The sequence below is a fragment of the Nelumbo lutea genome, chromosome 2 (assembly GCF_056320005.1).
Source record: "Nelumbo lutea isolate HS-2025 chromosome 2, American lotus-T2T, whole genome shotgun sequence".
Lineage (NCBI taxonomy): Eukaryota > Viridiplantae > Streptophyta > Magnoliopsida > Proteales > Nelumbonaceae > Nelumbo > Nelumbo lutea.
The window spans coordinates 18,090,476-18,218,262 of NC_142685.1; the positions used below are offsets into that span (position 1 = coordinate 18,090,476).

Genomic DNA, 127,787 nt, shown 5'->3' on the forward strand with positions numbered 1-127,787 from the left:
TTGAAAATATTTCCTATTTCTGTGTTTTATTTCATAGGATGATATTCTTAATGTAAAGTTATAATGGCCATTGGAACGGGTTCTGCACCGACTAAATCTGGTTTTGTTTGAAGGGGAAGATCGGATATGCTTCTCACACATGGCATCTCACACCAACTTCATAGGTACATCCCACTGTGTATTGAGAACATCTTCCATACTTATGTATTATTATTTATAGAATATGTTTTCAATGCACAGTGAGGTATGCCTGTGAGGTCGTTGCAAGGTGCCCTATTCCACCTTCCGAAAGGGTATCCTATCTTACTCAGTCACACATCTCCCAATTCCTAATAAAGATGTGTAGCTGCAATTCAGACAGATAAAGAATAGAATGAATAGGAAAAATGAGTAAGAAATCCCATGTGATCCATGGGCCCATCCTCTCATAAGATTCCGAGGCAACCGTCAAAACCATGGATTACCGGGGAGGTCCATACTTCTCCATAAATATTTCGATCTGATGCACGCCTTGGTTGAGTCCAGATCTCTTGCCCATGATTATCACAGCCGCACATGAAGAACATCTCATCCTCTGCATATTATTATACATAGGGAGATGTTCTCAATTCACGGGAATAATGTATTATGCGTAGACGTGGGTAAGAGATCCCAACTCTCTCCCTTTGCAACATTTCTGATGAAGGAAAATTTGGCCCGACCTCTCTATTATGTGACATGTGGCAGAAACAACAGCTCGACAAAAGGGGCCAAGCCTAGGCGGGAACAAGGGAACACCAGCGGACTGAACTCCCTACGGGGGGCCCGAACTCACCCTTTGTAACAGCTCGGGATACACTTCGCCGAACTGACCCACTTTGTAATAGCTCAGGATACACTTCGCCGAACTACCACCTTGTAACAGCTCGGGATACACTTCGTCGAACTGACCCACCTTGTAACAGCTCGGGTACACTTCGCCAAACTAACCCACCTTGTAACAGCTCGGGTACACTTCGCCGAACTAACCCACCTTGTGACAGTTCGGGATACACCTTGCCCAACTGACCTGCCCTATAGATACCTCCAAGCTCAAGAACTCGCCTCGCTCAACACTTCGCATCACCTTCTGGGCACCAAAACCAAACAAGTCGTACCATGCCTGACACTAAGGAAGTCCGTGCCCGAGGGCGCCGCGCCCGACTGACTTGGGATCTGACGTTTGGCGGCAGCACTCTAAACGGCCACCTGCCACTGCCACTGACACCGCCATCTCCAGTTAAAAAGACGGTTAGGCAGTAACGGTTCTGTCTCAGCAGAAAGGACGACGACCGAATTGACAAGCACAAGGGTAATCATACCCGACCTGACAAGGGCCTCAGGGCGAGTGCACGAAGTGATTATAAGAGTCCCCTGCCCCCCGACAAACGAGGTATGCAAACTTTGCGCTATCTGGTATTACCTTGCTTTTGAAGGATTCTAACTTGAGCTTCGGAGCCTCTACATCGGGTTCCCCCCGGAGCTTCCCCATCTCCTCCGTTTCAGGTTCCCTGCTACCCCGTTCAGAAGCAAGGCCGCGAACAGCTAAGACCGGCCGGATCGTGCTCCATCAATTGGCGCCGTCTGTGGGAAAGCGCTTCAAAAAGCCTCCCTCCAAACTTCGATAACCCCCCTTTCTTCAAAAAACCCAACACTCATGGCCTCCTCCAGCAACATCGGACGTAGCACGGAGACAAACACCACCGGGGAACAACTTCAAGTCCCCGTGGTGTGCGTTGGACAGTTCACCATCCCCCTTTCGGTGGATGGGATCCCCAGCTTGAACGCGCCACAAGCAGTGGCACCCGTAAACCCTCCTACCGCAAGCATCCCCTTTCCTCTCCCCATTGAGACAACCTTCACTGAACCGACTGCCGTCCCCCTGGCAACCAGCCAAAACCGGTTGGACGACCTGATGCAGTGCATGCGGGCAATGCAAGCCCAAATGCAACAGTTCCAGCAGCACCAGCTTCACCAGCACCAAGTACTGCACAACATCTCCCAGTATCACTATCAACAGCAGTTCCCCCAACTGCCACTGAACCAACCACTACTTCTACCTCGCCACCCTGCCACGAGGCCAGTCAAGGCCTCCCCGTAGGATGGACGCCCCCACCAGGCGAAGGCCTCCTGGCCCCAGAACCACCCTAACAGCCAGGCCTCGTCCCCAAGCCGAAGGGAGAAAAATGTCATCCCCGCCTCGCAACCCGCAGGCGGGTCGGGAACCTCGCCCGCGAGGTCGGCACCCCGGTGCTCCAAGCCCGAGCTCCCGCTCACTGAAAACCGATTCGGCGCCTTGGCGGTAGACTACCAGCATTCCGGGCCCATCGAGCTCGGTAACACGGAGGCCAGCAGCACCAGTACAAGGCCCGCTCAGCAGCGAAGGCCCTGGCGAAGTCGCCGAACCACCACTCGTGCCTTGTCGGAATTCAGTGGCAAAGGCACGAGCTCGGACGAGGTAGGGGTTGCCCCGATTCTCTCGGTTCCTTCCCCCCTCGCATCAGAACTCCTGGCGGTCCTCTTACCCAGAGACTTCAAGCTCCCACCTCTGGACAAGTACGACGGGTCCTTCGACCCCAACGACCACGTTGACGCCTTTCAGTCCCAAATGCACCTCGCCAGGGCCAGCGAATCGTGCATGTGCGTGGCCTTTACCACCACCCTCAGAGGGGTAGCCCGCACTTGGTACAGGAACCTGGCCCCCGGGTCGATAAAGTGCTGGGCCAAGTTCATGCAGGTCTTCATCGCACACTTCGTCACCAGCCAACGGTGCCCCAGAACAGAGGAAAGCATCTTCGAAGTAGTCCAGAGAGAAGGAGAATCCATCCGGGGATACATCAAGCGATTCAACGAAGCATGTTTGCAGATACCGCGGTTGGACCCCGCAGTGCAGCTCGCGGCGGCCAAAAGAGGGGTGACGCACAAAGAATTCAAATGGCACATGGTGGCCAACCAGCCCGCAACCGTGGCCGAATTCCTCAAGCTCGCGGATAAGTTCATGAGGGCAGAGGAAGAAATCAACCAACGGACTGAAGGCGGGAACGAGAAAAGAAAGAGAGAAGGCGAGCTCTCCAAACCGATGGACAGAAAAAACCCGACCCGGGAGCCGAAGCCGAACCAGTCGTTTCGGACTCCCCTAGCAATTCGGACGGACTACACGCTGTTAAACACGAGGCAGACAGAGATCTTAATGACGATCAAAGACGCCCCGTACGTGAAGTGGCCACCTCGCCTAAAGGGAAATCCGAACGAGAGAAATAAGAATTTGTATTGTAGTTTCCATAGAGACCATGGTCATAGTACCGAGCAGTGTAATAACCTCCGGGACGAGATAGAGGGACTCATCCGTCGCGGATACTTGAGAAACTTTGTACAGCGCAACAATAATAACAATAAGGCAGGTCGGCAAGGGGAGCACGAAAAAGATGCCCCGGAGTCTAGCAGCAGACCTGCTGAACCGTTGCAGCGGGAGCCTCCGGAAGAGAGGCCAGTTTGGGGAACCATCCACGTAATCGTGGGAGGTTTGGTGGTAGTGGGGTGTACCCCGACAGCAGCCTGGACTTCAGTTCGCGAAGCGGCCCTCGAAGAACGGAACCCCCCGAAGAGACCAAAGACCGAAGAACCAATCATCTTCACAGAGGACGACGCGCGAGGGGTCCGCTACCCCCATGATGACGCACTTGTCATTAAACTAAGGATCAGCGACTTCGAGGTCAGACGCGTACTCGTAGATTCGGGCAGCTCAGCGGACAACCTCTTCAAATCAGCACTTGACCAGCTGCAGTTACAGAAGAGCGAGCTGAAGGCCGCGAACACTCCCCTGGTGGGTTTCAGTGGAGAGGAAGTCAGGCCCCTCGGAAAAATAATCGTCCCTGTGGAAGTCGGCACATGGCCTTGCATAGTCAGACTCAACCATGATTTCCTGGTAGTCGCGACCCCCTCCCCATACAATGCCATAATAGGGCGGCCGGTCACGCATATCCTACGGGCGGCGGTCTCCACCTACTATTTGGCCATGAAGTTCCCTACGGACTTCGGTGTAGAGGTAGCGCGGGGCGACCAACTCGAGTCCCGCAAGTGTTATGTTGCCGCCCTGAAGGGAAAAACCAAGGCGGCCGACGACCTCGAACTGGAGCGACTTGCAGAGCAAGGTGAGGAGCGAGCTTCGCCCACGGAAGAAACGGTCGCAATCCCGACTTCTGCTACGGACCCAGCTCGCACACTTCAGATCAGAGCTTCCATCGAGGATCCCCTACGAACCGAACTGGTGAGTTTTTTACTTCAAAATTTAGATATTTTTGCTTGGTCCGCGGCTGACATGCCCGACATTAACCCCGGACTGATAACTCACAAACTTAATACTGACCCTGTAGTCAGACCCGTTAGACAGAAGAAACGCAACTTAGCCACGGAACGCTGGAGGGCGGTCGACGAGGAGGTCGAGAAGCTCCTCGCAGCAAACTTCATAAGGGAAGTCCATTACCCGAGCTAGGTGGCCAACCCGGTGTTGGTAAAAAAGGCAAACGGCAAGTGGCGCATGTGCGTCGACTACACCGACCTGAACCGAGTTTGCCCGAAAGATTGCTTCCCCCTCCCCAGAATTGACCGCCTAGTGGACGCGACCTTGGGAAACGAGTTGCTAAGCTTCCTGGACGCCTACTCAGGCTACAACCAAGTCAGGATGGACCCATCCGATGAGGAAAAAACCAGCTTCATAACCGAGTTCGGCCTGTATTGCTACAAGGTCATGCCCTTCGGACTAAAAAATGCTGGGCCGACTTTCCAAAGACTTGTAAATAGGCTATTTCGGCCCCTAAATGGCACGAAGATAGAGTGCTATGTAGACGACATGGTCGTCAAGACTCAGTTTTCACAAGAATTAATACAAGACTTAGACTCTGTCTTCCAAATCCTGCGTCAGTTTAGCATGAAATTGAACCCCAACAAATGTGTCTTCGGCGTCACCTCGGGCAAGTTCCTAGGATACATTGTCAATCGGCGCGGTATTGAGCCCAACCCGGACAAAGTAAAAGCCATTCTAGATATGAGACCACCTCGAAAAGTAAAAGAAGTTCAGAGGCTAAACGGCCGCATTGCCGCTCTAAGCCGCTTTATGTCCAAATCAGCAAACCGCTGCCTACCTTTCTTCAAAGCAATAAAAGGCAAAGGGTTCGATTGGACCCAGGACTGCCAGCTCGCATTCGACGAGCTAAAAGGTTACCTCGCTAGCATGCCAACCTTAGCCCGGCCTGAGGTGGGCGAGGTCTTAGAACTGTACCTCTCGGCAAGCGACGAGGTGGTCAGTTCGTTACTAATAAAAGAAACAGACCGGGTCTAGCGACCCATCTATTATGTTAGTAAAATTTTGCAGGGAGTAGAGGCAAGGTACCCACAGATAGAAAAACTAGCATACGCCCTAGTGACAGCAACTCAAAAACTCTGCCCATACTTCCAAGCTCACACCGTCATCGTCCTAACTAACAAACCTTTGAAACAAGTTTTACTCAAACCCGAGGTTTCCGATCGACTGACGAAATGGGCCATCGAACTCAGCGAGTACGACCTCCAGTACAAACCAAGAACCGCTATTAAGGCCCAAACTTTGGCAGATTATATCGCCGAGTGCACTTTCAGCCACGAAGCCCCACAGGTCGAGCCCGAGGTCCCCAATTCGAGGGAACCCGGAGATCCTGAGCTCATAGAGTCCGAACCCCGTGAAGTAGCAGCCAGTGTGGCATCTCTCCTGGTCAGGCGAAGCACGAACTAGGATGAGGAGTCCTGGATCCTTCACGTGGATGGTTCCTCAAACCAACAAGGCAGCGGAGCTGGAATAGTCTTGTGCGGCCCGGGCGGCACAAAATTAGAATACGCACTATGCTTTGAGTTCGCGGCATTCCAACAATGAGGCAGAGTACGAAGCACTGATCGCCGGGCTGGACCTAGCGCGAAAGGTAAAGGCAAAACACTTGGTCATCTGCAGCGATTCTCAGCTCGTGGTCAACCAAGTTACAAGCAAGTATGAAGCACGCGAGCTCTCCATGATCGCATACTTAGCCAAAGTAAAAGAAGCCCTGCTCAACTTTCAGTCACACTTCATCAGGCAAATCCCGAGGTCAGAGAACACTGAGGCCGACGCCCTGTCCCGGTTAGCCAATACAGTCACAACAACATGAGAACTGTTTACATAGAGGACTTACCTCGGCCTAGTATTCTCGGGGGGACAGAGGAGGTCGCTCCCGTCTTGGAGGCAGAGCCGAGCTGGATCGACCCACTCACGAGCTTCTTGATGGACGGAACCCTCCATGCAGAATGCAATGCGGCCAAGAGGGTGCAGCGCCAGGCAGCCAAATACGTCATAATAGACGAACTGTTATACCGACGGTCCTACACGCTCCCCTACTTGCGTTGCCTGCGACCTGCCGAAGCCGAGTTCGTACTCCGCGACACTCATGAAGGCCTGTGCGGCGGACACATGGGGGGCAGAGCACTCGCCCAAAAAGCACTTCGACAAGGATACTACTGGCCAACAATGAAGGCAGAAGCTGTCGAGCTCGTAAGAAAATGCGACAAGTGTCAGAAGCACGCCAGTATCCACCATCAACCTGCCTTCGACCTCAAATACCTCGCCAGCCCGTGGCCCTTTGCACAATGGGGCATCGACCTCCTGGGGTCATTCCCACCAGCAACAGGTGGAAGAAAATTCCCAGTTGTTGCAGTAGATTACTTTACGAAGTGGATAGAAGACGAACCTCTGGCAATTGTTACGACTCGAAACATACAAAACTTCATTGGGAAGAACATAGTATGTCGATTCGGGTTACCTCGGGTACTAATCTCCAACAACGGCAAGCAGTTCGAGGATATCAAGTTCCAAGAGTGGTGTCAGAACATGGGGATTCGGCAAAACTTCACGTCTGTCGCGCACCCGCAGGCAAACGGTCAGACAGAAGTAATGAACAGAGCCATCCTACGCAGAATGAAAGCACGTCTGGATCGAGCTAAGGGATTGTGGGCCGAAGAGCTACCAAGTGTCTTGTGGGCTCACCGAACTACCGAAAAAACAGCCATGGGAGAAACTCCCTTCAACCTCACCTACGGCACTGAAGCAGTAATCTCGGCAGAAATCGAAGTACCAACATTGCGATTAGAAACATACGATGATCGGACGAACGGAGACGAGTTACGTACCAACCTCGACCTATTGGACGAGGTAAGGGACCTCGCACACATCCGAACAGCGACATACCAGTAGCAGGTAGCTCGCTACTACAATAGCAGAGTAAAGCAACGAAGCTTCCGGGTCGGCGACCTGGTCCTTCATAAGATTATGGCACCCGAACCCGGCGTGGGCAAGCTCGGACCTAACTAAGAAGGGCCCTATAAAGTAAAAAGAACGCTCGGGGGGGGGGGGGGGGGGGGGGGGGGGGGGCATACGTACTCAAAACCTTGGAAGGCAAACAAGTACCTCAAGCGTGGAACATCGTGAACTTAAGGCGATACTACTTATAAACCACCAAGCGAAGTGGACGAAATCAGGTCCTATGTGCCACGATGCAAGCCAAGAGAAACCTCGGCGTAAACATGCAAAGATGAGCATATTATCAGCTCGGCGAAAAACCAGTTCGCGGCAGAACAGGTCGCGGAAGTATAATAACCCGGACAAAGTGCGACAAAAAATCAGTTCGGGGAAAAAAGAACACGAGCAAAAAGACTATTTATTCCAATGCAAGAAACATGAGTACAGTGGCCATCAGAAAGGACTTACAAAAAAAAAATTACATGCCCAGAGCCACCTCTTCACCATCAGAAGGCACTTCAACAACACCTGAAGGCCCTGCCTCTCCTTCAAAGTCCGGCTCGCCATCGGCAGCATTGGCCATCTCCTGAGTTATACGCGAAGTGGATATGGCACTTACATCGAGGTCGGGGTACGTATTTCGGATCATCCACCTGCTCAACTTGAACCCCCTCCTGTAAGAATCCACCATTAGATCGTCAAAACGCGGAGAGGCAATGTAGTCCTCAACTGCCTTCTTCTTGGCGTCTTCAATGCATTGGGAAAAAATCTGTGTTCTCTCCCTGATGTCCTCCTGAAGATATTCGACTTGATGCTGCAAATCCAACTTCAAGTCCGCCATATGCTTGACAACTACCCCCATGGCTTCGGCGTCACGCTGAGACCTTGCCTGCTTGGCCATCGCGATGCGAGCAGCTTCTTCAGCAGCGTAAGCAGTCGCCTCAGGAGCGTAAGCAGCCGCCTCCGCAGCACGGAAAGCTTCTTCAGCAGCATGAGGGCAGCCTCAGCAGCTCGCACCTGTCGCAAGCTCCTCTCCACTTGGGCCGCCAAGGCATGAATCGAAGAATTCACCTACCAAAAGAAACAAGTGAGCAAAAACAACAAAAGCAATAGAAAATGAAAAAAGAAGACGGAATCTAACTTACGACCATGGCATGTGTTACGTCGCGGCAAGCGACCTGATTCAAGGGAAGATCAGTCCACTCCGCAACCTCCTCTGGGAAAGTAGCGTCCCTACTCTTCTAAAGAGCGTAGTTCGGCGTCAACACGCTCCTGAACTCCCCTTGAGCTCCCGAGCCCGAGGGCCCAGCCCGCGTATGAGCGGACCCAGAGTGAGCAGGAGCACTTGAGTATGCAGGAGCGCCTGTATGAGTGGTCTCGGCGTAAGGCGCCCCGGCAGTTTCGTGCATCGGTCGAGTCACTTCGGGCTCCCTGGGCAGATCCTCTGGTGTATAGTCTGGAACTTGGGGCTCCTCATCCAGGGGCAGCTCGGTACGAGTTCGCTTGGCAACCCACTTCCTCCTCTTCATACCTTGGAACAAACGCCCCCCACGAGTTCTCTCCACATCCATCACACCTGAAGAAATGAGTTTGACATCAGAAAAAATGAAAAGAACAGAGCAAACAAGAAAACCACATAGCTAGAAACCTACCCGAACTCAGGCCAGCTGCAATAAGCTTGGCCTCTGTTAAGTAGTGGTGGCACTTTAAACCTTGCCGTGCCCATTGCCGGAGGCCATTCACCGTCTCTTTATCGAGTCACGCCTGAATCAGGAGCGGCCTCACCCCACCCGGTCTGAAAGAGCCATCCTTGTGCACTTCGCACGCCGAAATAGTCCCGCTTCCACGCCGGGACCTTATTAGGAAGATCGTGCAGAAGCTTAAAACCCTGGCGAGGAGAAAGGTAATATGCCCGTCTCCCCCTAGGAAGAGAATCCGCCTGTCTCTTGAGCATCAAGATAGAGGAGAATATCTCTAAGTATAAGGGGAAGTTCTGCTCGCAAAAAAGGGGAACTGTCCCCACCAGGTTCCGAATAGAGTTCGGATGAAGTTGGCCAATGGTGACACCGAAGTGGTTCATGACTTCGACGAGAAGGGGATGGAAGGGAAGTCGCACCCCCGCAGCGAGCTGCTCTCGAAAAATCACGATCTCGTCAGGATCGTGTTCCCAAGGAAAGCTACTTAAAGGAATAAAATATGTATACCCCCCAGGAAGGTTGTAAGACATAAGTATGGATTGAAGCCCCTCAGGCGTCATGGTCGAAGGACCAAACCTGTCTAGCATCCGACCTCGGCGGGAGGTAGACACCAAACTGCCCGAAGCGACTCGGCCTACTAGTTCATAGTCCTCAAGCTCCACCTCAAGTTCACTGAGGCAGTCGGGGGACACAGCTCGGTTGGTGGATCCTACGTCGGCCCTACTCGAAGAATCGTCTGAGCTATCAAAGCTAGACATTGGGGAAAAAGATGGATTCAGGAAAGTACTCACCGGAAAATTCGAAGAACAAGCCAAAGAATCGTGAAGGCTATATAACCAGCCTTGACGCAAGTTGGAAAAGACTTGGACGCGAACTGAAAGGTTGGACGCGAGCTCAGTAGACAAACCGCAGAAGTGACAAACCGACTGGGGTCCCCCACTATTTATAACTACAGTAACCAAGAATCGACCGTGCAGATCGAAGACGATCCGACGGCCCACGTTCTTACTGACCGCACGACCCTTAAGGTCGAGACGTGATTGGCGCACGTCTTTCCGAAAAAAAGCGAAACGTCAACGCACGTCTTTTTGAAACCGACGTCGCTTCGACACACGTCTTTCCGAAACTGACGCACCGCACGTCTCCCTGACAATCGCCCGCGCACGTACAGCAGTGGCGCCCCTTTTTGAAATGACCCACTATCATGTCCTAGCGGCACGAATTGGTTTGAAATTTAAAACGTGCGCTGTCACAACCATCAGCATTCTTGAGTAAGCACGTTTCCAGCCTTCTCGGAAGCCGAAGGAACCCTAGCAAAAGCAACTCGCACAGTGAAGAATCTAAGGGCGGGACAAATCCACCTGCTACCTCGCGAAACTCCCCGCACCATGGCAAGACCCCCAGCGCAAGGAGTGGGGGGCAATTGATGAAGGAAGATTTGGCCCGACCTCTCTATTACGTGACATGTTGCAGAAACAACAGCTCGGCAAAAGGGGCCAAGCCTAGGCGGGAACAAGGGGACACCAGCGGACTGAACTCCCTATGGGGGGCCCGAACTCACCCTTTGTACAACAGCTCGGCAAAAGGGGCCAAGCCTAGGCGGGAACAAGGGGACACCAGCGGACTGAACTCCCTACGGGGGGCCCGAACTCACCCTTTGTAACAGCTCGAGATACACTTCACCGAACTGACCCACTTTGTAACAGGTCGGGATACACTTCGCCGAACTGCCACCTTGTAACAGCTCGGGATACACTTCGCCGAACTGACCCACCTTGTAACATCTCGGGTACACTTCGCCGAACTGACCCACCTTGTAACAGCTCGGGTACACTTCGCCGAACTGACCCACCTTGTGACAGTTCGGGATACACCTCGTCGAACTGACCTACCCTATAGATACCTCCAAGCTCAAGACCTCGCCTCGCTCAGCACTTCGCATCACCTTCTGGGCACCAAAACCAAACAAGTTGTACCATGCCTGACACTAAGGAAGTCCATGCCCGAGGGCGCCGCGCCCGACTGACTTGGGATCTAACGTTTGGCGGCAGCACTCTAAACGGCCACTTGCCACCGCCACTGACACCGCCATCTCCAGTTAGAAAGACGGTTAGGCAGTGACGGTTTTGTCTCAGCAGAAAGGACGACGGCCGAATTGACAAGCACAAGGGTAATCATACCCGACCTGACAAGGGCCTCGGGGCGAGTGCACGAATTGATTATAAGAGTCCCCTGCCCCCCGACAAACGAGGTATGCAAACTTTGCGCTATCTGATATTACCTTGCTTTTGAAGGATTCTAACTTGAGCTTCGGAACCTCTACACCGGGTTTCCCCCAGAGCTTCCCCATCTCCTTCGTTTCAGGTTCCTGCTACCGCGTTCAGAAGTAACCATCAATTTCCTTTTCATATTCCGGCATTATACACTACCATTTGTTTTCTCTTACTTCATTTTCCCAGTAAACAACTAAACATATATTTAATTTGGAAATTTGAATTAGTTCGATAGAGACGAGATAATTAGACGCTTAATTAAAGAATTGGTTCTGAGATGGACGGTTCCAATCCCTGTATGTAGAGACCAGGGCAGAGAGGTAAGTGGGATGGGCAGATGGGCCAGTGAGTGATCGAAAGTGACTGAGTGCGTGTGTGTAAAAGTGCTTGGTGAGCTGTTACCGAACAATAGGGAAGAAAACGAGGTGGGCTCCATGTAGATGGAACATATTCCGAATTTTTTTGGCTTACGACTCAAAAATCCTATCATTAATCATTACCTCCCCACTAAAACAAAGTTTAAAACAAAAATTTGTTGTTTAATTATTTCTCAAGCATCATTAGAAACTTCCTACACCCCTTTTTTTTTTTGGTTTTGGTAACAGTCCTACACTCCATATCGGCTTCATCTTTTTTATATATTCAAGCCAAGACGTGAAAGTGAAAGTGCGAGCCAGCCATCTGAAGGGGGACCGGGGTCGAGTCAAGTGGAGTGCGGAACCCTCACCCAGCCGACAAATCCCGTTTCAACGGAAAGTCGTGGGCATCTCTCACCGTTTTTCCTCCCCTTTGGGCCTTAACCTCCACAATTTCTCACTAAATACATCCATCCCACCACATCCTCGGTGGTCCTACAATGCCTCCACTAATTTTACTTGAATCAACAGCTGCAATAATCGCCATTTTGACTCACGAATCGCTCTTATCGACTCGGAACCTCGGATCCTCCATATGTATAAAGCATAACACCCCCTCCCCCCTCATATTTCCCCTTCAAGAAAATATGACTCGCCTCTATCAGCAAACGATTCAATGTTTTGTGCTGGGTCCCACATGACCGGCATTTCTTTGGCCCATCGAACGTCCAAATAGAAGAGGGAAAAAAAAGGAATATTCTCGATGCCGGAAGTGGGAGGGCCGCCCCGGCAAAGGGTGGCGGTGCGGGTTTACTTTAATAAGCGTGAGACGCGCTGAGTGGCGGGACCTGGTTGGCTCGGCTTAAGCCGATAAAGCAAATCAAGCTGCGCCGGATGAACGTGTAAAGTAAAGAAAAGATAGACGGAAGATCATAGATGGACCTCTCTTTCTCTCTCCCCCTTTTACGGCTGGGCGTGGGTGGGTTAGGCGGCCCATGATGCACGACCCATCACCTCTCATTCAATCCAAGTAGACACTAGACAGTAATCACAGTATCACAGTAGATACGGCGAGTCGGCCACAGGTTGATGGAGCCAGGGTGCAATTAAATTCATTTTATTTAATGAAAACTCGGGAACAAAATAATACAATAATTAGGTTTTTAAAAGCGACGGGAATTAATTGGGAAAATAAATCATCAGAATTATTTGAGTGAGATTTGGATCTGAGCGTTACTTTTTAAAGAATGCTTTGTAGCGAGGGACACAGACTTCAAGAGGGGAGAGTGAGGTAACTCAGCCCACCACGGTAGTACCACTGTTACAAAAATATACAAAAAAAAAATTACAGAGACAAAGCAGAAGAAAGAGAGATTTTAGGGCCTCCTTCCCTGATCTAAATTTTCATTTAATTTTGTCGAAACCGTTTGGAGCGTGTTTTGGCCTATAAAAGCCGCTCCGGTATTCCATTTCCCTTTGATCAGAACGACGTCCTTTTCTCCAGATCTCGATTCTCTTCCCAAAAAAACGAACTCAGAATCGAATCAAAAGAAAACTGGGTTTTGCCTTCGTTTCTTTACCTCGGCTTTCTCCTCTCACTCTTTCTCTCTCCACTGTAGAGAGAGACGACTGGAGCTTTGAAGTGAATATATATAGTAGGTAGTCGAGAACCAAAAAGGGGGCCTTTTTTCTCCTTTTCTCTATGTCTTTCTGCAAGCCTTGGGAAAACAGTCTGATTTTTCCAATTGGATACCTCATACCTTTACCTTCCTCGCTGGTACTTGGAACTGCCGTTTTCACCAGATAAAGTTCGCATTTAGGTGCGGTTTCCGGCCAAGTTGTTGTGACAGAGGAGGGAGATTGAAACTGGCGATTAGCTCTGTAATAATAGCGTGCATTAAAGGCTCTGGTAATGTTAGAATGGGGAATTTCCAATGCTTGTCTGCAATCGTTATCTCTCTGCAATTGCTGTAACACTAGTCCAATTCTAGTTGTCCAACTCAAACCTTCTCTTTAAGAAAGAAGGGGTACCGAAATAAAAATCTCCTCGACCCTTGTATAGGAAAAGAAGAAAGAAGGCAACGGATCTCCGGAGATAAACGCATTTGTCTGCAGAAGGGCCTGTGCTTTTCCCTCATTCTGCTTCACATACATACCCGAAAGAGACCACACGAAGAAGGTAACTGAGGCCCAAATTGGGTTGGGTTTCTTCTGCTTCGTCTGGTTGGTGTGAAACATTGTCGAAATCGTTTTCGGTCATTCTTTCCTTTCAAGCTTGACTAGCGAGGCACTCCCTTTTTCGGATTCTTTTTTTTTCTTCTTCGTTTGTTGTTTCTGGGTGAAAGCTGTATTCTGGGAAGAATGGAATTTCTTTTGTTGGATGCTGGTTTATATCCGCTTTCGTTTTCTGAGGTTTCGTCTAATTCTTTTGTCTCTTTTACTGTCCGTTATGTTTCAGATCTAGACGGAATTGAGCTCCGCCGTTAAGAGATAACGGAAGAATGCTGCCTCAGAAACAAGCCGAAGAAGCGATAGTCTCCAGCTTTAATGAGACGGAAAATGAGGGGAAGGAGGAAGAGCGGGCAGATCAGCCCATATTTAGCATGAAGAGCATTCTCTGGCATGGTGGCTCCGTCTACGACGCCTGGTTCAGTTGCGCTTCCAACCAAGTAATCCCCAGAAACACTCAAAAATTAAAATGAGATCCATTTATTTTTTCCCTCGTTAAATCTAAAACAATCAATCTCGCCATTTATCACAGGTAGCCCAGGTGCTGCTAACGCTGCCCTACTCGTTTTCCCAATTGGGCATGCTCTCAGGCATATTATTCCAGATATTCTATGGCCTAGTCGGTAGCTGGACTGCTTATCTCATCAGTGTTCTCTACATCGAGTACCGTAGCCGAAAGGAAAAGGAGAACGCGAACTTTAAGAACCATGTGATTCAGGTAATCTCTCAAGAATAACAACATATCGGAAAAGAAAAGGCGAAAATTTTCGACTTGCAGATAAAATCGGACTCCTTTTTTCTTCTGAATTCTATTAAAGAACACTCGCTTTTTCTTTTAATTCCAGTGGTTCGAAGTGCTGGACGGATTGCTGGGGCCATACTGGAAGGCCGTAGGACTCGCCTTCAACTGTACGTTTCTCCTCTTTGGTTCCGTTATACAGCTAATTGCTTGCGCTAGGTAAGCTCTGATATTTTCGTTACTTTCGCATTCCTTTTCTACAGTTCCAGAAAGTGCAGAATGCTGATTTGATTTAACTAATTTCTGGCGGTTTGATGATGAGAGCAGCAACATATATTACATAAACGACCGATTGGACAAGAGGACATGGACGTACATTTTCGGAGCTTGCTGTGCGACGACGGTATTCATACCTTCCTTCCACAACTACCGGATTTGGTCATTTCTCGGGCTCGGGATGACCACTTATACGGCATGGTATTTGGCCATTGCAGCTCTGGTTCATGGCCAGGTAAAAAGAAAAAATTTCCCAGTACTTTGCTTTGTCTTTTCTTTATTTTATATAAAAAATAAATGTTTTTCCATCCTTTTCGAGCTTCTGCATTTGTTCTGATTTGTTCACTGTTATGGAATCGGGGACTATAGAAGTAGTAGTTAGCAGTAAAAGTGAATGTTTGTTTTTCTTTTACAGGTTGAAGGCGTCACACACTCTGGTCCACAGAAGCTGGTTCTGTATTTCACCGGAGCTACCAATATCCTCTACACTTTCGGCGGTCACGCTGTCACTGTGTAAGTCTCTGAACATAGCAGGAGAGAGAGAGAGAGATCACTATAATTGTTGATGAAAAAAAAAGAAAAGGAAAAGAAAGGAAATTTCTCATTCACCTCCTTTCACGCTGCTTCTATTTGCAGCTTTTCAGTTTTTGTTGCTCAATCGGGTATCCTGAGAAAGTGAATTATTGAAAACTACTTTCTGTTTCAGTTTGAAGACGAACCCCCACCCCCCCCCCCCCCCGTCCTCCGTTTCCATTAAACCCGTCCGCATGAAATTCGATTTCCGTATTACAGAAATTGTTCTTTAACTGTAATTAAGCCGCTGATTCATCTTCAATTAGTTGTCAAAATTAAACAGCCGGAAGGTAACTTTTCTTTTCCCCGAGTAAAGACGAATTCTGTTACCCAGTGGGAGTGGCTGCACTGCCATTGATAGTGGTAGTGACTGGTAGTAGCGGTAGTGGAAGTGAGTGAAAACGATGTGGGGACGTAGGGATTTTTGGCATGACGTTTGTTTTTTATTAAATAAAATACAGGGAAATTATGCACGCAATGTGGAAGCCACAGAAATTCAAGTACATCTATCTACTGGCGACGTTGTACGTATTTACGCTAACGCTTCCGTCAGCATCCGCCGTCTACTGGGCCTTCGGCGACCAGCTCCTCGACCACTCCAACGCCTTTTCTCTCCTTCCCCGAAACGGCTGGCGTGATGCTGCCGTTATCTTGATGCTCATTCATCAGGTCCGTTCCCGTTGGCGCACCTGTTTTCTTTTATTTGAACAAACTCGGTCTTGTTGAATGATTGAATTTACAACGCTCTGCCATTTTGATTTTTTTTTCACCGTGGACAGTTTATAACGTTTGGGTTCGCATGTACGCCGCTGTATTTCGTATGGGAGAAGGTAATAGGGATGCACGATACCAAGAGTATATGCTTGAGGGCACTGGCTAGGCTGCCGGTGGTCATCCCTATTTGGTTCTTGGCCATTATTTTCCCTTTCTTCGGTCCTATCAACTCCGCCGTCGGTGCTCTCCTGGTCAGCTTCACCGTATACATCATACCGTCCATGGCTCATATGCTCACTTACAGAAAGGCCTCCGCTCGCCAGGTAACCTATTCTCTCTTCCTCTGCAGATAGAGATGGCATTGCCCATTTAATTTGCTGTCTTCTATCTGATTAGTGTTTTTGCTTTAGTTTTCGGTGCAGCTGCAATATCGTAATTGTCTTTTATTAGCAAGGGTGATTTAGTAATTTGAGTCTTGCTCGGTTCTTTATCAGCGAGCCGTCACGACTCATGAATATGAGTTTGACTCTCACTGGCCTTTTTTGATTAGCCGCACTTCAGGTTGGGAGGGCCCCCACTATTATAGTTCCGTATTCCAGTACTACTAGTGAAATGATAACCGGGACAGTCTGATTGGGTAACAGCCGTTGATATCTGCAATTGTCAGATACGGATGGCCCACTAATGATCTGCTAGTTGGTACTCGACGAATTATGGGTCCCAACACTTTCACATGGGCCACGAGCCATGCAACTGTTATTTGTATGGACTCGGGAGCAAATGTTGATATAGGATTTTATCCTAGACTTTGGTTTGTCGTCTACGCAAAGGGGCATTTTAGTCATAGTTGATGTGATACTTAGGTATGCCGGGACATGTTCTGGTGAATTTTCGTCAAACAAGTAGGTGTGGATCCCTTAGAATTAAAAGCCCTTGGATTGCGAGGATCCCGGTTTCAAATAATTGTGTGGTACCACATTTATGGCGACCTAGTTTTGAAATGTCGAAAGTAGCCACTGTATCTCTTTGACGCTTTTGAAGGTGTTAATTACATAAATCGGAGGGTCCCATCTCATTGTAATGGAGGTCTTACTCTGTCTTTTACATGGGTCCCGAATTACCACGTGGCAAACAAACAACCTTTTCACTATGAGTGAAAGAGAGACCAGAAGTGAGTAAGACCCTTGGGAGGAGGAAGGTGTGATGTCCAACTCACTTGATTATGTGCAACAGTTGTGCCATGTACTTGGTAAAAAAAAAGCGAAGAGGCTAGAAGTGAGTAAGACCCTTGATGAGCTGGCTAGGTGGCTTGACTCGCTTGTGAGGGTTGTGACCCCCAATGAAAAATCGACAAGTCAGCGGTGGAAAATAAATTTCAAACACCACCTGAACTACTTTTTAATTTCCATCCCTGACGTGGCTGTGGTTCATTGGGGGTCGCTAGGGAAGAAGATATGGACATCATCTGAATTTTGCTGTATTTTTTTACCTATTCCTCTCCTCTGTGACGCAGAATGCGGTCGAGAAGCCTCCCTTCTTCCTTCCGAGCTGGACGGCCATGTACGCGGTCAACATCTTCATCGTCGGTTGGGTCTTTGTCGTTGGTTTCGGATTCGGAGGCTGGGCTAGCATGAGCAACTTTGTGAAGCAAGTCGACACATTTGGGCTATTTGCCAAGTGCTACCAGTGCGCCAAGCCCCCGCCAGTTGCTCCAACTCCCTCCCATCACTGAGTTGGGTACTGACTGAGTCGTCAACCGAATCAGCACGAGTCAACCTAAGACTAAGAAAACAAGGGAAATTTACTCAAAACCGCAACATTTTCTCCCCAAAAATCCTTCTCTTGTATTATACACGGGCAGATAGCAATATTTTCTCCCCACATGCTGTGTGCTGGCTTTCTTTCTTTCTTTATCCAATATCCATCCCCCCTCCCTCTTTTTCTCTCTTTTGGTTTTCTATTTTATTTTATTTTATTTTATTTTCAATTAGTGATTACTAATAGATACTAGATAGTGTGGTGATGAACGATTCCTTTGCTACGAAAGCATGGGTGCTCAAGTTAAATATATTTTGGTATTTTATTCTTATAATATTTTTCTCTTTCCAAATGAGGATATATCCTATATGAATTGGGTTTGTTATTATTATGACGTTGGAAGGCTCATTATTGCATCCATGAATCACAGATCTAGAAATTAAGTTATGTGGGTCGAGTCTTTGGTGTCAAATGCCACGTGGCGTGATCACAGTGGCAAATAATTAATGAAGTTGTTGCCGAAAGACCCTTTTGACCAAAAGATTCTCTCTACTGGCGAGATGGGTATGGGCCTCCCTTCACGTGGGTTGCACGTTGGTCCACCTCTAAATCACGTTCTACCCTTTCAAGGCTTTCATCTAATATTCCCTAATCACATGTAACTACTGTTAGTTGTACATGAAACCTCATGTATTTTATGTCGAATCAGTGTTGGTATTTTAAATAACTCATGGGCATTTTAACTGTTAATTGTTCAAATCAGACCCTTGACCTCTTAACATTTTTTCTTCCTTCACATGAGCCAAGTGTTTAGGTGTCGTCTTGCTGTTTGAATAAGTTACATATGGAAGAAATGAGTCTTAACCCTAAAATGGGTGTGTATTTATTAGGGTTTACTAGTCAAATTGGATTTCAAAATGAGCTAAAAATCTGGAAATAAGAGGGTTGATATGATCAATTAGGCAGACAAGCATTTTCTTGGGCTGAAAATCCATCTTATCAGAGGAATTCTTTTGGGGGGGTTTGGTCTGTCAATGGAGTTCTTTATGATTTTATTAACAAAGATTGAGACAAAAGCCCTTCTTTAACCTATAAAAGTTGTCAATGATGTGGACTAAAAGTCTGCTTGAGTGTGTATGTGTGTGTTTTGGTCTTTGTAGCTTTCTCTTTATTCCCCCTTTTCTCCCCTGATTCATCCAGCTCCATAACTGGGCTCCTTTTGCTTTACTTGTTCCACTACAGACACCAGAGCATTACACTACATTCTAAGATCGCTCTTTTAGTGCACTATTTGGCAATACATGTGGGCATTTAGCACATATAGAATTTAATGTAACCATAATCTCATCTACTGATTTCTTTTTCTACAACTTCACCATCTCATTTCTGATTTGGTAAATTTGATTCCCTTGATTCAAGCATCCGAGGCAGCACTCACATTTTGATGAGGAGTGGTGGCGATGGGTTGGGTCAAACCATTAAGACCCTACTCATTTGAAAGTATCTAGCGGGGGTAATTTGGTCAATCAGGTAATTGACCATGATCCCCTCCTACCTCTCTCTTTATCTTGATAAGTAAAAATACACAAGAACATTAGTACCAGAGTTATTCCAATAACTTTTATAGTTTTATCCAATAAACACTTGCCCGATTAATTAATAAACTCGCTTACTATAAATAAAAACAAACGGGGCCTAAGCAATGTGTCCAACCCAAGTATATTCTCAACTGATTTACCCTAGAAAGAGTGACGACCGGTCACTTGTTCAAGAGATGCAATTTATGATTTTGATTATATATTAGGTGATTCTAATTTAATAGGGTAGTACAGAAGCTCAAAGTCGTTCGGTCATGGGACCACCAGATCGGAATTTTTTAGCACTTTTTTTCATCCGAACTTATCAATTATCATATGGTCCCCATATTGAATAGATTGGAATCGTGGTCCTTGCCACATTAAATTCTGTATTAAGCAATCGCATCATCGGCCTTCTAAATAAGGATCACAGAAGCCAACGGAGAAACTTGATGAAAACCAGAATAGTTATAGAAAACTAGAAATGACTTTATTTTAACCAAACGGTGACAATTAAGTATGGGACTAGTAACGTGTCCTTTTGGTGGGAGGCATTCGTCTTCGTCCCATCTCTGTCTCCAATGCAACCGATGAAACTCAGAGTTCACATCTCCGCTCCACAAGAAACCGCCCCACAGAATATCTCTGCCGTATATTAGGAATATCTTCCGATGATAATATTATTTTTATGATGTCATTATCGGGAGATATTCTTAATATAAGGCGGGGATGTACTGTGAGGCCTTGTGGGGCGGCAGAAATGTGATCTCTGAAACTCAATTCTACATTCCAGCCAAAGAAAGTTTTCTACTTTGTAAATACAAGGTTTGAAATAATCTATATAAGGTTTTTCATTGCATATATTAATATTCATACCCTTCTCAAGGAAGGTTATAAATACAAATATGTGCATAGATATTTGTTTTTGTAATTGTATTTGTAATCAAACATATTTGTTTTTGTAGGGCTCCGTTGGGGAAGAGTGCAAATACAAATATATAAATTGCACTCGGGTTCATGTAAATGTAAGGTTAGTTTTATTTTACATTGATAAATTTACTTTGTCAAACGATCTTTAGTTGTTGTAGGTGCAAATACAAATCCTAAGAATGGAAAAATGCCTTTTTAACATTGATCAACTTTGAATGCAACAGTTTATATCAATTTTTTGAATGCGAAATCTGCATTTATTGTCACTGTTAAAAGGCACAAATGCATTCTTGTCAAACCCTAATAAAACTGAGCCACAGAGCCAACATTTAAGCTCTTCTTAAATAGAGACTAAAGGGTGAAGGAACGCTTTCATGGGTGATTATATTCCCTTGCCTCAAGTGTGTGCACACTCCTTTTGTCCCTCCTTTTGAAACGTAATTCTTTATTGCAGCACTTTGTAATAAACTGGATTTTTGCAACTTGAAATCCAAATCCAGCAATAGGATTATCCCCTGTATATGTTGTATCCCAGTCAGTAATTCTTCATTGGATGTTGCTGCCAAATATGCAAGTATCCCTACGTCAACGGAAAACTATAGGAAGAAGAATAAGAATAAAAGAGGTAGAATCCCCCTCACCCCTGCAACTTTGAAACTTTTCATGCTCACCCAAATATCCCCATTATAAAGAATGATTAATGATAATAATAATATAGATTAAAATAAGAACCTAAACTGTGAAATGAAATCCATGGAAAATTTTGGAGCAAAACAAGAACAAACACAAATATTCCCAAATCCATTGAGTGAATCATTTTCGATTCATTTAGAGCACACTAACTTGCGGTGTATATATTTCTTCCCTGCTTAGCCCAAAAATAAATAAAATAACTTGTGGTGTATTTTGGGCAGAGCAATGCATAAGTTGAGTTGACATTAATGAAGTATGAGTATGACCCCCCCCCCCCAAAGGCATCTTTGAAAAGTTTCACCTGCCCCAAGGCCCCAAGTTGAGTTGATTATCCGACCTTTTTCTTCCTTATATGCATGCTTGAAGAATTCCAAATAACAGAATTGAAAATAAATAAATAAATAAAATGACTCAGCATTTCTCTCTTTAGTCTTTAAAGGAGGTGGGTGGGGAAGGAGTGAAGGAGGGAGTGGGGGACTACCATGATCATTGTCTTCAAAAGATGATTTCGACCTTCTTTCATGTTATTCTTTTGGATAAAACATAAAAGAGAGGAAACAAGCAAAATCACCAACAGCATGGGGGCCGAGGGGAAAGAAAAGCCTGTAAAGAGCAACAAAAATTAAAAGGAAACGCGTATAAAAACAAAAGAGGACATAAAAGTTCACAGAAAACGACATCTCCCACACGCTTTCTCCTCTCTTTTTCTCTCTTCTCTTCACCAGTCAGCACTCAGCATAGCTTCCTTCTCTCTCTGTTCCAAGTTTTCCCTTCTTATTTTTTGTCGATTTGGGCAGATAAGGTTGAAGCCATTTATCAACAGCCTCAAAATGTTGTCTTAGAAGATGATGACTGTTAAATCTCAGTTAAATTCTTTGTTTTTCTTTGTTGTTTGTTGAGGCTACCTATTCTAAAGAACATGGTTTCTAGGTGAGCTCTAGGCTATATAACATATTAATATCCTTGATTTTTTTTTTTTTTTTGTTGCACACTGTTGTGATAGCTGGAGAAGGAGGTATACAGGGCGTAATTTAAATTAAAAAGACTATTATGCCCACGATTATCGTTTCGCTTTTCAGGTCCATACCTAATTTGAGCTCTTTCTTCTAACTAATCGTCATCAACAGCATTTTAAGAGTACTTTATTTCTCCCCTGCAAAGCCTAATCTCTCTCTCTCTCTCTCTCATAAACCACTAAAGGAAAACCTATATTTGGGATGGTTTGGGTCAGCTCAACCCAAGCCCATATCATAGATGCTAGGGCTGCAGTTCACAATAAATGATATAATATAATACAATCCAAGTAGGGATTGTTGAATAATAATAGAATAATTAGAATTTACTTTTATGTAAATAATATAGAAACATAACACTATTGACATGTATTAACTTATGTATGTTGAGATGCATTAATGAGTGTGTATTTTGTAAGTGCAGGTACATCTGGGCTATTGGTATGGTATGTAAGTCTTCTTGATCAAAAAAGTTATTCAACCCCATGCAGCTCCAACTTAAATTCAGACCCAAAACATGGTCTAGCCCAATAAAAACTTGGGCCTTTCCACACCAAAATCTACCCGGTACCACTCTTTTTGCTGCGTTTAATTTTTAAAGGATTAAAGAAAATTCTTGTGCTTCTATCACTTACTGGCGATTGCCTTTTCTTTTCTTTTATTAGGTAATCACACTATAAGCTCTCAAAACAAAAATAAAATAAAATGTTAATAGGCTTCCTCCAAATAGCTAGATGGATAATCAAAATGTAGGACACCGGGCTACCAGACCCAACATTCAAAAGAAGTTAGGCTGCCATGGCCCTTCTACTACGCAATGGACCTCGCCAAATGGATAAATGACTAATTAAATAAAACAAAACAAAGATGAAAATATAAACAGGATATATATATAGATAGATAGATAGATAGATAGATTGGTTTTGTTGAAAAGTGTAAAAGAAAATGAAAAATAAAACTACCAAAAAATAAAGCTACCTCATGTTTAGGCTATGTTTGGTTTGAAGGAAAAGGTAGGGAAAGGAAGGAAAAGGTAAGAAAATCTATACAAGGTTTATAAATGTTTCCCTACCTTTCCCTACTTTTTTCTTCAAACCAAACGCAGACTTAGAATAATTCTCCTAAACAATAATAGCAATCAGTAGAAAAGGCTATGGAATGTTTAAAATGCCATTTTAGAAAACCTAATGGCTGCGAGTTTTTATGAAAGGAAAATTTTTGTTCCACATTCCTTAATTGTTAGTAAAAATTTAGAAGTGCCCATTATTAATAATTTTCCACTTTTTTTTTCTGATTCTCATGCTCATTTTCAAGTAGGTTTGTAGTTTCTGTGCTTATAAAACTGGAGATAATATATGGGCCTGGCCTGAATACTCAAGCCCATAAAATGCTAAGTCGGTCCAACCCGAGTTGCACCACTGTAGTAGATTTGGACTCGGATTTCCTCAGATAATAGTCCTGGACTTTGGTACTAAGTTCGCTAGCTCAGCAATCCATTGCTTGGTTCCCTTTCCTGAAAACATGTTTGAATCCAGTCTCGATGTGATTCTGTTGACTTCTTTGCTGGATTCTGGAGACTGAAATTATATCGGTGATAGATCAAAGTAGATGAGCTTTGCTATGTAAATAGTGTATGACAAGCTTGGTTTCACCTTCAGGCTTCAACCCAATGGGTTCCTAATGTACATGCTTTTTGATCTCCTTCTATTCTAAGGTCATGTACCTGCACATGAACTTTGGGCTTGGCTTGGGCCTGAAAACCCCATAGCACATAGTGGTGCCACTTAGCCTGAAAATCCCATAGTTCAGATCTGCGCATTCAGAAGGGCCCTCCCAATAATGTTCCACAGCACATCCCAACCTTGTATTGGGAACATCTCTCAATGACAAGTATGGAAATGATAAAACATCATCAGGAGATGTTCCCAATACAAGGTTGAAATGTGCTGTAGGACATTGTGGGGCGCCCCCTTATGGGCGTAGATGCGAATTTCAATCCAAGCCCAAAAAGATGTGGAAAAGGTGCAACTTGGACTATATTTGTTACATAACTCGTGTAAACACAAATTATATATAGAAATGATAAACATCATAATATATTATAAAAGTTAACCTTGCATCTTCAGCCCATTTTCTCCCCTTGATGTATAAAACACACTTAATATAAAAATCTGTGCACGTATCATAAATGATAAATAAAAATATGCAATTTCAAGCATATATTAAGCTCAGGTTAGATGGGTTGTGTAAGATTTATACAAGTACATTAACTCAGCCAACCCAGCACAAATCCAAGTTAGACTGAACTAGGATAGACCAATTATTTGCTAATGATTTACAAAATTACAAAGAAATTCAAGAGTTGGGACTTTTATATAATAATAACATTTAAGAATATTCTAGAATGGAAATTAAAGGCATATGGATTAATTAAATCATAAACAATGCAATTTCAATATAAATAGATTTGTATTTTTATTTATTTTTACAATAAACAGAATATATATATATATATGGTAATGGTGAAGTGGCTAGAGGACTAAATGCTAATGCAAAGGGTCTCCACTCCATTAGTACAAGACTGACCAAGCATGTGGTGTCCAACACTAAAAGTATTGTTAAAGTCTGTAACCAACAAAAAGTACATGGTTAGAGTATACTTAAGAGCCCAAGATGAAATGGTACCATTTAGGCTATGTTTGGTTTGAAGGAAAAAAAGTAGGAAAAGGAAATGAAAGGAAACCTGTACAAATTTTGTATAGGTTTTGATATCTTTCTATACCTTTCTCCTTCAAACCAAGTACAGCCTTAAGGAACTTTAGGCCCACTTATAGAAATTGCGGTTTGCTTTGTTAATCTGGTTGAATCCATTTGCTTTCGATGTTCTTCAATATGTTCTTTGTCCATCTTCTCTGAATTGAAAGAACAGTAAAAGTTGATAAATTGGGAATAATACAATTTTGTCCTATTACATTATAAAATCAAAAAGACAGAACAACGCAGCATCTTTTCTCCATTATATACTGTTAAAAAGTAACAAAAAAATTGTGCCATAGGCTGATGGCAGTGTAAATCTGAATTGCACACAAATTTTGCACTTGGTTTAACTGAATTTAAAATCAATTTATTTGTATTTATGCTACTTGATACGAAATTTGTAATTTTTTGTCTTTCTTACATTCAATGATAGTGCAAATTTTGCATCCCAAAAACTGAGGCAAAATTTGCATTACTTTCTCTCCTGCATCATTTCTTTTATCATTTAAAGTGGGAGTTTCATCATCTTGCTTTTTACCTCACTCCCATCAAATGACCTTCTTACCTCTATTATATTTCATTTAAGGCTCAGTTTGGAAATAGTACAAATACAAATATGTACAATATAAATACATACAAAACAATACAAAATATAAGGTTTTGCACTTGTACTCCTTCCAAAGTGAACCTAAGGTGCAGACCACGTCATTTTACTTCTGCAAGGAAAAAATAACTACAATTTAAACTCAGTTTCATGTATTTAAAACAAGTAAACAGAGCAGGTAGATATAGAGGTGTAAATCAGGCTGTGATGGATCGGCACAACACGACCTGTGGGTCAAGCCAGGCCATGCTTCCCTCTTCTGAGATACTTCGGGGGCCGGCCCAGCATGGCCCATGGCCTGAGCTCATATGAGCCCGTGTCGTGCCATAGGCTTGGGTTGGGCGAGCTGCAAGCCATGCCGAGCTTGGCTATAGTTCGGACCTTGGGCCTAGGCCAAACTAGGTCTGTCTTTTTTTTTTTTTTGACATTTTGATTTTTTTTCTTTTTTTCTAAGTAAAATATTTAACTTCGGGGGTATATTGGAAAAATAAAAAAAAATACTTAATAAATTACAAAATGGACAACAAATTGGAAAAAGAATTTTATTTCATTTGAATTTGAACAATACAATGGTCAGTTGATGAATGAAATATTGAAAATGGAATAAAATATAAATACAATATAATAAAATTATAGTTTTAAAATAAAAATACATTATTGAAAAAATAACAATTAATTTAAATAAAATTGAAAAACAAATTTTACAATAATTTAAAAATGTTATACAGTTATTGAGTATACAACAAAATATTGACTTCATCATTTTTCTTCAAGTTCCACCTACATCTCCTTGACCCTAACCATCATCTACTTATGGTGAAACATTAGTTGAAGTGTCATGCTCTCTTTTATTTTGCAATCCATCATCAACATCTAGTTAATCTTTCAATCATATGCACATCTACAAACCTTCAATATTCATGTAGTTTCTTTTGTCATTCAGCACCCTACTACCTGTACTAAAACAAGATTTCGATGGAATTGTAGACATTAGAGGGGTTAGTAGATCACGTACCATGGTGGCAAGAACTAGATAATTTTTTTTTATGTTGATTCCACTAAGTCAAAATGTCAAAATTATTCATTTCCTTCAAGTCAAAAGAATCACTTAAATTAGAAAAAAAAATATTGTAAATAAAAAATAAGTTCAATAAATGAACTTGTTGATAAAGTGGCAATAGATTTTTGCCTCTTACTTATTAGAGACCAAAATTTTTCTTTAACACTATTGGAAATAGTTGTTTTAGAGGTATAAGTTTCACCTTTACAAGTTACAATTTTCCTATGCCCTATCATTTGATATTCATATAAATTATACATTTCAATCTCTTTTATTTCCAATTTCAACATTCATATTTTTACAGTATGATTTAAATAAAAATCTAAACCATCTTTCCTAATCTTAGGATATAATATTGTAGCTAAAAAATAAATAATATAAATGTTCTTCCAATATTTTTAAAATTTATTTTTTATTTTCAACAATACTTTAAAATTGTGAATATTTTCTATATTTTGGAAAAACATTCACTATTCATAAATAAATGATTAACTAAAATACAACTAGTTGGGTAATAAACACTCGAAAAATCATTAGTTGTAACATAAAAATTTTCTGCAAAATCTTTTATACAAACTGCCATTTCTCAATCTTCCCCAAATATAATATCATATGGCATTTTTGCATTACAAAAATTAATAAGAATTTGTTTGTAAGAAATACAACTTTCTAACATAGAATAGGTAGAATTTCATCTATGTTGAATATCTAATACAAAATTTGTATATTTTATTAAACCATAATTTTGACATAAATATTTAAATTATTGTTTTCTTGTTCCATAAATTATAATATACAAAATACAATTAATAATTTTAGAAATATGAGGAGAAAAAATATTTAAAGCATCATGAACACATAAATTTAAGATGTGACATGTACATCTAATATGAAATAATTTACCATCTAAAGATGGTTTTAATTGAGATTTTAAAATATTTATTGTTAAATCATTATTACTAACATTATCAAAACTAATAAAAAAAAAGCTTATTTTCAATTCCATAATTATGGAAAGCATTTAAAATAATTACAGCAATTGTTGGCCCAGTATGTGGCCATTCAAACCTAGTAAAACTTAAAATTATTTTATTGTAAAAGCAAATTTTCATTAATAAAATGATCAGTAGCACAAATATAACTTATATTATATTTAGAGGTCTAAATATCAAAAGTAATTCCAACTCTATAATTAAGATTTGATAAAATAAAAATTAAATTGTATTTATATAAATAAAAGATTTTAAGCGTATGATTTAATAATATTTCTATAAACTTTTTTAAATTGTGGATTTATAAAAATATTGTAAAAATCTTTTATGTTTAATATATTCAGCTAATAAAAATGGTTGTTTAGCATGTACAATATATTTTGCTAACTCTTGCCTCATTTTTTCTTTATAATATTTAAAAATACCAAAACCACATGTCCAATTTGTGTTTGTGTTGTTTCTTTCCCTTCTTCTTCATGTTTATCATGGGAGAGCAAATGTTTGTCAAAGTGGTCAATACTACCATCGCTAGTATAACTAAAGTCACTCTTACATGTTTGGCAAACAACTTTTTTTCCCTTTCCCACAAACTCTTATATTCTAAATATTTTTTAGATTGGGCTAGTCAACTTAGTGCCATTCTTTTTCTTTCCTCCAGTAGTAGTATCAAGGGTGGGAACTCTAATAACATTAGTAGCATCCATATCGGTACTAACACTATCGTACTATGACTAAACATCATTGACACTGAATATGTTGGGGAATTGGTTTCGAGAGGAATAGCCAATTATTTTTTTAATTCTAAAGAAACAAAAATTAACTTAATTGTACTTACCCAGGTTGCATGTTCGGAATCTCAACTTGATTTCAATGGTTGAAATTCCCAAGCCTCTCAAATCGTTAACTTGAGATGCTTGAGATTGGAGAGTAGGGAGGGTATAAGAGTGTATAAGAGAGTATGATAATTAGTGTGATGAGAATGGTAGAGAATAAGGGTATTTATAGGGATTAAAAATAATTTAATTGCCCAAAATACCTTATAAATAGTCATTTTTTAATTGTTGGGAGGAGTATTTTAATCATTATAAAAAGTCATTTATCATTTTACCCAAATGCCCCAAACTAGTTGTTATATAGCTATTGGGGGCATTATTGTCATTTTCTTCTCCCCAACCAAAATACATTAATACCCCCCATATAACTGTTTATAGATATTGGGGGTATTTGTGTAAAATCTCCCCCCAAAAGCAAAAACTATCTATTAGGGGTTCCAATGACTAGTTTCCTTAGGTGGGACACGCTTGGCCCACTACGTGCCCATAGGCTATGTCATGTGTTGGGTCGTGCCTGCTCATGGACCTAGAACCCCAAGTCTGGCACAACCCATCCCATCGTGTTGTGTCTGGCATGGCCCGCATGCCATTGTGTCAGATCGTTTTAGGCAAACCCAATTTTGTGTTGGTTCGTACCAATACTTACCGGTTTACACCAGGTAAATACCCTATGCTTTTTTTTTTTTTTTTTTTGTAAAAAATGGTCACTATTTTTTTTGGTATTTATGGAAAAACAGGAATGAGAAAGTCTTTCCAAATCAAATGACATGGTCTTGAGGAGATAATGCAGTTGATTGGCTAGCAATTAAATGCCTAGATAGAGAGAAGATCTTTGGAGGCAGATACCCTGAGATTTGAGCTTCTTGGCGTTCCTTGATGCTACTGGCAGGGCCCTGCCCCTTGGTAGTGATTTTCTCTTGTTTATCAAAAAAAAATACTATTTGGGTTGAAAGTAAATTGGATCTTAAAATAAAAACATGGAAAACATGTTCTTATATGTGTTTTCTTCGTTTAAAAAAATGAATCATTTTTTTTATTCCAAAAACATGTTTTCGACTAGTCAACATCTCTCATGAATAATACAACTTTTTGGTTAATAATCTCACGTAAATAATATAATATATTTACTTCAAATTTTATTATTGTTTTGAAAACCAAAAATTTTGATGGCTTTACCAACCAACCAACTAGTTTAGGAATGGCAATGCGGAGGATTTAGGGTGGGGATCATATTCCCCGTCCCCGACCCTGATTATAAAAATAATCCTCGCCCCTGTCTCTGATCTCCGCCGGGGATAAAATTTGTCTTCCATCCCCGATCCCTGACGGGGATGGCTTCTCCACGGGGACCCGAATCCCTGTAATTTTTTTAGATAACAATATTTTTTTGAAAAATAAATTTACTTAAAATAAATAAAAATTTAAAGTTATAAATAAATTTTTAAATATATTTTGATATATATATATATAATATAAATAATATAATAAATATATATAATATAAATAATATATAAACGGGGTCAAGGCGAGGTGGGGACCTCAATCCCCATCCCCGACCTTGACTCCAATCGAGGATTCCTACTAATCTCCGTCCTCACCCCCACCCCCATCGAGTCGGGGAAGTTGGGTCCCGCTAGGGATGGAGAAAATTGCCATCCCTAAACTGGTTGGAACCTTTTGCTTTTACCCTATCTATCTTAGTGTCATTTCACTTGGCAAGTGGCATTTGTTCAATCGTACATGTTCTTTAGCTGATAAAGAAGTCCACTTCTTTCTTAATTTGCTAGGGGTGTGAATGGGTTGGGTTGACTTGATTTGATTTGCAAATTGTTTGGCCAACCAAACTAACTTGTTCAATTGACCAATTGACCAACCAAAATCAATCAATTATGAGTGAAAACCAACCCAAACATAAAGAGTCAGTTTGAGATGATTTATTGGTTTTATTAGGTCAAATAAAACATCAATAACAATATATATATATATATATATATATATATATATGAAACAATCCATATTACAAATTTAATATACATAATTTTATATAATATATAATACATTACCATATGGCGTAGTTGGCTAAGTTGATTTTGGTTGATTTACATACAACCAAACCGAAACTAATTACCTGATTTATCGAGTTATCAGTTGAGTTGAGTCGGGTTGGTTAAACTCATTAACAGTCCTCTATTTTGCATGAAAAATAAATCAAATATATAGTTATGGATCCCTTGTCTCTTCTATGATGTCTAGATTGAGCGCATTTGGATTCAAATGGAATTTCTCTTTAGATTCGTTAAAAATTTGACACCTCAATGATTGTTGAGTTCGAGTAAAACTTGCAGTTGGCTGAAATTTTTCATTTATATATACCGAGGGGCGGAGTATGTTTGGTTAAAACTATGATTTATATAACCAGTAAATGAAGGTTGGGTTTAAAATGTAATAAAGTGGGTCTGCCCTCGAAAATGTGATAAAGTGGATCACTCTATAATGCTCCTTCAACTCCCATAATAAAAATTGTTTATTTTTTCTTTAAAATAAAATCTGTAATAGATCCAAACCTGCCTGGTCCATTTCTCTTGAAACCTACCTCTTATATTCCCTATTTCATTTTCTTGTTGAATGTCCCTCTCCCCCTCCCCCAAATCAAAAGAAAAAAAAGGAAAATTTCTAGCTTCGCCACTATATATAACCAATATAAAGTTTTATCTATACTATTATAAAGCCAATACTTGTTTTTGTTTAATTTGGTGAATTTAAAAAATTAAATTTTAATATATAATATTAACTTATAGTTTACCTTAAGGCACTATTAGTTTATTAGTAAATAAGAAGGGGAAAGTTGGTCAATGGGAATTTTTTCACATTGACCAACTTTACAATGTTCTTTTTGCATTTATTAATGGCTCCCATGGTAAAATTAGTTTTACTTCCCTAGTTAAAACTTGCCATCTCTTAGATGGATAAGTAAGTTTGAGATAATTTTGGCCATTTTAATATTAACCTTTTGTGGATAAAAATGTTATTTTATTATTTACATAAAAAACTTAGGAATCAAAAAAACATAAGTGAGTGAATTTATCCAACTTCTAGGGACGTTTACCTACCTGAATAAGTTATAAAGTTATAAACAAACAAGTCCTTAATTTAACACATGCAATAACAGGTGCGCTTACACCAGTAATTAATAAATGAAAAATAAGCAATGAAACATAAAACAACCACTCAAAAGTCACATAGCTCCTTCTCAAGCCCTATAATTCCAACCATTGGCAATATTAAAGAAAAAAAAAAAAACTTGAAGTTGGAAATGGCAATAGTCAACTATTAACGACAAGTAGCAAAATGCCAACAACATGAAACGATAAAATGTCAACGACGTCCGGAGTTATTTGTCTTTTCTTCTTGAATGTAAGTGATACGGTCATTTTCATTTATAAAAAGACACAAATATATTAATATATTTATAAACATATTTGTTTATAATTATGTTTATATTGCACTTTTTTTATAAATTGTTTATAAACACCAAGGCTGACTTAGGAAGTGGTACAAATGTAAATATGTACAGGGTAAATACAAGATTTTGCACTCTATATAATGATATGCAATCCGGCCGGTCTTAGCTGTTAACAATCTTGCTTCCGATTGGAGCAACGGGGAGTCTGAAACGGAGAAATTGAGGGAATTCCGGGGGAAACCCGGTGAGATTGCTCTGAAGTTTAAGTTAATATTCTCTCAAAGGCAAGACAAAACCAGATGACGCAAAGTTCACATACCTTGTTGTTGGGGGTAGGGGGCCTTTTATTGCGCACTCACTCCGAGGCTTCTATCAGGTCGGGTATGATTACTTCTGTGCTTCTGCCAGTTCAGCTGTCATCCCTTCTGCTAGGACAGAATTGCCACTGCTCCTTGTCGAACCTGTCTCTGTAACTAGAGATGGCAGTGGCAGGTGGCCTTTTGAAGTGCGGCTGTCAAGCGTTAGATCCCAAGTCAATCAGGTGCGCCGCCCCTGGATACGAACTTCCTCGGTGTCAGGCATGGTACGGTTGTTCAATTCGGCATCCTTGAGGCGAAGTGTTGGAGTGGTGAGCGATGTGAAGTCTTGAGTTCGGATAGAGGTGTGTCCCGAACGACCATGGAGCATGCCAGTTCGGGTTATTGCCCTTTTTGTTTGGCTCGGGGCCTAAGGGAGAGTTCGGGCTCCTTGTAGGGAGTTCGGACTCCTAATAGGGAGTTCGGACTGCTGGTAGGGAGTTCGGACCGCTGGTTCCTTCCTTTGGTACAACGTACCTTGGGGGCACTGTTGTGCCGAGCTGTTGCCTTTGCCACGTGTTGCGTAATTACAAGTCGGGCCAAATCTTCCTTCATCAATTGCCCCCCACTCCTCATGCTAAGGGTCTTGCCCTGGCGCGGGACTTCGCGAAGTGGGAGGTGGATTTGTCACGTACTTTGAATTTCGATAGCGCGAGGTGTGTTGTCAGAGTTCTTTGGGTTTCTCGAGCGCCCAAGAGGCGGGAGACGCGCCGACCTGCCTACAAATGCTGACAGACGTGGTGGCATGCGCTTATTTCAATTTTCAAAAAAGCGTGCCACTGGGAGACGTGACAGCGAGTCTTTTCGAATTTTGAAAAAACACGCCGCTGTCGTACGCTAGCGTTCTGTTAGTTTCAAAAAGACGTGCACTATCATCCTGTCAGTTTCAGAAAGACGTGCACCGGCGTTTTGCCAGTTTAAGAAAGACGTGCGCCAATCACGTCTCGGTCTCAGGGGACGTGTGGTCAGCGCAAATGCGGGCCGTCGGATTGGCTTTGATTTGCACTGTTGGTTCTCGATTACTGTGGGTATAAATAGTGGGGGACCCCAGTCGCCTTGTCACTTCTGTGTTTTGCTTCTTGAGCTCGCGTCCAAGTTTCAGCTCGCGTCCAGGCTTTTAGTTCGCCTTCAAGGTTTTTTGCTTGTTCTGATTTCCAAAGTCTGTTCAAACCTTTTTTCGGGTGAGTACTTTCCTGGAATCCACCTTTTCTCCTTGATGTCTAGCTTGCATAGCTCAGACGATTCTTCAAGTGAGTCTGATGCAGGTTCTACGAACCGAGTTGCATTCCCCGATGGCCTTAGCGAACATGAGGAAGAGTTTGAGCCCGTAGGCCGAGCCGCTTTGGGTAGTTTGGCGTCTACCTCTCATCGAGATCGGATGTTAGACAGATTTGGTCCTTCGACCATGACGCCTGAGGGGCTGCAATCCCTTATTACCTATTACAACTTTCCTGGGGAGTACACCTATTTCATTCCTTCGGGTAGCTTTCCCTGGGAACACGGTCCTGAAGAGATCGTGATATTCTGGGAGCAGCTCGTTGCAGGGATGCGACTTCCTTTCCACCCCCTTCTTGTCGAGGTCATGAACCACTTCGGCGTTACCGTTGGCTAGCTTCACCCGAACTCCATTCGTAACTTGGTGGGGACAGTCTCCATTTTTTGCAAACAGGGCTTTCCTTTAGATTTGGAGATAATCTCCTCTATTTCAATGCTTAAGAAACAAGTGGGTCCCCTTCCCGAGCGTAGGCAGCCGTATTACCTGTCTCCTTGCCCGAGTTTTAAGCTGTTGCATGAACTTCCCAACAAGGTCCCAGCGTGGAAGCGAGACTACTTCGGGGTGCAAAGTGTACTAGGGTGGCCGTTTCAGACCAGGTGGGGGATGGTCGCCCCTGACTCCGGTGTTATGCTTGATAAAGAAACGGTGAAGGGCCTCCGGCAATGGGCACGGCTAGGGCTAAAATGCCATCAGTATCTGATGGAGGCCAAGCTCATTGCGGCCGGCCTGAGTTTGGGTAGGTTCCTTGCTCAAAGGTTTCTTGTTTTGCTTTGTTCTTTTGTTTTTTCTAATGCCGAACTCTTTTTTGCAGGTGTGATGAACTCAGAAAGGACTCACGGTGGGCACCTGTTTCAAGGCATGAAGACGAGGAAGCGAGTCGCCAAGTGAACTCGTGCCGAGCTGCCCTAGGATGCGGAGTCTCAGGTACCAGACTACCCATCAGAGGATCCGCCCAGGGAGCCCGAGGTGGCTGCTTCAATGAAAGAAGCGGTAGGGGCCCCTAATGCCGAGACCACTCACATGGGAGCTCCCGCCTACTCTAGTGCTCTCGCTTACTCTGGGTCCGCTTATACGCGAGCTGGGCCCTCAGGCTCGGGAGCCCAAGGGAAATTCAGGAGCGTGCTGTCGCCGAACTACGCTCTTCAGAAGAGTAGGGAGGCACCCTTCCCTGAGGAGATCGCGGCGTGGACCGATCTTCCTTTGAACCAGGTCGCCTGTCGTGCTGCTACTCATGTTATGGTGGTGAGTCAAATTTCTTGTCGGGCTTCTTTGCTTTTATCCCTCTTGTTGTTGTTCTCTTAATCACTTGTTCTTTCTTTTTGGTAGGTGAACTCTTCTATCCATGCCTTGGCGGCCCTGGTGGAGAGGAGCTCGAGACAGGCGCGAGCTGCCGAAGAGGCTTTCCGTGCTGTCGAGGTGACTTCCCGAGCTGCTGAGGCAGCTGCTCATGCTGCTGAGGAGGCAGCTCGCGCTGCTATGGCCAGGCAGGCGAGGTCTCAGAGAGATGCCATGGGGGTTGTTGTGAAGCACATGGCAGACCTGAGGCTGGATCTGCAGCATCAGGTTGAATACTTTCAGGAGGACATTAGGGAGATGACGCAGATCTTTTCTCAAGGCATCGAAGATGCCAAGAAGAAGGTCGTTGATGAGTACATCGCCTTGCCGCGCTTTGATGACCTGATGGTGGACTCGTACAGAAGGGGTTTTAAATTGAGCCAGTGGATGATCCGGAACACGTACCCTGAGCTCGATATCAGTGCCATATCCACTTCGCGCATAACTCAGGAGATGTCCAATGCTGCTGATGGTGAGCCAGATTCTGAGGGTGATGTAGGACCTTCGGGTATCATTGAAGTGCATTCTGATAATGAAGAAGTAGCTCTGGGCTTGTAATTTTTTTTTTCGAAATGTACATTCCCTAATATTGAAATGGAATGACTTTTCTTTTGATTAAGTGTTGGTTGTTCTCTCCTAAGTTGACCATATTTTCCAAACTGATTCGCTTCGCCTAAGCCTTTGGCTGGCTTTTCTTTGCTTGCTTATGCCGAGGTTCCTTCGTTAGCTCGGCATCCTGGCCCTTGGGCTCTGGTAGCAATTTCGTCCACTTCACTTGGCGGTCTATAGGTAGTATCGCCTTAAGTTAATGATGTTCCATGCTCGGGGTACTTGTTTGCCCTCTAAGGTTTCGAGCTCATATGCCACCTCGAGCGCTCTCTTTACTCTGTAGGGCCCTTCCCAATTTGGTCCAAGTTTGCCCACGTCGGGTTCGGGCACCATGATCTTACGGAGAACCAGGTCACCGACTCGGAAGCTCCGCTTATTTACTCTAACATTGTATTACCGAGCTACTTTTTGCTGGTAGGCCGCTGTCCGGATGTGCGTGAGGTCTCTTACCTCATCTAGTAGGTCAAGGTTGGTACATAACTCGTCTCCGTTTATCTGATCTTCATATGCTTCTATTCGCAGTGTAGGCATTTCGATTTCTGCTGGGATTACCGCTTCAATGCCGTAGGTGAGGTTAAAGGGGGTCTCTCCCATGGCGGTTTTTTCTGTAGTTCGGTGAGCCCATAGAACACTTGGTAGCTCATCCGCCCACAACCCTTTAGCTCAGTCTAATCGTGCTTTCAGTCCGCGGAGGATGGCCCTGTTCATTACTTCTATCTAACCGTTTGCCTGCGGGTGTGCGACCGATGTGAAGTTCTGACGAATTCCCATATTTTGGCACCATTCTTGCAACTTGATATCCTCGAACTGTTTGCCGTTGTCGGAGATCAGTACCCAAGGTAGCCCAAAGCGACATACTATGCTCTTCCAAAAGAAGTTCTGTATGTTTCGGGCTGTAACTGTTGCCAGAGGTTCAACTTCAATCCATTTTGTGAAGTAATCTATTGCCACCACTAAGAACTTTCTCCCACCTGTTGCTGACGGGAATAGCCCCAGGAGGTCGATGCCCCATTGCGCAAAGGGCCATGGGCTGGTGAGGTATTTGAGGTCGGAAACAGACTGATGGTGGATATTGACGTGCTTCTAACACTTGTCACATTTTCTGATGAGCTCGACAGCTTCTGCCTTCATCGTTGGCCAGTAGTATCCTTGTCGAAGTGCCTTTTGGGCGAGGGCTCTGCCCCCCAGGTGTCCGCCGCACGGTCCTTCATGAGTGTCGCGGAGTACGAGCTCGGCTTCGGCAGGTCGCAAGAAACACAGGTAGAGGAGTGTGTAGGACCGTCAGTAAAACCGTTCGTCTATTATAACGTATTTGTCTGCTTGGCACTGCACCCTCTTGGCTACATTGCAGTCCGCAGGGAGGGTTCCATCTAGCAAGATGCTTGCAAGTGGGTCGATCCAGCTCGGCTCTGCTTCAAGGACGAGAGTGACCTCCACTGCCCCACCGAGAATGTAGGCCGAGGTAAGTCCTCTATGTACATGGTTCTCATGGTGTTGTGACTCGTGCTGGCTAACCGGGACAGGGCGTCAGCCTCAGTGTTTTCTGACATCGGGATTTGCCTGATGAAATGTGATTGGAAGTTGAGCAGAGCCTCCTTTAATTTTGCCAAGTATGCGATCATAGAGAGCTCGCGTGCTTCATATTCGCTTGTAACCTGGTTGACCACGAGCTGGGAATCACTGCAGATAACTATGTGCTTTGCTCTTACCTTTTGCGCTAGGTTTAGCCCGGCTATCATTGCCACGTACTCTGCCTCGTTGTTGGATGTCACGAACTCAAAGCGTAGTGCATATTCCAATTTCGTGCCACCCAGGCTGCATAGGACTATTCCAGCCCCGCTGCCCTACTAGTTCGAGGAGCCATCTACGTGAAGGATCTAGGGCTCCTCATCCCAGTTCGTGCTTGGCCTAACTAGGAGAGATGCCACACTGGCTGCTACTTCATGGGGTTCAGACTCTATTGGCTTGGGAGTTCCGGGTTCACCCGAACTGGGGATCTCAGGCTCAACCGGCCCAGGGGCTTCGAGGATGAATGTGCACTCGGCAATAAAATCTGCTAAGGCTTGGGCCTTAATGGCAGTTCGTGGCTTGTACTGGAGGTCGTACTCGCTAAGCTTGATGGCCCACTTCATCAACCGACCGGAAACCTTGGGTTTGAGTAAGACTTGCCACAGAGGTTTGTCAGTCAAGACGATGACGGTGTGAGCCTGGAAGTATGGGTGGAGTTTCCGAGCTGCAATTACCAGTGCGTTTGCTAGCTTTTCTATTTGCGGGTATCTCGTCTCTGCTCCCTGCAGAATTTTACTAACATAATAGACGGGCCGCTGGACCCGATCTACTTCTTTTATTAGTACCGAACTGACGACCTCGTTGCTCGCCGAGAGGTACAGTTTCTAAGACTTCGCCCTCCTCGGGCCTGGCTAAGGTTGGCACAGTGGCGAGGTTGCTCTTTAGCTTGCCTTTGATTGCCTTAAAGAAAGACAGACAACGGTCTGCCGATTTGGACATGAAGCGGCTCAGAGCGGCTATGCGGCCGTTTAACCTCTAAACCTCTTTTACTTTTCGGGATGGTCTCATATCTAGGATGGCCTTTATCTTGTCCGGGTTGGCCTCAATACCGCGCCGGTTGACAATGTATCCTAGGAACTTACCCGAGGTGACACCGAAGAAACATTTGTTGGGTTTCAGTTTCATGATAAGTTGACGCAGAATTTGGAAGACATAATCTAAGTCTTGTATTAACTCTAGTGAGAACTGCGTCTTGACGACCATGTCGTCTACATAACATTCTATTTTCGTGTCAATTAATGGCCGAAAAAGCTTATTTACAAGTCTTTGCAAGGTCGCCCCAGCATTCTTCAGTCCGAAGGGCATGACCTTGTAGCAGTACAGGTCAAACTCGGTTATGAAGCTGGTTTTTTCCTCATCGGATTGGTCCATCTTGATTTGGTTATAGACTGAGTAGGTGTCCAAAAAGCTTAGCAACTCATGTCCCGAGGTCGCGTCCATTAGGCGGTCAATTCTGGGGAGGGGGAAGCAGTCTTTTGGGCAAGCTCGGTTCAGGTCGGTGTAGTCGACGCACATGCGCCACTTGCCGTTTGCCTTTTTCACCAGCACTGGGATAGCTATCAAGCTCGGGTAATGAACTTCCCTTATGAAGTCCGCTGCGAGGAGCTTTTCGACCTCCTCGTTGATCGCCCTCCAGCGCTCAGGAGCTAAGTTGTGTTTCTTCTGTCTAATGGGTCTGACTACAGGTTCAGTGTTAAGTTTGTGAGTTATAAGGTCAGGGTCAATGCCGGGCATATCAGCCGCGGACCATACAAAAATATCTAAATTTTGAAATAAAAAATCACCAGTTCGGTTCGCAGAGGCTCCTTGATGGAAGCACCGATCTGTAGCGTTCGCGCCGGATATGTAGCCGAAGTTGGGATCGCGACCATTTCCTTTGTGGGCGAAGCTCGTTCCTCGCCCTGATCCATAGGCCGCTCCAGTTCGAGGTCGTAGGCTGCCTTGGTTTTTCCCTTCAGGGCGGCAACATAACACTTGCAGGACTTAAGCTAGTCGCCCCGCGCTACCCCCACACCGAAATCTATGGGGAACTTCATTGCCAGATAGTAGGTGGAGACCACTGCCCGCAGAATATGCGTAATTGGCCGCCTTATTATGGCATTGTATGGGGAGGGGGTCGCGACCACCAGGAAATCGTGATTGAGTCTGACCGCTCAAGGCCATGTGCCAACTTCCACAGGTACTGCTATCTTCCCGAGGGGCCTGACTTCCTCTTCGTTGAAGCCCACCAGAGGAGTGTTTGCGGGCCTCAGTTCGCTTCTCTGCAACTGTAGCTGGTCAAATGCCGACTTGAAGAGGATGTCCACCGAACTACCTGAATGCACAAGTACGCGCCTGACTTCGAAGTCGTTGATCCTTAGTTTTATGACAAGCGTGTCATCGTGGGGGTAGTGGACACCTCACGCGTCATCTTCCGTGAAAAGGATCGGTTCTTCTATCTTCAGCCTCTTTGGAGGGTTCTGTTCTTCTCAGGCTACCTCATGAACTGACATCCGGGCTGTTGCCGAAGTACACCCTGCTACCACCGAACCTCCCACTATCACATGGATGGTTCCTCGAACTGGCCTTTCTTCTGGAGGCTGTCGCTGCAACGCTTCGGTCGGTTTGCTGCTGGATTTGGGGGCATCCTTTCCGTGCTCCCCTTGCCGACCTGCCTTATTATTATTATCATTATGCTGTACAAATTTTCTCAAGTATCCACGACGGATGAGTCCCTCTATCTCATCTCGGAGATTATTACACTGTTCGGTACTATGACTGTGATCTCTATGAAAACTACACTACAAATTTTTATTTCTCTCATTTGGATTACTCTTTAGGCAAGGTGGCCACTTTACGTATGGGGTGTCCTTGATCATCATCAAGATCTCGGTCCGCCTTGTGTTTAACGGCGTGTAATCCGTTCGAACTGCTAAGGGAGATCGGGATGGCTAGCTTGGCTTCGCCTCTTGGGCCTGGTTTCTTCTATCGCCTGGGTTGGAGGGCTCAAATTCTCTTTTTCTTTTCTCAACCCCGCTGTCGGTTCTTTGGTTGATTTCTTCCTCTGTGCTCATGAACTTGTCCCTGAGCTTGAGGAATTCGGCCACGGTCGTGGGCTAGCTGGTTACCATGTGCCATTTGAACTCCTTGTGCGTTACTCCTCTCTTGGCTGCCACGAGCTGTACTATGGGGTCTAATCGCAGTATCTGCAAGCATTTTTCATTGAACCGCTTGATATAGTCTCGGATGGATTCTCCTTCCCTCTGGACTACTCCAAAGTATGCGGTGAAGACCTGCACGAATTGGGTCCAGCTTCTTATTGACCCGGGGGCTTGGTTCCTGTACCAGGTGCGGGCCACCCCCTGAAGGTGGTGGTGAAGGCTACGCACATGCATGATTCACTAACCCTAGTGAGGTGCATTTGGGACTGGAAAGCATCGACGTGGTCATTGGGGTCAAATGACCCATCATACTTGTCCAAAGGTGGGAGTTTGAAGTCTCTGGGCATGGGAACTGCCAGGAGTTCTAATGCAAGGGGGGAAGGAACTGAGAGAATTGGGATAGCTTTTACCTTGTTGGTGCTCGTCTCTTCCTTACCTCTGAGCTCGGGCAGGACATGGGTGGCAGTTTGGCGACTTCATTGGCGCCTTTGTTGTTGAGCGGGCCTGGTACTGGCGTTGCTGTCCTCTGTGTTGCCAAGCTCGATGGACCCGGAATGTTGGTAGTTTGCTGCTAGGGCGCTGAACCAGTTCTCCATGAGCGGGAACTCATGCTTGGAGCGCCGAGGTGCTGACTTTGCGGGCAAAGTTCCCGACCCGCCTACGAGCTGTGAGGCGGGGGTGATTTTCCTTTCCTTTCAACCTAGGGATGAGGCCTGGATATTAGGGGGGTTCTGGAGTTGGGAGGCTTCTCCTTAGTGAGGGCGTCCACCCTGAGGGGAGGCCTTAACTGGCTTTGGAACAGGGTGCTGAGGTGGAAGCAATGACTGGTTCAGGGGTAGCTGAGGGAACTGCTGCTGATAATGGTGTTGAGAGAGGTGGTGTAGTACTTGGTGCTGCTGGAATTGTTGCATTTGGGCTTGCAATGCCCGCATGCATTGCATTTGGTCGTCCAACTGGTTCTGGCAGGTCACCAATGGGATAGCAGTTGGTTCAGCAAAAGTTGTTTCAATAGGGAGTGGAAGAGGGATGTTCAGGGCAGGAAGGTTTAGGAGCGCCACTGCTTGTGGCGCATTCAAGCTGGGGATCTCATCCACTGGAAGGGGGATGGTGAACTGTCCGATGCACACCACGGGGACTTGGAGTTGTTCCCCAGTGGTGTTCGTTTCTGTGCCACGTCTGGCATTGCTGGAAGAAGCCATGGGCGTTGGAGTTTTTTGGAAGAAGATGAGGTTATGAGAGTTTTAAAGGGAGGCTTTTAGAAGCGTTCCCACAGACGACGCCAATTGATGGTGCGCAATCCGGCCGGTCTTAGCTGTCAACGACCTTGCCTCCGACTAGAGCAACGTGGAGCCTGAAACGGAGAAGATGAGGGAACTCGGGGGGAACCCGGTGAGATTGCTCCGAAACTCAAGTTAGTATTCTCTTAAAGGCAAGATAAAACCAGATGGCGCAAAGTTCACATACCTTGTTGTTGGGGGTAGGGGGCCGTTTATAACCACTTCGCGCACTCACTCTGAGGCTTCTATCAGGTCGGGTATAATTACTTCTGTGCTTTTGCCAGTTCAGGTGTCATCCCTTCTACTGGGACAGAACCGCCACTACTCCATGTCGGAGCCATCTTTGTAACTGGAGATGGCGGTGGTAGGTGGCCGTTTGAAGTGTGACTGTCAAGTGTCAGATCCCAAGTCAGTCAGGTGCGCCGCCCCTGGATATAAACTTCCTCGGTGTCAGGCATGGTACGGTTGTTCAGTTCGGTGTCCTGGAGGCGAAGCGCTGGAGTGGTGAGCGAGGTGAAGTCTTGAGTTCGGATAGAGGTGTGTCCCGAACTGCCATGGGGCAGGCCAGTTCGGGTTATTGCCCTTTGTGTTTGGCTCGGGGCCTAAGGGAGAGTTCGGGCTCCTAGTAGGGAGTTCAAACTGCTGGTAGGGAGTTCGGACCGCTGGTTCCTCCCTTTGGTACAGCGTGCCTTGGACGCATTATTGTGCCGACTTGTTGCCTTTGCCACGTGTTGCGTAATTACGAGGTCGAGCCAAATCTTCCTTCAAATTCAGCTTAAAACGCAACACACACACATATATATATGATGAAAAATAGTCAAAAAAGTATTTATATTTATTGTTTTTTTATATAAATTATAAAGACCCCCTTGTACTATGGGGTCAGTGACAAAGTCTCCCTTTATATATATTTTTTTGTGACAAAGACCTCTTGAACTATAGCCGTTGGGCAAGAACCCCTTTAGTCGTTAAGTAAGATAACAGAATGTGCTAAATTACCAAAATACCTTAGTAAACTTTTTCTATTTTCTTTTTCTTACCCTTTTTATCTTAAAACCTATTTAACCTAGGAAATGGATATCTGGTCCTCGAAGTGATTTTGTTTGTTTTGATTGTTGGTTATATTCCCTTCCATGATCAAAACATCATGGCCATGTATAAGAAGATTCTGGTGCCCTTGTTGGTTCACCCAGGAGCTTATTTAGCTATTTTCTCGTCTTATCAACACAAACCCCCTGACCAAAATAATAATTCAAAAAATCATGGAGAATCGAATGACCAGTTCCATAACATCGAAGCAGAACGCCACATGTGCTCTACTCAGCCTTTCGTTAATCGAAGGCAATAAGGTTTCAATCGATGCTTGTGGAGAGATCCTGCCGCTGGTCTCTTTGCTCCTGAACGGATTAAATCAAGGGAAGAAAGACGCGCTTACAACCTACAAACTAGTTTCTATGAAACAGAACAAAGAGAGGGCCATTAATGCAGGAGCCGTGAAACCGCTGGTGGACTTGATTTCAGAGCAGGGGAGCGGTTTGACGGAGAAGGTGATGGTGGTTCTGAGCAGCTTAGATGCAATTCCATAGGGAATTTATACACTTGTGTATCTATATATCGCTATCATCGGTATTCTTTTTCATTAACTTGCGCCTCTTGTTAGAAGTTAGCTGTAAACTTAATTTGTTCATAGAAGTTAGCTGTAAACTTCTCAGCCTTGAGATCAATATTCCCTTCCTCTTCTTGGCAAGGAAACTGATTTAGCGCGACCTGGCTGCTCCTAGCTGGAGATGATTTGGTTTCCAGACGGACGGCGGACTGAACCTGCAAGGATATCAGAGAACCCGGGGGTGCTAACCTGGCGAGGTCACTCCGATGCTTAAGTTAGTAGGCTGATAGCGAGCTAAAATTGCTTGAAAATAGAGAGCTTGAGAGCAGGAAATCACGCATACCTTGCACCCCTGGGGGGAGGAGCCTTTATATAATGGAGTCATCGCGGGTTTCGTGGAGTAGTTCCGAAATCCTCATTACAATGAGATCCGTTTCCGCGATAATGGGAGGTAGTGCTGCTAACTTATAGGGTTTATTGAGTCCGTCCGAATCGGTCGGGGGAGATAACGCTGGCTGTTACGCGGCGTGATCCTGTGAAGTCTGGGAATCGTCGGAGGGATTTTCGAGATCCTCAGTGGCACGTCGGTATCCCCGAGCTGATGCCTTTAAGTCCCGAACTGGACTGAATGTCGAAGTGCCTTGGCATCGAAGTGTTCTTGTTGCCATCTGGTACCGAGGCAATTTCATTTCAGGGTGACCTTGTCTCGAGGTCACTTTAGCCCGGGGTAGATGGGTACCCGGGACTGTTGTGCTGCGGGTTGGTCATGCTGAGCTGTCATCTGTTAGTCAGACTGTGCCCACGTGTCCCCCTGTTACGAGATCGGGCCAAATCACCCTTCATCAATTGCCCCCCACTCCCCGAGCTAGGGGTCCAGACCTAGTGCGGGGAGTTCATGATGTGACAAGTGGATTTGGCTCAAGGTCCAGGCCACTTAGTTGGATGAATCGTTGGTTGGATTAGTTCAGCTACTCGGATCAACCAAGAATAACCCAAGTCGCGTCTAGTTTACGCGCAGACGTCATGCGATCAACAAACTATGTGGACATCAAAAAACGCGTTAAACCGATTTCAACCTCGGGGGTCGCACATCCGGTTTTCTTACGAGCCATCGGATCACTTTGATCTTGATCGTTGATTCTCCGGTACAGTGGCTATAAATAGGGGGACCCGAGACTCATTCTCTTCGCCATATGTTCATTAGCATTCGGTCTGAAGTCGCGTTCAAACTCCTTAGCTCGGGTCTTCCTGATCGGTGTTTCTTCCCAGTTCGGTCTTTCTCCTTGGTGAGTTTTCCCTAGCTCTCCTCTTCGATTCAGTTTGTCTTTCATGTCTAGTTTCAGCTTTGGTAGTCTGTTAGATGAGGCCGAGGTGGGTACCTCAGGCCAGGTTGATAGTCATACCGAAGTTACTTTGGATTTGGAAATGATCTGTTGCCCTCCTGAGGCGTAGCCACTCCCGGAGACGCAAGAGGCATCTGATAACCTGGCATCCTCCCCACACTGAGGTCGGGTGCCAGAAAACTTTGGCCCATCGATAATGACAGCGGATAGGCTCCAGGCCTTGATAACTTGATACAACCTCCCGAACAACCTCATTTATAGTCTTCCGTTAGGCAACTTCCCTTGGGAGCATGATCACAACGAGATCGTGATCTTTGAGGAGCAGCTCGCAGCTGGTCTTCGTCTTCCATTACACCCCATGATTGTAGAAATCTTGAAACTTTTCAACATCACCATAGACCAACTGCACCCGAACTCAATTCGCAATGTAGTAGGGACCATCTCGCTTTTTTGTGACTATAACCTGCCCCTCGAGCTCGATATCTTCTCTTCGATCTTAGGCATCAAGAAAAACGCCTCCTGTATCCTTCCTGAGCATTGGCGGACCTATTACTTATCTCCTCATCCAGGCTACAAGCTTCTGCACAAGCTCCCAAATAGGGTCCCGGCCTGGAAGAGGGGTTACTTCATGGTCCGAAACACTAAGGGATGACCCTTCCCAACCCATTGGAGGGCAGCCATTCGAAATCCCGATGTCAGACTGAACCTGAAAACAAGGGAAGCGCTCCAATCTTGGGCGAAGCTCGGCCTCAACTTCGTGGACTACGTGGTTGAAGACAAGCTTGTGCAGGCTGACCTGAGCCCTGATAGGTCGTCTATGTTTGGGTTTTTCCTTCATTTCTTGATAATGTTGCTGACGTTCTGTTTTTGCTGCAACTCCCATGAAGCTCGCTGCAAATCAACTCCTTGGTCGGATGAAGGGGAAGAAGAAGCGAGCTACCAAAAGGGCTTGCGTCGAGTCACCGTAGGCTACCGAGCCTGAGTCCGAACAGCCCTCCATTACACAACCTCTAGTAATCGACCTGATCGAGGAGGAACCAGGGAGGGCCTCCCCGCCTCGCGCGCCCGAGGAGGCAACTTCGGAGCCTGCTCCTGCAGCCACCACGTCTTCAGAGTATCCTGACTTCGAAATGTAGCCTTCAGAAGAGCAAGGGCGCAGTGTACGCCGAAGAGGTTGTTGGCTGGGCCGAGCTGTCAGTCGCTCAACTCAGGGCTCGAGCAGCTACTCACTGCATGGTGGTAAGTTCTGTCTTGACTTCTTCAATTTCATGCTTAAGACTTTTCTGATGCTAACTGTGGTTCTCTTGGTAGGTAAACTCCGCCATGCACACTTTGACGTACCAGTCCGAGCTACACTTGAAGCGGGATCTTGCAGTTGAGTCCTCATTTCTTGAAGCTCACGCCGAGCTGAATCTGACCTATAATGAGATCAGTCAGCTGAAGAACGATGCCTGGGCTTAGAAGGAGCTCATTTTGATGCTAATGTTCGAGAAGGCAGCGCTGGAGCGGGAGGTGGAAAACCTCGATTCCCATGTTAAGGAACGAACCAAGGTACTCCTTCAGGTAGTGGAAGAATCCAAAGCAAAGGCCGTCGAAGAGTACAAGAGCTCAGAGGAGTTCCAAGGAGAGCTAATGGAAGCCAGGACAGAAGGTTACCGCAAGGGCTTCAAGCTCAGTAGATGGCTGACTAGGCACGAGTTCCCTCAGCTCGATCTGAGCGCTATCACCACCTCGAGGGTTACAAATGAAATGGCCCTCGAAGCCGCCGAAGACCCGGACTTTGAGGCAGAGACTGACGACGAGCCACTTGACATCGGAGAGGCCTCACTGGCGAAAGGGTTGATCCTCCTACCGAGGCCATGAACAAGGGCAAAGAGCATTAAGTTTTCCTTGTAAACCTCGGGCAACGAGCTCTTCTCATCAATGAAATACACTTTTTTGCCAAATGCTCCAAGTGCAAATAATTCTCTAACTAGTCGAACTAACCAAATAAGTATAGGTTACCCCGAACTGTCGAGCTACCGAGATGGACTACAAGTAGGGGTAACTTCGCACGATGTACCTGGGGTGCGTGGACATTGTAGAGTATCTATCCAACCTATCTGTGCGCGGGCTACTTGGTGATCTTAGTTGTCCCTTTGCTGGGGTTCAACTTTTTCGTTGTATGCCGATGTGGGTTAGACATCGTGGGGTTTATACCCGAGCTATCTATACCTTAGGCATGAAATGAGTTGCCCATGCCGAAGTGGCGATTAGGTCATGCCTGCCCATGCCGAGGAGGCGACTGGGACTTATGAGGTGCCGAGGTCTTTTGTCAGCTCGGCACCTTAACCCTTAGGCTTTGAGAGCGACTCATAGTCCGCTCTTGATTTTGCCCATGCCGAAGAGGCGACTGGGTCTTGTATGCCCATGCCGAGGAGGCGACTGGGTCTTGTATGCCCATGCCGAGGAGGCGACTGTGACTTATTGTAGCGCCGAGGTCTTTTACCAGCTCGGCACTTTTAGTCCTTGGACTTCTAGGAGTGACTCATAGTCCTCTCTCCAGTTCGGCAATCGTAGGTAGTATCGCCTTAGGTTGCCGACGTTCCACGCTCGAGGTACCTATTTTCCCTCTAAGGTTTTGAGCTCGTACGTACCTTCCCCGAGTACCCATCTCATTCGGTAGGGGCCTTCCCAGTTCGATCCAAGCTTACCAACATCGGGCTCAGGTACCATGACTTTCCTGAAGACCAGGTCGCCGATACGGAAGTCCCGTTTCTTGACCCGGGCATTATAGTACCGAGCCACCCTTTGCTGGTAGGTTGCAGTCTGAATGTACGCTAGGTCCTGTACTTCTTCCACTAGGTCGAGGTTGGTACGGAGTTCGTCATCATTTGCTTCTTCGTTGTATGCCTCCAGGCGTAATGTAGGCACCTCAATCTCGGCTAGGATTACCGCTTCTGTGCCATAGGTGAGGTTGAATGGGGGTTTCACCCATGGCAGTCTTAACGGTGGTTCGGTAAGCCCATAGTACATTGGGCAGCTCATCTACCCATAGTCCCTTAGCTTGGGCTAAGCGGACCTTTAGTCCACGGAGTATAGCTCTGTTTGTGACTTCCGCCTGCCCGTTTGCCTGATGGTGTGCCACCGAAGTGAAGTTCTGCTATATCCCCATCTCGGCGCACCAATTTTGGAACTTGATATCTTCGAACTGCTTACCGTTGTCAGAGATAAGCACCCAAGGTAGCCCAAAGCGGCATACTATATTCCTCCAAAAGAAGTTTTGTATGCTTCTGGCTGTGATTGTTGTTAGGGGTTCCGCCTCCACCCACTTCGTGAAGTAATCCACTGCTACCACCAGGAATCTCCTCCGTCTTGTCGTTAGTGGGAATGGGCCATGGGCTGGTGAGATACTTCAGGTCGGCAGTAGGTCGGTGGTGGATGTTGGCATGCCTTTGACATTTATCGCACTTCTTAACAAGCTCGAGTGCGTCTGCCTTCATTGTGGGCTAGTAGTACCCCTACTAGAGTGCTTTCTGGCGAGAGCCCTGCCCCCCAATTGTCCGCCACATGGGCCTTCATGAGTGTCGCGGAGAACGAGCTCGGCCTCTGAGGGTCGCAAGCAGCGCAAGTAGGGGAGCGTGAATGATCTCTGGTGCAGTCATCCATCTATCATGATGTATTTGGCTGCTTGACGCTCTACCCTTCTGGTTGCATTACGATCTGCGGGGAGGGTCCCGTAAAGGAGGTAGCTCGCGAGTGGGTCAATCCAGCTCGGCTCTGCTTGTGCAACAGGAGCTACCTCTTTTGCCCCCCCCCCCCCGAGAATGCTAGGCCGAGCTAGGTTCTCTATATACACGGTCCTCATGGTGTTGCTGCTCGTGCTGGCTAACCGAGACAAGGCATTGACCTCGACGTTCTCAGACCTTGGAATCTACTTGATAAAATATGACTAGAAGCTGTGTAGAACTTCCCTGGCATTGGCTAGATAAGCAGCCATGGTGGGGTCGCGAGCTTCATAATCGCCGGTGACCTGGTTGACTACGAGTTGGGAATCACTACAGATGACGATGTGCAACGAAATCGGCTAAGGCTTGGGCCTTAATTGCCATTCGAGGCTCATATCGGATGTCGTACTCACTGATTCGAAGGCCCACTTTGTCAGTCTGCCAGATACCTCGGGCTTGAGTAGGATTTGCCTCAGAGGTTTGTTCGTGAGGACGACGACGATGTGGGATTAGAAGTACGGGCGGAGCTTCCGAGCTGTTATGACCAGCGCGTACGCCAGTTTCTCGATCTCTGGGTACCTTGTTTCGGCATCATGCAAAACTTTGTTGACATAGTAGATAGGTCATTGGACTCGATCTACTTCCTTTATTAGTACCGAGCTGATTACCTCACCACTCGCGGAGAGGTATAGCCTTAAAACATCTCCCTCCTCGGGTCAGGTCAGAACCGAGATGCTAGCTAGGTTTTTTTTTTCAGCTCATCGAAGGCGAGCTGGCATTCTTCGGTCCATTCAAAGTCTTTACTTTTCTTGATTGCCTTGAAAAAAGGCAGGCATCGATTTGCCGACTTGGACATGAAGCGGCTCAGATCGGCTATATGACCGTTCAGCCTCTGAACCTCCTTTAATTTACGAGGTGACTTCATATCAAGGATGGCCTTTATTTTTTTCAGGGTTGGCTTCGATGCCACGTCGATTGACTATGTAACCCAGGAATTTACCCGAGGTGACACTAAAGACAGACTTGTTAGGGTTTAATTTCATATTATACTTGCGCAAAATTTCAAAAACGCACTGTAAATCGTTTATTAAATAGTTTGAAAACTGGGTCTTAACGACCATATCATCTACATAACACTCAACCTTTTTGCCGATCAACGGTTCAAAGAGTGTTTACAAGTCTTTGAAAGGTTGCCCCTGCATTTTTTAGCCCAAAGGGCTTGACCTTGTAACAATACAATCCTAGTTTGGTTATGAATGTCGTTTTTTCTTCGTCGGCAGGGTCCATCCGGATTTGGTTGTATCCTGAGTACGCATCCAGGAAACTCAATAACTCGTGCCCTGAGGTCGCGTCCACTAGACGGTCGATCTTAGGGAGTGAGAAACAATCCTTCGGGCAAGCTCGATTCAAGTCGGTATAATCGACGCAGATGCGCCATTTACCGTTGGCCTTTTTTACCAGAATTAGGTTAGCCACCCAGCTTGGGTAATGGACCTCCCTGATGAAATCGTCTACAAAGAGCTTCCCGACCTCCTCATCAACTATCCTCTAGCTCTCCGGGGCGAGGTTGCATTTTTTCTATCTAACTGCTCTAAGTAGAGGATCAATGTTCAACTTGTGAGTTATAATACTATGATCTATTCCGGGCATCTCTGCCGTGGACTATGCAAATACATCTAAATTTTTAAGTAAAAAACATACCAACTAAGGACGGAGTGGTTCATCGATCGATGCACCGATCTTGAGAGTTTTGGCTGGATCTTCTTTTGAGGTCGGGACATAGACCGTCTCTTTAGCTGGCATAGCTCACTCCTTAGGATACTCCACCGGTCGTTTGAGATTGATATCATCCGCTAGCTTGGCTTTCCCCTTGAGAGCGGCAACATAACACTTGCGAGACTCGAGTTGGTCGCCTCGCACTACCCTACTCCATAGTCCGTAAGGAACTTCATGGCCATGTAGTAGGTAGAAACTACTCAGCGAAGTGCGTAGGTAATAGGGCAACCTACTATGGTGTTGTACGGGGAGGGAGTCGCAACTACTAGGAAGGAATGATCGAACCTCACAATATTGGGCCACGTGCCGACCTCTATGGGTACTGAGACTCAACCTAGCAGTCTGACCTCTTAATCGCTGAAGCCTACCAAGGGTGTATCTATTGACTTAAGATCGCCTTCCTGGAGCTGGAGCTTGTTGAAGGCATCATTGAACAGGATGTCGGTTGAACTGCCTGAATCAACTAGGACACGCTTTACCTCAAAGTCATTGATCATCATCTTTATGACCAGGGCATCGTCATGGGGATATTGAACCCTGCGCGCATCATCCTCTGTAAAGAATATTGGGTCTTCAAGCCTACGTCACTTTGGTTGATTCTGTTCCTCACGTTCCAATTCACGAACCGAGGCTTTCCTTGCTGCCGAGGTGCAGCCCGCGATGATGGACCCGCCAGTAATCATATTGATTACTCAGCAGATCGGTCTCTCTTCCGGCAACTGTCTTTGCAGCTGCTCTCTTTGTCTGTTGCTGGAATCGGGAGCATTTCTCTTTTGCTCCCCCTGCTGATTTGTTTAGTTTTTATTTTCTTTTAGTACAAAATTTTTTAAGTATCCGCGACGGATGAGTTGTTCGATCTCGTCGCGGAGATTTCTACAATTCTCGGTACTATGATTGTGATCTTTATGGAAATGACAGTACACATTTTTGTTTCTAGTGGCGGGATCTCCCCTCAACCGATGTGGCAACTTCACATAAGAGGCATCCTTGATCACCATGAGAATTTCTCCCCGCTTCGCGTTGAGGGGCGTGTAGCTCGTCCTTTCAACTGGAGGAGTTCGTGAATGCCGACCTAACTTGTTTCCTCCCCTGGTTGGGGACTTGTTTTTCCTTCGCTTGCTGCCACCGTTGTTTGGGTTGTCATCTTCTCTCTCTCTTCTCTGTTGGGTTTCACTCTTCTGGTTCATCTCCTCTTCGGTCGATGAACTGATCGGCGAGCTTGAGGAATTCGATGATGTCTTTGGGCTTATTTGCCACTACGTGCCACTTGAATTCCTTATGGGTAATACCCTTCTTCGCTGTCGTGAGTCTTATAGCGGGATCCAGGTCAGGGATCTGCAAATAGATGTCGTTGAAGCATTTGATGTATTTTCTGATCGACTCCCCTTCCCTTTGGACTATGCTGAGGAGGCTTTCTTGTGACCTTGAACACTTCTTGTTGGTGATGAAGTGCGAGGTGAACATTTGCATGAACTGCACCCAACTCTTGATCGTACCTGGCGCGAGGTTCCTGTACCATGTGCGAGCTACTCTTTTGAAGGTCGTAGAGAAGGCAACGTACATGCAGGATTTGTCAGCCCCAGTTAGGTGCATCTGGGACTGGAACGAGTCTACATGATCATTTGGGTCGAACGACCTATCATACTTATCCAACGGAGGCACTTTGAAGTCCTTCAACATCGGGGTCGCTAAGAGCTCGGAGGACAAAGGAGATGACTCGGAGAGGAGGGGAGCGGTCTTCGTGGCTTCCGAGCTCGCCTCCTCTTTACCTTTAGGCTGCTCGGGCTGACTAGGTCTAGCGAGTTGGCTTGGAGCTACAGTTCGACGTGCCTTAGGACGCCGCCTTTGCTGCTTCTTGACTGGCTCCGCATTGGTGTTGCTGACCTCCGTGTTGTTGGGTAATGTCCTGGCGTGAAGCGGTTCGGACTGCTGACGCTGGCTGCTATGGACGGAGGGGCCTCGCCTGGAGTCCGCGGCCAAAACCCCAAACCGGTTCCCTACAAGCGAACCTTCATGTTGCGAGGACCGAGGTGAAATAGCTCTGGCGGGCTGAGTGTCTTTCGACCTGTTCACTTGCTGCGAGGCGGGAGGAGTAACTTGCCTTTCCCTCCTACCACGGGATGAGACCTGGCTCCCAAGAGGATGCTGGATTTGGGAAGTCTATCCCCGACGAGGAGGGCGAGTGTTATGACGATGAGACTTGTTCTGCTGTGTTGCCGGATGCCGAGGTGGAACCGACTGTTGATTCAGCTGCAGTGGTGGGAACTGCTGCTGGTAGATGTGGTGCAAAACCTATTGCTGGTAATGCTGAAATTGGTGGACTTGTAGCATTTGGGCTTGAATAGCCCGCACGCAGTGTACCAGGTCGCCGATATGATGCTGTCCGACTCTAGGGGGAACGATGGATGGTTTAGCAAAAGTTGCACCCACTACAGGAGGAAGTGGGGCGTTCACTAGCACAGTTGCTTGAGGCACAGTCAACGTCGGGATCCCACCCACGGAGAACGGTATGGTGAACTAACCAATGCACATAGTCGGGATTTGAGGTTGCCCCCCGAAGGCATTCATTTCATTGTTTTGTCTGACGTTGCTAGAGGATGCCATTGATTCTAGGTTTGAGATTTTTGGTGGAAAATGGCTTCTCGTAGCGCTTTCCATAGACGACGCCAATTGATTTAGCGTGACCTGGCTGCTTCCAACTGGAGGTGATCTGGCTTCCAGACGGACAGCGGACTGAACCTGCAAGGATATTAAAGAACCCGGGGGTGCTAATCCAACGAGTTCACTCCGATGCTTAAGTTAATAGGTTAGTAACGAGCTAAAATTGCTTGAAAGTAGAGAGCTTGAGAGCAGGAAATCACACATACCTTGCACCTTTGGGGGGTGGAGCCTTTATATAATGGAGTCCTCGCGGGTTTCATGGAATAGTTCCAGAATCTTCGTCACAATGAGATCCATTTCTGCAATAATGGGAAATAGTGTTGCCAACTGATAGGGTTTATTGAGTCCATCCAAATCGGTTGGGGGAGATAACGCTGGCTGTTACGCGATGTGATCCCGTGAAGTTTGGAACCGCTAGAGGGATTTTCGAGATCGTTAGTGGCACGTCGATATCCCTGAGCTGACGCCTTTAAGTCCTGAACTGGATTGAATGTCGAAGTGACTTGGCATCGAAGTATTTTTGTTGTGTTCTAATACCGATGCGATCTCGTTTTGGGGTGACCTTGTCTCGGGTTCATTTTAACCTGGGGTAGATGGGTACCCGAGACTATTATGCTGTGGGCTGATCATGCTGAGATGATAGTTAGACCATATCCACGTGTCCCCCTATTACGAAGTCGGGCCAAATCACCCTTCATCAAAAACATTTCGGAGGGTGGTTTATCATCCCATTCACCCCCATAGTCGTCTTCTTTTTCATCATCATCAGCTTTGATGAGAAAACTGTTCCCGCGCCTTGGTTACAGATTCCATTTATATCGTCCAAGTAGTCCCCCTTGAAATCGAAATCGACATGGGGTGGATTTAAACATAGAATTTGAAATCTCAGCGAAGGGGGGCGATGCATTTTGAAGTGGAAAAGAGGCGTGTTGTCGAAAGAGATCTCCCTCTCCCGTAACGAATAGAGTCCCGATCGGAAGCGCTGCATAAGTGGTTGGGCAGGAGTCGTCAACCGGAGCGGTCGCCGGTGCCGGAGAAGAAGAGCTCGGGTGAAGGGGAGAAGAATGGGGTCAGGGAACGGCCAGTTTAAGCACGAGGGATCGGTTGAAAGGGCTGAAATGTTGAAATGAGGGTTTTGGGGTTCACGGAACAAGTTAACGACCGTTCCGTTAATCCCGCACGTGGGAATATTAACCGCGTGCGATTAGACAAGTGGCGGACGCTCGATGTGTGGGGCGAGAAGTGGTGGGGCGCAGATTTGAACTCATCGATTGGAGCCGAAAGGACGCGCCGACGCGGTGCTTGCTTCGCGAGCAAGAAAAATAGATTTTGGTAGTGAGAGATCTCGAATTCCATTCGGGCATATGGCCACTCCCGATCTTCCGCCCAAACTGCTGAGTCGTATCAGCGCACAATCAAACGCCGACAACTGTCCTTCCTCGCAGCTCCTCTTCATGCGTACGGCTCCAAAATTCACCCATTCCCCATTCCTTCTCTCGACGTCCCCCTATTCACTCTCCACTGAATTCGGAATCCAGAAGTTCTCCGGCGTCGACGATCCTTTCGGTAGTCACACCGTCCTGAGGTAATGTCCCCGTCTCTCTCATCCCTCTCTCTCTCTCTCTCTCTCTCTCAGACACACATCATTTGGTACTATTTTTTTCTTTTCTTTCACTACAAAATAGAGAAGGGGAGGAACCCACCACCGGCCATCACCAGAAGGATCGTCGCCGGGTTTTCCTCCACTGAGGAAAAAAACCGCACCTATTTGATGTAGTGGGAATACAAATCTCAACTGGTGTCTCTGGCAGCAGGGCTGTTCAGAGTTCTTGATATCATAATGGCTTGTGAATATCCACTGATTTCATCAATATGCGATCCTCAGTAGGTACTAACTGGAACTGGATTGACCAAAGTTCTTTGCTTTCTCGACAAACTACTAAGAAAACTATCTCTTTCACGAAGCCGTGAAGCAGCCCGAACATGACGAGCAGCTCGAGTTACTGTTCTCATCTTCAATCAAATATTCAAAAGAATCTATACAAACTTAACCAATATAAATAACTATGGCTTCTGATAGACTACTCAGGCAGCTTCCAAATTACGCGCTGCAACAATGAGACACAAAAAGCAACTAAATTCTTCATCAGTCTATCAAATTTACATTGCTACCCAAATGATGTGGTATTATAAGTTTATTGATAGATGGACACCATCGGCTTTTTAGTAATAATATATGGAGTGCCCAAATAGTTTTGTATTCTTTCACTCCATTATTTTGCTCTTTCCATCTCCGAATGCTTCTTCTTTAATGGCGTCGTTCTTCCTTCAGCTCTGAGTAATAGCTGGCTTCTGCGACTTCCTCAGAGATATGAGCCCCGGGAGCTTACACACACATCCTCTTAAATCCACTATTACGTCATAATCTCTCATATGTACTTCAATTTCTCTTCCATCCTTGGATTGTGGACCCCAGAATATCGGGTAAGCAACTCTCTTTCAAGTATCTCCTCATTCTCTCACTTCCATTACCACCGACGTTCCTCAACTTCATTTACACGGGCTACTCCTCTATGGGTTTTCCTAATATGCATTTGTGGCTTTTTGAAGCTAGGAAGCGTGAACATATGAGATGTAATTTCGTCTTACTCCAAAAGATTGAAATTTTCTTTTGTTTTGTTGTTTTTGTAGTGTTGTTAAAACCCTGATTATTTATGCTTTTGTATGCTTAAAGTATAAGCGTCAAAATCAGGTATTTAATTTCTCTATTTCTCATTTTCCGACCAAATTGAAATGTTTCTTCATATTATCTATTGTCCATTCTGCATCTCTAATTACATTCTTTTACATCTAGCTTCATTTTATCTTTTTCATATGCAAGATTTTTTTTTCTTTTTTGGTAAACGTCATATGCAAGATGATATTACTTTAAACGACAACAAATTGCTTATAATACAAAAAATTAGGTGTGTTTTATTTGTCATGGTTCAACAAAGATGCGTAGGTAGAGCATTCGGGAAGTTATTATTTATACTTCTTTATCTATAAAAAAAGAAGTTATCATTTATAATGAGCATTTTTGTTTTTATTTATTGATATATATATAAATAACTTATCATTTATAATAAGTTCTTTACATCCATACCCTAAACTGACTTCTGATGTCATGTCATCATACTTATTCATCATACATGCATAATAAGTTGCTTTAGAAGGTTCTCTCTATTTACAAAACAGATATTTAACAAAAGCTTTCAGCATCATTAACGCATTAGGCCATATTTGGTTCAACTCTCATTCTTGCTCATTCTTTCCAATAATAAAGTTCTATCATTGGACAAAAATGGGTTGAAATGAGCAAAATGAGAAAATGTTGCTACAAACCAAACACTTTTTTTTTTCCAAAAAAAAAAAATTCTTTTTTGTGGCAAGAATGAGAATAAACTTTGAACCTATTTGGTTACAAATTTCATTTTCGTTCATTTTTCTCATCAACCAAAACAATAATATGGTATATATACAATACTCATTAGCGGATATATAGTGGAAACATGCAAGATCCACACCAACAAAACACATATCAACCATGTGGGTCGCACATCAGTAACATAAAATATAAAAAAAAGAAAAGACAAGAAACTAGAAAAGCTTTTGCATTTGGTTCCACAGAGAAAATATAAAAGAACATTTATCGCAAGATTACCTATTTGAGACTAATTAAAAGGAAATTAGTTTGTTGAATTGAGTAGGCAGTTGTGCAAATGAAGAAAGAGCTTAGAGCTTCAAAATATAAATGGAATTTAAAAATTGCAAAATTAAAAATAAAATTAATAATATGAGGAAGTACAACATATCTAACAATTTTATAAAATTGATAATAGTATATTCAATAAAGATAATATGTTAATAAATCATAAAATATGGTAAACATCATAAAATCGTGCCTCGTATTTCGCATAAAATCGGTTATAAACCACTGGCCTAGATCTTCACTAGCAGATGGCCAACTGTTAATGTCTATTGGCATAAGTTTTTACGACAGGTTGCTGGCCATCCACTGGTAAAAACTATGCTGGCAGTTATTGAGACCTAGGTGACTGCTGGCATAGAGCTTTCTTCCAAGAATGAAAATGAGTAATATGAGGCATCATTGTTTTTCATGCTGTAAGTTGGCTCAATTTTTATGCCATGAACTCTTTTTTTTCCATTCTAAAATGAATGAGGCTCATGCCAAGAATATTGTAACCAAAGATTCTCATGTTATTCAGTAAGATTTGAAAGAATGATGCCTGTGGCAGCGAACTAAACATGGCCTAAAGTTTCCAAAAAAATTTCTGCCGATCCAATTCCTGAATCTCATTAATCATATAAAGGCCCACTATTTTACTTACTTTCAGCAAGAACTGGTTTCTTGCATGGATAATTAAGTTATTAGAATTGAGGATGACAGTGCCTGCTATTGATAGTTAGGTTATTAGAATTGAAAATAACCATTATCAAGGCCTATCAGTGGTAATGTTGCACATTAGATAATCACTTAATATTCAAACCATCTAACCATAAAAATAAAAACCAATCAGGGTATAGGGACAGTTGCCCAAAGTTGCTTCATGTTAGTTTAAGTATAAATTAGCAAACATACAAGATAAAAAGATAAAATATCAACAGTGCAATGAAAGCAATGTCAAATATGCAAGATATAGGGAGGGATGGATTGTTCAAGGACCCAACATGCTGCATGTTTTACACAAAATGGCTGCTCTCTGGCTCAAGGCTACGTTCTTGAGTTGTCACCCCAAAATTTTATCATTATATCAAGAATGACCCCTTGAGTATAGCAAGTGTAATCCTATGCTGTTATGGAAGCCTGATCCCTTGATTGTAAAACAGATCCACTTGACAACACTTACAGGGCTAGCCTTTGGAAAGGAATTTAAAGTATAAAATGTTTTGTACAAAAGACATGGTTAAGTTGCAACATACCTGAATCTCTTACCCACAAAAAATGTCATATAGCCTAGGTGTCTGCCCATAAATCACCTTGATAACAATACTGAGAAAAGAGCAGCCCCGTGCTTATCTGTTAAAGACATGAGAACCTTTTCTACATCCTACAGCCCAATCTGTTTCCAGGCACCTTTGAGCCTACCCAACCTAAACCTGAGAGCTAATTTTTAGTTTAATATGACAAAGGACAAAAATTTTTCAATTTATCAAACCTAGTTAGGAAAATACTTTTGCATAGAACTGCACTAATGTTTCTCCTTGGACAGTACCTAGTTAGGAAAATACTTTTGCAAGAACTGTACTAATGTTTCTCCTTGGACAGTTACAACCCCAAGAAAAACAGAAAACATAAGACCCCCTCAACACATTAACCCAGGAGAAGCTTGTTGAGCAAGAGAGAGAGAGAGAGAGAGAGAGAGAGAGAGAGAGAGAGAGAGAGGCAAGAACCGAGACATGCAATGCTTTCTTTCGAAAATTTCCGAAGGAAGACACATTTCAAACACATCTTGTCTTTTTTGAGAAAGCCACACGGTTAGTAGATAAACACATAAAATAAAAGGAGAATGGCTTTGCACGAGTGGCACTCCCACCATATAGATACCATTTTTTGAAAGGAGAGACTATCCACTTAGCCCATTGTAGATTCCATATTGTGCCTCCTCTTTCCCTTTTCCCTTTAATGTGTGTATATATATATTTTGATAAATAGTATGTATATTATATTAATTATTTTGTCTATAGATCTTTGTTTCTTGGTTTTGTTTGATGGTTTGGAAATTGGAACAAGATCTATACTATTATAAAAAGAATGAATGAGAGTGTGGAACTTTTCTAGACAAAAATGCCCACAATTGTTATTTAGTCTATCTCTAATTATGAAGGTTGAAAATGTAATTTCAATTAATGATTTTCACCTCATTTAATCTCCTCTCATTAACTCTTATATTTAAGGTATTAACTCCCATTCTCTCATTAAATTCTATATTTAAGCTATTTATTTCACTAATAAATGCTACTAATTAGATCTATGTCCAATACTTTTAACAATATAAATCCATATATTTCAAAACTTACTCAAAAAACAAAACCATTCTTTACCCAAGTGATGACTAAGCAATTCAACCATTTAAATCAAATTGGTCAACCTATGAAGTCATAGTTAGATAATAAAATTTTTAAATAGAAAAAATATAGAAAATTACAAAAATGTAGAAAAAATAGACACATTTATGATGTTTTTATTAATCAAATTAAAAAAAGTAAGTGTAATAAACAAGAATTATTTTTATTGATGATGAAAATGAAATAATCTAAAACTAACAAAAAATGAAATTATTTTCCTGTTTAGCGGAGATCAATAATTCAACTTTTGGGTCAAATCTGTCAACCTTTGATGTCATAATTAAATAATAAAAATTAATAAAATATAAAAACAAAAAATAAAAAAATACAGAAGTTTTACAAAAAAACATTTAGGCACATGTATAATATCATATGTTTATCATATTAAACAAAAATAAATGTACATAACAATATTATTTTTAAACACAGAAATAGAAAAATTATAGAAAAATTGAACACATCTATAACTCTATATTTACACTATTTTTAAAAATATGAATAAGATTGTGAAACTTTCTTTTGACTAAAATACCATTTTTTGAATTTAATCCCTATTTAATTGTGAGGTTTAAAATATAGTTTGAAATACAATTTTGACCTCATTCAATTCCTTCTTTAAATCTTACATTTGTTTTGATAAATGAACAAAAGAAAAAAAACATTAAGAAGATAAAACATTTCAAAAAAGAAGAGTCCAACCAAGTAGGTAGGTTGTCAATGGTACCCAAAACTTTGCAGCTCAATATGAGGTGTTTACATAATCAGATTCAGATTTTGCAATTTGCATCTGATTAATAGTGGAAAACAAAAAATATAAAAAAATAAAAAATGAATGAATTTTATAGAAAAAATTTGGATACATTATTACTATCATTATTACCATTTAGAATTCCCATGCGTATACTTACTAATAATAACTAAAAGGGTCTATCTGCTTGTCTTTTATCATTCCATAAAATATCATCCCATCATAATTTTCAAGGCGCCAAAGCGAGGCTAGGTGATAGGGGGCTGCCTTGTCGTCTAGTTGCCTAGGCAATGGATTTTTTTTTAAGTAAAAAGCATATATCCTAGGGTAGTTCCCTAGGTTCCATAACCATATTTCCTTAATAATTATCCATAATTTTCATAGGAAAAGTATAAACTTCATGTTAAAGTATAGAAAATCAACATATTCATGAGAAGAAAAAGAAGAAAGAAAAGAAAGCTCAAAAAATATAGGGACTGAACTCCTATTTTTGTTATAGGAAAACAAGAAAGGAAAGGTGTGGGAAGAAGATGTGTTGATTAGGAAAAAAGTTTTATGTTATTCCTTACTTATTGGTTCAGGTTTTGAAGTTTTTTGGGGTTCGACACAGCATTTAGCAATGTTTGTGTTGATTAGACCCTAACAAAGAAGAAAATAATAAAAAGAAATTAGTATATAAGCACACAAAATGAATATTTTAGTTTAATAAGGTCTATTTTATAGCTTATCAGAAAAAAATGATGCCTATTTTATAATTATTAATCTGAAAAAATTAAGAATATAAAAGTATTTTATAACACAATGTACAAAATTGCTTTGATGATTAGGCAAGGTGAGCCTGCAAGGGCACCTTGTCGCCTAGGCGGTGCCTTGACAACTATGCATCCCATGTATGTGCATATTTTATAATGTTTTCACCTCGTCTATAATTTAAAAATATTTCTGTATGACATTTTCAACATGTTTCCCTCTATTTAGATGACCTACATTTCCACCATCACTTATGGACTCAATATATGCTTTGCTAGATTCTTCTTAGTCCTGTTTCTGTTTTCTAGTGACGTAGAAGGTCAGCAATGCCTCCGAGAAGGAGAAACAAAAAGGTCTGATCGATCTATCCATTCTTCATTGCTTCTCAATTGTTATTTTTGGAACTTTTTTTTTCCTCGTTCTTATGCCTCTCGACTGACAAGCTTTGCAGGTGGGTCTAAAACGTATGGATGCTGCAGTTGATGCCTTGTTTCAGATGGGGTTTTCTAAGAGCCTAGTTAGGAACACAGTGAAAAACATCCTCAAGGTAGGTTTCTTTTAATTCTCTCCCTAATGGCCTCTCTTTGAATTTCTTTTCCTTTGAGCTTTTATTAATATTCAAAGGTTATTTTCAGGTTTATGGCGGAGATGATGGGTGGTCCTTCATTGAAGAGGGTTCTTACAAGCTTGTACTTGATACAATCTTGGAAGAACAGGAGAAGCAGTGGGTTGTGGTATTTTTCTTTGTCTTAATTTTGTTTTTAATTAGTATCTCATCTTATAGAACTTCCACAATCTTTGGGCACCATTGCAATCACTACCAAAGTAAGAGGATCATTGGAGGTTTTGCATTTTCCCCTGATTGCTTGAAAAATATTGGTACAATCCACATATCTTTGCTTTCAGTTACACAGTTTCACACCATCCACTGCACTTTTAAAACACTGACTGTGGATTTCTTTTGCTGTTCTAAGATTTAAGGTAATATAATCTGGTTTTGCTTGCTTTATATGTGTAACAACAACTCTTAGAGTCAATGATGGCAATGGGGGAATTGGAAGGGATTCCTTGTTCTAACTTTGTTTTAATTTCATTGATGATTATATATTTTTTATATTCTATTTGTTTCCTCTTAAAAATTCTTATCTCTACTTCATACTTAAAAGTTTTAGCAATAAGAGTGTTTGACTACTAACTTTATGCAATGAGACTGATTGCACGGATATGTCATCATTCTCCAAACTTTTATCATTTACCATTCGTTTTGCCCTTCTATTTTTATATCTATACCTGTATTCTACATGGCTACTTGTTTTGGGTGTGACCCATGTGGAATATGGGTTCTAATAAATTATTCATAATAATAATAGAATGCTCAATTATTTAATTATTTAATAACTTAGTGATTATTTATTAATAATTAATTGATTATTAAAATAATTACTATAATAATATAATAATTATAAGAATGTTATTATTATTAATATAACAGTAATTAGCAAATATTTTAATAATTATTATCAGAGGGTGGGCTTTGGTGCAATAGTTGGGTTGCTCCATTGCGACCTGGGTGACCAGGGTACAAATCTTGGAAACAGCTTCTGTGTATGTGCAGGGGTAAGGTTGATTACATCCATCCCTCCCCAGATCCTGCATTTGCGGGAGCCTTGTGCACTGGGCTGCCCTTTTTTAATAATTATTATCAATTATTATATTCTGATGTTGTCAACAAACATTCTCAAATCCAATGTTAAAATGGTCAATTGACGTTTTTCAGAACTCAGCATTCACAATTTAGAGGCATTTAGATATTAAATGAACATGGCCTTAATAAAACTTCCCACCAGCAGCTAAGGTACATAAATTTACAGGGTGCAATGTGAACAAATTTGTAACAAATTACTAGGTTTCTCCATTGGCTGCAAGCTATTGCACCAAGTTGGCATGGAATCAGGTTATAGAGTTAGTGGAAATAGGGAACACTACATGCAAATTCTTAAATCTATCCATAAATGAGATATTTCTTTTGGCATGGAATGAGTTAAAGGAAACACAACCTTGTAATTGGAAAGAAGATTATTCCAAAAAGAAAAAAAAACAAAGGGTGATTTAGCATTTGAGGATTGGAGACAAGCTGTCCTAGAGACCTGTATTGAGACCAAGCAGGGGATTTAGGGTTTGGATCGTTTGGCTCGAGGAAATACCACCGGGATTACATTCTAAAAGAAGGGAGGACTTTACATTCGGGAATCACAAATAAAGCTTTTCTCAAAGACTGGAATTGGATCAATGTTTTGTTTAGTGTTTCTTAAGAACTGTTTGATAATGGCTGAAGTTACTGAATTGAATGACTTATTTCTGTCTTTTAGTAAATAAAATAATTAAATAATAAAACATTCGAGGGGTGATAATATATCCAACTTCAGCTTCAGCCTTTAAGGAACTCATTACCTCCTTAAAAACTTGTTCACCAACAGACAAAGCAATAAGTTTTTAGTCCAGCTACTTGAGCTGTTATCAAACAGCCCCTTACAACCACTTATAGGTAAGTATTTCCTAATCTTTTTGAATCTCTGCTCAAGCTTATAACCTTTGGTTTTCTTTGCTTTCCCTATCTGGTTTTCTTTTCCTTTTGATATTTTCCTAATCTTACCCATAATCAGTGATTTCAGTCTGCCAGTGTTCATAGTTATGCTTGTGGGCTTTCACTTTTGTTACTGGCTTATTGCAACTCATCCAAGCTATTTCCTACTTTTTAAATGTTTATCTTGATGTCTTTTGGGTCACTGATTGGTCTGAATTTCATATCCTGTTTTTAGATTTCCTTGTCCATTGAGTTTTAGCTGCTGTTTAGAACCATCATGGGATTGATGTCAATTAGGGTGTGCTGTTGTCAATATCACTTGCACTGCATCTTCCTCAGTGCTGCAGTCACTGCTCACTGGATTTCATTTTCTGCTACAAAGAATTATTGCTGCTACAACACACCTTCACCATCTGTTGCCGTTTGATTTACTGAGTCAGTCAAGCATGCTTCCACTACAAGAAATCTAGGATATAGTGATTTTCCTATAGTGTCACTATATCATGCTAAAACTGTCTGTCTACAGTGATGATCTCAAAAGGATCACTTGTGCTACTGACACAAAGGTATTAATTATGCTCCTTGCAAACCATCACTAAACTGTTCTATGGTGATGGTTTCTGACTGTCACTAAAAAACATTAGAAACATCACTATCTGTACATCTATGGTGATGCTTATTGACTGTCACTATTCACTAAAGCTTATAGTGATGGTTCATGGTGTCACTGAAATCCCCGAAATATGCATCTCTGCTAATTATATAGTGACATTTTATGTCTGTCACTATAAAAGAAAATCATTACAACTGACTATCAACTCCCTATCTTGGGAAGACAACCCCCAAAATAGTTGGTTTCAATTAACTCCCCAAAATAGTTGGTTTCTTCTTCTTCTTCTTCTTCTTCTTTTCCGCTTTTTACTCTCCTTTCTATAAAAGAAAATCATTACAACTGACTATCAACTAATTGGTAATCAGTCCAACTTCTCATGACAGCATCATAGTAAGATGGTGCCCTCCTTCCAATGCACCCCCCCATAGTAAATAATCCATTGTTAGGTGGCTTTGCTTCAGCAGGTCTTCAAGCCCATCCTAGCTAGAGTCGTCCAATAGTGAACCATTGCCAGCTCAACCTAGCAAACGCTTCCCAACCTACTTTCAAATTAATAGATATAAAATAAGCACAAACAGGGGAAGCATTCAGTCAAGGATCATTCATACCATATAAGTTATTCTTGAAAAGGATGGGATTTTCATCTCCAAAGTCCTTTGCCTAACATAATATATCTGCAAGGGTCCACCATTCAAACTAGTGATCTCTGTGTGGTCCCCGGAAAAAATACTTTTCCTCATCTTCTAAAAGTAATGTATCCAACAGGATTCATACAACTATGTTAAAAATGGATTTATACAATTATTTATTGGCTTGATCTCCATGCACACAAGTGATGAGTAGAAATCTTCTGAATCAAAAAAATTATAAAGAAGAAAAGAAAAGAAGTGTTTCTTGAGGAAGAAGAGAAAGAGAAGAGAAGGGTTTGAGAAAGAAAGAGCAAATCTTATCTGGCCGCCCTCTCCATTGGTATTTATACTTTAAGTAAAAAAAGAGTACAATGACTAATATGCCCTTATAGGGCAGCTAACACAAAAATCTCAATAAAAAACTTAAAAACATCACTCCAATGGGTCCCAACAAGTGTGCTGTGGTCCCCCCTCCCTATCTGAACAAATAATAAACAAAATTAACTAATAAATCTCCACAAAATCCTCAATATGATGATGTTTAAAATATGTTATCTTCTTAATAATGCCTAGTTACCTATTCTTAATGTTCTACACAAATTTGACACTCATGTTTATCACTTTCAAATGTATACACGATTATGTGCACATGTAACAGAATTCCTAGTAACATTTGAAATTTTGAAATATTTTTTTTTTTTGGAGAAGAGATAAAGTATCATTTCATTGAAACAGAAAAATAACCAAGTACAACCACATGGCTGTACAATGGGGGGGGGGGGTACAAAGCAAATTGGACCACTATCCCATTTGAGATTACAAAAAGATTTTCAACTTCCAAAAGAGAAGTAATGACTGATCTGTCTAATAGTCGGTGTGCTGATGCCCAGGATAACAGCTTCCCACAATTTTCTGCCATACTTCCTCCTGCCACCCTTTGCTCTGGAACAGCCTTGTGTTTCTTTCTTGCCATATCGACTAAAGACTGCTCCTGGAACTGTTTGCCTATTGGCTTTTCCTTTTTTTACTCAAGCATTGTATTCACCAACCTTTTACAAAATCTTCAACTGAAGCTGGACAGCAACTCTTTAGAGCAAAGATCCCAAAACACTCTCGCACAAATGTTATAGGTGAAACTGCAAATCAGTAACAAATGATCACTTGATTCTTCAACCCTGTTGTACAAAGCACACATTCTGGTGAAGCGATCACCATTCCCCTCCTAATCAGATTGTCCTTTGTAAGGATCCTGTTCAAGTAGGCCAGCCCAAACCCCACTTTTGATGGGATATGCTTGCACCAGATTATGTTTGAAGGAAAATTCCTTCTCTTCCTCTTGAGCCAACATATTATTAGAAGATTTAACCATGAACTGACCCTTACTATCCTCTGACCACACTCTTCTATCTTCTGAATTCCAATTAATTTGCAAGCTGTACAGCTTCTGATGTAGCATTCCAAACGGTTCAATCTCCCTTACTATCCTCTGACCACACTCTTCTATCTTCTGAATTCCAATCAATTTGCAAGCTGTACAGCTTCTGAAGTAGCATTCCAAACGGTTCAATCTCCCATTCATTCAGATCTCTTCTGAACTGTAGATTCCATATGTATTCCCCATTTTGAAACTGCAGTCTGCCACTTTTACCTCCTTATCAACAGCAACAGCAAAAAGTTCCGGGAAATCATATTTTAACAAAATTTTCCCACACCAACAATCTTTCCAGAACCTGACTGTGGTTCCCCTCCCAACTTCAAACTCAATTGCGTTACTGAAAAGACTAACTTTTTCAATTCCTTTCCAAACCAAGCAGCCATACAACTAATTTGCTTCACCCGGATCCCACCCCTCATTTCTCGTGCTATATTTTGCTTGAAGTGCTCTTTTCCCAAAAAAAAAAGAACTCCCTTGTTGACTGAACCTCCAAAAGCACTTGCCAAGCCTTCTCATACCCAAACCTCCATTCAATTCTCTTAGTCTTCTTATTCCCAAACCTCCATTCTTCTTTTGTTTACAAACCTTTCCCCATTTTAATAAATGATTTTTCTACCATCCTTCCACCCTCTCCATAAGAACTCTATTATTCTTTTATCAATTGCCGAAGCCATCCTTGCTGGAATTGGAAAAAGTGATAATAAATAAGCAGGTAGAGAAGAAAGAACACTTTTTATTAAGGTAAGCCACCCTCTCCACAATTGGTTCCCAAATAGACTTAGCATTGCATTTGTCCCCCAAGGGCATTCCCAGATATTTTATTGGGAATTTAAATCCCCAAAAATCTGCCCAAAGTTGCAAGTCTTGCACCTCACCTACTGCTACCAGATAACTTTTATGCACATTCAAATGCAGTCCAGAAACCACTTTGAACCACCACAATGTTGCCATCAAACAGTCTAACTGCTCTCGAGAATCATTGCAGAAAAATACTGAATCATTGGCAGACTGTAATAAAGGAATCTCTACTCTATTCTCCTCCACCGCGAAACCCGTCATAAAACCACTCAACACTGCTCTCAAAGTCAGTTCCCCAAAACTTCCATCCTACAGAAAAAAAAAGGGGGGGAGACAAAGGATAACCTTGTCTTAAACCCCTTGAACTTCTGAAATGATTGCAAGCCACATCATTAATCAACACTGAAAAGGAAGGAGTAGTAACACACACCTTCATCCAATTCCTCCACCTGGAACTGAAATTCATGCTCCCTGGGATGTAGTCCAAAATATCCCAATTTGCATGATAGTAGGATTTTTCTCGAACCATCATCCTACACAACAACCAGCTCTTCTGCTCCTGAACCAGGAATCTAGTAGTTCATTTGCTATTAAAACCCCATCCGTCAACTGACTTCCCTCAACAAAAGCTCCTTGAAACTCCGAAATAACATAACTCACGACTGGTTTTATCCTTTTTCCAGCACTTTGGAGTTTGGATAAGATTTTATAAACACTTCCAATAAGACTGATCGGTCTGAAGTCCTTAAGCTGTTCAACCCCTTATTCTTGGGGATCAAGGAAATAAAAGTGGAGTTTAGACTTCTTTCTAGAGTAGCCAAAGCATGAATCTCTGAAAATATAGGCATGATATCTTTCTTCAAAAAACCCCAACATTTCTTGAAGAACTTGATATTTAAACCATCTGGGCTAGGAGATTCATCACATTCCAAATCATTCATTGCTTTCCACACCTCCTGTTCAATAAACATCCTATAAATTCCTCACCTGTTCCTTGGATAGTCTACTGAATTCCAAACTGTCTACCTTGGGTCTTCTCTTCCATTCTTCCTTGTAGAGGTTGGAGAAGATACATATTGCTGCCTCCTTAAGTTTAGCTTCCTCCACCTCTTCCCCATTTATGACCAGCCTCTTCATCAAATTTTCTCTTCTTCTAGCATTTGCCATTTTATAGAAGAACCTGGTATTTTTATCACCCTCTTTCAGCCATAGGCATTTTGATCTTTGCCTCCATTTCATTTCCTCTTGAAACACTAATTTATCAAAATCTGCTTTTATCCTCTTCCGAGATTTGTCCATTTTCTTCAGCTTTATCCACCTCCATTATAGTATCCGGACATTCCTTCTTTCTTATTTCCACCCCCGTATGTACCAGTTTCCACCATACCATTATCTTCTCCTTTAGGCTCTTTATTTTTTGATAACAATATAGCTTGTCGAACCTTCAAAATAAAATTGAACCACCAAGACTCCAACAGACTCACGAAGCCCTCCTTTCCCTGCCAGAGATTCTCAAATCTGAAAGGAGATGGTTTAGTGGGATTCCGTTACTGTCCAAGTAGATTGACATGTGATCTGAAAGAGGACGAAGAAGGGATTCCATAGAGAGTTGGCCAAATTGTTCTTCCCAGTCTATTGAAACTACAAATCTGTCAAGTTTTCCTAATATTGCTTCCTCCTGATTGCTTGTCCAAGTGTATTTTGTTCCCAAAAGAGGGATGCCAACTAATTCCCATCTGCTCATAAACTCCCCCAGAACCCCTCTTGCCCTTTGATGCCCTGCTTCCTCCTTTTTTCTCATGTGAAAATTTAAAATACACCTCCATTGTATGTTTAAAGTAATAAATTTATTTTCAAAAAAGTATATATGAAATCTTTAACATATACCAGGAAGGCGCCAAGTGGCTGATTGGTAAATATCCTGCTGGTTGTATCGGAGGCTTGGGGTTGGTTCCCGCCTGCAGCTGGGTTGAGGGGTTTATGGGCTTGGGGCATGGGCTACCTCCCGTTGTGTAGCCTCATGGAGGAAAAAAAAAAAACTTTAAAAGAACAAACCTTTTGTAGTTGACCAGTCTGGGGATAACACTGCAGTATTCCCATTGTAGTTGGTCACAGCTCCATGTGCAAGGGAGAGAATCTGCCTACCGACTGTATCTGCACTAGGTATTTCAATTCGAACCAAAATTGGTGGTAAAAAAAAAAAAACAATAATTATTAAGGGTAAAAACTCAAAAAAAAAAGGGTGGACCAAGACAGCAATTTGGAATCTTAACTGACAAGGGCCACATAGAGACAGAACTGAAGGCTTATCATAAAGCTTGGAAGTTGAGAGACATCATATGCCTGAGGTTCAGAGCTTTCAAATGGAAGCTGGTTCCCTGGTATGGATGGCATGAACCCGGAGCTGTAGGCTGGGGCAGTGGGAGCAACTGAATATTGAGGACCACCAGATGGCAAAGCTATCTCTGGATTTGACTGGTCGTATTCTGTGACTGCAGTGGATGATACTTTTGCTTCCCCTAAAGATAAATTTTCCAGCATGTGCGTAGATGATTGTGCATTATCAAGATAATCTTCTTCCTGAACAGTTGAAGATGCATTCTGATTGCTGTGGCCAATAGAACACTCCATGTAAGACAGTGTTTTAAAAGCACAAGGTGCAGGGGTCAATTTGCGCCTTATGAGGTGTGTGCCTTTTTAAGCAAGGCACAAAAAAAAAAGCCAAAAATGCAAAAAAAAAAAAGATTATTAAACATAATATTAATAAAAATATAAACTTGAATTTTAAAATTAACGTTTTAAAAAACCAATTATCTAAAATTAAAATACATAAATATAAAATGTAAAGCATATTCAAATGAGAATTTAAAAATAAAATCAAACATATAAAACCCACAATCTCTTTTTTCCTCACTTGCATTGCTTCTAGTAGCTAATGTGATGTAAAACATATTACATTCCTTATTCTATGAGTCGCCTTTGTGCCATGCTCGAATTGGAGCTTCGAGAACCCCCTATTTGGTAATGTTGTTCATTCATTCATTCTAATAAAATATCTTGTTAAAAAGTAGTTAAAACTTAAAACTATAAAATCATCATTTTTTTTGTGAGAACTAAGAATTTAAGACCTAATGTGGCTCCGCCCCCGGCCCAGCTGCTAGACAAAAAAAGCAAAAAAGCCTCAAATTTTCCAAAGGCGCACCAGGCACACGCCTAGGCACGCTTGGCGTGCACCTTTTGGAAGGGCTGCGCCTATGACTTGGGTGAGGTGCCTACCCTAAAATGCACCTCGCCTGTGTGCCTAGGCGCACCTTTCAAATCACTGGTAAGACATTGAAAATCTGAAATATTTTTGGATATTAAAGACAAACAGGTGACAAGAAATCACCTAGGAAAAAGAAAAAGAAAATACCAGTAACAGTCTACACACCCAAATACAAAGTCCAACAATCCTTTGATGAATCCAACCCCAAACTCAAGCTTCTTGAGCTGCAACAGAATACAAGAGGAGCCTCAACCTACAACCAAAATTAACACCCAATAAATGATTCCAAAATCCACAAACCCAAACTTCCATATTTTTGCAGCCTTAGGCTGCATTTTGCATTCCTAATTTTAAGGACTTATCTCCTTTTTTCTATCAAAATGCCCCTATGAATTAATTTCCTTAAAATAAGGAATGCCAAATGCAGCCTTAGTCTAGATGGATAGCTAATTTCCTTGTCCATCTAATGACTCTAAAATCAAGCCAAATGGCATGAGTAAATACATAGGTAGCCTTAAATGTCATTATTAAAAGTGATTTAATATTAGGTTATATAGTCGTGTCCTTTGATGTTGATTTTATACTAAAATTCTATATGCTGTGCTGTATATATTTATTCTTTGAATTTCGCAGCATGCCTTTCTTCAATCACTTAGGCAACATAGAATTGGTTTCTATCTCTAGTCTTTTATTTTTTGAGGTTATAACTTATAGGTTGATTTCTGTAATGCTGGATGATTCTAATAGATAGTTTTTAAACATGCTGCCTTAAGTTCCCCAGGGAGTAATAAGTGAGTAAGATAAAGTTGGAAACTCCTTCAAGTATTTTAGAAAATGGTTATAGGATTCCCCAAAGCCTTCCTTTTATCACTTATTTTTGAGGAACCAAATTGAATCATTAGGAAACAGATTAGTCTTTCTTTGTCAAACTATGCTATTTTCAAAGTGAAGATTGTCTTAACATTCTACGATTTTTTTATTGGTAACTGTTCATTTTACCATTAATAGATACTCTCATGGTTAGGAGGCTTTTGTTCTTTGTCATGTTAAGATCCGCTTTACAAGATTATGGCCCTCAAGGTGTTTAATTTTCAACTTCATAGAAGAAAAAGAAAACTAGTGGAAATGGGAGAAGTAAGACATATCTGCAATTTTTATCTAAATAAAAATATAAGAGCAGGGATTCAATATAAAGGGTAACACCTTGCTTTACTTTTAGTTGGGTGCATTTGTAAATTTTTTTCACACAGAGCAACACCAAATTTAAAGTATATGCAAGGTGAAAATTTTGCCTCACCTTGGAGCTTAGAAGAATGGCTAGGTAGGTGCAGTAAAGCTGAATCAAACATGCAATTGGGGCATTTACTCCAAGTATATGTAAAACAAATGGCCCAAAGCAGATCCTGCAATAAAAAAAACCACCCCAACTGCCAAATACCTCAGAACACATAAAGAAAGATGAAAGGGAGAAAAAAGCCCAACTGCCACTACTCCGTGGCAGTACTCTGGCAGGAATTTTGGGAAGGAACGTCTAATTAAAAAAAGCCTGCTCTCTGCATTCTGCCCTTGGATATAACAAAATGTTTACATATTATCAAGTTTTATCATTTATGTATCAATAATAACTTTCAAAATAAGCTGTTACTAGGTAGAGTCCAGTGCAGATGGGGTGGGAGCTGCTTTCTTTCTCGATCAATTACATAGAGGTCTCAGAAGGTGTCTGAGACTTGTGAATTTGTCAATAATAGCTTTCAAAATAAGTTGTTACTAGGTAGAGTCCAGTGCAGATGGGGTGGGAGCTGCTTTCTTTCTCGATCAATTACATAGAGGTCTCAGAAGGTGTCTGAGACTTGTGAATTTTATCCTCTCCTTTCTGTACATGATGGTAGGCTGCGGAGTAGTGGCTTCATGGTTAAGTGGAGGCAGGGTGAGGGAGAGTGGAGGGGAGGTTGTTGAAGAGAGTGAACGAAAGAGTGTGGTAGGGAGGGATGGGTTGTGAGAGAAAAAAAAAAATAGAGCGAGGGGGAGAGATGGAATGAGAAATAAAGGAGCAAGAGGTGGGGATTTGAGAAATTTTATAAAAAAAAAAGTAGGATTCGAGAATTTTACAGAGAAAGAAGATGCTTCAGTTGCAACAAAGAGAAAGTAGAAGGGAAGGGAAGAAAAGTTGAAAATAGAAAAGCTGAAAACAGCAAAAGGGCGGGTGAGAAAAGTAAAAAAAACACATTGCGCATGTGTATGTTTTCCTTTTTGGATTTTTTTTTTGTGTTTTGTTTTGTTTTTTTTGTTTTGTTTTTTGACCTCTAATAGTTCTAAATGAAGTACTTGATTTACTGACTGTTTAACAATAAATACTATTTTTTTGGGTTTTTTCAGTGATGGTCCTACAATGTAGAGTGACGTTACTTTATAGCCATTGCTAGTAATGTTGTAATTAGTGACTTTCACAACGAAATGTTACTTATAATGGAGATATAGTGATGCTCCTCAAAGACTCTCACTATATCATTGATTTTTTGTGTTCTTTTGTTTGTTGCACCTCTATTGGTTTTCAGGTTATTTCTAACTGCTCAGCTGTTACTCCAGTTGGTCCATTCTCACTTCTCTGATCAGTAATCTCTGGTCAGGATGAAGTCTATTTTTATTTGCTGAAAACACTAGGATGAATGTTTGCTATGGTCTGTTCATGAATATATTGTGCACATTAGTTTGGTACCCCTTTTGCACATTTTGAAGTTCAGTCCGCATTTGTCTGGTTTTTGTGCTTTGTTTATAGTTGGTCAATTTCTGTTTTAGATAGTGATACACTATTTTTACTTTGTTGGTTTATAACAGCATACTTCACTCTTGGTCATGACAAAACAGTTTTGCATTCCCTTCATTTTTCTACTCAATATCCAGATTCTCCTATTCCAATTTTGGTGTTTTTTGCTTCGAAAAAACTTTAATTACTTAAAAGATGTTGGATACAGTTTGGTGGGGTCAGAACCCATTCATCCTCAAGTTCTGGCCTGTAACACCATGCAGCCAATATATGAGCTAATGCATTAAACTGTCTCCTAATATGCAAAGAAAGAAACAGAGTGTTTGCAAGAAGCTAATTCCTTCACATCTAAGAGCAGATGTCTTCATTGCCATGGAGCAGCTGAGTCTTTTGCCTTTGTGGCTTTGTATGATTGATGACAGAGTGTATTCCAATTTTGGTGCTACTCTCTTTCTTGTCAGTTTTAGTTTGGTAACCACTGGCCACTGGGTGATCACATCAACTGGATTCTCACATAAATATGCTGCGCACACGTGTGCTTTGCATGTAGTAGTTATTTGTGCATAAACTAGTGAAGACTCACCAATAATTTTATAGGAATTCTTACTATATCCTCAGGTTCAGAAAGATGAATCATTGAAAGATGCTGAAGCTGAACTTGTGTCCACCGAACCTCAATGTGTAATGCAAGTTGGAATAGGTGACGATTTTTCACCTCTTGTTGTTTCCTTTGTTTCTTTAACGCACCCCCTCCACTCTGCCTTTGTTTGGCCCCAATTTGTTCACATGAGTTCTGTTTCACCAAGAATCAGGAGCGCTATCCACTTTTTTATTCAAAGCATACAAGAAACTTAGTTTTGTGGAGATGCATGCTAATTGGGTTTTGAAAGTGCTTGGCTTTATTTTTATAATATTTTCATTATGCCAACCATATGACATTTCATAAAAGATGTTCTTTTGTCACCTCATTTTGTTGATTCAGGATCACTAAGGTGATTCAACACAATTTGATGATTCAAAAACCTCTCACAAGTCCCAAGACTAATCATTGTGATCCAAGATCTCATGCAAGAAAAAAACTCTGTACACAGCATCTAATCGCACATTGGGGATATCTCCCGTACATGTATGTTAGATTCATGGGGAGATGTTCCCAATGTGTGACTGGATGCCCTGTTATTGTTTGTGTGGATTACAAGTTGGTAAAATGGAACATTCGATGAAACCCAGTGATGTCAAACACGGAGTGAATATGCAAGGGTCTGCCAATGAAATCACTTTATCATGCATTCATACCGAAATCAAATGGGTCAACCATCCTCATAATTTATCCTTATAGATGGTATCTCAGGTTTCCTTCTTTTTAATTTATGTAGTTATTTTCCTTGACGAGTAGCTCTCTCTTGCTCTTTCTGGAACCCGTCTCTTGCAGAAGGAGAAGGCTCTCAAGAGCTGGATGGTCAAAAGTTATTGATCGAAACAACCTTGCCTTCCATGGCTCTTTCGGAATGCACACCGTCACCTGTGGTTGGTGTCCCACAACAGAGGCGAAGACCCTATTATGGGTGGATCACTAGTGATGACGAGGAAGACATTGTTTACCTCCAAACAATGGATGATGCATTGAGGCGCCCAGGAGTCGATGTTGGACGGGCTTCTAACAGAACTCGCAAGAGGCGGTGGGATGTGAAGCCAGAAGACATGTAAATTTAGAACATTTAGCTTTGTAGATGACTCATGGTATAAGTGTGTAATTACATTAGAACATTTAGCTTTGTACATATGTTACATACTTACATGTACATTCCTGTATTGGAAATTGAAATACATGCTGGTACGGGCTTCTAACAGAACTCGCAAGAGGCGGTGGGATGTGAAGCCAGAAGACATGTAAATTTAGAACATTTAGCTTTGTAGATAACTCATGGTATAAGTGTGTAATTACATTAGAACATTTAGCTTTGTACATATGTTACATACTTACATGTACATTCCTGTATTGGAAATTGAAATACATGCTGGTACTGGCATAAAAAGCCAGTGAGTGGTCTTATACATACAATTAGCGAATTTCGATGCAGATCAAGGTTCAAAGTATCAGAAATGTAAAGTGCATCGGAAAGGTAATTTTAAGAAACGTATTGGGATATGCTTTGTATATATGTATGGATACAGACAAATATGCTTTGTATATGTATGGATACAGACAAAAAATCAAGATATGCATAAATATGGTAAAAAATTCAAATAAATTTTAAAAATATATTACTAACTATATTTACATATTTTATATGATTGTAAATAAGTCATTTAAATGTGAAAAATCATAATTTAATGGTTTATATAAAGTGTGATATATTGGGACACAATTAGTAACAGTTGAAAAATGATGGAATAATTAAAATGTAAAAAAAAACAAAAATAAAAATAAAAATAAAATGTGAATGCCAATTTTTAAAAACCAATATAATTAATATTAATTTTTTATTAATATATAAATTTTAATAATTAATTCTAGCATTTATTAATAAAAACTTGGCGAACTTGTGGTTGTTAAAATCAATTGATCAAAGTTCAAAGCTTGTTATAACTAAAATTTGAAAATTTTAAACTAAGAAAACAAAATTAATGATAGGGGATCATTAATTGCAGGAATTAATGAGAGAATTTGAAATAAGCGCTAAAATTCAAATTCGCCATGGAGTAATTGGCTAATTAATGAAAGAGAAATTAAACTTAAATAAATGACATTAATGAGAGATTTGGTATTAAATATGGATTAACGATATGGATTTGAACAACATTAGACTGTTTTAGGCTCGTATCGGCCGATGCATATGAAAAGAAACAGAACGAATAATTTATACACATTTCGTGGGTTCTTGTTGCAACGATACGTATCGTTTGATACGGGTCGATACGTTGCGATATTTTGAACCTTCATGCAGATTTGCCAACTTTTTCAATTAAAAAATGGACCTTTTGCAAAAAAATTGACCAAGTTTGATCAATTGACAATGTCTTAAAAATAATAGAAAATTGAGTGAATGGGAGGAAACATAAAGTTTTTAGGACAAAATTACCCTTTTGTTAAAAATAGAATCCATTGAATCCAAAGAGCATTCATATTTTGTTCGTTCGACTCCATCCATTCAAATTGCGGTTGGTTGGAAGCATCTCCAAGTTCGAGTTTGACTCCATTCATTCAAATTGCGCTTGGCTGGAAGCATTGACTCCATCCATTCAAATAACTTCAAATTGGGAAGCATCGATTTCATTTGGTTGGGAAGCATCAACTCAATCGATTCAAACTGTGGTTGGCTGGGAAGACTCCTTCTTCAAAGCAATATCCCTCGTAGTTCGAGTTCAAGTGATTTGAGGTCCTATTCTTCATCCAAGTGTGAGTTCAAGCGATTTGGGATCCCATTCTCCGTCCAAGTTCGAGTTCGAAATTACTGCTTGATTGTTTGTCTTTTCACAAAATTTAGAATTATTAGGAAGGGGTTTCTTCTTCTAACCTCGATTTGTGTCAGGTCTCATTCCCTTTATTTTTTTCTTGTTTATTGTTTCTCCAAATCTTTTTAACTGGCTTGGGAAGATTTTACATATTTTATTTTTTGTTTGTTGTTTCTTTGTATTTTCATTTCATTGTTTAAGTAATTGATGTAATTCTTTTGTCAAATTTTGATTATGTATTCTTTTGTTTAAAAAAATGAAAGAAATCCCTTCTTCTAAAAATGTAAGTAAATAATGATTTAGTTGAGTATTTGCAAAATGTAATTAAAAGAAATAAGACTTAGAAGTCAATAGAAAGTTGGAAATGTTGCCAAAATTATATAAATGGCAACCATATGGTGATTTGAATGTTGAAAAAGCTACAATTTCTTTTGACCAAAATATCAGTATATAATAGCTCATAAAATGAGTTAATATACATAGGGCTCTAGGACCCGAATTATATAAATGACAACCATATGATGATTTGAATGTTGAAAAAGTCCCACTAGAGGCACTAGAGGCACTAGAGGCATAGATTTATGGTCGTGCGCAAATATAGCTTGTGTGCTTTAACATCGTGGAGTGGCACTTGCCCAGTAGATACATGATGCAATTTGGGTTTCTAAGTCTATAAATATGAGAATCATACAAAACAAAGAGGTTCATTGAGTTCTAAATGGTTTTGATGGTGTAATTAACTATAGGGGGATAGATGTTCAAAACTGTAATTTATGTATCAAAATTGCAAACAATTATCCAGTTTGTTTACTGCCAGATGGTTTTTAAGTCTGTAAACATATAAGAATCATACAAAACAAAGCGGTTTAGTAGGTCCTAAATGATTTTAATGGTGTAACTATAATGCAGAGGGATAGATGTTTGCAACTATAATTTATGTTTCAAAAAGTATAAAAGTATTCAAAAAAATTATGTTTCAAAGTTGCAAATAATAATCCGGTCTTTGTAATGCTGGATGGTATCCAACTTTGTAAAAAACTATCTGATCTCTGTAATGACGAATGGTTTCCAACTCTGTAATTAACCATCTGGTCTTCTCCATGTCGGATGGTTTATACATTTGTGAGAATCATATACTGCCTTATGGAATGTTGGGCTCTAGATATTTTTGATGGTGTAAATACTATTTTATCACATGAGGGGCTGAAATTTACAACTGCAATTGAAGTTTCAAAATTGGAATAAACCACCTAGTCTGTGTAATGCCAGATGGTTTCCAATTCTATAAAACACTATCCGATCTCTATAATGTCGGATGGTTTCCAACTCTATAAAACACTATCCGGTCTATGTGATGCCGGATGGTTTCCAACTTTGCAATAAACCATCTAGTTTGTGTAATGTCAAATGGTTTACAACTCTGTAATAAACCATATGATCTTCCCCATGCTGGATGGTGCCTAAATCAGTTAAAAACCACCTAGGTTGCTCCATACCAGATAATCTAGGCACAAATATGTTCTTGTTGTTGATCGCATAAGTAGATATGTAGTTTGGGTATTAATCACAGAGATAAGCATTATGAGGTTTATTCAATTGTCCTGCTGTTTTTGCCAATCTAGTATTACCATTCACCACCTTCCTCTAGTACACTTGCTTTGAAGATGGAGTCGATGCTTTCCAACCAGCCATAGTTTGAATCAATGGAGTTGATGCTTCCCAGCCAAATGGAGTCGATACTTCCCAATCTAAAACCGTTTGAATGGATGGAGTTGATGCTTCCTAGCTAGCCACATTTTGAATCGATCAAGTTCATGCTTCCCAATCTAAAGTCGTTTGAATGCCTGGAGTCGATGCCTCCAACTAGCCATAGTTTGAATGGATGAAGTCGAATTCCAACTTGTAGAAGACGAATGAAATATGAATGCTTTTTGGATTCAATGGATTTTATTTTTAACAAAAGGGTAATTTTGTCCTAAAAACTTCATGTTTTCTCCCACTCACTTTATTTGCTATTATTTCTAAAACATAACTGAAATTGTCAATTGACCAAACATGGTCATTTTTTTTGCATAAAGTCCTAAAAAATTAAAGTTTCATATGGCACAAATTTGATGTATGTTAAACCTAAGCACCTACCGAATTCGCTAGTAGTCACAACCAATGCTCAAAATATCGTAACATATTAGGCCGTATCAGTCAATACATATCATTCCGACAAGAACCCGATACACAAAATGTGTATAAATCCTTTGTTCCTTTTCTTTTCGTACATATCAGTCGATATGGGCCTGATAAACATTCAAAACAACTCGATACAGTTCGATACATTTGATTTTGATTCATCATTAATTTATTAATCAATATTTTATACCAAATGTCTCATTAATGTCATTAGTCCTGAAGTTAAGTCTAATTTCTCTTTCATTCATTAGTTAATTATTCCAAAGTAAATTTAAATTTAAATTTGAATTTTAGCGCCTAGTTCAAATTATCTCATTAATTTCTTTAATTAATGATCCCCTCTCATTAATTTTGTTTTGTTAGTGTAAAAACTTCAAATTTTAGCTATAACAAGATTTGAAACCTTAGTCACTTGATTTTAACAACCACAAGTTGGCCAATGAACCTCACATATCTGTTTGCTATAATCATATGTATTTTTAATTTTAAGTAAATTTTCACTTTTCTTAATGTGTGACAAATGTTTATTAATAAACGCTAGAATTAATTATTAAAATTTATATACTAATAAATATTAAGATTAATTATATTAGTTTTTCAAAATTGACATTAATATTTTAGTTTTTTTATATATTTTTTTATATTTTAGTTATTCTATCATTTTTCAATAGTTACTAATTGTGTTCCGATATGTCACACTTTATATAAACCATTAAATAATGTTTTTTTTTACATTTAAGCGACTTATTTACAATTATATAAAATTTGTAAATATTGTTAGTAATATATGTTTTAGGATTTATTTGAATTTTCTATTATATTTATGCGTATCTTAATTTTTTGTCCGTATCCATATGTATCAAAAGTGTATTCCGATACATCTCTTAAAATTGTTTTTTCGGTACACCTAACGTTTCCGATACTTTGATCCTTCATCACAACTCATAGGTTCCTATTTTGATGAGACTCTCACTCTCCTTGTCAATGCTTGAATGATCTTAGGCAATGCAATTCAATCCAGGCATTGACACTTTTAGACACAACTACATTATGGTTGCGTTTGTTTTTTGGTGTAAACTCATAGATGTATCAAGAGAGTTCTCCACCGATAGATTTAAAATGAGTGAATCATTGGAATTTTTTGAAGTGTGATAATTGATGTAAAACTCAACTGGGGGTTATATCGATTTTTTATTATAACTTACACAAAAATAAATGCATTAAAAAAACAGACCAAGAATAGAGTTTTATACCGGTCTGTAATTACGTTTAAAACAAACTCAGCCTAATGAAATATGACCAAGCGAACAAAGTAATTAATTGGATTTTGCAATTGTTAATACTTGGGAACATGGTTTTAAAACCGACCAAGAGACCAAACCGGTTAGGGGTCCGGTTATTGGGTTGAATGGTCTGATTGTTCAAACTGAATGGCTGTCCCATTATGACAAAAAAAAAAAAGAAAAGGTCAAAACTGTTTGAACGGTTCGAATGGTTAATTGCTTGAATCAACGGTTTGCTGATCTGGGCAAATTTTCAGTTTTGGAGAAAACCAAAACCGATCAACTGACTGATTCCCGGTTTTTTTGGTCCAACCATCCGATCCAGTCCAATTTTAGAAACCATGCTTGGGAACATGAAACACAAGAAAGTACCAGATCGGAATTTTGCGATTGTTAACAGGCTCAGGGTGCTGGGGTTTGTTTTTGCGATTGTTAACAGGCTACTGGGCAGTAGTCTTTTTCTACGTCGCGGGCTGGGGTTTGTTTTCTATCCATGCAAATATTCTTCTACCTCCTTGCAATTTTAAGACGTGTATTGGAACAGGTGTTAACAAAATAATCATGCAACGTTAAGGTTATGGGGCGTCTTTTATCTTATCGGAGGATCACCTAAATGCATTTTATGCTTTTTGAGATTTTGATGTTTTTAAACGTTAAATACAAGGACATCGGATTTTCTGCCCACGTGAATTGGGAATATCTCCCCCTGCATAATATTATGCAGATGATGAGATGTTCTTCATGTATGGCTGAGGTAAATGTGGGCAGAGTTCTCATGGGCAGGTGATCCGAACTCAAATGCATGTACTATAAATCCTTATAAAAATGTGAATAAGAAAGTGTATTAATCATTCCAAATGATTGAAACATTTGAATTTAGATTTATTTTTTATAGAGCACGCCTCACACCAATCTCACAATACATTTCAGCCATACATTGAAAACACATCTCCATGAATAAAAATTTACAATTATGCAGATACTCCAGATGATGCCTGAAATGTGATGTGAGGTTAGTGTGTGGCGCGCTCTGGGAGGAGTAGATCCGAACTTGAAACACATTCGTGCATAATGCCCGACATCACAGGAAATGGTCCAATAAGTCATTGGATATATGGCTGGTGTGCAGTGTAGGGATGTCAAATGCATTGGGTACTTTTTCATACTTGGGTTGAATGGAAAACCTGCTGCCTTGACCATACCCTAATGAGTCGTGTTTGGGCCTGCCTTAATCGGGTGTAAGGTCAGGTATGAGATAAGCAAATTAGGAATATCTTGTCATGGCAAGTCCGGAAGCAGAATTCGTATCCCCATATAAGCCGTGTTTTAAGAACTTCTCCTCAAGACAAATACAGAAAATGTTTCCAATGCACGCTGAAATGTGCATTTAGGCCCCAATCTGAATTACCTGCAACAAATTTGATCCAGTGGTTTCACTAGTCATAATTTATTTTGGGTAAATTACAAAGACCCCTCTGTACTATGGGGTCTGTGATAAAGACTCCCCTGTATTTTGTTTTATCACAAATACTCTCCTGTACTATGACTGTGAGACAAAAACCGTCTTTCTGGCTTTCCCTTTACTGTCCTTATAGTAGACAATTGGGAGAAAACACTGTTCATCTTTCCCAATTCACACTACAGGAACAGTATAACCACATTTCTCTCTCTCCGATCTCCCTATTCCTCTGTAAGAAATGCTTCAAAACCCAAATGCACCAGATTCTACAGCATCCTGTTCTAGTGTCCGCTGGACTGATGGAAGAATGGGTGAAGATGATAGAGACGAATTGGGCTGGGTGGAGAAATGGAGACCAGTGCTCTCAACGGAACTGATTAAACGTGATGACAATGCTTCCCATGTTGCGTCCTGCAGAAATGTAAACAGTCCAGTTGCGCCCTGCAGACCCATGTTGCGCTTTGGGTGGAGAAATGGAGACGAACTGGGCTGGGTGGAGAAATGTAAATTTGAACATTCGTTTTCTTTTTTGATGACAATGCTTCCCATGGTTTTGTCCTTGACATTTCTGCTACTTCCCACAGACCAGTGCTCTCGTCGTGTTCTGCAGAATGTCAACAATCTCCTTGCTTCGTCCACAGCTACGCAGCCGAGGAGTTGCAGATTGAGACAAAGAATCCCTATTCTTGGTTCTTCGTCTTAGGTAAAAAAAATGAAAGCAGAGCCTGCAAAAGAATCCGGAGACCAGTGTTCTCCTCGTGCTCTACAGAATGTCAACAATCTCCTTGCTTCGTCCACAGCAACGAAGCTGAGGAGTTGCAGATTGAGAGAAAGAATCCCTATTCTTGGTTCTTCGGCTTAGGTAAAAAAAATGAAAGTAGAGCCTGCGAAAGAATCCGGAGACCAGTGCTCTCGTCGTGTTCCGCAGAATGCCAGCAATCTTGGAAGCTTGGTTATCGACATGGATACTGATGAAAGAAGATTTGTCCCGACCTCTTTATTATGAGACACGTGGCAGAAACGACAGCTCGGCAAAAGGGGTCAAGCCTAGGCGGGAACAAGGGCACACTTCGCCGAACTGACCACATTGTAACAGCTCGGGATAGACTTCGCCGAACTGATCACCTTGTAACAGCTCGGGATAGATTTCGCCGAACTGACCACCTTGTAACAGGTTGAGATAGACTTCGCCGAACTGCCGCCTTGTAACAGCTCGGGATAGACTTCGCCGAACTGACCCACCTTGTTACAGTTCGGGATACCTCCGAGCTCAAGACCGCCTCGCTCAGCACTTCGCATCATCTTCTAGGCACCAAAGCCAAACAAGTCGTACCATGCCTGACACTAGGGAAGTTCGTGCCCGAAGGCGCCACGCCTGACTGACTTGGGATCTGACGTTTTGGCAGCAGCACTCTAAACGGCCACCTACCACCGCCACTGACGCCGCCATCTCCAGCTAGACAGTTAGGCAGTGACGGTTCTGTCTCAGCAGAAGGGATGACGGCCGAGTTGACAAGCGCAAGGGTAATCATACCCGATCTGACAAAGGCCTCGGGACGAGTACGCGAAGCGACTATAAGAGCCCCCTGCCCCCCGACAACGGAGGTATGCAAACTTTGCGCTATCTGGTATTACCTTGTTTTTGAAAGATTCTAACTTGAGCTTCGGAGCCTCTACACCGGGTTCCCCCCGGAGCTTTTCCATCTCTCCCGTTTCAGGATCCCTGCTACCCCGTTCGAAAGCAAGGCAACGGACAGCTAAGACCAACCGGATCACGCTCCATCAGATACAGAAGGGCCGGTACTCTTGATTCTACAAGTCTGGAAGTTATCAACGAAGCCAGGAATCGCCGGAGAATGTGATGTCCCTCAAACTGGTGGCAAATTGGAAATGTATCATTCATCATCAATTGCTGAAGATCAGAGAAGAAAGTTCACACTTCGGTGAGGACATCACTAAAGGTCTCAAGGAAAAGCTCGCTATTCAAAATCTGACTTCTCAAATGGACAGATTTATGATAGCGAGGCCCACCCTGCCTTGTTCGCCACTTAGCGGCAAGACGGCCGTTCTTCATTAATTCAAGGTTCGGAAGCTATCTGATGCTGAGGACGAAGTTGGGTTCCCGCTCCTGGAAACATGTCAAGGACAAAATCGGATCTGATGCAGAGGAAAAAAACAGGCTAAGGGTAGTGTGGGGATTAAAATTATTGCAACGCGGATTTCAAGGGAAAGTTGAAAGGGGGTGTTTGTCACAGACCCCATAGATTAGGGAGGCCTTTGTAATTTACCTTTTTTTTTTTTCTTTCCTAAATGATAGCCGCTGTTTATGTATATGTTTGACATGGATGCTGCTGATGTATGGGTTCGAAGTGCCGTTTTGAGAAAATGGTTTCTGTTTTTTTTTTTTGGAATTATTACTGTTAGTTAGGATATTTCCTGGAGCAATAGCAATTTTTTCTGTTTGGTATCAATTCTTCATGAAACATTTTCAGCACTGATATCCATTATCAAGTGCCACATCACTGCCATTTCACATCTTTGTTAGCAACAACGAACTGTAGCTCTAGGAAATGCTAAATTCGGCGTTGCTCCAAATAATGCCTTCCCGATTTCTAGTGTGACTTAGAACACCGTCTTTTATAAAAAACAGTTCTAAACAAATGACTATTTCTTGGAGCACATATCCATTATCAAGTGCCACATCACTGCCATTTCACATCTTTGTTAGCAACAACGAACTGTAGCTCTAGGAAATGCTAAATTCGGCGTTGCTCCAAATAATGCCTTCCCGATTTCTAGTGTGACTTAGAACACCGTCTTTTATAAAAAACAGTTCTAAACAAATGACTATTTCTTGGAGCACATATCCATTATCAAGTGCCACATCACTGCCATTTCACATCTTTGTTAGCAACAACGAACTGTAGCTCTAGGAAATGCTAAATTCGGCGTTGCTCCAAATAATGCCTTCCCGATTTCTAGTGTGACTTAGAACACCGTCTTTTATAAAAAACAGTTCTAAACAAATGACTATTTCTTGGAGCACCATTTTTTCTGACATAATGCTGATGTGGCATCATTTTCTGAAGCAACGGCAACAATTCCAAACAGACGCTGTGTACTAGACTCAGTTGCATAATTGCCCTAACTTGTCCTCCATGGCAAGCGAAGCTCTGTTTGTTTGGCCACTAAAGATACCAATGATCAATGTTGATGTTAGTTTTTTAAGGGATGCCTATTGCCTAAGTGGATTTTCTTTAGGATGTTATTTTGGGTATGTCTCTTGGTTTGTACTTTGTACAACCAATAAATATGAAGGTTAAACGTCGTCGATGTTGTCTTTAGAGGCGCTATTTATGGCACCCATGTGTTTTTGGACGATTTGGTTTCAGTGACTGTGTATAGGGCTTATGGTGAATGTAGTATTGTTTTGGTTGGAAGAATCCTTTGTTTATTTCCTCTTGTGAGATCAATGATACAGGGGAGGTTGAGAAATGAGAACGACACTAGAGCAGGAGTTATACAAGGCAGTGGTTTCGTCAATTTTTTGGGAGCACTGGAGAGTTGGCACTTGGCAGTAATCTACCTTACTTCGAAAAATGGAAAAAGCTTTTCATTACTTACGGACCGGAAGGACTGGGTGATTGTCATTGCTCATTGGTGTTATGGCTGTTGGTGCAAAGAACAAGGCATAACTTTCAGCCCAACTAAAGTTTCTTGTTTTTGTCAAGGGTTCTTGGTGCGTTTAGCGGTTTAGGTTTTGGGTTGTGTCTTCATTGATGACACCCTTGCTGTTTAGCTTACGTAAGTTGTTGCTTTTTTCTTGGTGGTGGTGTAAATTAGTTTTAGTGCATTTTGGTCGTTTTCTGAAAAAATTGTGTTTTTTTTTTTTTGGAATTGTTGTTATTAGGTAAGACGTTTCTTGGAATAACAATAATTTTTTTTTTGTTTGTTAACAATGCTCTAGGAAACATTTTCAGCACTGGTACTCATTATTCAGTGCCACATCACTGCCACCTCACATCCTATCAACGAGCTATAACTTTAGGAAACGCTAAATTTGGTGTTGCTCCAAACCATGTCTTCCTGATTTTCAAGGCATGGCTTTGAGCATCATTTTTTATGAAAAAATGGTTCCAAACAAATGCCCATTTCCTAGAGCATCATTTTTTTCCGACGTGGCACTGATGTGACACCATTTTCTAGAGCAACGACAGCGTTGCCAAATAGACGCTTAATTTTCGAGTCTTGGGGTTTTTTTAAGTTCTGTACTTGTATCTTGTAATCTAAGTGTTTTCAATGAAGAGTTGCCTTTTAGTATAAAATAATTAGTATAAAAAAAGTTACTTTTTATTAGGAGGGGCGCATAAAAAGGTAAAAAATAACTAATGTCTCTTACTTTTTTATTTGGTCAATAACTTAGGTCCTATTTTTTAGAAAGATCTTCGAGTAGTTTAAATGGCCTAAAGATATATTGAGCTTTTAGGGTCTTGTCTTTAAAGATAAAGATCATTTTGTAAGTGGTTTAGTCTACTAGGCTTTTAAAAATGTGTTTAAAGTCTAATATCACCTAGAAAGACTAGAAAACTCCATTTGAAGCTTCTTGAAATTCAACGATTTAGGTCTTTTCGGGTCTTTTTGCACATGTGTCTTCTCATCTTTTCGCCTTTTGATTGCCAAATAGAAAAAGACCGATATTTGGTCTTTCAAGCTTGTCGAAGCCTAGAAGACCACACGAAAAGACTTACCAAACACCACCTTAGTATGGACTAGACAAACATTTGAACAAATGACATCAATATTATAGAGCAAGGTTTTTAAAAATGAACCAGAAACAGAACCAATCAGGGGGCCGGTTTCTGGTTAAACGGTTCAACCGTCTGGGTGGAATCGCTCGACTCGTGATGTCACAAATAAATTAAAAATAAAAAATATATTTATAAATAATAAAAAATAGTATAAAATTAAATAAAAACAGAAAAAAATATAGTAAAATACAAAAAATAAAACTATCTAAATAAAAAAAATAATACAGTACAAAATACATAAAAAATAAAATACAGAAAAAACATAAAAAAATTCAAAAAATACATAAAAAGTAGAAAAAATAAAACCATAAAACTTCATCATTAAATCTCTTTCTCTCTCTCATTTGATGGTGGAGTAGCTATGAATCCTCCATCTACTTCGTGTGAAGCAAGAAACCGAGCCCTTAGAAGTGGTGTATGTACGAGTAGCAGAGCCACCCAAGGCCGCTGCCATAGTTTCAGTGCAAACGATCAAGCCGGATATCTTTCTCTCCACCATAGCCTGACCTGCGTGATTAATCGTCGATGCCACCTCTCGCACATTGATGAGCATGGTGTTGTCGAACTCTTCCATATACATCTCTAAAATGTTGCTTAGAGGACCCAAGATCCCTGTCGATTGTCGTAGGTGATTGTCGCTGCAACTGGTTGCAATTGTTACTGCCGCTAGAAATCCTCACCCGCCGCTACAAAATTGCCATTGCAAACTCATCGTCCGCCATTGCAAACTTGGTCGCAGGCAAGTTCACCGTCCGCCGCTACAAGTGCTAGCCACCGCAAGGCCCGCAACTCTTACTACTACCTGCAAGTTCACCGTCGACGGTCATCGTTGACCGGTGTATGTTGCCATCGGACGCTAGAGGTGCTGGCCGTCGCAAGTGGTCGGTTGGGTGTGAGGGTTGAGAGGAGGGAATCCGGGAAAGCCTAAAGCTAAAGTGACTAAACATTCGAATTGGGTTACTGGGTTGGGGAGAAGGTATTTTATTTTTTGTTTTTGTTTTTATTTAAAACATTGAAAATAAAAAAAAGTAACCCGTGAACCGTTGCTTGGGTTGAATGGTTTAGTGGTCTGACTACCCAGGGGTTTTAAAAATTTCCGGTTTTTAATAAAACTGGACCCAGGGGCTGACTAGTTACCGGTTTTTCCAGTCTGACCATCCGGCTCGGTCCAATTTTGAAAACCATGTTATAGAGTCCTTCCCAGTTCCCACCCACAAAACCAACCTGGTTTAGGAAAAAAAAAACTTAAATTCAGAGGACTTTAAGTATCTATATGGAAGTCAATGTGGGCAATTGCCTCCATTACATTTGAAAACATTTTATGTGCATATGAAGAAATTTATTTATTTATTTTTTAACAATTGCCCCTACTCAAATAAAATAGTAGGGGTCAAATAAAATTTATCTTCTTAAACGAGGTTTTGTTTTCATGGTTTTAAAAGGCCTAAGATTAAGGCCATATATGTACCCCCACCCCCATTGATGAAACGTCCTCCATCTGCCATTGCCTAGGGATTGATCCACGTGTAAGCATTGAGTTCGGAGGACTCTTCACCTACCCTCTTTCCTTTAACATAGATATAGTTGATTGCTGCAAAACAGCTCACCTAACAATTAAAACAGAGATAAGTTCTCGCAAGGTGCCAATCAACTGATTGATAAAGGTCTCCTGTTGGTAGTATCAGAGAATTTGAAGTTGGGTTCGAATCCTGTCTGCCCTACAATGAATGACCATACCAACCAAACCACTATAGGTATGTATCAGACAGAGAACCATTTGAACCGGATATTAAATATCGATTCCTTGTCTAGCAGGGTCGTGAAAATTAAGTTTTGTACACGGAACCATGGGAAACTGGGAACCCATCTAGGCAGATTGTGAGTTGTGACGGTGTTTGCCACTGAAGCTTTTAATGAAAGTACCAATTTTTTTTTTTCATTGCTACTTCAACGAATAATGTCTATAGTTGAAAATCATCTTTAGAAAGATAGTCGTCGCAAAGGAAAAATCTATGATACAAAGGCATATTATAAGAATGGATTTAACCAATGAAAATTCCTGAATTTTGAAGAAAACCCACTTGATTGATTAGTCTTTCTGGCATCATAATCAATTTTTTCAAAAGAAGTTGTATCAATGTTGCCTTCCGTTTCATAATAGAGGACAGTTCAAAAATTTATCAATATTTTAAAGTTGTTTGAATTACTATGGTGATCAACATGGTGCCATGGTGTTCTAAAGTCTAAAACTCTAAACTATAATGATGCAACTTAAATATAGGTTTCTCTGCATTTTCCTACTCTTTCCTTCAAACCAAAAAAAAAACTTAAATTCAAACATCCCTTTGCATATAACCCAATGCAAGATGTGGCGTGACCATTCCAAGTTAAATCTGTCACGACTCTAACGCTGCCCAAATCAATACTAAAAGCTAGGAAAGCTGATGAACTTTTATTTTTATTTGAGATGTCATACTTTTTTTTTTTGCATTTTTAAATGAGAATTCATTTAAATTTTTTTTTTTGCATTTTTAAACTCAATAATTAAATTTAAAGATCAAAATATTTAGACAATCACTGAATTGCCATTTGCAAATAAACATTAACATTATATGATACTATTAAAATATTTTAATTTAACTTTTATGGCTTTGACATGAAGCCAATATGCAAGTATCAGTTTTAAAGAATCTATTAAAAAACTTAAACTATGGACTTGTTCGTTTCTTCTTAACTCTTATCTCTTAAGAGGAATTTTTTAATTTTTAAGAGAAAAATGGTTGTTTGTTCATCATGCAACTTTTTGTTTTTTCAATAATGTTCTCAAAAAACAAACAGAAATTCTCATATATGGGTCAAAATGGATATTTGATAATTTTTAGAATTTAAAACAACATTCTTTACATTAAGAATTTAGGGGAAAGAAAAATTCACCAACATTCTCTGCACTTGTGTCAGACTTGAGAGCAAATGAACAGTTATAATTGGTTTAGTTGAAGTCCCTAAATAAACTTTTATTCTCTAATATGCCTTCACACATAAGTCTATTGAGATTGAAGCATGGACAAACACATGATGATCAGTTAAATTTTGCCCAATTCTTCACTTTTCAAAGCAAAAAAAAAAAAAAAAAAAAAGAAGAAGAGGGAAGTTTGTTAGTAGTAGAATAGCCCACTTGGAACCTTTCCTTTCTAATCTTTTTGTTTAATAATTCTTTTTTATCTCTCTTTTACAGGAAGTAAACTTCTCAGGTTCATACTTATCAACATTAACCCTCACTTACCTCCCATTCAAACCAATCCAGCTTTTTCGGGTTGGGTTTGGTCAATCCAATACATTATGTGGTGTGGTGATGGTCGACACTCGACAGGTGCTGAACAAAGTAAGCTGTAAGCTTGAAGCTATGGGCTATGGCACAGCCACATGGATCAGGCCACCCACCATAAATGCATTCTAATTTCTGGCCAGTACTCTTAAATGAGCCGGTGCAGCGCCAGAGCTATACTTAGTAGAGCAAGTGATAAATAATTAAAAATGATTCAGTATTTATTTATTTTGAATTTAATAATTAATACACGCCGGGGCCGTCAATCGTCATGTTTTCAATACCAGCTCGGCCCATTTTCAGATAACGCTCGTAATTCAAAAATGGAATTTCCGTTCCTATCAGTCTCATCGCGTCCTACTCTGTCAAATCTCCGTCTTAGCCAGGTGTTTCCTGTTGTGGCAGCTTCCCGCTGTGCGGCAGCTTCCAGTGGGAAGACGAAATTTGTTGAGGCCACGAAGACAGCAAACGTCGTACCTCTGCATCGCTGCGTATTCTCCGATCATCTGACGCCGGTGCTCGCCTACCGTTGCTTGGTTGAGGAAAGTGATCCACAAGCTCCCAGCTTTGTGTTTGATTCCTTCGGGAAAGACTCTCAGTCATCCGTTCTGGTAACAAAGCAGACTCCTTGCTTCCATCCCGCCCATCCCGTCTTCCTCTATGGAGAGTCAGACATTGTGACTGACGTTTTTTCCGTTTAATATTGTTAGGGACGTTATAGCGTGGTGGGGTACCAACCGACAATGGAGATCATAGCAGAGGAGAATCGGGTGACGATTCTGAACCACGTGGAAGGTCGAAGGGTGGAAGAGTTGGTGGAGGATCCCCTGGTCATCCCCCGCCGGATAATGCAGGGTTGGAGGACTCCTCAACTTATGGACACACTACCCAATACATTTTGCGGTAAGATCATATCGACATTATTATTATATCTGTGCTTCCTTTAAGCTTTACCGCATCTCTTTGTATTTCTTCTTGCTGTCGCTTCGTTTCTTCATACATTCTCCGGGAAGAAGGTGCGCACAGCACAGCGCATAGCATATATACAAGTACAACTTCATATTATCTGACAATTTGGGAGGGCTGGGCCAGGTACACCCAGGCTCAAACCTAAGCATTGAACTGAAGGTCCAGGCCCAGACCAATCCCACAGCCAAGCCTCATATGTTCAACCCGCCATCCCGTACTGAAATTTGACATATTTGGGTTGGGCCAGTCCCATCAGGCTCAAATTGATCAATCAGATTTAGATGGGCCGAAATGGATTAAAAAGATGTATGAATTTATTTACTATATCAATAATTTAAATCTTTACATAGAAAATTTATACATTTCGCATATATATATATATATGTGTGTGTGAATCTGTAATAACTGGGCTCGGATTGGGTCACTAAGGGTTTAAGCCCATGGTAAACCCGGAACTAGGAAAGCCCAATGATTAGAATTTAGAAATACAAGCCCAGCCTGTTAAAAAAAGCGGGTTAAGTCGGCCCTAGCTTGGGTTGGGCCAGCCCAAATTGCATCCCTTTTAGTAAGATCCATTAACTGCGAACAGCCAAGCTATATAATGACGTATTGCCTTCTACGGATGATATATGTGGCAATGCATAGCATATAGCATAGGATAATATGACGACAATGGAGGATCTCAAAATTCTTATAGGGAGCGTGTACGTCGTTTGAAGATTGTTAACACAACGTCCCACATCACGGACATTCCCGTCATGTATTAAGAACATCTTCAGAAATTAGTTAATGAATACTGTTAAAAAATTAAATAAATAGTGTTAGTTAAAATAATTAGTTAAAAACCCGAATTAATAATAAATATCTAATTGAAATTTCGAAATTAAATAAATATCATAATTAAATAGTTGAACACAATAATTAAATAAATACCATAGTTTCATGGATTTACTAAAATGGTATGTATTTAATTATGGTATTTATCAATTACAATATACGGTATAAACACCATAATTTCATGGATTTAATTACCATTTTAGTATTTATTAAGGGGTATACCATTTAATACCGTAATGTTAAATAAATACCATATTTATTAAGTGGTATACCATAGTAAATACCATTTAATACCGTAATATTGACATAAATACTGTAATTATTAAAAAATATCGCAATTTAATACTGTAGTTAAATAAACATTGATAGCTAAAAGAAATACTTTATTTTAATAAATATTTTTATTAGAAAAATAATTAAATACCAGAATTAATGATAAATACCCTAATTACTGTTAAATACTGTTAACAAATACTGCTATTTATTTTATTAAAAGTATACCATAATTAATTAAATACTGGGTGATCCATACCCAAATATTAACATCATCATCTTCATCCGAATGCGTTTCCTAGAGGTGTAGCTCATTGCTGCCAACAGGGCAGTGATGTGGCAGTGGATAATGGGTAGAAGTGAAGAAAACGTTTCCTGAGGCATTGGTACCAAACAGAAAAAGTTGATGTTGCTCCAGGAAATATTCTACCTAGCAGCAATGATTCCAAACAAAAAAAAATGCACCATTTTCTAAGAAATGGTACTTCAAGCCACACATTAACAGCACCATTGCTGCAACTGCATCGATGCCAAACATATACATAGAATACATGAAAAAAGTGCATTGCACAAAAGTAAGAAATGAGGCTCATTTAATTCCTTACTTGTTGGGCTTGAACCGGGCTTGAAGTGTTGGTTCCATGCCCGGCTCAGAATTTTATGGGCTTAACGCGATACTAGGCTGGGTTGGGCCAGGCCAAGAGTGATCACCCCTAGCTGGTTTGGACAGCGATGGTCAGCTCAGGACTTTGCACCCAATTCACTCGATCGAGTTCCCACATGGCTCCTCATCTGGTGGCCACGTGTCAGTTCGGGACTGGGCCATGCGGATGGGGCTCATCAACATTGTCTTTGGTCGGAACTCGTTCTACTGGCCCTGGGAAGATTTGAGTAGATACCACCACTCACCAGTAATTGACATCTAATGAACCTCCCAATTAAGCTCTGAATTATGAACAGTGTCGGCAAGAGCAAGTCTATGGTCTTGAGTGACTTTTGCATGAAAATGATCATGAAATAGATCAATGCAGAAAAAAAGTGCTGCATTATTAACATACGTTTATTTGATTATTTTCAAACAAGAAAAGGCAATGATGTCTTCATGAAACGGTGATCTATGAAACGGTAACACGTGGATACTGACCCGATGTAAGTGATAACTTAGCATTGTGGCCTATTACGGATAAGTAACGGGCCCATAAAGTCGCTCGCCACGACGCAAGTTCCGGGTTCTTCGAGCTACCCTCAAAGGGATATTCCGAGGCAACTTCAGCTTGCAAGTAAAGAAAACCAGCTCGCCCGAACTCCCAAGCAGTCAAGTCATCCCGAGCACTAATTCTATTAAGGGTACTCCTGAAGTATTCCGAGCTCACAGCAAAGTAGCTCGTGAGTGGGTCACACGAGTATTCCACAGGAAGCTTCTATCTGACAGGCCGTACCAATCAGACTGCACCATATCCCTTACTGATGGCACAGTCCCTGTCCTTTCGATAGTCTGTGCCCACGTCTCTCAGTAGGTGGAGGCGTGCCTGTCACTTTGGAGATGTGTCACTCGCTCGGGTAAGGAGTACGTCACAACGGTCACCTGCGGTCACCTGCACAGCCCTGGCAGGTAACGGCTGTGGCAGGAGGCCCAGTGACGGTTATGTCCGATCTCCCAAGGAGCGCCCCTATAAAAGCCCTTAGGGCAAAGGAGAAACTTCTGCTTGGAACCTCAAATCTCTCGAGTACAGGAAAACTGCGTTACCTCCACTCTTAGCCTTCGTTTTTCCCTTAACTTCCCATACACAGTACTAACTTAAGCATCGGAGTATTCCCATTGGGTAAATCCCCGGGAATCCTTCCTTTCATCTTCTCAGGTGTCGTTCATTGCCAGCAAGGAGCCAGTCAGCAGTCAGCTAGGAGTGCCTGGATCGTGCTACATCATTTGGTGTGGTCTGTGGGAATCGCTTCAAAAGGCCTTTCCCTCTAAACTCTTTCAGTTCCTTCTTCTTCCTTGAAACAATCCAACATTCATGGCTTCCCCTAGCAACGTCGGTCGAAGCACGGAAATGGATAACTCCAGGGAACAACCTCAGCTTCCTACTGTCTGTATTGGACAATTCACCGCCCCTCTCTCAGCGGACGGAATCCCCAGCTTGAACGTGCCTCTCACAATGGCACCTGTCATGGCCCCACTCCCTACTACAATCAGAACGATGCTCACCGAACCTTCAGTTGTGCCCCCGGTGGTCGGCCCAAACCAGCTGGAGGACCTGATGTAGTGCATGAGAGCCATGCAGGCCCAAATGCAACAGTTCCAACAACTATAGCTCTATCAACAGCACGTGCTGCACTAGGTCTCCTAGTACCAGTATTAGCAGCAGTTCCCCCAGCTGCCCCAACCTTAGCTTCAACAGCCTCAGCTCCAGCCTCGCAGCAAGCCAAGTCTCGCCGCCAGAGCGAACACTCTGGCCGAGGATAGGCCCCCCAAAGTCTCCAAAAAAACCAAGCCTCCCCCCACGACAGCCGAGAGAGACCGGCTACCCCGATCTCGTTGCGGGTGGACAGGTCGGGAGGACCCCGGCCCAGCCGGTCAACGTTGCCCTGACAGTCGAAGTGTGGAACCTCGATTCTTGAGAACTGGTTCAAAATCCTAGCAACAGACTCCAAGCAGGCCCCTTTCGTCCGTAGCCATCACCAGCAGACCGGGCTACCCTCGGCGCAAACTATTCTGGATAGCGCGGAAGTGAGCAGCACGAACACTGAGCTCGCCGATCTATCACCTGCGGTTTGCCCGAGCTCTTGGGCAAAGAAGAGGTAGGCTCGGCCGAAGCCAAAGCTCCCCTTCTCTCAGTTCCGTCCCCCTATCTTCCGAACTCCTGGCGGTTCCGATGCCCAAGGATTTCAAGCTCCCCCCTCTTGACAAGTATGACGGGTCATTCTACCCAAGTGAACATGTAGATGCCTTTCAGTCACAGATGCACCTGGCACGAGCCAGTGAGTCGTGCATGTGCATGGCCTTCTCCACTATGTTTAGGGGAGCAGCCCGCACGTGGTATCGGAACTTGGCACCCGGGTCAATAAGAAGTTGGGCGCAGTTCGCACAAGCCTTGACGTCCCACTTTGTCACCAGCAAGCGGTGCCCGCGAGCTAAAGAAAGCATCTTCAACATAGCACAAAGGGAGGGAGAGTCCACCAGGAGTTATATCAAGTGGATCAATGACGCTTGTATGCAGATACCGCGCCTGGATCCCGCTGTACGCCTTGCAGCGACCAAGAAGGGCGTGAAGCACAAAGAGTTCAAGTGGCACATGGTCGTCAACCAACCCGCGACCATAACCGAGTTTCTGAAACTTGCGGATAAGTTCATAGCCACCGAAGAGGAGATCAACCAGAAGGGTGAGGGTGCACCCGAAAAAGGAAAGATCGAAGAACCTCCCAGTGAAGAGGACACCTGAAGAAAAAAGGAAACAACTCGGGGTGCAAAGCCGGGTCAGCTGTTCCGAGCTCCTGCTCCAGACCGAGCTGATTACACTCCATTGAATGCCAAGCTGGCCAAAATTCCGATGGCGATCAAGGATGCCCCGTATGTGAAGTGGCCACCCTGTTTGAGGGGGAATCCCAATGATAGAAATAAGAATCTGTATTGTAGCTTTCATAAAGACCACGGTCACAATACCGAGAGTTGTAAAAACCTCCGCGATGAGATAAAGGAGCTCATCCATCGCGGATATTTGAGGAACTTTGTACAAAATAAGAATAATAATAATAATAGTAGTAATAGAACAGGTCGGCAAGGGGAGCACGGTAGAGACGCTCCCGAGTCCAGCAGCAGGCCGACCGAACAATCGCAGAGACAGCCTCCGGAGGAGAGGCCAGTTCGGGGGACTATCCACATGATAGTGGGAGGTTCAATCGTTGCGGGTTGCACTTCAGCGGCAGCTCGAACGTCGGTTCGTGAGGTCACCCGGGAGGAGCAGAACCCCCCAAAGCGGCCAAGAGCAGAAGAGTTGATTTTCTTCACAGAAGACGATGCGCGGGGGGTCCATTACCCCCACGACGACGCACTCGTGATAAAGTTGAGAATCAACAACTTCGAGGTTAGGTGCGTACTCGTCAACTCAGGCAGCTCGGCCGACATACTTTTCAAACTGTGTTTGACCAGCTCCAGTTGCAGAGAAGCGACTTGAATCCCGCAGACACTCCGTTGGTAGGCTTCAGCGGAGAAGAAGTCCGACCCCTTGGGAAAATAACAGTCCCTGTAGAGGTCGGCACGTGGCCTTGTGTGGCCAGATTCGAGCACAACTTCCTGGTGGTAGCGACCCCCTCGCCCTACAATGCCATAGTAGGTCAACCGATCACTCATGTCCTACGGGCGGTGGTATCCACTTACCATTTAGCTATGAAGTTCCCAACCGACTTCGGAGTGGAAGTAGCGCGGGGTGACCAACTTGAGTCCCGCAAGTACTACGTTGCCGCCCTAAAGGGGAAGACCAAGGTAGTTGATGACCTTGAATTGGAGCGACCCACGAAGCAAGGCGAAGAGCGAGCCGTGCCCACGGAAGAAACGATCGCGGTCCCGACCTCGACAGCAGACCCAACTCGGATGCTCCAGATCGGCGCTTCCATCCAGGAGCCCCTATAATCCGAACTAGTAATTTTTTTACTTCAAAATTTAGCCCGGACTCATAACTCACAAGCTGAACACTGATCCTGTAGTTAGGCCCGTTAGACAGAAGAAACACAACCTAGCCCCGGAACGGTGGAAAGCGGTCGACGAGGAAGTCGAGAAGCTCCTTGCAATGAACTTCATAAGAGAAGTCCAATACCCGAGTTGGGTAGCCAACCCCGTCCTGGTAAAGAAGGCCAACGGCAAGTGGCGCATGTGCGTCGACTACACCGACCTGAACCAGGCTTGCCCGAAAGGCTGCTTCCTGCTCCCCCGAATCGACCATTTGGTGGATGCGACCTCAGGGCATGAGTTGCTCAGTTTCTTGGATGCCTATTCGGGCTATAACCAGATCAAGATGGACATGGCAGACGAAGAAAAGACTGCCTTCATCATAGAGTTCGGCCTCTACTGTTACAAGGTTATGCCCTTCGGGTTGAAAAACGCAGGGGCAACCTTTTAGAGGCTTGTAAATAAATTGTTTACGCCATTAATTGGCAGAAAAGTAGAATGCTATGTGGACGACATGGTCGTCAAAACTCAATTCTCACATGAATTAATACAAGACTTGCGTTCTATTTTTTAAATTTTGCGTAAGTTTAATATGAGATTGAATCCAAACAAGTGTGTTCGGTGTAACCTCGGGTAAGTTCCTAGGATACATTGTTAACCGGCGCGGCATTGAAGCCAACCCGGATAAGGTTAAGGCCATCTTGGACATGAAACCACCCCGAAAGCTGAAAGAAGTTTAGAGGTTGAATGGCTGCATAGCCGCCCTAAGCCATTTCATGTCTAATTCGGCGGACCGCTGTCTGCCGTTCTTTAAGGCAATAAAGAGCAAAGGGTTTGAATGGACCCAAGATTGCCAGCTCGCGTTCAACGAGCTCAAAGAATACCTTACTAGTGTGCCGACCTTAATCCGACCCGATGAGGGCGATGTTTTAGAACTCTACCTCTCGGCGAGCGACGGGGTGGTCAGTTCGGTACTAATAAAGGAAGTAGGTCGGGTCCAACGACCCATCTATTATGTTAGTAAAGTATTGTAGGGAGCAGAAACGAGATACCCGGAGATGGAAAAGCTAGCATACGCATTGATGATTGCAGCTCGGAAGCTCCGTCCGTACTTCCAAGCCCATACTATTATCGTCCTTACCGACAAACCTCTGAGGCAAGTATAGCTTAAACCCGAGGTCTCTGGTCGTTTAACGAAGTGGGCCATTGAGCTCAGCGAATATGACCTCCAGTACAAGCCGCGAACTGTCATTAAGGCCCAAGTCTTAGCAGATTTCATAGCCGAATGCACATTCAGCTCCGAAGTTCCTAGTCCGGTTGAGTGCGAGGCTCCCACCTCGGTTGAGCCCGAAGCTCCCGGATCGGTCGAGTCCGAACCCCGTGAAGTAGTAGCCAGTGTGGCACCTCTCCTAGCTCGGCTAACCGCGAGCTGGGATGAAGAGCTTGGATCCTTCACGTAGATGGCTCCTCGAACCAATAGGGCAGCGGTGCCGGAATAGTTCTGCACGGCCCAAGCGGCATGAAACTGGAGTACGCGCTATGCTTTGAGTTCGAGGCATCCAACAATGAAGCAGAATATGAGGCGCTGATTGCCGGACTAACCTTAGCCAGAGAAGTAAAAGCCAAGCACATTGTTATCTACAGTGACTCCCAGCTCGTAGTCAACCAGGTCACGGGTGAATATGAAGCTCGCGAGCCAACCATGGTCGCCTACTTAGCCAAAGTCAGAGAGGCCCTGCTCGACTTCCAATCACACTTCATCAGACGGATCCCTAGGTCGGAGAATGCCGAGGTCGATGCCCCGTCCAAGTTAGCCAGCACTAGCGATATCACCATGAGAACCGTGTACATAGAAGACCTGTCTCGGCCTAGCATTCTCAGGGGGGGTAGAGGAGGTCACTCATGAGCTTCTTGTTACACGGGACCCTCCCTGCAGATCGCAATGCAGCTAGAAGGGTGCAACGCAGGCAGCTAAATACGTTATGATAGACGAGCGGCTATACAGGAGATCCTATACACTCCCCTACCTGCGTTGCCTGTGACCTACTGAAGCCGAGATCGTACTCCGTGAAACTCATGAGGGTCTGTGTGGCGGACACTTGGGGGGGCAGGGCCTTTGCCCAGAAAGCGTTTCGGCAAGGGTATTATTGGCCAACAATGAAGGCAGACGCCATTGAACTCATCAGAAAATGTGACAAATGTTAGAGACATGCCAATATTCACCACCGACCCGCTGCCGACCTCAAGTATCTCACCAGTCCGTGGCCCTTTGTGCAATGGGGCATCGATCTACTCGGGCCATTCCCGCCAGCAACAGGTGGAAGAAATTTCTTAGTAGTGGAGGTGGACTATTTTACCAAGTGGGTAGAAGTCGAGCCCCTCGTGACGATCACAACCCGAAATGTCCAAAACTTCTTTTGGAAGAGTATCGTATGCCACTTCGGACTACCTCGGGTATTGATTTTCGATAATGGCAAACAGTTTGAGGACATCAAATTTCAAGATTGGTGCCAAGACATGGGGATCCAACATAACTTTACTTCAGTCGCGCACCCTCAAGCAAACGGTCAGGCAGAAGTCACGAACAGAGCCATCCTCCGCGGACTAAAGGCACAGCTAGACCGAGCTAAAGGATTGTGGGCAGATGAACTACCCAGTGTCCTATGGGCCAACGAACCATGAAGAAGACCGCCATGGGAGAAACACCCTTCAATCTCACCTACGACACTGATGTAGTGATTCCCGCAGAGATCGAAGTATCTACGTTGCGCCTGGAAGCATACAATGATCAAACAAAGGAAGATGAGCTACGTACCAACCTCGACCTATTTGACGAAGTAAGGGACCTCACATACATTAGGACCGCAGCATACCAGCAGAGGGTAGCTCGGTACTATAACGCCAGGTTCAAGAAGCGAAACCTCTGTGTTGGCGACCTAGCCCTTTGTAAAGTTATGGTGCCTGAGCCCGGTGCTGGCAAACTCGGGTCCAACTAGGAAGGTCCTTATCGAGTGAAACGAGTCCTCGGGGAAGGAACCTATGAGCTCGAGACCCTCGAAGGGAAACAAGTACTTCGAGCATGGAATATCGTCAACCTGAGACAATATTACCTGTAAAAATCAAGCGGACCACGCGTCCCTTCCAAAGCCTAAGGGACAGAATACCGAGCTAACATGACCTCGGCACAAAAAGCCCCCAATTGCCACTTCGGCTTAGGAGAAATCCAAGAGCGGACTACGGGTCCCTCCCAAAGCCTAAGGGCCAGAATACCGAGCTAACATGACCTCGGCATAAGAAGACCCCAGTTGCCACTTCGGCCTGGGAGAAATCTAGGAGCGGACTACGGGTCCCTCCCAAAGCCTAAGGGCCAAAACACCGAGCTAACAAAGGCCTCGGTGTGAAGAAAAGATACTTTAGTGACGAAGGCAAGGTATGAAATATTAAAAGCGTAAATAGCTCAGGTTTAAACCCTGCGAAGCATAGCTCGTCCCGATACGTTGGTCGAACTGAGAAATAGCCAACCAATGCTTAGCTCGAACGTACGTTGTAATCACTCCGTGATATAACACAGAGGCCTTGAACATGACAAATCGGGATAACGCCTACCAAAGAGCCCTCCTTCAAGTATGTAACTTTAACAACTCAAATGATAAGATTGCTTTAGTAAAAATAAAGAGAGTCCATCATACTCAGAAGAAGGAAGAAACTTTCACTGGCAAAAAAAAGAAAAAAATAAAAGAAAAATGACAAGTGCAGTAACCGAGCTAAACAGCTCGGGAAAGGTTCCATCATCATAGGGCACAACCGCCCAATTGAAAACTTGTGAAAGACTGGGTTTACGACACCCAGAAGCCACAGAAGCCCAGAGAAACGCCACCTCAAGAATCCGCCTCCTCATCCTCCGGAGAATCAGACTCCTCTTCATCCGCCTGGTCCATTGTCTCGGGAGATAGACCCTTCATAGTAATGTTGTCGAGGTTGAGCCCAGAGAACTTCTTCCGAACCAGCCACCGGTAGTGCTTAAACCCTGAGCGGTATGAACCCGAACCATACTCCGCCTGGAGGTCATGAAATTCCTGGGAGTCTTTAAAATCCTAGACCGCTTTCTCTCGCTCAGCCTCCACCATCTGATCAAAGTTTCGGGTCCGGTTTAGAAGAGTGGACTCCAAGTCCCGCACCTACTGCCTGAGAAGCTCCCTCTCCCCCGCCATCCTTGACGATTCCTCCCTATAGCGTGCGCTCTCTTCAGTAAACCGAGCGATTTGAGCTTCTTGGTCATGGACAAGCAGCTCTTGAGACTCGCTCCCCTTACGGGTGTGATGGAGCTCACCCCGGATCGGTCGAGCTCGACCTGGAGCTTCTGGTTGGTAGCACGCTGGTCGAGGGCGTCAACGTGGTGGATGTGCGTCTGGAGAGCCATGGCATGGATGGTAGAATTTATCTATCGACAAGAAAGAAAGATCAGAAGACAGTGGAAAAGGGCAAAACAAGAGAAGAAGAGGGAAAAAGGTCACTTACCACAATGCAGTGAACAGAGGCGAACGCGGATAGATCCCCGGGCTCCATGTTTCCCCACTAAGCGATTTCATCATTGGTAACCGTCTTTTGGCTCCTCCGGTGGGCTACCAGATAATCATTTACAGCTTCCCAGTTTCCCACTGGGAATCGGGGGTAAGGACGGGGCTGAAGGGGGTTGAAGGATACCTCCCCTGGCTGGGGGAGCTCGCTTCCCCCAGGGTTAGTCCCACTAGTCCCCTCAAGAGGGGGCATCGGAACCTCGGGCGAAGGAGAGGGCAGGACCGACTCTGCAGACCTGAATTTAGTGCTTCCCGAAGTCGGGGTGCGTCCTCTTCACTTGGCATCTCTGGCTGCCTGAGAGAAGGCAACGCGAATTGGCACTAGACATGATGGCTGCCACAATACCACACGGTATTAGTCCAACAATAAACAAAATGCATGTGTACACAAGTCACAAGGCACTACGCGACCTAAAAGACCGACCTACCTGGGCTCAAGCCTGCTTGCACGAGCTTCTCCTCGGCTAAGTAGTCCGAGCAATGGAAGCCTACCTACGCCCGGGACAGGGTCCAGCTCAGGCCCTGGTCCTGGATAGTGCCCCTCCAAGCAGCGGGAAAGGGCCACCCCTCGGGGTTACAGACCACAAAGTAGTCCCGCTTCCAAGCGGGAATCTTATTCGGCAGCTCGTATAAGAGCTTATAGCCACGACGGGGGGAAAGGTAATAAAAGTGCCTCTCCGGAGGAACCCTAGGAGCAGCATTCTTTATACAAAGGATAGAAGCAAAATTATCAAGATCTAAAGGAAGGTAGTACTCGTGACACAAGGATATAGTCCCAACCATGTTTCGAACAACGTTGGGATGAATCTGGTCAGTAGTGACATTGAAATGATTCAGCACCTCCACTATCAAGGGGTGTAGGGGGAGATGCAAGGCAGCCTCCAGCTGTTTTTGAAAGATCACTATATCGTTGAGACCACGCTCCCAGGGGAAGTTGCTAGTAGGGAGGCTATAAACCAGGTCCCTAGGGAGACGAAAGTAGCGGATCAGAGACCTGAGTCTCTCCGTTGTCATTAAGGAAGGGCCAAAGGTATCAGGCTCCCTTCCCCTAGAAGTAGATGCCGTATCACCAGAGGCTTCCCGAGCCTTCGGGATATGCTCCCAGGCTCCTCATGAGCTTGAGGGAGCATCATCATCCTGGCTATCGCCCCTGTGGTAGGTATGGCGTGGGTACCCAGACATGGCTGACGGCGATTGGGACTCACCAGAGTAAGACGGAACGAAGCAGACTGAAGAACTCGAGTAGGCTAGGCGAAGTATGCGACCTCAAAATCCAAAGGATGGCGTGGCGAAAGATAGGGCTCGAGGGGGGCCCCTATTTATAGCCCCCGCCCTTACAAATTGACGACCCAGATCAAAGTAGATCCAGCGGTCCGCAGATATCCTGACCGCATGCCTTTTGAAAACCGAAGGCGATTGGCGGCACATCTTCCACGATTGAGGTAGTCACAGCCGCACGGCGTTTGGAATTAAAGGCCACCTCAGCACGTTTTTGGAATCCGAAAAGTCAGGGAAGACAGAAGATCTCTTGATTCCCGCGAATGCATTTAATGAGGGTAGTCAATCAAGTTTGAATTTTGGTCAAATCAGTCCATTGCGCTTTATAAACTCCCTGCGCTAAGGCAATACTCTTAGCCCGAGGAGTGGGGGGCAATTGATGAAGGATGATTTGACCCGATCTATGAAACGACGACGCGTGGACACTGACCCGATGTAAGCGATAGCTCAGCATTGTGGCCCGGTATAGCTAAGTAACGGGCCCATAAAGCAGCTCGCCACGACGCAAGCTCTAGGTTCCCCGAGCTACCTCCAAAGGGATATTCCGAGGTAAATTCAGCTCGCAAGCTAAGAAAACTGGCTCGCCCGAACTCCCAAGCAGACAAGTCATCCCGAGGACTAATTCTACTAAGGGTACTCCTGAAGTATTCCGAGCTCACAGCAAAGTAGCTCGTGAGTGGGTCACACGAGTATTCCACAGGAAGCTTCTATCTGACAGGCCGTACCAATCAGACTGCGCCATATCCCTTACTGATGGCGCAATCCCTGTCCTTTCGATAGTCTGTGCCCACGTCTCTCAGTAGGTGGAGGCGTGCCTGTCACTTTGGAGATGTGTCACTCGCTTGGGTAAGGAGTACGTCACAACGGTCACCTGCGGTCACCTGCACAACCCTGGCAGGTAACGGCTGTGGCAGGAGGCCCAGTGACGGTTATGTCCGATCTCCCAAGGAGCGCCCCTATAAAAGCCCTTAGGGCAAAGGAGAAACTTCTGCTTGGAACCTCAAATCTCTTGAGTACAGGAAAACTGCGCGACCTCCACTCTTAGCCTTCGTTTTTCCCTTAACTTCCCATACACAGTACTAACTTAAGCATCGGAGTATTCCCACCGGGTAAATCCCCGGGAATCTTTCCTTTTATCTTCTCAGGTGCCGTTCGTTGCCAGTAAGGAGCCAGTCAACGGTCAACTAGGAGTGCCCGGATCGCGCTACATCACTTAGTATGGGCAACAACCTGGTCAAACAACTAAATAACACGAGATAACTAGGGTAATTAAGGGAAATCTTAGTAATAAATTCCTTTTCATTTTTTGTGAAATTCATTTTCATTTCAGAAACAAACAACAGATTATAATCATCATCCATGTTCCAACTAGAAACAAGAAACAACCCACAGATACAAACAAAAAAATGCGACCACAAACAACCACAGAACAAACTGAAACGAAGCTAAACAACAAGGAAACATAGGACACAGTAGAAACCTAACAAGACCATACCAACCTCAAACCCGCCAAACGAGAAAACTGGCTGGAAAATATTGCTGTGTTTGATGGAGTTCAGCACCATCGGTTAAAAGTTGTGAATTGTTGTAAAGTGACTTATTGATGTAAATATTTATATCGATTTTATCAATGTTATATTTACATTGATTTTATCAATGCTAAATTCTATCGTGAGTGGAGTTTTACATCGATTTACACGACTGATAAATAGGGATCAGAATGTTTAATTACACTGGTCCATATTTTCATCGCAAACAAATGCAGTCTAATAGCAATACCACTTGGGGGAATTAAAAGCTTTATATCCTCCAACTACTTGTTGGATTTTACTAATTAGGCTGTGTTTGGTTACAATACAAATAAATTTGTATTGATGCAAAACTATGGCAGTGCAAATGATTTGAATGTAAATTCTGACCTGTTTTTATTTCAAACTTTAATTTATTTTGTTTGATTGCAATATAAATAAAGTAAATTAAGATATAAAGCAAAATAAAGTAAAATCCAAAACAAAATTAAATAAGAATTTATATTTTTTTCATTTGCATTTATATTAATGCAAATATAATTGTACTGCAATCAAATACAACCTTAAGGATAAATTTTGCGTTGAGCCCATAAGACTTGTAGATTGTGGTGTGTGTATCAATGAATGAATTTAGTTGGTAGAGCTGTCAAGAAGCTAGCTCGGTCTAACAGAACTGACCCTGCCCTGTTATATGGGGCATGGGAGTGGCCCAAATCATAAAAGACCACCTATGTAAATGCGTGTTTAGATTTTTGCCCCAAGGAAGGGTCCTCACAGCAATTTGCACATATACATCGGGAACATCTCCTATATATATTTGTATGTTTTCATTAATAGGGAAATGTTTTCAATGCATGACTGCAAATTCTATAGGGTGGATGTGACTTGTGAGGCCCATTATGTGGATAAGAAATCCAGATTCATAGAATCTTTTATTTCTTTGATTTATTCTTTCTTTTTTTAAGAGTATCATCTCCAAATAATATGTTTAAAACATGGTTTTCAAAATCAGACCGGATGGGATCATCGAACCAGAAAAACCAGGTCCGTCACCTTATCAGTTCCATTTTACTCCAAAATCATTGATTTAGTTAGTGAACCACTGATCCAGGCAGTTGAATTGTTAATCCGAATAATATTTTTTGACCAATTTATGTTTTTTTTTAATTTTTAATTTTTCTGTTGGAGTGAGCCATCCATTCAGACCAAATGGTCGGACCATTTGACCCAAGACCAGACCCAGAACAGTTCCCTGTCTGATCCGGTTTTAAAAACTTTGGTCTAAAATTTTTGAAACAAAAAAAAATAATAATAATAAATAAATCTAAGATTTTAACTTCAACGGCTCAACCATCAAGTTTATTAAATAAAATTTCTAAGTTATTAGGGCCTGTTAGTTATAATCGGGTCTTATCAGGTTGGCTGATGATGAAGATCGACTTTTGGCTTGTTATTTAAGAGACTAGATTAGCATCATATGCCTTTATTTGACAATGGGATTCCCCGACTCTGTACACCCTTTGCAATCAGAGAAATTCAGTAGCACATTGGGAACATCTCTTATGAATTTAATATACGTGTAGAGGTAGAGGAGATATTTCCAATATACACAACAGAGTTTTTGCTTGTAAGATGTCAAGTCTCATTTATTTGTAGTAAATCCTGACACATTCATGATTACTTTAGATTCCCTAAAAATAAGAAGATAGGTATAACATACTGTACATCCCCAAGGCACAGTCACCTAAAAGAACATACCAATTACCACCAATCTTGTAACAAACAGTACAGGTTATTAATGTGTTTATTTGTAATCAGATGCATAGCCTGCTGCACATGTTTTGTCCTAGTAGATTCAAAGTAGTTCTGGATTATCAAATCAATACCTAAATTAAACTAAGACAAAATATATGGTGAAATAATTAGGATACATTGGGATAACTAAAATAAATCCCAAAAGTTATATTAATGACATTATATTTAGCTTTTAGATGACTAACGGGGTATATAAACATAAAAAACATGTATAATTTATGTGAAATATGAACTACCAGGAAACAGTTGAAAAATGTTTCTTAGGTAAACAGAAAATGTTGAAAAATGATCGAATATAACTTAAATTTTATAATGAGTTATTTAAAATTTGTTAATAGGCTTGTGACAATAAGAGAAAATGTAAATTAAAATTTAATTAGAAATCATGGGATTATTACAAGTAGTTGAAGGGGAACGGGGTGATAGATTTGTTGTCTCTCAACTTAAAATCGTAGTCTGTTATTCTCTTTTTGTAACATTTTTGGATTTAACTCTGGAATTCAGTGGAGCTATTGGGAGGATAGATTCAATGGCATAAGTTAATGAGGAGAGACAATGGCAGTCTTTTGTTTTTTTTTTTACAATTCTCCTAAGGGCAACTTTCATTCATCACGACAATGGAACCAATTAAAGAAATAAATTAAAATTAAAATTAATGACTTAAATAAATAATTAATAATGAGGAAAGATAATGGGAGCTACTCAACGAAATAAACCCGAATTTGAATATGGGAATTAATGAAATAATGAGAGAGATATAAAATAGATTTGATTTTGAAGTCATAGAGAAATAGGGAGTGTAGTATTGGCCAACACAAGCCAATACCATGGACACAGGTGGAACTACGTGGGAGAAAGAGATGGAAATTGGGTTGAAATGCAAATTAGAGGTATTCATTATATGGTCCAGACCACGGAATTGGACCAGAGAGAGAGAAGTATGCATTTAACATTTAAACATATTACATAACTCTTTATTAAGTAAATATAATAAGATTTGAAACTATTAACCATTAAACACCTAATCAAACAAAACAATTAAACATAATCTCCGGTCAAAAGATTCAATTTGATATTTGAATTATATTTATTATTATTTTGATTTTAACTTATAATAAGATGTCCAAAGCCATGCTTGTGTTCAAGAAATTGTGAGCGTACTTATATTTGACATTTGAATTATATTTAATATTTATGCAGGTATATATATGTTATTTGGGCTTTCTAATTGAGTTAAGCCCAATAGAGTGTTCCAAACTGTATTAGAAACCAGGCCAGACCATAATAAAATAATCTAGTCTTATTTGATTTCTATACTAAAATGGTTTGGTATGATTTGAGAATTTTCCAGATCATAATTTTTTTATTTATTTAGTTTAAAATATTCTTCAAAATAGAGTGAGCCGGACTGTAGACACCCTAATACAGAGGATGACTCCAATGAAATGGTTATCATTTCAATTATATTGTATTGTATGAATAATATAATTATATAGTCTAAATGTGTGTGTGTGCATGATGACATGCCATGGGCTGATCCATCTTTGGGTTGAACAGCTGACCTGCAATACTGAGGGAAAAATGGTTCAGCCTCGAGTCCATTCTTAAAATACATACATTAAATCTACTTTTACTTGCTATCATCTATGCTTTCCTAAGGCTCAGTTTGGAAGAAATATAAAACAAATATGTACAATGCAAATACATACAAAATAATATAACATATAATAAGGTTTTGCACTCTACATGTTTGCATTTATACTCCTTCCAAACTGAGCCTTAAGCTTTTATTACCTTTATTACATTGGTATTTATATATTTTGATCTTCTACGTATTGTGTGCCAATGATCTTTTCCAATTGTTTGCCCATCCTTATTCTTTGATGCATCAATGTATATTTCCAATTAATGTCATGTAAGAGGATGCCAAATGACCCATATTTGGTATTTTCACTTTTCAGCTTGTTGTTTTTACTTTTATAACTCATTGCACATTGTTAGTGTTTTATCTTTGAGTTTATAACTTGGTATATGTTTAGAATCGTGGGCATTTATTCACTAAACGTTTGTATTTGATTTATTTGCAGAATTAAAAAAAGCAATAATAAACCCGTTTAGTGATACTTAAGCGCCATTAGGCACCATTAAGTACATCAAGTCATCAGCAAAACAGTGAATAAATGCCTATCCGTTGAGAGAAGCGTTAAAATAAAGTTTCCTCCAATGAAAAACGTGCACATAAATCAAAGCCTACTTTTGCAAGTCTCTATATGTATAGATTGCACATAATGTGAAAATGATGAATCAACACCTATGTAACACCATTTATTGAAGAATTAGTGTTTTTCTTTGGATAAGTTATACTGAAAAACATTGTTGGAGAAGAGGGATTTAGACTGCTATCATTGTAATCCTTTTTTGTTATCATTGTTGGAGAAGAGGGTTTAGACTATTGTTATTGTTAGAAAAGGCGAGTAATTCTTACCATCCCTAATAGGGCTGTTCATAGGTCGGGTTGAGTCAGTTTATTGGTATTTTTTCAACCGACCCGACCTGGTTGGTTTACTTAGAAATGAAATCGAAATTGACCCAGTACTAAGTAAAACCGACCTGATCGGTTTGGATCGGTTTTGTGAATGATTCTCTCGGTATGAACGGTAAAGGATTCAAGTCTAAAAAGGCAAAGGTTAGATGCTTGAAAATTAAAAATGATTTGATGGATTAAAACTGATATTTTATATATCAGAAATTATATATATATAATATGTATATTTCTGAAATAAAGCTAATATGTATATATATATATATATAAATATATATCTGAAATATATATTAAAACTGAAATATATATATAGTAAAATTGAAATATATCATATATATATATAATATCTGAAATATTATATATAATATCTAAGTTGGTTTATGTTTTTTTTGTAACCCAAAACCGACTGGTGAGAAAAAAACCGGCCAACTTGGATTGGATCGGATCGGTTTGGTCGGTTTGGGTCTTGTTATGAACAGCCCTAATCCCTAAGAAAGACAATCAAGGTAAACAGTCTTAAAAATATTAAAAGGATAATTTTAATATTTTTTTTTTAAAATTAAACCACACATATTATCATGTATATAATACAGATAACTAATAAACTGCAACAATAAATACTAATTGATAATTTTCAAGAGTTCAAGCACGATAATGACATATTTTAAAGTTCGGGTGTTAAAATGAAACTAACCCAAATTATAATGTACTGAACTACTGATATGCAATTTACCCTAAAAATAGCATACAAGAGATATATTCAATAATAAGGTTCAAAGTATCAATATCTATTGTATCACTTTTGATTCTTAATATAATTATTTACAGGTATTTTGAAAACCTTCTTTTTTAAATAATATATAAAAATATATTTAAAACTGAAACTTAAGAGAAAAACTAAAAAATAAGAAAAAAAGTTTAAATTACCGATGCACTTGTGCAGATATAGATACATCGAACCATGCTCAGGGATGGCGAATTCACAAGGATGCCCAGTTACCTGTTACCATTTTTAACCACCGAATCAATGAATCCGAATGACCGATAATCTACCTACTCCCAAAATCGTGTTCACATCGTTTTCATAGCACTAGTCAACCGAGCATTGCTTTTTTAGGATTTCTAGTCTTCAAGGGTAGTTTTGATACTATAGAGTTTTCCTCTCTATTTAAACAGTAGACTGTGGTAATCGGCAATCCGAATTATCGGAATTCGGAAAGAGCAGTTTGCGAAACTAATAAACTGAAACCACACAGGATTATCTGATTTGCACATCCTTTTTCCGGTAGAGCTTTGCTCATTTTGTTGCTCCGATGAATTCCCTGAATATGAAGACCCTGGCCGTTTCAACTCAATTTCTCCCTTCATGTAGACGTTTATCTCCGAAGGTTTCCATTGGCGCTGTTAACACCCGAAGCTCAATCAGCTCCCTGACTTCCTCTACTTCCCATTCCCATTCCCGCTCCCGCTCCCGCTCATGTTTCCTTGCTTTGAACTGCTCAGCTATCTCTTCTCCGCCTTCTTTAGGTATTTCTCTCTACTTCAGAGAAAGATGTTTCTCCTGAATTGAGTCTAGGAAAAATTTAGATTTCCATTTTTGTTTTCTTCCGATTTCTTTGCAATGTGATTTTTTTTTTCTGGTTCCAATGCTTAGTCGACGAGGAGGCGGTGAAGTTTGCAGAAGCTTCAAAGGACGGAAACCTAGTTCCGCTCTATCATTGCATTTTCTCAGACCACCTGACTCCAGTGCTTGCTTACCGGTGTCTGGTTAAAGAAGACGATCGAGAAGCTCCGAGCTTTTTGTTCGAATCTGTCGAGCAGGGTTTTGGAGTTTCGAGTGTTGTAAGCTCCCTTCTTCCTTCGTTCCTTCATTCCTTCCATTTCCTTCTTTCTTTTTGGAGTTTCTCTTTGCCTTCTGTCTTTATTAGTTCAGTTTTGAGTTCATTTTGTTAGGGACGATATAGTGTAATCGGAGCTCATCCAATAATGGAAGTTGTAGCAAAGGAAAGTTTTGTTACAATCATGGATCATGACAATGGGAATAGGATTGAGGAATATGTTGACGATCCGATGGTAATTCCTCGGAAAATCATGGAGAACTGGCAGCCCCAACGCATTGATGAGCTTCCAGGTGTATTTTGCGGTAAGCATAATAGGTCGATCACAATTGCATGCAATGCAAACAATGTAAACCCCCTTTTGGGTAATTTATCTTGCACGGTACGTGCATATTGAAAAATTGTTAATAGCCATTGGAGTTCCTGATTGTTTGGTTTCAACTTGATTTTTTAGTCCTGATTTCAGAACTTCAATGCTCAACTTTTGTGTTCTCTTTTTCACTGGTTTTTAATTTCATCTTCCAACTGTTAAACAACACTTTAATGGCTTACTCTCCTTGTGAATGATGCATGCAGTATGAGTTTCGTCTTGATATGTGGATTATGAATTCCTTATGTGTTATGTTTTTTTCCCTATATTTCTTCTCTTCGATGAGGTACGGTATAATATATAAATCAAATTGTAAGAGCATGTACTGTAGAGCTCATGTACATGTATCTATATAGTCGGAGTGCAATATCAGTGCAAGGATACACAAACATAGAAAAAAAAGGAAGGATGGATTTCTCTGGATTCCCTGCAAGTGTAAGATAAGAGCAACTTGTACCCATGATGTTCCCGAGGACTGCTGGACAATTTAAATAGAAGGGTATTTCTTTTATTTCATACTAGCCAAAATATCGCAAATAGGAGGATGCTCCATAACGCTTTTCCTCCTTCATTGAGGCCCTTTAAATGCCAACAAGGAGTCCCAGATTCAGCTTGGGGAAGAAATTGGACTAATTTTGATTAGTATCAGGTTAGTCCTATTCTAACAAGATAATTACAAAATTTAAACAGATAAAATTAGTTTCTACTAAAACTTTCAACAAATGGATTTTTTTTTTTCATAATTTGACTCAGATAAGGAGGATATTTAGAGTAGTCTTTCCAAAATACCTCCTCCTCCTCCATATCATCATCTAAGTCTTATCCCAACTATATGGAGTAAGCTACATGAATCTTGTTTCACCATTCCATTATGTTTAACACCATATGTCCATATCCGTTGTTAAATTACGAGCACTTAAATCATTTCTTACTGCTTTGTCCCATATCCTTTTGCGTTTGCCCCTAGTCCTTCCAACCACTTCAACTTGTAATAGACTACTTCTTATGGGTGCTGTAGGTGATTTTCTATGCATGTGACCAAACCATCTTAGTCTACTTTCTCTCATTTTATCACCTATTCTAGATACTCTTAGGTTCCTTTGAATGACTTTATTTCTGATGCTATGCTTTCTAGTTTTTCCATTCATCTAGCTCAGTATACACATTTTTGCCACTCATTTTTTTGGACATTTTTGGTTCTTGACTGTCCAACACTTTACTCCATACAGCATAGATGGACATGTTGCTTCTTTCCTAAATACCTTTATCCATAAATAACAAATCTAATCAAAATAAGTGATAAATGTTATTTATCATATCTAATTATGCAATATCCTATTGAGTTTCTTAGTTTTACTTTTTTTTTTTTTATTGGAAACAAATGATTAAGATTTTATTGAAAGATATTCTAGTCTAAGAGTGACCAGCAACTTCCTAACAGATTCATACAAGATAACCAATACCTAGGGCTTCAAATGGATCAGATTTAATCTGATTTGAATTTGAATCCAATTTATTAAGTTCGGTCTAGATATCAGTTTAGCCATGATTGGATCTGAAAATATGATATTAATTGGATTGAATTCAGATATTGCTTGATGTGATATGCTAGGATCTGATCCATTAAACAGAATGGAATGGTGAAACATGATTCATGTAGCTGGCTCCATATAATTGGGATAAGGCTTGGATAATGGTGTTGGTGATGAAGATCAAGTAAAGAAAAGAAATATGGGAAATGCCCACTTCAAGGGTGAAGTAGACCTCCAAAAGAGCCTTAGCTTAGTTTTAGTTATCGTTTTTTTTTTTTTTTTTTTTTTCATTCTTTACCAAGCCATACAATATCTAATGTATATTGGTTAATTGGTCTTATTCTGTATATTAGTTCTGTTCCCAAAATAAAACTTATACCTAGCCTTCCAATCATATCCTAATATAAAAAGGCCATTACCCAATATTGCTCCTAGTTATCTGGGACCTTGGGATGGGTAGACTGGACATCATCCTAACCTCTGTTTTATTTATTTGCACAATGTGGCTGCTCTTAGACTCTAATCTGTGCTCTCATGCTTGCCAGACCAAAGTTTTACCATTATACCAAGTAATGGCCCCTAATATAAATCATATTCTAGGATGTTTAATTTAAATGATGCAGATATTTTCTTGCTACTTGATATAAGTTAACTACAATTATTAATTCTTAATAGGATCATTACAAAAACCTAAAATTTAGGCATTCAAAAAGATGACATGGTGCTCCTTCTGATCTGGTGGTGATATGGTTTTCTAATCCATGTAGAATTTTCAATAAAATGATTCTAGAAAATTGCATGGAGTTAAAAATTTAGATATAACTAGGACTACTAAAATCAGAGTTCAGTTTCTTGTCATTCTTTCTGATAATTTTGTAGGGTTTTAAGGGTTCATTGAATACCTGTGTAGTTTTAGTCACTAGAGTCACTGAAAATGAGGTGGTGTTAGAATATTTTCATGCTACTTGGTCCATAAAATTGTTTGTCATTTATATTTTACTAATGATTTTTATAATTTGTGTTGTAGACATCTTCACAATGAGACAAGTCGTATAATGGAAAATAAAACTATTTTTGTTTCTCTACTCATTTCAATGCTGATCGATGTTAATTCTTGAAAAGGCATATTTGTAATTTGGTATTACTATGAACAGGTGGATGGGTTGGTTATTTCTCATATGATACTGTGAGGTATGTTGAAAAGAAAAAGCTTCCTTTCTCAAGTGCACCAGAGGATGACAGAAACCTGCCAGATGTTCATCTAGGTCTCTATGATGATGTAATTGTGTTTGATCATGTAGAGAAGGTAATCTTACTCTGATCACTCAACTAAATTGAAGCCTTAGAAAGAAAGGAAGTTTCTGTCTATCATGTTCCTCGTCCAATGTTTATCATTCCAAATTATATTACATAGGAGAGACTATTCTTTTTCCCCTCAATTAGTTGTAGCTTTTGTTGTTTATAATCATTTTGAATGGATGAAAAGTTTAGCTTACTTGATGTTCTTTTTGCCTTCAGAAAGCATTTGCGATTCATTGGGTGCTACTAGATCGGTACTCCTCAGTTGATGAGGCCTATAATGATGGAATGAAATGTTTGCAGGTTTTAGTGTCTAAAATTCAAAATATTGATCCGTGAGTAAATTGCCTTTTAACTTAGTTATTTTCTGAGAATTGTCCTTCCTATTGGTTTCAATGAGTGGTCACCTTTAGCTCATTTCATTTGATCGTCAATTGTTAGCCCAAGGCTATCTGCAGGTTCTATAGAATTACATACTCATCATTTTGGTTCTTCATTGAAGAACTCAAGCATGACAAGTGAAGCATACAAGAAAGCAGTAGTACAGGCAAAAGAACATATCCTATCAGGGGATATTTTTCAGATTGTTTTAAGTCAACGATTTGAACGCCGAACATTTGCAGACCCATTTGAAATATACAGGGCATTGAGAGTTGTGAATCCAAGTCCATATATGGCTTATTTACAGGTATGTCTGCTTCTTTGTAACTTTGCTTCACTTGCAAGTGTCTTAATGTTGCCTGGATATGTATTGATACAGTATGGGGTATGAAACTTACACTAAAAATTAAAGCATCTTACATGATACAATACCCTTGTACGGGTATCTGGGTATCATAGCTTATGACAAGTTTTGCTCTTTATAACTGATTTTGATCTTATATTTTTGTATTATTCAGGCTAGAGGATGTATCTTGGTCGCTTCAAGCCCTGAAATTCTTACTCGTGTGAAGCAGGTATAACCAGCAATAACCAATTGTGACCAAGGTTTTTTAACTGAGTTTCTACTTGTCCAGCTCAAATCCCATCTCTCAAGATAAATAACCTAACGTGCTTATGGATTTTTTAATGATAAGTTATTTTTATTGCAAGTTATTATTTGCATTTGGTTCTATGAAAATGAATTAATTTTCTTGGTTGATAACTGCCCACTTTATTAAGTAGTGGTAAAAAATGTTGGATATGCATATTGCATAAGGGGTATGCTCCAAGCAACCAATTTGTCCCTCAATAGCCTCTGCTTCCTTATCCATTACGACCCATTAGTCATTATACAATACAAGAGAACAGGTTCCCTGGTAATTACCCCCAATATAATTCCTTGACTCCTTGTTCACCCTTGCTTGGCCAAAGGATCTACCAAACCATTTGCTGATATTTGTGTCTACTGAAACTTTGCTCTACATTCATGTACCAGCTATGTTCTATCAAAGTGAGCATATACTGCCATGGACCTTAGTTGTTGTTTCTTTGCCAACCCATGATAACATGAGTCACCTTTCACCATAATGTCTATGAAACAGAATTAATTGCTCATGATTTTACCTAAATCTTTCATATTGTGTATTTTTAGGGGTTTGAAGTTTGAACTCCAACATTAATATTCAAGATGATCCTCGGTTATATGTTTCTATTTCTATCTTGCTTTGAGATGATTGGCATGTGGAGAGGCTTTCCATGTTCATAGTGTTAACATCTTCCTTAACATTCAAAATAGAGTCTTTTGATGTTTGTAGTTTTGATCTCTTCCTGAACACTCAGCAACCAAGATGCACATTATTCTGTTGTTTTTGGCAGAGGAAGATTACAAATCGACCACTTGCCGGAACTGTTAGAAGAGGGAGGACAAACAAGGAGGATGAGATTTTGGAAGAACAGCTACTAAATGATGAAAAGCAATGTGCAGAGCACATTATGCTAGTTGATTTGGGAAGGAATGACGTTGGAAAGGTTTACTCTCTCCCTATCAAGCGTTCCAATGAAACATTATTGTATAGGTTAAATAATCAAGGCTCCAAGTGCATAATTCACTCACCAATTTGGATGTATTTCCTTGTTATTTTAGCTACACGTATTTTCAGCATTGGTAGAAAGGGATGTTTTACGTATAGTATTATGGGTCTCATATGCAGTAGCATATCTGTGTTTCCGTCGTTCAATCATTGAGGGGGTAAGCTGTTTCTCAAAGAAGTAAGATATTTTATTAATGTATGAAATCAACACAAAGATAACATCAGCACCAATGTACACCAAGGTACCGTACAATGGGAATACACAAAAGGATTAACTGTTTGTGAAGAGGTTTTCAACATAAAAATAAAAAGCTATACTGGATGCGATTGTGTACAGCCAGCCACAAAGAGTACCCTTGATTTTCCTTAATAATAAAATTTCATCAGAACTGACTTTTTTTTTTTTTGAAAAATTTGTGGATTTCTTTCATTACATATATATCAAATAACTGTGAATAGAATCATATCCCAAAATTTCCTCAGAATTGATGCCAAAAGCTTGCTCCTTGAGGGGGCAAGCTTTGAAGAGTCAGCTTCTGTTTCTCTTATTTATGCTCTCGTTTTCTTATCCAGCTTTAGATAATATAAAAAAAGGATATATTTTCAAGTCTCAAACCCAATTAACAGTTGGATCATGAGAGGGCCTGGCTTAAAAGTCATTGGGAAACCAAGGAACTCAAATGTTGGCTTTGAAAGATAATCATTTTTAACTCAAGACTCATACTTCAAATATTCATACTTTGAAGCAGAATTGATGCCAAATGCTGTTTCTTTTTATGGTTTAATTTTGAAGAATGGGTAGTAGGGCCATGAACCAAATGAACTAGAATAATATTTGGATACACAACATAATTACAAGAAGATAACCATGGTTGATTACAATTATGCTGTTATTGTCAAACAAGCAGATGAATAAGTTCATAGAAAGCTATTAAGCTAAGATATGAGGATGGCCTAGGTAATTCACCTAAATGACAAACTAAGTAGCAAAAGTAGCTGCCCCAGTGCAAAGGCCAGGAACTTGGTATAGCTACCATTCTCAAAAAAAAACACCAGGAATTTGTTTTATATCTTTACATGCTTCCTTGATATGAACACTGTTATTAGATGCATTTTTATTTCTGATGTTGTAACTGTATAAGCAGGGAGCATTTACATATTCCATTCTGTATTTTTAGAACTTTTTGTCCATGAATTATTATAGATTACTTAAGAGATATTTGTTTTTGAAAAAGACTGTTGCTGCAGGTATCCAAATCTGGTTCTGTGAAGGTAGAGAAGCTTATGAATATTGAGCGGTACTCTCATGTAATGCATATTAGCTCCACGGTAAGAAACTTCAGTTGCACTTTCTGAGATTTGGTGGAGATTATAACCCATGTACCTGAAAACAGCGAGAACAGGGCTGGATATGGATTTCAGATCATCATCATCATCATCCATGCCTTATCCCAACTATATGGGGTTCGGCTACATGAATCCTGAATCTTAGATACTACACTAAAAGTTGAAGTATCAAATATGATATGGCACCCTTGTACTGGTATAGTGGTATCTGAGTATCATAGCTTATAAATTGAACAAAATAGAAAGAGAAAAACGTAACACGAAGTTAAATGCATAATTTAATTCATCTCATCTCTGGTGACGTTACACATGGATATGAACTGTGTAGATATAGACTTCAATTTTCAGACAAGTTAATTCTGCTCATATTTTAACAATGGATATTGGCCATAATTTAATGATGTTGACTTTAGACGAGTTATACTCTTTGCAGGTTACAGGTGAATTGCTTGATGATCTCACTTGCTGGGATGCTCTGCGTGCTGCATTGCCTGTTGGAACAGTTAGTGGTGCACCCAAGGTTTGCAGTAACTTGCCTATTTGTTGTCATTCATGTTTACCTAGCCTACCAATAATGGGTATTTCTTGGTCCTTTCTGGAACTTGGCTTAGTTGATTTGGTTTGGCCAGGCTCTCACATGCATACTTGATTTCACAAGAATAATCGATAAAACTAAAAGTAGATGGGTGCTGGAATACTTCATGCATACCTTGTTCCTTGCTGAATGTGTAGGCGGATTGCAACTCCATTTTCATGGTCCCACTTAATCCAGTAAAAAAATAAAATAAAACAAGACAAACTAAAATATAACATAAGACAACGATGTTTTTTTTTTCTTCTAAAGATAAAGAGGTATTGGCAAACTTCCCAAAATAGATTATTATAAGTTTGGTGGTTAAGATCATGTTATGAGAAAGCAGTTGCCTTGGGAGATTCAGTAGGCAGAGATATCAAGTGAGAGGTTCCAACCACTGTTTGGTATGCATGTCATGGCCCTTCTTAAGTTGTTTTGAGTATGGAATTGAAAGACTGGTTCTGGCTGACTATATAAATACTAAGCCATTATTGCTTCTGCCAGTTGTTGAAGGCAACTATTGAAGTATGGAGTTTTGTTCTTTGTGCATATTGTGTGTTTCTAGTATGTGTTGTGAGTATGCGTATATGCGTATTTTTATATACACTATGCACATCTATGTTCCTATACTAAGGAACTTTAGTTCTTTATTCTCAATGGAAACTCTAACTCAAACCAGGTCAAAGCAATGGAGCTGATAGATCAGCTTGAGGTCAAGAGGCGAGGGCCATACAGTGGTGGATTTGGAGGCATTTGTTTTTCTGGTGACATGGACATTGCTCTGGCTTTGAGAACAATGGTCTTCCCTACTGGGGCTCGTTATGATACCATGTACTCATACAAGGATTCGAATAAGCGACGGGAGTGGGTGGCCCACCTTCAAGCTGGAGCTGGGATTGTGGCTGACAGTAACCCAGATGATGAACAAAGGGAATGCGAGAACAAAGCTGCTGCTCTTGCTCGTGCCATCGATCTTGCTGAGTCAACATTCATTGAGAAATGAATGGGTTGTACATTAACTTTTTTTTTTTCCTTGTAGGTTTATAAGATCTAGCTGCATTTTAGTGCGAGCATTTTCGGGGAGGGGTTTTGCTTTAAAGAATTCAAGATATAACAATGTATTAAAGATGTAATTGCCTGGGGTCAAATGGGCATTCCTGGTTGGCCAATGGATATACTTAAATTTTTTTTGAGACTTTTAGTCGCAGAAATCTCTTAATAACACCAGTTGTGGACATCAGAGGGATTTGTTTTGTGGAGATGCAAGAGTTTCAGATCCAGGCTGATGTTTAGGCGTTTTAGGATCGTGATCTGTGGAAAGAAGTTCTAAGACCCATCCCCAAGTATTTGATTTAAATGGTAAAATTTTAACAATTTTATGCTCAAACCCTTTAATTGAATCAATCAAAACCAGTACGATAACTCCTGGTGTAAGGGGGAGGAAGCTGTTCCCATAAATGTTTTTTTGAGGTTCCTTTCCTCTTTTGACAAAAAAAAAAAAAAGGAATCAATTAATTTGTGTACAAAGTTGCATCGTACAATAATGTTCTTATTTTTACATCCAAAGAAAAGCGAATCAGAACAATAATTACTTGATAAACCAAAATCATCTGCGACCCACCAAAATAATGCTCCTCTATTCAATTCTAGGACTGACAATATGCCAATTACAGAGGTCAACTTTTTGAGCCTCACTTACTTAGCTGGTAGGCTTTGCTGCTATCCAACTGAGGTAACACCATCAGGCACCGTATATGTTCAGAAATTACACTATGGTTTGAGATTAATCCACCTATGGTTTTCTCTCAAGTCTCAAGTCTCGACATGTTATTTTGCATATTCACACATCTTCGACTGTAAATTTCTCCTGCCTGTCTGAAGCAGCTTTGCTGCCCATCCATCTCATGGAGCTTATTCAAGCACTGTATATGTCTTCACATATTAAACAATGATCTGAGATCAATCTTCCAATGATGCTCCCTTCTTCGATTCTTAATCTTCTACTCATCCTGTTCCAGAGGTGGACTCCATAAGTCTCTCCACTCAATTGATGCAGCTTTGCTGATATCCATCTCGACATTGCTGGATTTTGTGGTCGCTGAAAAAACCCATCTATCTTATTCCAAGCCACTGGATAGAAGGCCATTGGTGGCAAGACTGTGAGGTTATACCCAGGCATTTTCTCCACCCTCTCTGTCACCCTTGAAACCAGATATGGCCCATTGTATCCCCATTTGTTTCCATTAAAAGTGATGGAGAATTCCTCCATGAAATTTAAAAGAAGTGGGTGATTCTTATCAAACACCAGAACAGCATTATTAAGCCGAGTCCAGCTCCCGGTCTCTGCATCCATACTCTGTGCTCCAATTGAGTTCCTCAAACCTGAAAAATTCTTCAGGATTATGAAGTCTGTGTCCATGTAAACACCCCCATACTTGTACAAAACTGCAAGCCTCAGCAGATTAGATAGATTTTGGGCTAATGGAATTTCACCAGGATCCTTGTTCCCTTTCTTGATCTCATCAAACCAGGTAATAGCCGCTGTGTTCTCAAAGAGATATGGCAAATCTGGTGTGACCGCGAGAACTTTGAAACCACGATCGTGCAGCGGTTTCAGGATATGGCCTCCATGTCTAGAATCCATAGTTGCAGATAGAATCATCAAGCATCCATGAGGGTGGGCTTTGAATAGGCTCTCTAAGGCAAAGAATTCTCTTCGACGGAAGGTTCTTGCAGGCGAAATCCACGTCATGAAGAACTTCATCTCACACCGGCTTTGGAAGAACTTCCCGGCTCGCCTGGCAAACTTCCGGGCCAAAGCGGTTGGCCGTAATATCTCGAATTCCAGCGGCTTTCTATGAAACCGTGCTATTCCTTGCTGCTCGGTGACATTGATCGAAGGAGGAGGGTCTTTGATACAAGCCTCCTCTACTTCCCGTTTCACAGAAAGCAGCGATAGAGGTGAAGAAATTGACTTGAATTGCCGGTGAGCTTTGTGGGAAGGAAACACAAGGGTGGTGTCTCGTTTGTGTCTTGATGCAGCATCATGGAGGAAGAGATTGCAGAGAGTACTGCCAGCAAACAGAGCAACAAATAGGAGAGCGGCAAATGAGATGGTAGAGAAGATGGAGAATTTCATGTTATCAAGCCGCCATGAATTGAACCTATTCCTTGTTAGATTTTGCACACTGTTACGCGAGAACTCAAAAGACCAAAACGATATAAGCAAGAAGCAGAGCTTGGGCGGAGCGTTCATGGCAGGGAGAGGAGTGAGGGAAGGAAAGACTAAACGAAATATCGGAATTTGGACTGTAACTCTGTAAGGTTTCACTTGTAATTTAGTCCATGTGGGCGGCTAGCCCTCGCCCCTGAGGCGAGTTGAGAGAGAAAACTGGAGTTTGGAGTGGAACTTCAAACTTGAAAATTTCCAACTTCCATTATATTTCGTGACTTGGTAGTTAACTTCTGGATTTACACTTTTATTTCCCGCGGCAGACTGTAACTGTTTGGTCGGTTTAACACCTATTCCGGGTCGTCGAACCATTCCAAGTCTACATTCTAGACCAGTATAAACGGATAATCTGTTCTGCAATTTGTTCGTAAATGGTAAGCCAGGTGGCAATAGTTAGCAACTGTTAAGGGCGACGTGGACAGCGAGCGAGCGTGATGGTGATAGCTGCGAGTCTGCTCTGCAGCTGCTGCCACCGCAGCGTGGCCGGATCAGGCGACTCAGGACGCAGGAAACAGGTCATCCTGAGCTCCCACTCCCACTGAGGTTTCTAATTCTATGGTGGTAAATGTAGTAAATTAACCACCAGATCCTTCCTTATTTAAGAAAAAAGGATAGGAGTTCTGAGATGCAGTTTTTCAGTACACCGGAGTCTAAAGTAAAATGGGAGGTTAATGATTTGGAAGCGGTTGGATGGGCACTGACACAGCAGATAGCAGAAGGCCAAGGCCGGACTACAAAGCTTGTCCCATTATTACCTCAAGAGAAGAGTCAAGACTGGAAACATCATGGGTCCAGTCCAGTTGTGCTGGCCTACTGGCCCTCTCCATTATCCAACATTAGCAAATTAAAAAATCCTTTGGCAACCCTAAATAGTAAATACCCTCCTCAATTAATCTGGCTAGCACCGCCTCCGCCCGCCATGGCCCATGCAAATGGCGTCGAGATGACGCTCAAATAGCTCTGCACAGAGAGACCCTAACATCCCCCGGCCAGTTATCGATCGGTCCACTGTCTGTAGGCAAAGCACGGGTCCTCCAACATCAATCGGCCAGGGAATGAGAGACTTGGGACCTGGGTTAGTGAGAAGTTTTATCCACACATCTGTGTACGTGGAGAGAGCTTCTCCCGTGTATTTTGTCATATTCTGTCAGATGTATGTCAGTCTCTTTCTTTAGGGTTTAGACTTTAGACAATTCATGTGCCTCAATCTGATGAAACCCTAGATAAGGTTTCCTTTACAGTTGACAGCACTTGGTACTCCACCTTTTCAATCAGTTCTGTTTAGAAGGAAAACCAAGTTTGATCAATTTGGACTTTGTAGGAAACAACCTGCTTTACGCTTAGGCTTGTAGGCTTAATTACAAAATCATTATATCAGAATTCTGATGCTAATTAAAATCTTGGGTTTCTTTTTTGGAACCAAGATCAATGGTTAATTATTAGCCTAATTAACAAGGAAGACGCATGGGCTTTTCCTGATAAAGGTGGGGAAGGTGGTCCAAAAAGCTTCTACTATATCGTTTGCTGTCCTCTCCCCTTTCTCATTAGAATAATTTTGATCCAAATAGTCGCATGCCCTGTAGTTGTAGTTTAAGGACCTCTTTGGTGATTGTTTTAAGCCGTATTTGGTTTGGTAGAAATGAAACTTGATGAAGGAAGATTTGGCCCGACCTCTTCATTATGTGACACGTGGCAGAAACGACAGCTCGGCAAAAGGGGTCAAGCCTAAGCGGGAACAAGGGGACACACCGCCGAACTGACCCACCTTGTAACAGCTCGGGATAGACTTCGTCGAGCTGACCCACCTTGTAACAGCTCGGGATACACTTCGCCGAACTGACCCACCTTGTAACAGCTCGGGATACACTTCGCCGTTTGTAACAGCTCGGGATACACTTCGCCGAACTGACCCACCTTGTAACAGTTCGGGATACCTCCGAGCTCAAAACCGCCTCGCTCAACACTTCGCATCATCTTCTGGGCACCAAAGCCAAACAAGTCGTACCATGCCTGACACTAGGGAAGTCCGTGCCCGAGGGCGCCACACCTAACTGACTTGGGATCTGACGTTTGGCAGCAACACTCTAAACGGCCACCTGCCACCGCCACTAACGTCGCCATCTCCAGTTAGACGGTTAGGCAGTGACGGTTCTGTCTCAGCAGAAAGAACGACGACCGAGTTGACAAGCACAAGGGTAATCATACCCGATCTGACAAGGGCCTCGGAACGAGTACACGAAGTGACTATAAGAGCCCCTTGCCCCCCGACAACGGAGGTATACAAACTTTGCATTATCTGGTATTACCTTGCTTTTGAAGGATTCTAACTTGAGCTTCGGAGCCTCTACATCGGGTTCCCCCCGAAACTTTCCCATCTCTTCCATTTCAGGTTCCCTGCTACCCAGTTCAGAAGCAAGGCAACGGACAGCTAAGACCAGCCGGATCGCGCTCTATCAAAACTGATAAAAGAAAACATAGCGTTAGTTTTTCTTTTTATTTTCCTATCAAACAAAACATAGCATTAGTTTAAACTTTAAACTTTCTAATGCAATTCGACAATTTGAACTCATACCATATATTTATTCACCATTTATAACAATGATGACGATGGATGAAATGGTAGGGTCCATATATTCTCTTTGTCATCACCCTCTTTTCATTGATAATCTATTGCCACGTGGCAAGAAAGAATCTTTTTCTTTTTTATTATGATTTTATATAAAAAACTTAAAAGTAATTATTATTTAGATGTGGGGTTTGAGGCTGATGTGGACACCACTAAGCAAAAGGCCAAAAGCACGTTAATCGAATCGAAGGGACCACGCCACTCACCAGGTTGATAATGGTTTGGCTTTTCGGTCGGGGTTCACCTTTTGCATATCGTAAATAATAGAAAGATTGAATAAAACATCACACAATAATGCCTAGAGCCCGCAGCCATAAATTAGTTTTTCTTTTTTTCTTTTTCTCTTTTTCTCTTTTTCCTTTCCTTTGTTTGATGATCACACTAAAAGCAATTATAGAACCTGTACCGAATACCAAACTAAATTTTTATCCGAGTGTTTGGTATCGTCGTGTTGTGTGAATATAAACATTTTTATATTTTTGGTAGGCTGATTGAATATAAACCTTTTTATATTTTTTTGGGTAAATTATAAAGACCCCTGTAATATCGTGTCACCGATAAATATTTTCTGAATTTTTGTTTGCGACAAAATCCCATAAATTTTTACTTTGCCATAAATACCCCTTTTATTCCAGTTTTGTTTGTTAATTTCAAAAAAAAAAGATTTTCATTCAGCTGTTTATTTATTTTTAATTCCCAACCTATCATTTTCTTATTTATTTGAACGATTTATGATTTGATTAATTTTCTTAATATAACATTGAAGCCATTTTCTCCCTCTCCTTGCTCCAATTAGACCTGTTCATGGGCTAGGCCAAGCCGGGCTCGGGTTGGGCTTTTACTCTTTATTAACATAAATTTTTCAGGCCCGAGCCCAAGCCCGGCCCAACCAACGGGCCTAAAACTTGGGCCCGAACCCGGCCCTCATAAAAAGCCCGAAGCTTGGGCCCGAGCCCGAAGCCTGACCTGGGAGTCTGAGTGCCAGTGCCCTCTAAGGATTGAGAGAATGGTGCCTGTTGAGTTCGTCGATTTCTAGGAGTCTGAGAGTGAATAGAAACCGAAAAAATGAGAAGATAGAAGATGACAATAGTGTCGGATAGAGAGAGAGAGAGAGAGCTCATTGCTCGAGAAAGAGACAATTTAGTTCTGGTGGCACCGACTAGAGAGAGAACTAAGAAGATAGAAGACCTAGTTCTAAGAAGAGAGAGAACTGAGAATGAGAAGAAAGAAGATGAAAATGGTGTTGACTGGAGAGAGAGAGAGAGAGAGAGAGAGAGAGAGAGAGAGAGAGAGAGAGAGAGAGGGAGATCACCGCTGAAGAGAGAGATGACTAGTTCTGGTGGCGCTGGCTGCCGGTGCCTGAGTTCATAGGTGCAACTGGGTTCGTCGGTTCCGAGAGTTGAGAGGGAGAAATGAGAGCCACTTTAGAGAGTGAGAGTGAGAAAGGATAATGAAAAGAAAAGTATTTAGGGTTAGGGTTAGGCAGTTTAGGAAAAGTTGAGTCGGGTCGAGCCGGGCTCTGGTCGGGCTTTTTTAACAAATCCCGAGCCTAGACCGTAAAACGCGGGCTAAAACACATGCTCAAGCCCGTTCGGGGGCCAGGCTGGCCCGTCGGGTTACCCGACCCATGAACAAGTCTAGCTCCAATAAATCCTTGCAAAATTTTGGTTGGATTCAAATTTAAATGAAATGGTAGAGGTTTCTTTCCTAATAGGTACAAATTTATGGTTTTGTTTATTTTTTCTTGAATTATTGGAGAAAGGAGTTGATAATTTTTATGTTTTAAGATGATGAGAGATATTCATGAAAATGAAATGAATAAAAAATTATTATTTTTTCTATGCCATTGAAATGGTTCTTGTTATTATAACTAATTTCATTTGGAGAAATGGAGGTATTTTTGATTAAATAGGATTTAAGAAAAAAGGGCAAAATAAATAAAATAAGGAAAGTTTAGGTGGTCATTTTGATAATTTAACACATTCCATCATCTGACTAGGGGTATTTGTAATAAAGTGAAAGTTCAGGGGGTTTTTATTGCAAATAAAAATTTATGGGGCATTTATCACTAATCCCATAGTGCAAGCGAGTATTTTTAATTTATCCTACTTTTTTTTTATTTTACTTTGGATTATATGATACTCATTTTTAGAGTGTTGGAACTCGGGAGTGGCACATCGAATAATACAATTCTATACACACATGGAAGGAAAGAAAATGAAAATAACAAAATCCAAAGAAAGAGAAGAGAGAATACCAAATTTAACATGATTCAACCAAAAAATTTGTCAACAAATAGCACCATAGAACTCTTCACTATAAATTATGGGGGTAAATTACAAATACTACTCTGTACCGTGGGGTACTTTTTTGTGCTATGGGATTAGTGACAATTACCTCTTAAACTTATTTGTGATAAAGACCCTCCTGAACTTTCACTTTAGGACAAATAACCCCTCCATTAGAGTTTCATCAGATAATTTTGAAAAAGATTTTCATTTATTGTTTAAATTTGTTTTAAATCCTAAATTACCTTTTTCTTATTTATTTGAATAATTTATGATTCAATTAATTTTTTAAATATAATATTGAAGTCCTCTAAGTTGCTCTAATAGATCTTTGTATATTTTTAACTAGATTTAATATTCAAATGAAACAGGGGGGGGGGGGGGTTCTTTATAATAGGTATAACAAGAATCTTTCTCCTCACTTAGCACTTAGGCCTCGTTCACTTTCCGGTAAATTACTTACCCGGGTAAATGCAATTACTTGGGTAAGTTTTTCCTAGGAAACACTTACTTGGATAAGTACATTTACCCATGTTCTTTTATTACTCATGTAAATAAGGAAATGACCATTTTATCCATAAAATTCCATTATTAAAAGGGGCATTTTTGTCCCATTCAAGTGTTGGCAACTTTCCTCCTAGGTGGGAAAGTTATTTACCCACCAGGTAAGTGATACCCAGGAAAATTAACTTTCCCTGGTCCCCACATAAATATAAAAAAGAACATGGGATTCTTGATCAATAGGAACCAAAATCCCATTGGCCAACTTTCCCCCCTCTCAAAATTCGAAAAAGGAACACCCCGTTAATTCTTTTCTCTTCACTTGAAAACAATTTGAAATCTTAGAATGAGAAACCCAACAATGAGAGCAGTTGAGAGTAATTTGACTGCAGTCCTATGGTTGCTTCCATCGACCAATCATTTTCATGGTACAACAGATTACACGGGATTAAACTAAAAGTGAGATTCATGTGTGATTTATATGTGTCCGGATCTGCTCGTCACTCTGACCTCACAGCATGTCTTGGCCACACATTGGGAACATCTCCCATAATTGTATTTATTATTCATGGGGTGATGTTCCCTATACACAGTGAAATGTGGCTGTGAGGAATAGATCCCAATTCAGTTTATACACCATGAAAACAGAACTAAAGAGTGGTGGGAATAAAAAAAAGTCACTAGAAAAGATTGGTATGCTCCTCACAGAGTGTTCCTCACGCTGACCTTACAGCCACATCCCAAACTCTATGAATAAAAAATACACGGTGGGATTGGGAACATCTCTCCATAAATAAAAAATACAAATATGAGAGATATTTCCCATTGTACGGTGGGATGTGGCTGTAAGGAGCAGATCCAATCATCCAAACTCAACACGGAATGCTTTAAGTTAAATAGTTGGAATCTCCAGCCACCAAAACACATTCCAACACTCTACCAACAAGATTTGACACCCAACATCTCACAATGAGACTAGGACCCACCATACAAGTGAGACCAAGAGATGTATGGTGTCAGATCCAGTTGGTAGGGTGTTGAAACATATTCATTGGCAGGTGATTTGGACTCTAAACTAAAGAGTGTTGGACTCGGCTCTCGCACACTTCAACTCTTATATTTTATTGACGTGGTTTGTTTTAGTATGAATTCGGATTTATTCCTCATAAAGCGTACTTTATATCATCTTAGTCCAAAAAAAGAGGGGGGAGGAAGAAATTTGGCCCTATAGGTTAAATGGTGGGTACCCTATTTAAGTCCCTCTTTACAAAACAAAAAGAAACAAAATCCAAGTTATTACAGACAGATAAAATTTTATTGTCCACCAAATAATTAGAAAAAACAAGCCCATGGGAAAGACGAACAAAAAGATCCATTTAAAGCCGATCGAGACTGCAATCAAGGAATCCGAAAACACCCACAACACTCATCGCTTCCTGAGCCATATAGTCCCTAGCTGCAGCAAAGATAAAACTCCTAGTTAGAGAAGAAAAGAACACCACACCATATGTATTATGAACCTCTATCGATAACAAACCACCTGCCCTTGCCTTAGAGCTGACAACTTATAAACAGGATACTTGATCGAAGAAGAAACAACAGAAATTATATCAAAATCAGTAAAAGATTTATAGTCGTGAATGGACAATCACACTTTAGACTCAAACGTTTGGAAAGAGTATAAATACATATTCGTACTCCTTCCAAACTGGGTCTTAATTATTAATTTTTGGAGATCCACCATTTCCTCGGAATCTTGCTAGGCTAGCCAGTATACAAGTGTTCACATCTCTGCCCCACAGAACATCCCTATCGTGTATTGGGAACATCTCCCCATGATAGTATCAAAACTGATTATATCATCATCGGGAGATGTTCCCAATATACGACGGGAATGTGCTGTGGGCATTGTGGGGCGGAGATGTGATCTCAGTATACAATGAGATCGATAACAGAAGATAAAGTAGGAAAATCCCCATTTAAAGTAAAAAGGAGAAGAGAATTACACAACTCTAGTTACAAGACAAGCAAAAAACACAAATAAACATTCTCCTCTAGATGACCACAGAAAATACACAGCCAATGCATGTCAAAACCCCTCGCCACAAACATACCAAAAACTGTCACAAAACCTCTAACAATTCTCCAAAGAAAGAATTTAAATGTAAGCAGTACATTCCACTTTAGTACCTTGTATTTTGGGATAGTGTCAAGTTAGTACCAGAACTTTCAAACGTGTCATTGTAGTATCTAAACTTTCAAAAAGTGTCAAGTTGGTCCATGCTGTTAACCGACTGTCAGTTATCTGTTGAGAAAGCCAAAACTACCATTCAAAAGAAGACATTGTTCATTGCCTTCTACCTTGAGACTGAACTAGTTATCTTCAAAGAAAAAGAGAGAAAAACATAAAATATGATAGAGAGAAACAATAATTGAAAGCAAAGAAATAATTAGACAAGAATGCATTTCAGATATAAAGGTAGAAGACAATGACTTCATTAGTTTAGAATCTCAAACACCTCAATCGGTTCAGTCTCAAGGTAGAAGACAATGAACAATGTCTTCTTTTGAAGGGTAGTTTTGACATTTTGAATGATAACTGATGATCGGTTAACGACAGGGACCAACTTGACACATTTTGAAAGTTTAGGTACTGCAGTGACACGTTTGAAAGTTTGGGTACTAACTTGACACTACCCCCAAAAGTTTAGGTACTAAAGTGGAATTTTCCCTTTTAACTTTTAGATTTTGGAGAAAAAGCTTTTATGAGAAGAATTCAATATGGTGGCCTTACGCTGCAAGCCCTTTGAAAACCACCCCGGATGAAATAGGTAAAGATCAAAAGTACACTAACCAAATATCCTTAAAAAATAGTCTGAATCTTTATTGTGGACCACCTTTCCCACCCACCACCAAAATTGTCCTTCTGCCTTGACTTGTAAGCCTCA

At 41.5% G+C, this 127,787-nt stretch overlaps 5 protein-coding genes and 1 long non-coding RNA gene across 16 annotated transcripts; 5 read left to right on the forward strand and 1 right to left on the reverse strand.

The window, feature by feature from the left end:
• Positions 1-12,927: 12,927 nt before the first annotated feature.
• LOC148868934 (auxin transporter-like protein 2) lies at positions 12,928-18,264 on the forward strand. The gene is made up of 10 exons (XM_088969667.1): positions 12,928-13,550; positions 13,704-13,820; positions 14,100-14,310; positions 14,403-14,588; positions 14,716-14,828; positions 14,937-15,120; positions 15,301-15,398; positions 15,920-16,127; positions 16,238-16,495; positions 17,686-18,264. The coding sequence occupies exons 3-10, from the start codon at positions 14,143-14,145 to the stop codon at positions 17,902-17,904; spliced, it is 1,434 nt and encodes a 477-aa protein (XP_088825793.1). The 5' UTR covers positions 12,928-13,550; positions 13,704-13,820; positions 14,100-14,142; the 3' UTR covers positions 17,905-18,264.
• A 34,922-nt stretch (positions 18,265-53,186) lies between these two features.
• Positions 53,187-74,284, forward strand: LOC148868935 (putative inactive histone-lysine N-methyltransferase SUVR1). 11 transcript variants are annotated; one of them, XM_088969668.1, is made up of 8 exons: positions 53,187-54,092; positions 54,840-54,991; positions 55,199-55,259; positions 60,413-60,487; positions 60,586-60,681; positions 60,770-60,868; positions 72,841-72,922; positions 73,655-74,284. In XM_088969668.1, exons 4-8 carry the CDS (start codon positions 60,461-60,463, stop codon positions 73,927-73,929), a joined length of 579 nt encoding a protein of 192 aa, XP_088825794.1. In that variant the 5' UTR covers positions 53,187-54,092; positions 54,840-54,991; positions 55,199-55,259; positions 60,413-60,460; the 3' UTR covers positions 73,930-74,284. The 11 variants fall into 11 exon arrangements, with proteins under 11 accessions (XP_088825794.1, XP_088825796.1, XP_088825799.1 ...); XM_088969669.1 differs by having other exon boundaries at positions 53,797-54,092; positions 60,443-60,487; XM_088969676.1 differs by having other exon boundaries at positions 53,856-54,092; positions 73,599-73,721.
• Positions 74,285-80,519: 6,235 nt separating this feature from the next.
• Positions 80,520-83,073, forward strand: LOC148868936 (uncharacterized). The gene is made up of 2 exons (XR_016107868.1): positions 80,520-81,107; positions 81,189-83,073. It is a non-coding gene; the product is annotated as an uncharacterized LOC148868936 (long non-coding RNA).
• A 5,900-nt stretch (positions 83,074-88,973) lies between these two features.
• LOC148868937 (anthranilate synthase alpha subunit 2, chloroplastic-like) lies at positions 88,974-107,017 on the forward strand. The gene is made up of 3 exons (XM_088973990.1): positions 88,974-89,348; positions 89,448-89,640; positions 106,766-107,017. The coding sequence occupies exons 1-3, from the start codon at positions 89,061-89,063 to the stop codon at positions 106,804-106,806; spliced, it is 522 nt and encodes a 173-aa protein (XP_088830116.1). The 5' UTR covers positions 88,974-89,060; the 3' UTR covers positions 106,807-107,017.
• Positions 107,018-108,171: 1,154 nt separating this feature from the next.
• On the forward strand, positions 108,172-117,393 carry LOC148868938 (anthranilate synthase alpha subunit 1, chloroplastic-like). Its single transcript, XM_088973988.1, has 11 exons — positions 108,172-108,747; positions 108,875-109,062; positions 109,174-109,363; positions 112,115-112,266; positions 112,479-112,594; positions 112,701-112,947; positions 113,159-113,215; positions 114,057-114,209; positions 115,520-115,600; positions 116,052-116,138; positions 116,872-117,393. Exons 1-11 carry the CDS (start codon positions 108,534-108,536, stop codon positions 117,193-117,195), a joined length of 1,809 nt encoding a protein of 602 aa, XP_088830114.1. The 5' UTR covers positions 108,172-108,533; the 3' UTR covers positions 117,196-117,393.
• A 248-nt stretch (positions 117,394-117,641) lies between these two features.
• LOC148868939 (uncharacterized) lies at positions 117,642-119,673 on the reverse strand. The gene has a single exon (XM_088973989.1). The coding sequence runs from the start codon at positions 119,446-119,448 to the stop codon at positions 118,108-118,110; it is 1,341 nt and encodes a 446-aa protein (XP_088830115.1). The 5' UTR covers positions 119,449-119,673; the 3' UTR covers positions 117,642-118,107.
• Positions 119,674-127,787: the final 8,114 nt, after the last annotated feature.

Coding starts and splice junctions, on each gene's coding strand:
- LOC148868935 (XM_088969668.1), top strand. CDS start 60,461: ATGCCTCCGAGAAGGAGAAACAAAAAG. Junction 60,869..72,840: donor AGGAGAAGCAGTGGGTTGTG/GTATTTTTCTTT, acceptor CTATATCCTCAG/GTTCAGAAAGATGAATCATT. Junction 72,923..73,654: donor TGTAATGCAAGTTGGAATAG/GTGACGATTTTT, acceptor CGTCTCTTGCAG/AAGGAGAAGGCTCTCAAGAG.
- LOC148868934 (XM_088969667.1), top strand. CDS start 14,143: ATGCTGCCTCAGAAACAAGCCGAAGAAGCGATAGTCTCCAGCTTTAAT. Junction 14,589..14,715: donor TTAAGAACCATGTGATTCAG/GTAATCTCTCAA, acceptor TTTTAATTCCAG/TGGTTCGAAGTGCTGGACGG. Junction 16,496..17,685: donor GAAAGGCCTCCGCTCGCCAG/GTAACCTATTCT, acceptor TCTGTGACGCAG/AATGCGGTCGAGAAGCCTCC.
- LOC148868939 (XM_088973989.1), bottom strand. CDS start 119,448: ATGAACGCTCCGCCCAAGCTCTGCTTCTTGCTTATATCGTTTTGGTCT.
- LOC148868938 (XM_088973988.1), top strand. CDS start 108,534: ATGAATTCCCTGAATATGAAGACCCTGGCCGTTTCAACTCAATTTCTC. Junction 114,210..115,519: donor GAAGGAATGACGTTGGAAAG/GTTTACTCTCTC, acceptor CTGTTGCTGCAG/GTATCCAAATCTGGTTCTGT. Junction 116,139..116,871: donor CAGTTAGTGGTGCACCCAAG/GTTTGCAGTAAC, acceptor AACTCAAACCAG/GTCAAAGCAATGGAGCTGAT.
- LOC148868937 (XM_088973990.1), top strand. CDS start 89,061: ATGGAATTTCCGTTCCTATCAGTCTCATCGCGTCCTACTCTGTCAAAT. Junction 89,349..89,447: donor ACTCTCAGTCATCCGTTCTG/GTAACAAAGCAG, acceptor TAATATTGTTAG/GGACGTTATAGCGTGGTGGG. Junction 89,641..106,765: donor ACTACCCAATACATTTTGCG/GTAAGATCATAT, acceptor ATTTATTTGCAG/AATTAAAAAAAGCAATAATA.